The sequence below is a fragment of the Chelonus insularis genome, unplaced genomic scaffold (assembly GCF_013357705.1).
Source record: "Chelonus insularis isolate UGA/USDA-ARS -01 unplaced genomic scaffold, ASM1335770v1 contig_404_pilon, whole genome shotgun sequence".
NCBI lineage: Eukaryota > Metazoa > Arthropoda > Insecta > Hymenoptera > Braconidae > Chelonus > Chelonus insularis.
The window spans coordinates 1-128094 of NW_023276561.1; the positions used below are offsets into that span (position 1 = coordinate 1).

The 128094-nt window shown below is 27.0% G+C and overlaps 22 protein-coding genes and 1 long non-coding RNA gene across 47 annotated transcripts; 12 read left to right on the forward strand and 11 right to left on the reverse strand.

Annotated features, from left to right (window-relative positions):
- Window positions 1-900: 900 nt before the first annotated feature.
- On the reverse strand, window positions 901-2742 carry LOC118069071 (uncharacterized transcriptional regulatory protein TBS1-like). Its single transcript, XM_035086935.1, has 10 exons — window positions 2625-2742; window positions 2283-2330; window positions 2122-2169; window positions 1961-2008; window positions 1800-1847; window positions 1639-1686; window positions 1478-1525; window positions 1344-1406; window positions 1197-1244; window positions 901-1121 (listed from the first exon to the last, which is right to left on the reverse strand). The coding sequence occupies exons 1-10, from the start codon at window positions 2740-2742 to the stop codon at window positions 940-942; spliced, it is 699 nt and encodes a 232-aa protein (XP_034942826.1). The 3' UTR covers window positions 901-939.
- Window positions 2743-10580: 7838 nt separating this feature from the next.
- On the forward strand, window positions 10581-12534 carry LOC118068983 (prostatic spermine-binding protein-like). Its single transcript, XM_035086784.1, has 12 exons — window positions 10581-10591; window positions 10769-10830; window positions 10944-10991; window positions 11105-11152; window positions 11266-11313; window positions 11427-11474; window positions 11588-11635; window positions 11749-11796; window positions 11910-11957; window positions 12029-12091; window positions 12191-12238; window positions 12314-12534. The coding sequence occupies exons 1-12, from the start codon at window positions 10581-10583 to the stop codon at window positions 12493-12495; spliced, it is 702 nt and encodes a 233-aa protein (XP_034942675.1). The 3' UTR covers window positions 12496-12534.
- A 1137-nt stretch (window positions 12535-13671) lies between these two features.
- LOC118068995 (uncharacterized) lies at window positions 13672-15404 on the forward strand. The gene is made up of 2 exons (XM_035086804.1): window positions 13672-14176; window positions 14256-15404. The coding sequence occupies exons 1-2, from the start codon at window positions 13953-13955 to the stop codon at window positions 15337-15339; spliced, it is 1308 nt and encodes a 435-aa protein (XP_034942695.1). The 5' UTR covers window positions 13672-13952; the 3' UTR covers window positions 15340-15404.
- Window positions 15405-15773: 369 nt separating this feature from the next.
- On the reverse strand, window positions 15774-20366 carry Msr-110. The gene is made up of 7 exons (XM_035086838.1): window positions 19998-20366; window positions 18552-18770; window positions 17613-17846; window positions 17364-17539; window positions 16574-17276; window positions 16050-16494; window positions 15774-15967 (listed from the first exon to the last, which is right to left on the reverse strand). The coding sequence occupies exons 1-7, from the start codon at window positions 20115-20117 to the stop codon at window positions 15900-15902; spliced, it is 1965 nt and encodes a 654-aa protein (XP_034942729.1). The 5' UTR covers window positions 20118-20366; the 3' UTR covers window positions 15774-15899.
- A 1164-nt stretch (window positions 20367-21530) lies between these two features.
- Rexo5 (RNA exonuclease 5) lies at window positions 21531-24272 on the forward strand. Its single transcript, XM_035086824.1, has 3 exons — window positions 21531-21787; window positions 21939-22107; window positions 22198-24272. Exons 2-3 carry the CDS (start codon window positions 21985-21987, stop codon window positions 24094-24096), a joined length of 2022 nt encoding a protein of 673 aa, XP_034942715.1. The 5' UTR covers window positions 21531-21787; window positions 21939-21984; the 3' UTR covers window positions 24097-24272.
- LOC118069017 (BTB/POZ domain-containing protein 6-like) lies at window positions 24012-31073 on the forward strand. Of its 3 annotated transcripts, none has more exons than XM_035086826.1 (5): window positions 24012-24145; window positions 29411-29598; window positions 29672-29844; window positions 29913-30151; window positions 30254-31073. In XM_035086826.1, exons 2-5 carry the CDS (start codon window positions 29521-29523, stop codon window positions 30862-30864), a joined length of 1101 nt encoding a protein of 366 aa, XP_034942717.1. In that variant the 5' UTR covers window positions 24012-24145; window positions 29411-29520; the 3' UTR covers window positions 30865-31073. The 3 variants fall into 3 exon arrangements, with proteins under 3 accessions (XP_034942717.1, XP_034942716.1, XP_034942719.1); XM_035086825.1 differs by lacking the exon at window positions 24012-24145 and adding an exon at window positions 25710-26058; XM_035086828.1 differs by lacking the exon at window positions 24012-24145 and adding an exon at window positions 26929-28903.
- Window positions 31074-31748: 675 nt separating this feature from the next.
- On the forward strand, window positions 31749-33969 carry LOC118069060 (protein TSSC4). The gene is made up of 2 exons (XM_035086913.1): window positions 31749-31870; window positions 31941-33969. The coding sequence occupies exon 2, from the start codon at window positions 31963-31965 to the stop codon at window positions 32695-32697; it is 735 nt and encodes a 244-aa protein (XP_034942804.1). The 5' UTR covers window positions 31749-31870; window positions 31941-31962; the 3' UTR covers window positions 32698-33969.
- A 2658-nt stretch (window positions 33970-36627) lies between these two features.
- pip (heparan sulfate 2-O-sulfotransferase pipe) lies at window positions 36628-41447 on the forward strand. 2 transcript variants are annotated; one of them, XM_035086914.1, is made up of 8 exons: window positions 36628-37200; window positions 37502-37647; window positions 39852-39919; window positions 39998-40204; window positions 40281-40360; window positions 40531-40812; window positions 40918-41072; window positions 41152-41447. In XM_035086914.1, the coding sequence occupies exons 1-8, from the start codon at window positions 37133-37135 to the stop codon at window positions 41331-41333; spliced, it is 1188 nt and encodes a 395-aa protein (XP_034942805.1). In that variant the 5' UTR covers window positions 36628-37132; the 3' UTR covers window positions 41334-41447. The 2 variants fall into 2 exon arrangements, with proteins under 2 accessions (XP_034942805.1, XP_034942806.1); XM_035086915.1 differs by lacking the exons at window positions 36628-37200; window positions 37502-37647 and adding an exon at window positions 38187-38472.
- LOC118069062 (uncharacterized) lies at window positions 37041-38347 on the reverse strand. Its single transcript, XR_004690573.1, has 3 exons — window positions 38182-38347; window positions 37686-37800; window positions 37041-37608 (listed from the first exon to the last, which is right to left on the reverse strand). It is a non-coding gene; the product is annotated as an uncharacterized lncRNA (long non-coding RNA).
- A 127-nt stretch (window positions 41448-41574) lies between the features above and the next one.
- On the reverse strand, window positions 41575-48670 carry Gbs-76A (Glycogen binding subunit 76A). 5 transcript variants are annotated; one of them, XM_035086853.1, is made up of 2 exons: window positions 48150-48670; window positions 41575-44651 (listed from the first exon to the last, which is right to left on the reverse strand). In XM_035086853.1, the coding sequence occupies exon 2, from the start codon at window positions 44583-44585 to the stop codon at window positions 42387-42389; it is 2199 nt and encodes a 732-aa protein (XP_034942744.1). In that variant the 5' UTR covers window positions 44586-44651; window positions 48150-48670; the 3' UTR covers window positions 41575-42386. The 5 variants fall into 5 exon arrangements, with proteins under 5 accessions (XP_034942744.1, XP_034942743.1, XP_034942747.1 ...); XM_035086852.1 differs by lacking the exon at window positions 48150-48670 and adding an exon at window positions 47540-47611; XM_035086856.1 differs by lacking the exon at window positions 48150-48670 and adding an exon at window positions 45559-46304.
- aln (allnighter) lies at window positions 48322-50272 on the forward strand. Of its 2 annotated transcripts, XM_035086860.1 has the most exons (5): window positions 48322-48481; window positions 48557-48825; window positions 48945-49105; window positions 49177-49864; window positions 49936-50272. In XM_035086860.1, the coding sequence occupies exons 2-5, from the start codon at window positions 48676-48678 to the stop codon at window positions 50164-50166; spliced, it is 1230 nt and encodes a 409-aa protein (XP_034942751.1). In that variant the 5' UTR covers window positions 48322-48481; window positions 48557-48675; the 3' UTR covers window positions 50167-50272. The 2 variants fall into 2 exon arrangements, with proteins under 2 accessions (XP_034942751.1, XP_034942750.1); XM_035086859.1 differs by having other exon boundaries at window positions 48471-48825.
- Window positions 50273-50800: 528 nt separating this feature from the next.
- Window positions 50801-55018, forward strand: GCS1 (mannosyl-oligosaccharide glucosidase). Its single transcript, XM_035086850.1, has 3 exons — window positions 50801-51002; window positions 51133-51446; window positions 51534-55018. The coding sequence occupies exons 2-3, from the start codon at window positions 51243-51245 to the stop codon at window positions 53769-53771; spliced, it is 2442 nt and encodes an 813-aa protein (XP_034942741.1). The 5' UTR covers window positions 50801-51002; window positions 51133-51242; the 3' UTR covers window positions 53772-55018.
- Window positions 55019-55054: 36 nt separating this feature from the next.
- Window positions 55055-56545, reverse strand: Non3 (Ribosome production factor 2-like protein Non3). The gene is made up of 4 exons (XM_035086861.1): window positions 56366-56545; window positions 56133-56265; window positions 55623-56062; window positions 55055-55546 (listed from the first exon to the last, which is right to left on the reverse strand). The coding sequence occupies exons 1-4, from the start codon at window positions 56386-56388 to the stop codon at window positions 55183-55185; spliced, it is 960 nt and encodes a 319-aa protein (XP_034942752.1). The 5' UTR covers window positions 56389-56545; the 3' UTR covers window positions 55055-55182.
- Window positions 56546-56602: 57 nt separating this feature from the next.
- Window positions 56603-59190, forward strand: Grip75 (gamma-tubulin complex component 4). Of its 2 annotated transcripts, none has more exons than XM_035086858.1 (7): window positions 56603-56871; window positions 56948-57089; window positions 57187-57386; window positions 57451-57844; window positions 57912-58382; window positions 58442-58619; window positions 58694-59190. In XM_035086858.1, the coding sequence occupies exons 1-7, from the start codon at window positions 56803-56805 to the stop codon at window positions 59163-59165; spliced, it is 1926 nt and encodes a 641-aa protein (XP_034942749.1). In that variant the 5' UTR covers window positions 56603-56802; the 3' UTR covers window positions 59166-59190. The 2 variants fall into 2 exon arrangements, with proteins under 2 accessions (XP_034942749.1, XP_034942748.1); XM_035086857.1 differs by having other exon boundaries at window positions 56605-56871; window positions 57175-57386.
- On the reverse strand, window positions 59174-62505 carry Use1 (Vesicle transport protein Use1). Its single transcript, XM_035086786.1, is given in 9 exon segments — window positions 59174-59442; window positions 59513-59727; window positions 59810-59927; window positions 60055-60101; window positions 60734-61063; window positions 61136-61374; window positions 61480-61529; window positions 61589-61748; window positions 62426-62505. Coding segments are annotated over 9 exon segments (1479 nt in total). The 3' UTR covers window positions 59174-59202.
- On the forward strand, window positions 62226-67774 carry emb (exportin-1 emb). 7 transcript variants are annotated; one of them, XR_004690570.1, is made up of 9 exons: window positions 62685-62844; window positions 63503-63736; window positions 63894-64088; window positions 64209-65960; window positions 66044-66190; window positions 66281-66782; window positions 66848-67098; window positions 67180-67380; window positions 67450-67774. XR_004690570.1 is itself a non-coding variant. In XM_035086843.1 (8 exons), the coding sequence occupies exons 2-8, from the start codon at window positions 63539-63541 to the stop codon at window positions 67327-67329; spliced, it is 3195 nt and encodes a 1064-aa protein (XP_034942734.1). In that variant the 5' UTR covers window positions 62226-62388; window positions 63503-63538; the 3' UTR covers window positions 67330-67774. The 7 variants fall into 7 exon arrangements, 6 of the variants coding, with proteins under 6 accessions (XP_034942734.1, XP_034942735.1, XP_034942738.1 ...); XM_035086843.1 differs by lacking the exon at window positions 62685-62844 and adding an exon at window positions 62226-62388 and having other exon boundaries at window positions 67180-67774; XM_035086844.1 differs by lacking the exon at window positions 62685-62844 and adding an exon at window positions 62516-62624 and having other exon boundaries at window positions 67180-67774.
- A 1748-nt stretch (window positions 67775-69522) lies between these two features.
- On the reverse strand, window positions 69523-71021 carry LOC118068992 (GATA zinc finger domain-containing protein 14-like). The gene is made up of 2 exons (XM_035086795.1): window positions 70342-71021; window positions 69523-70243 (listed from the first exon to the last, which is right to left on the reverse strand). The coding sequence occupies exons 1-2, from the start codon at window positions 70684-70686 to the stop codon at window positions 69818-69820; spliced, it is 771 nt and encodes a 256-aa protein (XP_034942686.1). The 5' UTR covers window positions 70687-71021; the 3' UTR covers window positions 69523-69817.
- A 78-nt stretch (window positions 71022-71099) lies between these two features.
- Window positions 71100-73316, reverse strand: LOC118068993 (uncharacterized). Of its 2 annotated transcripts, none has more exons than XM_035086796.1 (5): window positions 72953-73316; window positions 72086-72842; window positions 71783-72014; window positions 71443-71703; window positions 71100-71292 (listed from the first exon to the last, which is right to left on the reverse strand). In XM_035086796.1, the coding sequence occupies exons 3-5, from the start codon at window positions 71987-71989 to the stop codon at window positions 71140-71142; spliced, it is 621 nt and encodes a 206-aa protein (XP_034942687.1). In that variant the 5' UTR covers window positions 71990-72014; window positions 72086-72842; window positions 72953-73316; the 3' UTR covers window positions 71100-71139. The 2 variants fall into 2 exon arrangements, with proteins under 2 accessions (XP_034942687.1, XP_034942688.1); XM_035086797.1 differs by having other exon boundaries at window positions 71152-71292; window positions 71448-71703; window positions 72953-73129.
- LOC118068990 (uncharacterized) lies at window positions 73144-75285 on the forward strand. 2 transcript variants are annotated; one of them, XM_035086792.1, is made up of 3 exons: window positions 73144-73323; window positions 73568-73666; window positions 73769-75285. In XM_035086792.1, the coding sequence occupies exon 3, from the start codon at window positions 73784-73786 to the stop codon at window positions 75059-75061; it is 1278 nt and encodes a 425-aa protein (XP_034942683.1). In that variant the 5' UTR covers window positions 73144-73323; window positions 73568-73666; window positions 73769-73783; the 3' UTR covers window positions 75062-75285. The 2 variants fall into 2 exon arrangements, with proteins under 2 accessions (XP_034942683.1, XP_034942682.1); XM_035086791.1 differs by lacking the exon at window positions 73144-73323 and having other exon boundaries at window positions 73364-73666.
- On the reverse strand, window positions 75264-77157 carry p47 (NSFL1 cofactor p47). Its single transcript, XM_035086794.1, has 4 exons — window positions 76884-77157; window positions 76174-76624; window positions 75808-76096; window positions 75264-75737 (listed from the first exon to the last, which is right to left on the reverse strand). The coding sequence occupies exons 1-4, from the start codon at window positions 76974-76976 to the stop codon at window positions 75401-75403; spliced, it is 1170 nt and encodes a 389-aa protein (XP_034942685.1). The 5' UTR covers window positions 76977-77157; the 3' UTR covers window positions 75264-75400.
- A 250-nt stretch (window positions 77158-77407) lies between these two features.
- bru3 (bruno 3) lies at window positions 77408-115551 on the forward strand. 8 transcript variants are annotated; one of them, XM_035086772.1, is made up of 13 exons: window positions 77408-77567; window positions 102666-102714; window positions 103676-103747; window positions 105714-105839; window positions 106905-106984; window positions 108138-108281; window positions 108398-108527; window positions 108709-108885; window positions 109202-109306; window positions 110555-110632; window positions 113530-113688; window positions 114567-114756; window positions 115090-115551. In XM_035086772.1, the coding sequence occupies exons 4-12, from the start codon at window positions 105734-105736 to the stop codon at window positions 114692-114694; spliced, it is 1107 nt and encodes a 368-aa protein (XP_034942663.1). In that variant the 5' UTR covers window positions 77408-77567; window positions 102666-102714; window positions 103676-103747; window positions 105714-105733; the 3' UTR covers window positions 114695-114756; window positions 115090-115551. The 8 variants fall into 8 exon arrangements, with proteins under 8 accessions (XP_034942663.1, XP_034942660.1, XP_034942662.1 ...); XM_035086771.1 differs by lacking the exon at window positions 77408-77567 and adding an exon at window positions 92253-92335; XM_035086773.1 differs by lacking the exon at window positions 77408-77567 and adding an exon at window positions 96367-98040 and having other exon boundaries at window positions 105718-105839.
- Window positions 77644-89097, reverse strand: LOC118068985 (dynein heavy chain 7, axonemal-like; the record flags this gene model as incomplete). Its single annotated transcript, XM_035086787.1, has 7 exons — window positions 77644-78207; window positions 78799-83093; window positions 83154-83670; window positions 83959-84806; window positions 84966-87010; window positions 87086-88632; window positions 88885-89097. Coding segments are annotated over 7 exons (10029 nt in total), but the record flags the coding sequence as incomplete, so codon positions are not given.
- Window positions 90826-92567, reverse strand: LOC118068974 (major royal jelly protein 1-like). Its single transcript, XM_035086765.1, has 3 exons — window positions 92051-92567; window positions 91458-91864; window positions 90826-91387 (listed from the first exon to the last, which is right to left on the reverse strand). Exons 1-3 carry the CDS (start codon window positions 92393-92395, stop codon window positions 90904-90906), a joined length of 1236 nt encoding a protein of 411 aa, XP_034942656.1. The 5' UTR covers window positions 92396-92567; the 3' UTR covers window positions 90826-90903.
- Window positions 115552-128094: the final 12543 nt, after the last annotated feature.

Consider the following 128094-nt stretch of genomic DNA (forward strand, 5'->3'; position numbering starts at 1 on the left):
TAGCATAACCTCGAAAAATGATTGTCTCGAATACGGTATAAATTCGAAAAGTGAAAGCTCTGAACGAGTATTGTCACTAAATATAGAGTGTATCGAATTCTGCAAAGCCTCGATGTAAATAAAATTTCGAATGGTTTATTAAACCGAATATTATATTGTATCGAATTGTATAATGTTCTGAATATGTATTATACCGAAAAAAATTTTTTTACAGGCAGTGATTCATTCAACCCTCGATAAAGTAGTTTTCATAAGTAAAAATGGTATTATCATATGGATATGGAGTAAAGTACAGGCAATACTAAAATTTATCGTATCGAAAATATGGAACATACAAAAGAAATCAAAATGAGTTGAAAGATATAAATTTTCAAATAATAATTTTAATTTTAACTTAAAATCTAAATGATGTATCGCAAATATGGTACATACAAAAGAAATCAAAATGAGTTGAAAGACAGAAATTTTTAGATATTAATTTTTATTTTAACTTAAAATCTAATTGACATATCGCAAATATGGTACATACCAAAGAAATCAAAATGAGTTAAAAGATAGAAATTTTCAAATAATAATTTTAATTTTAACTTAAAATCTAAATGACGTATCGCAAATATGGTACATACAAAAGAAATCAAAATGAGTTGAAAGATAGAAATTTTTAGATATTAATTTTTATTTTAACTTAAAATCTAATTGACATATCGCAAATATGGTACATACAGAAGAAATCAAAATGAGTTAAAAGATATAAATTTTCAAATAATAATTTTAATTTTAACTTAAAATCTAAATGATGTATCGCAAATATGGTACATACCAAAGAAATCAAAATGAGTTAAAGAAATAAAAAAATATAAGTTATTAATATTAAGTTTAACTAAAAACTCGGACAAAGTTTTCAAATTGTAGTGCATACTGTTATAAGTGTAAATCATCCTACACTACATCGGTTGATTCAAGATGACACTTAGGACATTTCAAGTAATATCCTAACTCAACTCTCATTAATAAAATACAAGCACAGGCTCTGCATAGATAATGATGACATGGTAACAGCCTATACTGTGCCAATTTGTTGCATCTTATGCAGTTGTTATTGGAAAAGTCGTGATCAACCACTAGAATTTAGAAAATATCAATTAATAGTTACCCATTATTATTAAAAAAAATCTGTAGCCAAATATATCACTTACATATTCTTCGATGAATTTTATTTGCTCTAAATTTATCGATGCAATATGCTAAAAACAAGATATGAAATGAATTTACTTTATGTGTTAGACGTTTACAAGATGCGTCGATGATATACTTCATTTGTAATCATATTCGATAATACATACGTTTATATAAATAATAAAAGTTGCCATTTGGATACTCAGCATCGTAGTCGTCGTTAATAATTTCTGCAACAGTAATAATATTTAGGACAAGTACGTATGATTGGATAACAAACGAGAACTATTAGCAAACCTACCAACAGCAGCTCCGTCTGTGTTTAATTGATCTGTGTCTTGGTCATCACCTGAAATCAAAGAACTTTTATGAAGTATACCTGTCAGTCATGGTTATGACAAGATGAATATTTAATAATTGTCTTGAATAAAGAAAAGTAGAGCATGTATTTTTAAATCTTACCACTAGTAGTTTTGTCTGTATTTAATTGATCTGTGTCTTGGTCATCACCTGAAATCAAAGAACTTTCATGAAGTATACCTGTCAGTCATGGTTATGACATGATAAATATTCAACAATTGTCTTGAATAAAGAAAAGTAAAGCATGTATTTCAAAATCTTACCACTAGTAGTTTTGTCTGTATTTAATTGATCTGTGTCTTGGTCATCACCTGAAATCAAAGAACTTTCATGAAGTATACCTGTTGATCATAGTTATGACATGATGAATATTGAACAATTGTCTTGAATAAAGAAAAGTAAAGCATGTATTTCAAAATCTTACCACTAGTAGTTTTGTCTGTATTTAATTGATCTGTGTCTTGGTCATCACCTGAAATCAAAGAACTTTTATGAAGTATACCTGTCAGTCATGGTTATGACAAGATGAATATTTAATAATTGTCTTGAATAAAGAAAAGTAGAGCATGTATTTTTAAATCTTACCACTAGTAGTTTTGTCTGTATTTAATTGATCTGTGTCTTGGTCATCACCTGAAATCAAAGAACTTTCGTGAAGTATACCTGTCAGTCATGGTTATGACATGATAAATATTCAACAATTGTCTTGAATAAAGAAAAGTAGAGCATGTATTTTAAAATCTTACCACTAGTAGTTTTGTCTGTATTTAATTGATCTGTGTCTTGGTCATCACCTGAAATCAAAGAACTTTTATGAAGTATACCTGTTAATTATAGTTACGACATGATGAAAATTTAACAATTGTCTTGAAAAAAGAAAAGTAGTCTTTAAAAACGTAAAGTAAAGCATGTATTTTAAAATCTTACTACTAGTAGTTTTGTCTGTATTTAATTGATCTGTTTCTTTGTCATTATCTAAAATTGATCAACTTTCATGAAGTATACCTGTCAATCATGGTTATGACAAGATGAATATTTAACAATTGTCTTTAAAAACGTAAAGTAAAGCATGTATTTTAAAATCTTACCACTAGTAGCTTCGTCTATATCTTTATATGTTTTATTGTGCATATAGCAATATCCATCGTCCTGAACTTTGAAGGGCACTTTTGATTGCTCTTGAATTTTGCGACCGTGTTGTGGCATTTTATAATGTTACAAAAAACACAATAAAAAAAATACGTGTAATACTGATATCTTCGTATGAAAAATTAGCCTAAAAACGAGTGGTTAGACTGACAATACTTCTACGACTTTCACGAATGTCATATGACTGAATGAAGCTCAGTTGTGTTGTCCCTACTTCGCCAGGTTTATAGTGGGGGGACATAGCTCAACCAATGTTTAAGCGAAGAAAATACATCCTCCTCCTTTACCCCGTAACCCGGTAAAGGTAACACCCCTTCCGTTCAATTGATTGTTTTAATATTTAGTTGATTAAAGCAAATGTTGTAAATAATTTATATTTTTTAAATAATATTTGGTATGCATTAGTCAGATGGTTGCTTACAAACTTTAGTTTTTACAGTAATAAAAAAGATGCCGTAGAAAGTTTTATGATGCACTATTATCTCAAAAACAAACTGTTTAGAGCCCTAAACAATTCCATATGATCATCCAAAATAAAGATAATATTCTACAATACATGCTTAACGAAACAGCTTAGTGTTCATAAGTTTTTAGTCTGAAGAATGTGAAATTAATATAAACAAGCAACTAAGACATTGGTATTACATCTTGAATAAGCGAAAAAAGCATGTTTATTCCAGTTATTTCAACACGAAAGATCCTCCACCGCTTATATAAACATGTTTTGATATTTTAGAAGGGTTCTTGGAACGGAATTTCTAGCATAAAAGCGATTGATACTTTACATTGATACGATAGATAGAAGTGAGAAAATAATTTATATTTGTACACATATTAAATAAAGTAAGATATATCTTATCTTCATTTTTGTCGTCGAAAAATATTCAATTTTAACCCGAAAGAAAAATAATTACCATTGATTTTAGTTAAATTTATAATTTTTCTAAAACGACAAATATTTTGACTGCAGTTTAACATCAGTATAATGGACTTTTCATTGACACTGTCGAGTCCGTATTGTCTGAAATGCTGCATCGTTCATCTGAATTCAGTAAAACCTCTTACTATCCCCTATGTGAATGGAAGTGTAGAGAAATGCAGAAGAGGGGAGACAACACCTTTTTGATTAGTTCAACATTAATATACGATGATAATAAAAAAAAAATAAGAGAAAAGCAAATAAATTAGAGTAATTCGCAATTTCGATTAAATAAATTTTTAACAATTAATGAAACATACAAAATCTTACTTTTTTATATAGTTTATAATCATAATTCATGTTATCAATACATGTATGAGAAATCTTTAAATAATTTTTCTGAAGTATCTAGATCATATTACTCAGTTTTTTCAATCATAACGGAGACGAGTACGAACAGTACCTATTCGTGTGATTCTACTACAGTCATAGCCATCTAAGTGCACAGCTCGGGACCGAGGCATAACATTGCGCAGCATTTAAAACCGAGTTCAAACTCAAACTGTCGCACGTGATTAGTCGCAGATTATTTGAAGTGGGGACTGGAGAACATGCACTTAGAGGGCGAGTTTGTATGCAGTTAGAGAGCGTGCGATTAGAGAGATTTGACTGTATATATTCACACTTATAGCCACACTATCGTAACTAAACTAAACCCGCTGATCGTCTCAAGCGTATTTAAGAAAATATACTTTTTTGTTTTATAAAATCATCCACACTTTTGACTTACTCAATTATCTTGTAATTATTATGATGCCAACACGAAGCTGTGGTTATAAGAAAAAATCATCTCACGGTAATACAGAGTGAGTATTTGAAATATGTCAATTTAAGTCATAAGTAAAAACACTATAATATTCAAAAATATTTATAAATTATTTTAAAAAATTTCGTTACGTATAAAACTTGGTAATAATAATAAATAATAAACTTGCAATTATTAAAATCAGTACGACTTATGTCTCTATTGAATACGAATACCGTAGCACGAGCCAGCCTCATGCCATTAGTACGTTGATTGATGAATTTTTAAAATTATAAAATTCAATCTAATGTTAAAATGTTCATTCCTGTATAGATACGTAGAATGTACTAAAAAAGCATCACATCAATGTAATGCAATCGGGAAAATTGTGGAAGGTCAATTGATTTGGACAAGACCGCACAGAAATCACATGAGTATTGCAAATGCTAGGGAAATTCAATCATTTAAAATGCAATTACGGAATGCAGTGATATCAAGCTTCGAAAGTATACGAAAAATCTACGACAGAATCAGTTTATTGTTTGTATAATTTAGAATATATTTAACCATTATGAGTATCATATATAATCATAACTGAGATAATACTTTACGCAGAAATTCAACTGCAGCCATACACGTACCATTTAAAACCGTGGAATCGTCAATGCATCGTTGGCGTAGACAAAATTGTCCTCCTATACCAAACACTTTGATAGATTTCGTCAATACCTTAAATTCAAATGAATGGAATCACTTGCGGAATTATACTGGAGGTTGTCTGAGTGTGACTGCTGCTATTGCAACTGACAATTCACAATCAGTGATTATTGGCGATGTAGAGTTGTTACGTCTTTGTCAAACAAATGAATTATTCATTGACGCCACTTTCGAAGTATGCCCTCGCCAGCCGAAAATATATCAATTTCTGACAATTATGGCGAAAGTTTACACAGCGGTATGTATATTTTGAATCATATATTTTTAAAAAATCTTATAATTAAGTGATTACATTAATAATGATTAAATTTAAGGTGATTCCTATAAGTTGGGCGCTAATGGAAAGGAAAACAACAGCAGCATATGTTTCGGTACTTCAAAACTTTAAAGAGCATCTAGCTCCCCACATTCAGCCAACTGTATTTTCTATGGACTACGAAGTTGCTATCGCTACTGCAGTTTTAACCATATATCCCACAGTTTCAATTCAACGCTGTTATTTCCATTTTTCACATGTCTGTTTTTTCAACATTAAATATAATTTTTTATTAAACACTACTCAATACTTATATAATTTTATAAAAATTTTTTATAAATTTCAGGCGTTATTTAAACAATTAACGAGCAAGGGTGCATCATTTATGCAAAAATTTTACGCTTGGGATGAAGGGAAAATTTTTTTTAGAAAATTAATGGCCATTCCATTACTACCGGTTGATCACATCCGTGATGCTTTCACATGGTTGAAATCTACCAGTACAGTACAAATTCAACATGCGTTCGGTGACATTATGGGTTATTTTGAGAATTATTGGTTAAATAGAGTCAAACCCGAAAAATTTTGTGTATACCAAGTAACACACCGAACAAATAATTTCATAGAAGCTTACCATAAAGTGCTGTTAACAAGAATAGGAAGTCATCCAGCTATTTGGCAGTTTTTAGGTGAGACATTAATTTTGTCAAAAACTTTAAAATCTTCATTATTAATTTATTTATCATTCTCAGACCGCTTGAAACAGGTCCACGGTATTACTCGAAATGAATTAATGAGTCTTCGACTAGGCAATAGAATAAGAAGACACCGAGAAACCAAATACATAATCAAAGAAAAATTATTGAAACGTGCTTGGGAATTATATGATAATAATTTGCAGAATATTTCACGATTTTTGGCATGTGCGAATCATTTTTCATCGGCCTTTAACAATCAAGCTCAAATTACAGAAGTTGCACAAGTCGATTATTTTTTTATAAATGCTCCACTTCATAATACTGGTAAATATTTATTTTACTGTGCATATTGTTTATTGTTTTTATACATATAACATAATGTATGACAAGTAACAAGACTAAAAATCATTAATTTCATATATATTAATTGGCTATAGCCAATCACATAGTAAAACCACCAGATGTATTCTTATTAGTTGTTGGAGACATAATTGAAGTACAAAAAAGCAAATCACCACCGTTTGATAAAAATAATATGGATATTTTTGTGCGTAAGTTTGATTTATTTATCCTTATTCGAACAAAGTAATTAAATTTATCTGTAGTAATCAATTTACAAATGCTCAGATTATTGACTTCAATTTTTTAAACATGTTTTAAAGAGATTTTATATACAATTTTATGTTTAGTTGACAATCTACAACTATCGAAATGTATTTTGTGTCAAGAAAATGTTTGTAATTTCATCGCAATGCCATGTTGGCATTGGTTACTTTGTGAAACATGTGTAAATAAGTTGATATTTGTTGCAAAAAAGAACAATGCATATTTACGATGTCCAATATGTATGGAGATAATAATTGCAGTCACAAAACAAATCGTAAGTACTTTGAATGTTTCGAAAGAAGGAAAATGATTTGTAGAAATTAATATCGTATTATGATTGTTACAGATTACTTGATTTACATCTTTTTTAATCTGTTCTCGATCTTATATGTATAAATACCATGATTGTCATTACATTCTTGTAATTAAATGATTATATGAATTGACAAGATATTACTTTGGCTTCAATACGTTTGTTAATTTGAATCACACGAATAGGTACTGTTCGTACTCGTCTCCGTTATGATTGAAAAAACTGAGTAATATGATCTAGATACTTCAGAAAAATTATTTAAAGATTTCTCATACATGTATTGATAACATGAATTATGATTATAAACTATATAAAAAAGTAAGATTTTGTATGTTTCATTAATTGTTAAAAATTTATTTAATCGAAATTGCGAATTACTCTAATTTATTTGCTTTTCTCTTATTTTTTTTTTATTATCATCGTATATTAATGTTGAACTAATCAAAAAGGTGTTGTCTCCCCTCTTCTGCATTTCTCTACACTTCCATTCACATAGGGGATAGTAGGAGGTTTTACTGAATTCAGATGAACGATGCAGCATTTCAGACAACACAGACTCGACAGTGTCAATGAAAAGTCCATTATACTGATGTTAAACTGCAGCCAAAATATTTGTCGTTTTAGAAAAATTATAAATTTAACTAAAATCAATTTAACTTTCTACGGCATCTTTTTTATTACTGTAAAAACTAAAGTTTGTAAGCAACCATCTGACTAATGCATACCAAATATTATTTAAAAAATATAAATTATTTACAACATTTGCTTTAATCAACTAAATATTAAAACAATCAATTGAACGGAAGGGGTGTTACCTTTACCGGGTTACGAGGTAAAGGAGGAGGATGTATTTTCTTCGCTTAAACATTGGTTGAGCTATGTCCCCCCACTATAAACCTGGCGAAGTAGGGACAACACAACTGAGCTTCATTCAGTCATATGACATTCGTGAAAGTCGTAGAAGTATTGTCAGTCTAACCACTCGTTTTTAGGCTAATTTTTCATACGAAGATATCAGTATTACACGTATTTTTTTTATTGTGTTTTTTGTAACATTATAAAATGCCACAACACGGTCAAAAAATTCAAGAGCAATCAAAAGTGCCCTTCAAAGTTCAGGACGATGGATATTGCTATATGCACAATAAAACATATAAAGATGTCGTGTAAGTAGTACCGTTTAGCAACGTTATGTTTAAAACATTTCTTTAATAAATAAATATTTTAAACACCTATTACTGTACGTGTATGATAATATTGTCGGATTTTTTTTCTATACTCCTCATCACCCCTCTGATTGTGATGTGATCTCCGACCACCATCCTATCCTTTATGATAGTAAATTGTGTAATTAGAATATTTTTTTCTTCTTTTATAATTATATATTTACATTCATCTTTACCAGTGGTGTGAATAAGACTCATGATTAATTATTTTCAAATTTGTATTTTCATTATCTTATTAATCTCGCCACATGCCCTTTTTATATTCTGCACTTCTCCTTTGATTTTCATGAATATCGTCTTTTTTTGTAGGCATGCTACATTTGTAATAGAATATCGATATCGTTATTAACAAAATAACAATTATAATCGACTATAGTTACAAGATCAAACGTTGAAACTTCCAGCTTTATACTCGCACAACAGTTAATTAATTCTTTTGTTTTTATTAACAGGTATGTTGTGTGCCGTGACCGACTAACACACCAGTGCCTTGGCAAAGGGATAATCAAAAATAATATTTTTACATGCACTACACAACATTCACACATCAAAGGACGATATGAGCATGAAAGAGAAGTATTTTTGAATGAATTATATCTGGCTTGTTCTTCTCAGTTATGTAAAGTGAAATACATATATGACAATTTAGCATTATTGTAAGTATCTATTACGATGATTAAATTCTATTGATTGAGTAATCTGTTCATTTATGTAGACATGAAGAAGCAGCGCAATTGGAGCCCTTCGGTAAAATCGAGTATTCCATGCGCCGATGGCAAAAAGAAATAAAATTGCCACAATATGATTCATATGGCTCTTTTTTTAATATTTTTCAAGATGATAAATGGAAACAACTGAAAAAGCATGAAGCTAATTCATCTCTTGAAATAAATTTTTATGAAGAATCGCAGTCTACAGCTTTGGTATTTACTGATCCAGCAGTGATTACAGCTATTAGTGATACAAATACTTTATACATTTCATCAATTCAAGACGATTACTACTTACAATCTAACGATATCCAGGAAATGATTATAATAACAGCAATTGTTGGAAATTATGTAGGTGTTTTTTTCTTTCATTTATTAATTTTTGGAATTACCCGATGATGACATTATCATCAATTTAATCGATATTTGTTTCAGTCATTCTTCTATCTTATAGCGTGTATCAAGAATGGTGGTAGTGATGCAATTTATAGGCGTATAATTAATAGGATTGTACCTCATGTTTCCCCGGTTCTAACGATATACACCTGTTATAATGCAAGTTTATTCGTTACTCTGAAGCAGTTATTTCCCAAAGCATACATTCATCAGAGTTTTTACGAATATTGTAAGGTACGATTACAAAATGAATATCTTATATTGTTTTATGGAATATTTAGTAACATTAAACTCACAATCTTACATTTTTTTTGTTATAAAAGTATTGTGTTCAAATATTTTCATATATACTTTCAGATGATATATAGAGAATCTGTCATATTTGATATAAGAAACACCGAAGTATCATCAGAAATTATGAAAAAAATCCTTGCTCTACCTCTGTTTCCAAGAGAACAAAGAAACGAAGCATTTAAATCGGTTGCGGAATCAATGTACTCCAATACAGTGGGTTACCGTGAATTTTTTGAAAATTATGAACGCAATTGGCTTCATGATATAAACATTTCGGTCCTTAATACTAATGAAGCAGTAGCAGACTGTCAAAGAGCTGCTTTGCAAGAATTAAAGAATAAAGTCAAAGTAAACCCTAATCTGTGGGATATTTTTAGTATGTGCAATATTTATATTAATTTATTAATTAAGAATGAATCATTATGACAATGATTTCTATGAGTTTTATTTCACAGAATATATGCGTGAACAAAGTGTGAAATGCCTAACCAATTTAGAGAAATTGAGAATTCGACGGGTTATAGCCAGAGATTTACTCGTAAGACCATTACTCGGCAAAGCAGTACTAAATGTGGAACACGAGGTAGACATTGATACATTTTTCACAACTGCTGTGGCAATGTTGTATGAAGTCTGGGGTACATTAGTATATAATAATGAAAGAGAAAAACAGCTTGCCGCAGGACTTCCAGATCAACATAATGACGGTATTGCCTTAATTCTTTTTTATAAGAAAAATTTTGATAAAGTCATATAAAAATCTACTATTTGTCATTGCTATCATTATAATCCATCACAAGTATCAATTTTAGTAATAAAAGTTTATCAATTTCAGATGATGACGAGGAAAAAGATCAATTAAATACAGACGAAGCTACTAGTGGTAAGATTTTAAAATACATGCTCTACTTTTCTTTATTCAAGACAATTATTAAATATTCATCTTGTCATAACCATGACTGACAGGTATACTTCATAAAAGTTCTTTGATTTCAGGTGATGACCAAGACACAGATCAATTGAATACAGACGAAGCTACTAGTGGTAAGATTTTAAAATACATGCTCTACTTTTCTTTATTCAAGACAATTATTAAATATTCATCTTGTCATAACCATGACTGACAGGTATACTTCATGAAAGTTCTTTGATTTCAGGTGATGACCAAGACACAGATCAATTAAATACAGACAAAACTACTAGTGGTGAGATTTTAAAATACATGCTTTACTTTTCTTTATTCAAGACAATTGTTGAATATTTATCATGTCATAACCATGACTGACAGGTATACTTCATGAAAGTTCTTTGATTTCAGGTGATGACCAAGACACAGATCAATTAAATACAGACAAAACTACTAGTGGTGAGATTTTAAAATACATGCTTTACTTTTCTTTATTCAAGACAATTGTTGAATATTTATCATGTCATAACCATGACTGACAGGTATACTTCATGAAAGTTCTTTGATTTCAGGTGATGACCAAGACACAGATCAATTAAATACAGACAAAACTACTAGTGGTGAGATTTTAAAATACATGCTTTACTTTTCTTTATTCAAGACAATTGTTGAATATTTATCATGTCATAACCATGACTGACAGGTATACTTCATGAAAGTTCTTTGATTTCAGGTGATGACCAAGACACAGATCAATTAAATACAGACAAAACTACTAGTGGTAAGATTTAAAAATACATGCTCTACTTTTCTTTATTCAAGACAATTATTAAATATTCATCTTGTCATAACCATGACTGACAGGTATACTTCATAAAAGTTCTTTGATTTCAGGTGATGACCAAGACACAGATCAATTAAATACAGACAAAACTACTAGTGGTAAGATTTTGAAATACATGCTTTACTTTTCTTTATTCAAGACAATTGTTGAATATTTATAATGTCATAACTATGATCAACAGGTATACTTCATGAAAGTTCTTTGATTTCAGGTGATGACCAAGACACAGATCAATTAAATACAGACAAAACTACTAGTGGTAAGATTTTGAAATACATGCTTTACTTTTCTTTATTCAAGACAATTGTTGAATATTTATCATGTCATAACCATGACTGACAGGTATACTTCATGAAAGTTCTTTGATTTCAGGTGATGACCAAGACACAGATCAATTAAATACAGACAAAACTACTAGTGGTAAGATTTAAAAATACATGCTCTACTTTTCTTTATTCAAGACAATTATTAAATATTCATCTTGTCATAACCATGACTGACAGGTATACTTCATAAAAGTTCTTTGATTTCAGGTGATGACCAAGACACAGATCAATTAAACACAGACGGAGCTGCTGTTGGTAGGTTTGCTAATAGTTCTCGTTTGTTATCCAATCATACGTACTTGTCCTAAATATTATTACTGTTGCAGAAATTATTAACGACGACTACGATGCTGAGTATCCAAATGGCAACTTTTATTATTTATATAAACGTATGTATTATCGAATATGATTACAAATGAAGTATATCATCGACGCATCTTGTAAACGTCTAACACATAAAGTAAATTCATTTCATATCTTGTTTTTAGCATATTGCATCGATAAATTTAGAGCAAATAAAATTCATCGAAGAATATGTAAGTGATATATTTGGCTACAGATTTTTTTTAATAATAATGGGTAACTATTAATTGATATTTTCTAAATTCTAGTGGTTGATCACGACTTTTCCAATAACAACTGCATAAGATGCAACAAATTGGCACAGTATAGGCTGTTACCATGTCATCATTATCTATGCAGAGCCTGTGCTTGTATTTTATTAATGAGAGTTGAGTTAGGATATTACTTGAAATGTCCTAAGTGTCATCTTGAATCAACCGATGTAGTGTAGGATGATTTACACTTATAACAGTATGCACTACAATTTGAAAACTTTGTCCGAGTTTTTAGTTAAACTTAATATTAATAACTTATATTTTTTTATTTCTTTAACTCATTTTGATTTCTTTGGTATGTACCATATTTGCGATACATCATTTAGATTTTAAGTTAAAATTAAAATTATTATTTGAAAATTTATATCTTTTAACTCATTTTGATTTCTTCTGTATGTACCATATTTGCGATATGTCAATTAGATTTTAAGTTAAAATAAAAATTAATATCTAAAAATTTCTATCTTTCAACTCATTTTGATTTCTTTTGTATGTACCATATTTGCGATACGTCATTTAGATTTTAAGTTAAAATTAAAATTATTATTTGAAAATTTCTATCTTTTAACTCATTTTGATTTCTTTGGTATGTACCATATTTGCGATATGTCAATTAGATTTTAAGTTAAAATAAAAATTAATATCTAAAAATTTCTGTCTTTCAACTCATTTTGATTTCTTTTGTATGTACCATATTTGCGATACATCATTTAGATTTTAAGTTAAAATTAAAATTATTATTTGAAAATTTATATCTTTCAACTCATTTTGATTTCTTTTGTATGTTCCATATTTTCGATACGATAAATTTTAGTATTGCCTGTACTTTACTCCATATCCATATGATAATACCATTTTTACTTATGAAAACTACTTTATCGAGGGTTGAATGAATCACTGCCTGTAAAAAAATTTTTTTCGGTATAATACATATTCAGAACATTATACAATTCGATACAATATAATATTCGGTTTAATAAACCATTCGAAATTTTATTTACATCGAGGCTTTGCAGAATTCGATACACTCTATATTTAGTGACAATACTCGTTCAGAGCTTTCACTTTTCGAATTTATACCGTATTCGAGACAATCATTTTTCGAGGTTATGCTACATTCGGGACTTTAGCCTTCTGGCCTTCCGCATACAACCCTAGAAATGTTCTATACTTATATGTACATTCTATACATGTGTAAACACACACACACACACACACACACACACACACACACACAATCATAAAGTGCTGTGGCGCTATTACTTGGAACCAAATAATAATAATAATAACATGTGAACAATACATGCAGTTCATATTGGAGTATAGTCGGACTGAGAAGAGAGTTCCTCAGATGTTCTTCATGTGTTCTTGTACGCTTGCGCAGTAGTAAAAAACATGGTAGAAGGGGTAGAAAATCAGTGGTGGGGAGCCCGAAAGCATTGAAGCAACTGAGGAACTCTCTTCTCAGTCCGACTATATATGAAGATATTACAAACGTGATATTAAAATTTAAATGCATCATTTTTGAATTGATAACAAAAAACTACAAACAAAACATTTATACAAATTAAACACGCCAATTTTAGAGATTAATATCTGGTATTAATATCAGAGAATTAAACTGTCATAAGCTATGAACCGACTAAAATCAATTGTGGATTTAACTCGAAGGGGTTATAAAAATATAAGTAGAAATCAATCATTATCATTGAGAAAAAATAATAAAGTTAATACCGAAAAGCAGTTATACAGTAATTTCGAAGAATCTGACTTGGATAATCATGAAGATGAAGTTGATCTCGAACATTTGGATGCTGATTTTATGGGTGCCGGGGAAGTTTATAATGAACACAAGAGGTAATTTTATTATATAGTAAGACTTAAAACATTTTTTTAAAGTTTCATCATAATAGTTATATTAAATTTTGGTTAACAGAGAACTTCGATATAACAAAGAATTATTGAAGATGAGAATTACTGCAAGCAAATATTTTAAAACAAAAGAACCGAATTTTTTAACTTGGTCTGAAAGGAGTCAAATAAAAAATCTACATGATAAAGACAATCAAGAATGGACACCTGAAAGATTAAGTACAGCTTTTCCAGCTCTACCTGAAACAATAAAGAAAGTATTAAAATCGAACTATATGCCAAAAACAGCTGAAGCAGTTATTAGATATGATCAAAATGTTGTAGATAATTGGAATCAATTTAAAGCTGGAAATTTAGCATTAAGTCCACAACTAGAAGCTCATTTGCAAAAATTTAAAGATCGTAATATTCAAATAACAAATTTAAAAACTATTGCAGAAAAATTTGTAAAACCTAAACCAGTTTTTTCATCACCAAATTGTACTATGTTTTCAAGTATTGTTAAAGATTATACAGAATCCAAATGTATTACAGATGAAAAGCCATCATTGCAATTAAATGACGGTACAGTTACAAATGATAGTACAGTTAGAAATGATACAACAAGTAGCGAATTAGTGGTGCAAAATGCCCATAATAATGTTAAAAGAGATTGGAAATATGCTACTAGTGATATATTTTTAGAGAAAAAAGTTAATGAAATTACCGATCATTCGAATTTATCTGTGGAAGATAAATTCTTTTTACAAGAATATAGAGATAAAAAAAATAAGGAAAGTATAATTGATTCTGAAGAATTAATTGTCACGAAACAAGACAAAACATTAGACTTAATTGAAAAGACTGAGATTACAGAGTCTCCAGTTATAAATAATGAACCACTACAGCCTCACACTATGCAAGATAACATCTCAAAACCACAAGTTATGCAAGTATCATTAGACAAAATTGAAACTTATAAAAACAGTTTGGATACAGGAATTATAGAATGGAAAAAAAAGAGTGCTTTAAGTGAAGAAGAGAATTATCCTAATTATATTAAAGTTCCTTATCGGAAAGCAAAAAAAGGAGTTTTATTTAGAGTAAAAGATCGTTATTATGATTGTGATGGCGAATTTTTATATCGTGTACCTGGACTTAAAACGTAAATTTTAAATTTTAATTAAATATTGTATAAATATTAACATTGTTATTAAATATAACTTGAAACAAACGAAAAATCTACTAATTTTTCCTTTATTAAAATTCCATTCACATTTTATTTATTGTAATATCTTTCAAAACTACATATTTATTAGTTAAATATAAAATATATATTTTGTTATAGGATATAATAATGATATGAAAATACTTATGTCTGTTATTATTATTAAAGATAATAGTATTAGCAGTATAAACAATACAACAACGATAATAATAAGAATGAATAATTGAATGATTAAATATGGAATAGAATATTAATTTTTTGAAAAAATGAACGTAAACATTTAGGTGTATATAATAGCTCAAATAATTTTTTTTTGTTTTTTTTTTATAGACTTAATAAAATATGTAATAATTAACAGAAAAATATCATACAGAATAGTATCACTTGTATCCTGTTTTACTTAAACCGGTTTATTTACATACTATTTTTTTATATACGTCAAATTTGGAATATAACTGATAACTTTATGAATAATTATATCATAACGTGTTTTTTTAATATTTAACGAATTTTTTCTTGACGAAGATGAACAGATGGATAGTTGGAATCAACAGAACGAGGTTGAACATCTGTAAATTTCAAACAAATTTCAATCTAAATATATATGTGTTATATTAATTATTTAATTGAATTTATGATTTGTAAACTTACAATGAGGACGATTGGCTTCATCAGATTTATCAGTCTGCATTTCCTGATTTGGACTTTGCTCAGCTTGGATAGGTTCTTTCTCTTCCTGCTCCATGGAGGCATCAATCACGTGTGTGTTAACTCCAATTGGTATTTCAAATGATTCAATGGGTCTTATGAAAGACATGGTAATTTGAGATTTAGGCATCATAGGAGCTTCTTGATTTTCAAAAATTCGTTGAAGTAAATTTTTTTCTGGTAAAGCCATTTTTTTCTCTTCTTCAGATTTTTCTCCTACTTTTTCTATGATCGAAATGGGTCGAACTGGTGGAAGTTGGAAATTATTTTGTTGAAGACCATCAATGTTGCCGTGTTCCAATAAATTTTTTACTTCAACTGGTAAGTTTGCTGGATTCATGGGAATTGGACGAATATCCATGGGAAATGGTTTGAAATCCTGGATTTGCTATAATAAATAAAAAATTTAATATTATTCTATAATTACTATGATTATAAAATTAATCACTTTGAGATAAATAAATTACTTCTTGTCGTAATCCTGAAACAGCTTGTTCTGATCTTAATCCTTCATCAATGCGTTGCATAATGCTTTGAATTTTTAATGGAACCTGTTTAATAATCTTCAAAATATCAATTGGAAGACCTGGGAAAGCAAAGTCAGGTTTTTCTTGAGATTCTTGAATTGGTAGAGGCTTTTGTTTAAATTGTTGATGAATCATAACTTGTGGTCCCATTTTGGCGTTTAGATTTTCTTGCATGTTAGAAGCAACTGATAGCGGTGGTGAGACTATACCTTGAGTTTGCTGGTCTTGAGGATATGCTGATTTAGGTGTATCTTGATATGACATTGGAGAATTTTGTTGTTCCATCTGATTAGATGGTGGTCTCATTCCTTGAATCATTTCAACAGAAACAGGTCTTAATTCAATAGGAATTGGGCGTAATTCCATTTGAGGATGATTAACTGAGGGTAAACCCCGAGATGAGTCCATTTCTATTATTTGATGAATATTTCTAATTTCTGGAAGGAAGTTATTTTGGATATCCAATGGACTCATTCTTTGAGCGTTTATCAATGATGGATGATGTACATCAGGCATTGGGAATTGATTTTGTACTTGGTAACGATGATATTCTTGTTCTTGGGGTCGCATAGGAATTGGAACATTACCCAGGGGGACAATAATTGGTGTGAGCATCTCTTGTTGTTGTGGTTGTTGTTGTTGGCTATAGATTGGATAAAAATATTTTTTAACTATCAAATTATGTTTTTATTTTAAATATTAAAAAATAAATATAATTTTAAATATTTACTCTTGACGTTTAGGTTCGCCAGATTCGCAAAGAATTACTACACGTTCACCGCTGAGTCGTTGATCATGAGGACGATTGTTGTTGTCTAATTGAACATTTCTCTCATCTGAATATTCATCTGTTCTACGACGCTCAACTACACAAGAGACAAGACCACGAGATTGTCTCATCAGTGTCTGTGAATGGTAAGAAATTTTTTAAATAATGAACCAATGTTTTTCTTTTAAGTAATATAATAAAAATTCTTACGTTTGCTAAGTCATCTAAATCAAGTTGAAGTGGGAATTTAATATGAACTCCTGAGAAATCTAAGTCGTTATAATCATCGTCATTATCATTGTCATTACCATTATTGTTAGTTACTTTTAAATTATCTTTATTGTCTTTATCAACTTTTGAATTCTTTGAATCTAAAGGTATTTTTTTTATTGATACTGAATCTGTTTCTGAGTTCTGCAAATTATCTTTATTTTCAACAGCATCCTGCAAATAGAGATTTAAAGAAATATTAATAAAACTACAATATTTAACGATTGTACTATAAAATTATTCAAGAGTAATCTATTTTTATTAAGTTATTGAAAAAAATTCATTTTAAAAGACAATGAATGAATGAAGTTTAAATTTTCTATGTTTTTATTATTTTATATTTTCTCAATAATTAATTATACGTTGCTATACGGTTAGTCGCATTTGATTTCTATTGAGTTTCGAGTTTGCCACAGCTATAATCATCAACAGGCTAACTTTCACCACGACCTGGCGTCAACGCGTGACCGGAAAAGCATGTTGCTGTGGAGGAGTGATGCGCACTTAAAATTTTTATAATCGTTGACTGCGAAAGTTTAAGTTATAAATAGTTTCTATTAATATTAGTCAAAATTATTAAAAAAAATTTTTTTTATTTCAAAATATTAATTTTAGAAAATAAATTAATATCAAATTTATAAATGAAAGTAGATCTTCTTTTAAATTTTATAAAAGATTGTTCTAATGAATATTCATCATAATTGATAGTTATTAATTTATATTATTCTCTTTATAATTATAAAAAGATTCAATGATTAAAGAGAAAATAGTTTAGCATACATTCACGTCTCTATCAGAGTGTTACTGAAACAGCTCACTTTCGTTGTAATTATCCTATACTAGTAAACAATTTCACGTTGCTGTATATTTTCTCAATACCTGTACAAGAGCTTCTGGTTGTAAATGTTTAAAAAGTTCTTCTGGTTGAGTGTTGATTTGTGGTTGTGTTATAGATTCAGGAGTACATGAGGCACGAACTTGAAGCCAAGCAGAAGCAAGCATAAAACTACCAATGATAACAGAGATAGTTATCAGGGTCATGGCAATTATCCTTGCAATCTGAACTGCACTACTTTTCATTGTTGGCCTAGAATAAGCCTAAAAGAATATATATAAAAAAATATTATAAAAATTTCAGTTATTAATTATTAAATAATAATTAAGTAAACTTAGTATTTCTAAAAAGGTAGATAGATCTTCAGAGTACAAATAATATGCAGAACTATGTATACAGAAAAAACCACAGTAAAGGTAATAATAAAATGTATTGGTGTACGTCCGTGCCAGCTTCACGCTTGGTACCCAACCGAGTCGAGGCCTTTGTCGTTGTGCCGCTTCTTTCTTTATCGATTCTATGGATTTAAATCTTTAAACTCGGTAGTATACACACGATAAAAATTATCACTTCATGAAGTTCATAAATGCAAATGAATAAATTTGACAAAACTTTCTTAATAGATTTTTATCATTAAGATCTAAAACAATTTCTATGTAAATAACGATTTTAAAAATTTCGATAGAGAAAGTTGCATTATCTCACGTACATTTATTCAAAGATTTCAGTAACAGTTGGCAGATAAATAAAAAAAATTTACCAATCTACCGTTAATTCTTATAATTAGATGTTCTAGATCTTTAAATTGGGTATTATGATTGAAGTACATTAACATCAAAATTAAATTAAAACATGATCATACTTTACTTACTATGGAAAGAAATATATAGGATTGAATAAAAAAAAATTGCACAAAATAGAAGAGATACAAGATTTGTATTGACCTCGATGTAGATAGACAGTATTCCGGTGAGAGGACTCTTAGTAGAGATAGTAGGCCATCCAATATAGTAAACTCTTATATACAACTGAAGATGAAATATTCTGTTGCTAAATGACTTGTACTTATTATTATTATCATTATTACATGAATCTCCAAAACAGGCGTAAGCCGTGTTTATGTTAAAATGTTAATAATCATAGTAAAAATGTTATTTAAAAAGACATTTTATCAGTTAGCATGTAATAAAATTTATGCCCATACTCAATAATATTTTGTAATCAACAAGTGTACTAAAACTGTTCTGAAAGAATTTAAATAATTTTATCAATTGCTTCGAAGTTTTCTTTTTTTTGAGTAACTTAAATATGATTCTAGTGATTTCAATGCTTTCATTCAAATCTTCTCTACTTACACAATAACTTATATAAATATATCAATATTGTGCTAATTTTGGAGTATATAATTGAATTATTTTTAGTAATTGAAAAAATAAATGACAAATTCATTTAAGTTTCATTAAATAAATAACTTATTGACATTAGCTTACCGGTGGTGATTCAGAACTTGAATACACTTCGCTGGGTGCATAATGACTATGAGGTGGCGGAGGAATTTTTTCAGATCCTACTGTCACAGTAGGCAGAGAATCCAGCTGTTCTTTATCCATTTAGAATAGTTAATATCACTATGATGATAACTCTGACAATATCACTTAATTTTCAAAGTTCAAAAACTACAAGTTGACCGTCCAATGTTGTCCAATGATTATCCAAGTAGTGAATGTTCAAGTACTCTGAACACCGCTAACTTTGGTGCTATCCCCACCAATTTAAAAACCACTGTTGGTTGTTGTTGGGCACGATGTATACTAGTATGGGCCTTTTTTCCTCTTTCCGTTCATCGCTAAGACGTAGAATCAATGTACAAGTATATAGAGAGTTGATCTCATCACACACTTATAAATAGTCTCAGATTTTTAGTACATAAAATCTGATACTAATATCAAGATTTTCCAATCCTTAAAGTTTAATGCAGCAAAAGATGAAGTATCCTACAAAAAAAATATCAAGTTAAAAAATAGTTTATTACAATGCTACATATTGAAATTAACATTACTTGTTTTTCCATGAATTACGAAATATTTTGGATGCTTATCATTTCAAGGTTATCATAACATTTTATTTTACGCCCGGAAATCAAACAGAAATTTATATTCATGTTTTATGTTATCGGCTATTCAAACTGGTAAAACAATTCAAGATTGTAGGTATTTTGCTTGATATGTAATATTATCAGTCATGACTGATATTTTTTACAATAAATTTGATGTATTATTTTTGTTTAAAAATTTATTACAAATACATAAAAAAAAAAAAAGATAATGGCAGTGAAAGTTTTTTAGCAAATTACTTGGAAATACATCAAGCAATGTCACTTTCTCCATGTATAATGAAACTAATCACATATTACCAAGTTACAGAGTACACCTGATATTGAAAAAAACAGGAAACAAGCCATCAGAAAACATTTTTATAATTTATGAAATTAAATAATGTCATACTCTTATGATTACATTTACAACAATGATCATTAATCGGTCAATCCTTTTAATAAAATGTTCAATTATAATGGATGCTGGATATTGTACTTTTCACGTAAACATAAATATGTGTATGTACATTCTACTTTTTGTATTTATCATTTGTTTATTATTATTGAAGGTAATTATTTTTATTGACTCAATTAGTGTATGAATGTTATGAAGAATATTAACTCCAAAATAGAAATTTGAATCTTGAAAGCATGTTTTGATCTGTGGCAAAGATAAATGCGTATGAATTTGGCACAAGAATGTCAGAGTTGAAGCTTAAATATGGTTGACTTGTGTCGGATTGCAAATTTTCTCTTTAAAAACTTTCTACAAATATGAGCAGTCCATAAATAAAAAAAATAATTTACTTTATTTAAGCTTAAAGTCATTGGCATTATGTAATTAATGAAATAAATTTTATGTATGTTGATATTACAAAAGAATCTTTTTTTAATGATAGAACGGTAATTGTTTTTTGTAGAATTTTTTCATGAAATAGATAGTAACGCCACACATAATCGGGTTATGAACTGTTTCTTTTGAAAAAAAATCCGGAGAGATTTGGGTTTATATGTGTGGGTACAGTTGGTGTCATTAACATGAAAGTCAGGTTAGAAAATCTGAATAACAAATTTCATGTGTTTTCTTGTTACATTATTACTCTTTTTTGATGATCGATGTAATTATTTATTCATGAGTGTTTATTCAACAATTGTACCTATAGAATTTACATGTAAAGAAATTATGTAAGTAAATTATATTACTTAATTGTCTTCACTTGTTTATTTTGGTTATAAGTTTAAATAAACAATTTTTGTTTTTAATCAATCATATATTTGAGCTGAATTACTGAAAAAATTCAATTAATAAGTCATTATTTTCTAAATTATCTTACAGGTGTTAACAATAATTAGAAGAAACTTTATTAACGGCAGTCAAGATAATGTTGACCGAAAAACAACGTCAAAGAATGGAGAAAAAAAGGAAAAAAATGGCAGCTTTATTAGAAATTTCTAAACTTAATGATAAAGATAGACAACGTAAAATGTTAGAATATTTAAAAACAGTAAGTTGCATTATTAAACAATAATACTAATAAGTATAATAATTATCATAACTTTCTTTGAAATGTATTACTATAATTTATTCTTATTAGGCTGAGTGTTCAGAAGATGAAGACATAAATAAAATGTCGACAGTACAAAATTCTAATAGAAAACGCTCATGTGATGAGTTTATGATTGATACACCTATCAATACAGAAAACATACAAAATAGTTCCGATGATTCAGAGCTTCAAAATAAAAAACCTAAATTAGTTGGTGAAGAATATCTGAAACTCAAACAACAATTAAGAGAAAGAAAGAAAATCTTAAAAAATATTCCAAGACTTAGTTTAAAACTTGTGGGAGAAAATGCTAGTTTAAATATTAATGTCAATCCAACGGAACGTATTCCTATTTTTCTGACTGATATTCAACATCTACTTTTATATTCTTTATTCGGTCATAATTCACCACATTCACCAGCAAGATGGTGTACTTTAGAAAAATTCAACAGAGTTTCACATACAGTAGTTTTTATAGTGGAAGGGCTTTCTGTGTTTCATTTTCATTCACATGAATCATTATTTTCTGGTATAACGAGTCTCCTAGATCATCGTTTAGAAATTGTAACACCTGCAGCCCATGGTGGGTCAATTATCGAAGATCTCGCAACTATACCACTAACTGGAACACAACGAAAAAATTTAATTGAAAAATTTGGTTCCTTGAAAGCAGCTATACAGAGTACTGGTGATTTGGTGAAATTATTAAAAGTCGTATTTCCAATGCAACCACATATTAGTAAACAGGACAACACAATAGATTCTAGTGTATTAAAGGAATTGCCAACAACTGACAAATTTCCAAGAACTCAACTATTGTTATCTCCATGGCAACTTGTTGAAGAGAATTATCCTTTACCTTTACGAGGTGGTTTAGCTACTAAATATAAAGATTATATTCTTACAAAAGATATTTATTTAGAAGCTACACCTAAATCACCAATGTTTGGTTTAGATTGTGAGATGTGTAGAACTACATCTGGGAGTTTGGAGCTTACTAGGATATCTATTGTCGATGAAACAATGAATGTCATTTACGAAACTTTAGTAAAACCTACGAATAAAATCACGGATTATTTAACTCAATTTAGTGGTATAACAGAAAAAATGCTTCACGATGTTGATACTACATTATCCGATGTTCAGACAGCAATACGAAGCTTACTTCCAGCTGATGCAATACTTGTCGGTCAAAGTTTAAACGCCGATCTTCATTCATTAAAAATGATGCATCCATATGTTATTGATACTTCAGTTATCTTCAATATTACTGGTGATAGATATCGTAAGACTAAATTACAAGTTTTAGCACGTGAATTTTTGAACCAACGAATTCAAGAAAATAATAAAGGTCATTGTTCTACGGAAGATTCTCAAGCATCAATGCAATTGGTGCAATTAAAGCTGGCCAATAGTGTTGACTTTGGAGATGCTGTATTGATAGGCCAACGACGTTTGAACGAAACATTAAGCAAACAAAATTCCAATAACATAAATGGTGTGGAAGCTCATAATTATGGAATTCCTATTTTTAAACACGTTGCCAAAGAGAAAAAAACAGCTGCAATTGTAGGTACTGAAGACGTGTTAAATGAATATTCTCAATACTTGAAATCATCCTCTTTGTCAATTATGGATGATGCTAATTTCAATGATAGAGATCAAGTCCGCCTCGTAATGACGGAAACAAATAAACAAGCTATTGACAGAGCTAGTCAAGTTGCTATAGAACACGCGTTAACATTCTGTCATATTAAAATACCAAATGATTCCCTGCAAACAAATTTGGAAAAAACTTGTCAAAAAATTGATAGATGGACACAAAAAATCTGGCATCACATGGCTGTCAATGGACTTCTTTGCGTTGTTTTCGGTGGAGAAAAAAATGCTGCAAATGGAGCATGTTTTTTAAATTTGAAGAAAGAACACACACCTCTACATCTTTAATAATTCATCTTTATTATTCAGATATCTTATTTAAACTGACATGAATCCGGTAAGTGAAAAGATATCGAGGTCGACTCTAACTGACGCACCTCATTTTTTTTTATATATAACTATGTTTGTCTGAGTCTTGTACAAACGATTCATATGTTGTCAATAAACATTTTATACTTCGTTTATTTTGATATTTTTGCTATTACATTTATTGTTATTGAATTATTAATCTATATTATGAATTTTATCATTCTGTGATTTTATTTTTTGGTTTTCTAAAATAAGAATTTTTAAAAAATTCTAATGATATACATTAATACTTGTAATTAGCCAAACTAGTTTAGTTAATAGTAAACAAAACTTTATCAAAACACATAGAATTAATTTACTTGAGCAAAAAAATAAATAAAATAAAAAAGTATAAGATTTTCAATTTTATAGTTAATAAAAAATATAATTCTTTTGCTAAATTTTTTATAATAAAAAATAAGCACTGAATTTTTGTAGTAAATATAATTAAATATTAGCTATGAAATTATAACAACAAGCCGCTAAATAAATGTAAGATATTCCAATATTATCTTATGATTATTTATAATTTCAACAAATATTTGAAAGTACACGCGACAGATGGGCGATCAAATATGTATTAGAAATGAAAGGTCTTTTGCTCTTTTGCAATATTTATATAATTTTTTCTTGTTTTTTTTCACATCTTGTATTCATTTTTTAGTTTTTATGAAATTAAATGAGGGTTTTTATAGAATTCAATGATATCTGAGAGAAGCCGTTCGTTTTTGACCTCGAAATATGTATCGAGAACTATTATTTTATTTTGGAGTATTGTTGAAGTGTGCTGTTAGCAATTGTTATCGTGAAAAATTATTGATTATTTTCATCAGTGAATGTGAATTAAAATAATTATTCGAGTGAATTTTTATAATAAAAATAACAATTATGATAAAAAGAGAAAAAACAATTGACGTCATTATTCAAGAGGGTTTGGATTTGACCTAATTCTCAGTTATAAGTGTCTCTTCGTGAATCGATATTCCCTCTAAGTAAACCATAGACAACCCCATAAACTGGGTCTGTTTTTTTTTTCATTAGTGATCAGTAGAACCTCATACTTAATAGAGCTAGTCGAAATCTTCCTAAGTTATTAACATAAAATTTTCATAACAAACATCAGCTTGATCACATTTTTTATAAACCATGTTTACTGTGAAAAAATTATGTTTTGAAAACCTATTTTTAACTACCACATTAAATTAACTATTTTCAACATGTAGGTCACTGTTATGACCTTGAGTAAGTTTCCAAATTTTATATATTTAACTAAAACATCAGCTAATTAGTTTTTTTTTGTTGTGTTTACTTTGCTTCAGTTATCTATAAAAAAAATTAATAACAATATTTGCAAAAAAAGTATATCGTGAGATAATATTCTAAAATAGGTTCGTTCGAGTTAAAATTGTGAACATAAGATTAAAAATTACGCTGAGCTCACTCTTGGATATCTTTTTTTACACTGATAATTAACTAAATATTACAATCAGAAATAAAGCTTAGCTAATATTGAATTTAGCTTCTGTTTAATTATAGCTTCATTAATATATATTATGAAATAACATTTTTTTATATCAAAAATCTATTGGAATAAATATTTTTTCTTCGAATAACTTATATTATAAGGTGAAATAATTTGAGGGCTGAAAAAGCTCAGCGGCTGCGCGTTGTAACATTTACCAGCTATGAATATCACCAGTGAAATGGTCTGTAGGAATGTATGGTTCCGCACTGCAAATTACATGCTTACTATAGCTTCAGTCGTCAGTTAATACACACTCTTTTAGTTCAGTTGATACATACCATTTAACTTTTTATTTAATGGAAAACTGGAATTATTTAAACTTATGTGGTGAATGTGATATTCAGTTCTGAAATATTTAGTATCATAAAAGAATTGAGGTAAATTTTTATCATTATTTTTTATAACAAATTTTACTTCAATCAAGCTTCTGATTTGTCAGTGTATTAAAATTGAAATTATTGCTAAATACTAAAAATTAGAGAATCAATAATTTAATTGTGCAAAGGAAAAAAAGAAATTGCCATTGTTCAATACAACCATCACCTTATGTATTTTTTTTTTATTCCAGATGATGTTACTTTTATTATGATAAAAAACTTACAGATTTTTATAATAATTATCTCTCCACTAGGAATCATTTTCTTTTGTCTTTTGCCACTCTTAGCTCACGCATATTGGCTGACCATTACATGTCTTATCTACTTGTTGTATGTTTATTGATGAAAAAACATGAATACAAAACTTTTCTTTAAGACGATCAAAATTAAACCCTACGTAGTTTTTGATTAATATCTTTCGTATCAAACTGTACAGCATTTTATGTCAGTATTGATCAACCCCTCAGAATAAATATACCTACCCAGGCTTAGTGTTCTTTCTTATCATATCTTACTTTTTTATATTTGTTTTGATTCAAAATGATTTTTTTAGCTGAATAATTTATATAAATATCATTGTATAATAAATATAAAATTAATATAAATTAATTTAAGTAGCAATTTTTATGGCTAATTAATGAATATATGTACTGTCATTTGAATTGTCTTATTCTTATCTATCATCATCTTATTTCATTTATGAATTAAAAATGTATTTAACAAAATAACATCTTCAAAAAAATCAATAATAGAATTATAATATAAGATTGCTAAAATAATAATGTAAATAATCATTATTTTTCAAAAGACAAACTATGCTTGAATGAGTTTTCAATTTTAATGAGATAAGAAAAATAGAGTTAGCTTTTCAGGTATATATAATAGTTGTATTATCAATGATGTAACTACATTATATTTTTTCATTTACAGTAGTATCGGTTAAACCTACTATCCTAGTAGATAAGAATTTATAATATACGTGTTAATTATTACATATGTTCTGTATAATATTGTATGTGAGCTTGTGAGTCATAGTAGAATTCCATTTATATTTTAAGAGTTCAATAAGACACTCCAAATAGCCTGGAGCAATTTTGAATTTTCCTCTGTATCATATTAAATGGATGATACATTCGATTAACAATTTCCAATGAATTAGCTATTATTTTTTATTTCATATAGTTTTATTCCATCAACGATGTTTGTTTTTTTAATTAGTAACCTTGTAACGAACATTAAAATCTTCGATTATTTTATTAGCAAAATGTATTTTCACACATCTCAACGATTGCTAATAGCATCATGCTCATGTAAAATATTTTCGCACATTTATCTTATTGTTAGATTGTCCTCACAGTCTCCTTGTAGTATCCCTGCAAATTTCATACTACAATTCATCTATTGTTCAAGGTTTTAATCTATTATTCAATATCATTTATTCAAGGTAATGGTAATTTTTTATCATTCAAGTGCAGTAATTTTTATTTACACATTTCGGTACCTTTTACTCTTAACGTGACCCACTAATATTAAGTCATCAATCTAGATTGCTATTACAGCAATAACTTATATACCTTTCTTACTCTTTTTAATAATATTTTTTGTATGTATTCCATCGATGAAAATCCTTGATTTAAAATACAACATTTAAGTGTCAGAATTTATTGATATACATTTGATATTTCCAATTTAAATTGATATAATTGATGTTTTGTGATAGTTGAACAAGAGAGCAAAAATGCGGGTGCCATTAATTAAGCTTAATAATGTTAATTGAATTAAATATGTGTTTGAATACGATGTTAACTTATTGACTATAATCCGTATTAATTTTCATGAGAAACAGTGTTTAGTTGTGAAGAATTGCAACTATAAAAATATTTATCAATTAAAATAACACTGATAGAATTATTTTTTTATACTGGTAGATTTAATTAACACTAGAGTAACCATAATTATTATTTCAAATGTCAATACACTATATGTTCTATAAATAAGTTAAGTATGAATTTATTTCATTCACTGAATATCATCACTATTTATTTACATATCTTATTGAATCACTCAACTCATCATAACATCTGGTTCGACATGTTTAGTTAACACCCTTTGATCGTCCACAGAATCGTTATTTCATCTTCTAGGTTGAAAATGGAATAAATTAGAAACAAAAGTTATAGCGAGTGTTGTTGCTCGTGTTAAACACCTGCATCTGCTCATATTTAACATTTCAAGGCCAATATTCCTATTTAGCATCATCAAAGATGCTTGATAATGTACATCAATTATCCTAGATTAATTATGTCTATTTATTAATCAATTAATTATAAAATATTTTTATTCCAGTTAAAGTGGTACATAATAATTTGTTATGTATAATTATTAGTGTCCATTGATTCAGGATGATTTTTTTTTTTATTTCCTTCAGAATCACTTATTCGATAAGTCCTTTCAGCTTGTTTTACAAACATTTATATGAACCTCAGTTGATCGTAGAATGCGTCAATGTTGCTTGACAATGATATGAGCTCTTCTGACTCATATAAAAAAGAAAAAAAGAGAAAGAACATAAACGAATATAAAAGTACTGGGTTTAGCAAATGATTCCTCGCAGTGTGAATCAAGTGCTCACCTAGTAAGGGTTTCAGTGATCATTTCTATAGGTTTAATGACAGTTTAAATAATACTTGTTATTTGTAAAAAAAAAAAAAAACACAGATTATTTACATTAAGTGTATTCCTATATAATTTATATTATCAAAAACCATGATTTATCAGATAAAATATTGGCAATTAAACAAGTTAATAGGAAAATGTTTCAAATATTTTTATTGGAAAAACTACAGTGAGTATAAAATAATATTTGTTGTATATTAAATTTAAAATTGTTTCAATGGTAAAAACTTGATGGTATTCAATGGGTATTGCTATCTTGAAATAAAAAAAGAAGTTTTTTAAAATTCAAGTTTTACTATCTGTGGTAAACATCGCCAAACCCTTGTATGATTTAGATACGAATAACGACACGTTCTTTTTACCTGTATCCGACGAAATCAATAAATATATAGATATATATAAAAAAAAGTATCTTTAACAAGTGTTAACGTTATCAAATATTGAGGACAATAAGTTTAATTTCATATGCTACAAGTGATTCATTGAGCAAATTTTATTCTCAATATTCGTAAAATAAGAAAACATTTATTTCATAAAATCAGCAAAAAGTTATGACTAGCATAGACATACTTTACATCACATTTATTTGAATATTTAACTTGTAATCTCATATGAATATAATTCAAAGCTTAATCGTATTATTTATCATCATTATTTCAACTGTTATATTTTACAGAAAACAATGATCATTATCAAGAAATAACTAAACATTTTATTTCAACGGTAATCGATTGATTTTATTTATTAACTTGGCTCCAATCAATCATTGACAATTATCTTAAGATTATGTCACTAGTTTCTCTTATGACAGACGACAAAAAAGTTACTTTGGGAAACGATCCCACCAATAAAATAGTTTTAGAAGTAAGTATTCAATTAGTTAAATTAATTATTAAATAGATTTTATCAGATTTTAATATATATAATTCGTTTTTAGGTCGGCTTTACTGGAGATACATGGAAATATTCTATAAACCGTCACGCTCTTGCTGAAAAATCCGAATGGTTTCGAGCTTTACTTGTGGGCAGTATGGCACCACCTATCAGTGACCCACCACCAATTATTCGTCTTCAACATGTTGACAAACGTGCATTTGATCATCTTTTCAAGTTAATATAATTTATAATTTATAAACGGTTTATTCTCAATCAGTTTATATTTAACTTATAAATTTCAGATACTTCTGTGGTGAACCGATTCATTTTAATTCAGTGCTTACAGCACGTTCAACACTAGATGCTGCTCATTATTATATTTGTCCAGAGCTTGCTAAGTTAGCTATTGACTATATTATTAAAAATCTCACTCCCTCAACAGTTTTAACTGTATATCATGGACTTAATTTATATTTGAATCATAGAAGCCGTATCTCTCAAGAAACTTTAGCTATATCTAATGATGATGTGACTGAGATTGGTAAGATGGATTTAAAAAAAATTCACTGATTACTCAGTGGCATTGATCTATAAAAAGAAAGCAACTTATTTTTATACTTAATAATGTTTTTTTTTATTTTAGCTGTGGCGTGTTCACAACTTTTTAACGCTTGTTTAGCTGTAATTGATGGTGCTATAGACCAAGTTTTATGCCAAGAAAATTTTGAAGAATTAACTTGTGAAGAAGTGAGACTTATAGCATCTAGAGATGATCTTAAATTAACACAGGAAAGTATTCTCTTTAAAGCGTTGGAAAAGTGGGCTGCATCAGAATGTAGACGATGTGGAGTTGAGCCTACACCCTACAACAAAAGAGCAGCACTTTCTGATGAAGTTTGGTATAGTGTACGATATTTATTGATGAATGATAGAGAATTTATTCAAGGCCCAATGGCAAGTGGAATACTTACAAGTGAAGAATCTGCTGCAATAGTTGCTAAGATTCTTGGTCATACTGAATATCAAGGAAATAGTAAAAGATCGAATAATAATTTTATAGATAGAAAATTATTGGCAGTTCCTCGAAAGAATAAAATATCTAGTAAAATTAAAAAAAATAGTATGAAATTGGCGAAAAAAGAACGTGAAGATAATAAAAAAAATCAAAAGATAGAACATGCTAGCCAAAGTCAACAAGCTTGCGCTCGAGTTGGAGATTTTGTCATTCGTGCGTTGGCTTATGTTTTTGATTGATATGAAAATTGTCTATAAGACATAACTTGATATTTTTGTTGATTATTCGTCGTAATAATAATTTAAAGAATTTAAACTAGAGAAAATTTATATATAATATCTACATAATATTAGACTGATATTTTTGACGAAAAATTTTTATACTATTTTGATTTTTACTGATCTCATAAACATAAAGATATATTTAAAGTGCAGGTATGAATATTTTATACAGATATTTACACTGGTATACATTTTATTATTTTAATGATTTTTTTTTATCTTATTTGTTGAAATTAACACAGCGAAAAATATTTCAACAATTTTAGAAAAATTTGTTTATCTTTATTATAATTATGTTGATATAATTTATAATGAATGTTGAAGTTGGATATTGTAATTGAATTGTAAAATTTATACAGTTATTTTTGATGTTATTGAATTTATGACACAAAAATTGTGAAAATGATTAGATAATTATGGCTGGTCCAAAATAGAATTTGTTGAATTTCAAATTTAGTTTATTCTAAACAAATTTACATTATTCAAAAAAACTGATGAAAAATAGATATGATTCATAGAGAATGTATTGTGAATATTGTTGTGATGATGTTGCTGTCTATGTAATATGTTTAAATTAAACTTATAATGTATATTTAAATGTATTTATTTCTAAATAATTTATCTAAAATTTTTTATTTCAAATTAAATGAAGTACATTCTTTTATTAATTAAGATTTATAATTCGCTTTCTATGTGAAATACATTCATATTTTTATTATTCGATTTATTTTAAAATCAAACATTGCCGCCTGCATTTGTGCACAACGACACCTATCGGCTGGCTAACTGAAGCTTTTGTGGTGACTAAACTGTTTAACCAGTCGGTCTAGTCTAGTATTAAATTTTTGTATCCAATGTTTTTATTATTTGCTCCAAAACAAAACCTAAAATACATACTGTAAACGTAATTTCGTATAGTGTGAAAGATAAGCAAGTAACTCTTCAATACAAGTAATAATAAAAAGTATGTAATTATTTATTTTCACATCAATTTAATACATTGATTATGTAATTAACAATTATTAATATTTCAGAAATCAATCCTCAAAGATAATCATGAAAATACCATCAACTAATGAGTTTGTGCTACGAGGAGGTGGTTCAGACTTCTCTCATAAACAAAAAACCCTTTTTGATGAGTTATTACAAGCTGAAAAGAAATATAAGAAAGATCAAACAGCAACAGTAAATTATAATGATTATGATTCAAATGCATCACATTCCTCTAGACACACTGGAAAATCGAAGCATGGTAAAATTAGGCAATTTCAAGGTAGAGAAAGCATTTTTAAACGTCAAGGACCATCAATTTCATTTCGTCGAGATAATACAATACCAGATTATCATAAACATCCTCACAAATGGACTAAATACAGTTTAGAAGACGTCCAAAATAATGATATGACTGACAATACTAATACTAATGTTGCGTTATCATTTTTGCAAGAATTAAGAGCCAGAAATTCTCAGTGTGAAGAAAATGATATAAAAATGAGTATCGATGAGCAAACTGAAAATGATGTTTCAACATCAAGCGATTCGATTAAATCTACACCCATAGTGTTCAAAAAACCATTTCCGAAACGTAATGAGCAAAAACAAGTTACAGTTCCAGCAGACAATAAATCATCTGTGTTTAAAGGTAGTAAAGTTATTCTTCCGGAATATGTTGTAGGTGAAAGGCCTAAAATTAATAAAACAAAAAAACCAAAAAAAATTGCTTCTGATGAAAATTGCCATCAACAGATAAAATTAGATCACTTGAAGGATTTTGAAGATGAATGCAATTAAATACATACATAATCTATTTATTATTTTATATTCAGATAATTAACATTGCAATATATTATTAAACTGTAAATGTTTTGATATAGATTTGATTCTGATTCACTGTTAAATCATCTCTTTAATGTCGTAAATACTATGAATAATTGGCAAATTATAGACATGCAATAAACAGAAATGAATAATTTGATAAAATTATTTCCAAGTTTCACGCTACGATATATATATATATATATATATGCATGTAATATATATATATAATTACTTTTACGAACCAGCGTCCTTCTGTACATATCATTTATAGCAATTTTCGATATATTTTCGACCCGAATACATAAAGTTTTAATATAAACGTATGAATGAACAAATAGAACACAAGGAATTCAATTTATTACGACGACATCTAGTTCAACCAAGTCTGTACATTTATGTACTGTCTAAGAACTGTTTTCAAGTTCTTTTCTTATTTCTAAGGTTCACTGACCTAGAAGATAAAACAAATCTAGAACAGTGATCTGATCGAGATAGTGATCATGATTTTATAGCGAACTTCTGTAATTTATTATTGATTCAATGCCATAATAGTAATATTATATTTTTACAAATTTTTTCTTTCTAACAAAATAAATAAGACAATTTGTAAAATACTTGGAGTATTTATTATTATTCTTATACTTGATTAAATTGTAAAAAATAATTGTAACTATATTTATTTAAGTATTAAGAAAATATTAGAGTTATTTTGTAACTTACAATTAATTAGTTTCAATTTCTTATTGAAAATGCGAAGATTATGTGCAACTCGCGTGTTATAGAATACATATAATTTTATCAACAGTAAGAAGAAAGAATTTTTCTCTCATTATTTCGTTTTTCTTAGTGTTGCAGGTAAAAGTGTAATTATATATTAAAAATACATTTATTTATCATATTAAATTATAACTTTCACATGTGTTTTTTTTACGTGACAAGTAGATCCAATTTATAATTTGTGAATAATAAAACGTACATATACATTAATTCGTTTACTCATCAGTCATTAATCATCAGATTTCGCTGATAGGTATTTCGTGTGAATATTGTGTTACGCATCAATAGGCAGTGTATTTAGATACATATTTTAAATAAAAAAAAAAAAATAAGAGTAGTATGTTTGTGTCAAATTCAGAATGTTTAAATCAGCAAAACAATTGTATTTACTGAAAATTGCTGTTCTATACTTTCGTTTTTTTTCTTTTTAATGCACTGTAAAACCGAGATAAAGAAATAAATGTAACTATAAACTTTAAATCAACAGACTTTATTTATGATTTATTTATTTCATGCCAATTTTTCACTTTTCTTTAAACCTAAAAGTTCAGCGTAAGCGCAACTAATCAGTAATTAGAACTAGTTTTATCACATTCAATGAAGAAAAAAAAAAAAGGATAAGGAAGAAGAAAAGGTATTTGAAGAGTTTCTTCATGGTGTTAAACAGGATGAATGATGCGCGAATACCGGCCAACGAACCCGACCTGAAAAGATTTCCTCTTGAAAGTCAAGACATAGTTGCGGCCTACTTAAAATTAATCTTAAATTTTAATACTTTCATCCAATCGCAAATTAACAAAATTAGTATAATGTTTAAGGTCATTTCATTTATTTATTACTACTTAACATAAAAAATCTATTGTATTGTTAATGTAACGATAAAGATCATCAGTTTGTTCAATACAATAGTAGTTGGTGATTTTTTTCTGCCAATAATTTTTCAAGTTTACAGCTCTTATGTCTATTGTATAATTATGAGAAAGGTAGAAAATACATTAAGAAAGAAACCAGTAAATACAACCAGTGTCAATGCCACAAAATTACGTAGATTGGTATTCTTCTTGGCATACCGGAACGGGAAATGCTATGGTTCGTGGGAATCTTTTGAAACTTGTACATTGCCAAGGATTATTAAGATAAAAAAAAATATAATTACAAACTAAATGTAATATATTATAATTCACAAACATAGAATTATTTGAAATACTATGTTTATTTGACGTTGTTAAATTGTGATTCTTATCAAATTGATGACTTCAATTTCTGAATAAATATATATATATATACATATTACTATGTTTTCTTTTATACATCTAATTAAAAGATACAAAGTAACAAATTTATCATACTATTCATTACTAATAATACTATTTAAAATCTATACATTTCAATATCAATTCAAAAATTCCATGTTATTTTAACAAATAAGCTAAAGCTATTGAAAAGTTAAAAATACTCAAATTCTTTAGAAGATTAAGGTATAAATTTCGAATTGAATTGAAACCATGAAGATATTTGGTAGCTACATGGAAAAAAACTGTAAGTGCAACAAGACACTGCCGTGTTGTCAGGTGGACTGTGTCGTGCGCCTGAAACAGAACGGTCTTGATGTAATAACGTGACTGTCTTATTGCAGACACGAGACACTGTTCTATTACTGCAACATAACGAGGCTATATTGTGAGCAACAGGATTATCCTGGAATAGGGAAAGAATTTTCCTGTATAGATAACTTTTCTTTTATGAACAAGTTTCTGCATAAAAATGCTTACTAATAACCGGTCCAAGGCAGGTCAGGGTGCCTTTTATCAATAGAAATATTTTAAAAATAGTTCACAGTTGGAGGCTCGACTCAAATTTCAATGACATTTTTTGAATGTCTAGATGATTCTAAGAAAAATCCCATCGCTCCATGGGCTCAGGTAATGACCCTTTAAATTGCTTTTTCAACTGTAAAAATATTCATAACCTAAAGTCAGCTACTTCTTAAAATATTTCGGCTTTGATGAAGATATGTTTAACATAAGAGCTCAACCATTAAGATACTGTTTAGATACTCACGTTAATTATGAGATTAGATGAGCGATTTAAAATATAAAAATGTCTAAAAAGCATTTATCATGAATGTACATGGCTTCAGATTGGATAAATTAATATTCCTGATCACAATTTCAAGTTTTATATATTCAAGAGCAGGTACTAACGTCATTAATATCCAGAAAATACATGTGTTTCATGATGCAGCTGAATTGTAGCGCTGAGGGCAGTTCTTAGAAGCGAAATAAATAGCCACATCTTCAACTGTCGTTATCCTACACAGTGATGTCTAAAACAGTCTAAAGAAAAGCCTGACTTGATTCAATGATGCTGTAGTTGACCGTTAGGTCTGTTGTGGCAATGAACTCGCTTAAAAATTATTCACAGTGTGGGTAGGGTCTTACCTATGATGAAAGTTTTATCGTCAATGATCTTCAATTGAATACATAAAAAGTATGCAATCACGAACTTGAATTGAGATGCAAGAAAATTACAGCATCGACAAATTTGAGTAAGATCAATGATCGTTGGATGATGGCTGTTTTACAGTTCTTGAATACTAAGTAATATAAATACTTGATCTTTTAAGATTATTCCACGATACTCATTTGATATCCAGTAATGCAGGTCCACTGGTTCACCCTTGTAGTTCCTTTTGAGGCAGAGTGGAAAACTCTCCGGAGTTATTCGCATTCAATAAATTCTAATTAGTCCACTATTCTTGATAAGAATGATTCTAAAAGTTAAAAAAAATCGTAATTGTTAGGTAAAATAACAGCGAAAGTAATTAGGTTTAGTCAAAAAAGAAATATTTAAATAAAAATAATTATAGAAAGCTATACCTCACATTTGTATATGATATTGATTCAAAATTTATCTTTGTGAATAAATTGAATGGTAATAAGTAGGAAGTTCTACCTGATAAAATTGCTGTCAAGGTGAAAGGAGAAACGATCTAGAATAAAATGATCAAAAAAAAAAGGTAGAAAGAGCCAATATATATGTAAAATGAAATTGTAACAACACTGCAGAAAGCCTGAATTATAGAGAAAAGAGATGATATAGAAGTATGTAGTAGTAATAGTAACGGGGCCGGCAAAAGTCTTGTTTTGAGCGGGAACGAGATTCTTCCGCAAGGAGTAGGAGTTTGCATGAACAAGAGAGTGGAGAACGATGCGAAATTGCAGTCGCACGTTGATCAGTCTACACGTCAGACAATCATTTCAAGTCACTATCAAATATATTTTTATCACTCTTAATACTTGATTTAATATGGTGTCCATACTTGATATAGAAATTCAAATAAATCAATAAATAATCATATAAAAAGAAGTGCAATAAAAGTTATGTAGTGACGAGACTAATCAATTGATTAATTTATAATATTTCGATTGTGCGAATTTATTCAAAATTGCACTAATAATTTTTATTAGTGAATATAAGTGAATTTTATTTTCAATTTCCAAGCACTTTTTTTTGGTTTATTTCATAATTATGGTGAATTTTAACCTTATTAGTTTATCTTATTTTTTTGCAAACATTAATTCTTATTCTTTAATACATTGATATATTTGTTTCTTTGGAATTTAAAAACATGAAAAGTTTTGAAATGATGGTCAAAGATAACATGTGGAGACAAAGACGATTGACCGTACCAAAAAGGTAATCTTAATCTTCCATTTATCTGTCATTTTTATCTTACAAAAAAATCATACCTTTTTTAAAATTTTCATGATTTATGGTTAATTATATCTATAATAAAGATTTAATTTAATAAATTTATGAAAATTTACGGTTCGTGAAAACGGGTCATACGTAAAATTCTTGTCACTTTATTCCAATTATTAATGCACTGTTTAATTTTTTAAGTATGAATACTGTCCAATGTTTTTTTACCTTATGATGTATATGTGTCTGTCTAATTTTTAATATACATACATATATAAATTATTTAATAATATAGGACAAGTGAATTAGTTGCTCTGGTTGCTTTATCCAGCACGCTCTTCCTTTTTCTTCATACTCGAGATCTGCATTCACGTTTGCATGAAATGGAAGTAAAACTACAACCTAGTGTTAATGAAATTTCAAGCAATCAATTATCATCTGGTAAGTTAATCATAAAAATTATTTTTTTTAATACTTACATATGTTGTAAAATTATATCCTAGTATAGATTCATTTTTAGCTGCTATAAATAAATAATTTGTGGTTTATCTTCTTAATAAAATCAATATTCGATAGAATGCGTTACAAAATAACCTGAAAAATAAACCATAGACTAAATTAGTAACGGTAATGCTACGTCTGCGTTGATTTGCGTAAAATGTATGACCTTTGTTAATTAACCACATGAAATGTTTTACGTGAACACATTTAATTAGTTTTATTTTCTACATCACCAACTAAATCTTTAAAAGAAAAATATATTTTAATTAGTTACAAAGTACATTATTTATGGTTAATAATTTTCAGATCTTTAATATTTATCATTATAAAGATGCATTAAACTTTTAATGTAATTAAATGGTCATTCATTTTGAGCAATGAGATCGTTAATTTAAACGATATATATTTCAATACAATTCACTGAGCAAAAACAGATAATATGAAGGTATAATGGAAGTGAAGAATTTATATTACCTTTATAAAATAAGAAGACATTGATACCTTGATATTCAATTATGTCTTTTCTGTTGAAGTAAGGCAGCTTAATTATTGTCAAACATAGTGAGATTATTAAGAACGAATAAATCAGAAAGAAAAACATGCGTAAGACTGTGCGTGTCAACATGAGACTTGTTATACTGTACGCATTGCCAGAAGGTCAAGTTCGTGCTTTAGGGGCAACGGTTCTCGGTGTAGACGTGATATGGTATACTGTATAGTAGTGAAGGAAGTCTTGAAAGTACGTTATGATCAACATTATTCAAGGTACTGATCGAGAGTATGCGGAAATGTAAGAGATTATTTAAGAATGTTCCCTCATCTCTTACTCATTGTTGAACTAATTGTCATCAATAATTACTGCGAATTTATTGTAAATAATATTGATAATTATCTGAACGTCTTTAGATTTTCTTATACTGTTTCTCAGTCAATTATTTATTGATCTATATATGATAATTAACCTCTCAGGTAGTATAAACAATTATTATTCAGATAATTCTGGGAAAATGATGAATTTAGTAAATTAGGTCAAATTAAAACAATGTAATGATCACATAATATGCTCTTACACAGGTATTATAAATGTAGAATTTAGAAGAATGTTAATTTTATGAAATTAAATATTCATGGATATGTTATAAATATTTAATTATCTCCAAGTGCTGATTTAAAACAGTTCTATATTTTATTTAAATTGGAATGCTAAAGCAATATTTATGATACTAAAAATATTAATTATTTATACATTATTGTATATTGAACAATTGGTAGTAACGGAATCATGAAGTTAAATGATGTTATGCAGATTAAGCGGTATAATTGGTTAATGCACCGGAAAGAAATTTCTCTGAGTAAGGGTACTTAGAACTCTTGTGGATAGTCACAAATAAGTGTCAGATTTATAGGGGAAAGATGAAAGTCTAAAACCTAGTCTCTCTGTCAATCTAAGACTTAGTTCCAAACAATTAATTGACAAAATCCAGTCTCAAGACCGGAAAGAAGAAAAAAAAAACAATTTTTTAACTGCAATACCTGTCGCTTTCTCAAGTTCTGGGTCAGCAGTTGCTTCGATCCAGTCATTACTTATTTGGGAGATGTCCATTCACTCTAAGTGAATTATAATTTCTAACATTTCATGAGTTGATTAAAGAATATAGAATAATTACTGTTGTTAAGAAGCTAAGTAAAATTTGAAATTAACTATTCATTTTAATTGAATACCAACAAGTGGTTTTGACTTTCTTCAATAAAACGTTAAGTATTTGTTCTTTGATAATTGAATTACTGCACATTACTACAATGAAAATATTTAGCAACTTTCAACAATTCTTAGATACTAATTACTATCATGTATTCTAGAAATTTATAAAAAAAACTTTAATGTACATACATTTTTTATAATGAAAACCATTAATTAATGATAAAACATTCTAAATTATTCTAATTATTCTAGATATTTTATACATCAAAAAAAAAGAAATCAAATAATAGCATTTTTTATTGCCTTGTTTCAAATGTTTAGATATTATTATTTAAAATTACCCTGCTATTATATTAAAAGTAAATTCTACGTAGAATGATTGTCTGTAAATACCTATATTATGCTATTTTGATGATGAAATAACAATTTTTTATTATTTTAGGAGAAGAAATCCAATCTGTATCAGCAATTTTATCTTCACAGTATTATAGGCAACCTTCTGGTCAATCGGTAATAATCATTTTTTCCAAAAATTAGAGGAAAAAAAAATTACACCAGCAACTAAACAACTTTTAAAAAATTTTTTAGTATGATACTTTGGAACCATTGGACTTGGATTTACTAAATAATACAAAACGAGCCGATAAACATGTTCTATTCTTCAATAGAGTACCTAAAGTAGGCTCCCAAACATTTATGCAATTACTCAGAAGACTTTCTATACGAAATAACTTTTCATTTAATAGAGATCAAGTGCAACGTGTAGAAACTATCAGACTTGCTCCATACGAACAGGTAGAGAAAAAAATCAAGAAACAAAGGCATTGATCATCAGGAAAGTCTTTTAATGTTTTTTTTTTCCTTTTCACAGCGTCAATTAGTTAGACTTGTGAATAGCTATAAAGAACCTTCAGTTTATGTTAAACATGTATGCTTCACTAACTTTACTGAGTGAGTATTAATTTGAAATTTTAAGATAAAAATGTAATTAAAGACTAATTTTATTAGTAAAACATATAAAAATGATACAATTATGCTAAGCTATTTTGTTAAGCTATAAACATAATAGTAATCATTAGCAGTAATCCTAATACAAGTTAACATTTTTTATTGTACTACAGATATAATCTTCCTCAACCAATTTACATGAACGTTGTGCGCGATCCAGTCGAACGAGTAATATCATGGTATTATTATGTTCGTGCACCCTGGTATTATGTTGAAAGGAAGCAAATATTTCCGGATTTACCACTACCAGATCCTGAATGGCTCAAAAAAGACTTTGAAAGTTGTGTTTTGAATGGTGATCGTGAGTGCCGATATATAGAAGGTGAATATCATGAAGGTATTGGTGATCATAGACGACAAACACTCTTTTTTTGTGGTCATGGAGAAAAATGCATGTACGTTCATTTGTCTATCTTATGAATTCTTATTTGTATTTTATTTTATACATTACGATAACTTCTATTATGAATATATTTCATTATGAAAGTGTTTTAATTTAGGCCATTCAATACTGTTGGTGCACTAGAGCGAGCAAAATTATCCGTTGAAAAACACTATGCTGTTGTAGGAGTACTTGAAGATGTTAATGTAACACTTACAGTCTTAGAAAATTATATCCCACAATTTTTTCAAGGTGCAACAGAGCTTTATTGGGGTAAGAATAAATTGTTAACTTATAAAATATTGTTTTCTTTTTTTTGTTTTGAAGAATAAAATTAAAATAATTTTTCTAGATGAAATGAATTCGTTTAAACGGATTAATAAAAATTCATTTAAACCACCAGTACGTGAACAAATAAAAGAAATGGTGCGTAAAAACTTTACGAGAGAAATTGAATTCTATCAATTTTGTAGACAGCGGCTACACAGACAATTTAAAGCACTTAAATTATCTAATAAATTATCCATGACATAAATAAATGCCAATAGTTCATAAGAATAGGGATATTTATTTTTATCAATAAAGACGCTACGTTTTATAAAAAATAGTTTAAAAAAAAATAAAAACACTATCTTTTAATTATTCATGTGATATTAATAAAGACTATTTTTTTTAATAATAATAATAATAATAATAATCATCATCATTTTTGTTGTAATAATGAAATTTATTCTTTTAATATGTATACAATAATTACAAATATTATAATTTCTCCTTTATTAATATTCATTAATTTATTAATTCACTTATTCACTTTATCAGTCTCGTAAAAACATGGTATATATATATATATAAATCGAATAATAAATTTAGTTAATAAAACTTTCTATATACATAACATTCGATCCATAATACGAGGATTAATTTGATTTTTTCTGTATTTAATGCTCTATTGTTGTCATTTACTTTGTATAGTGTAACTTTATCATTGTTATGAACGCATACTTGAGCAAAAAAATATCGTAATTCATGTACTCATGTAAAACAATTGTAATGATTTTGTTAGTACTTAAGATAATAATTCACATAACTAACAATGATTAATTATTTGTATGATAATATTACATTATTCTAAAAATTATAATGCTAGCAGTACATTATTAATGGTGCATATACAGACCTATGATCTTTTATATACTTAATAATTTAATCTTAATAAGTAATGTTTAAAATATCAGCTAAAACAATTTGTTGAAATGATTGAAAAATTAATAATTCTATCTTCAACAGAGTCTTCAACAGAGAATTAATACATTGAAACTTTTCAACGATCAAAGACTAGAAATTTATATTCCTTTTACAAATCTAAATAAAATATTGCATAAAAAAATATCAGTAATAATTTGCGGATTTAAAATTAAAATTATATACAATTTGTTTACTTTTAAATATCATTACATCCATTCATTTATTTGTATAAAACAAATAAAAGAAAACAATTACTGCTCAGAATATTATGAGTGTTAAAAACAATTTTTTTTTGTTCAATATATTGAATTGTTTGATTGAAAAATAATTATCAAATTTTTAGTAAAAAGTTGGAGACCAATCATGAACATTACAATTATGATGAGATGAAGTAATAGGTATATAACTAACTGGTAAACTCGTTGGTAAACACTGAAAACAGTAATTAGAATCTAAATTATTGTCCCAATATTGTGCACCTTTGCATTGAAATCGAACAGCGAGTTCTAATCTTGCTCCAACTTTCAAACTATGACAATAAAGTCGAAAAGTAAATTTATCACTGAAACCATCACACGAATTATTAACATAGCTCGCTTGAAGGTCACTAAAATTTTTCCATGAGTCTAATGTATATCTAATGTGAACAGATTTGTGAAAATCAAGATTTCTGACACGAACAGTTCCTTCAATGCACATCGATATTGGATCTTGAACTATCACATTTTCTAAACAAACTTGACGATCTCTTACAATATCTAAAAAGTTTGGAAGCCCTCCTGGTTGCTGAAATAGTGGAACCAACATTTTATCGGGTTTAATGCTATTGTTATTAGACATTGAGAAAGAGTCTGAAGTTGATCTAAAGAATGATTGTCGTGAAGAAATGTTATCATAAAAATTTGGACTTGAATCTTTTGAGAAAACTTGATCATAAACCAAATCTGAAAATGCCGAATTTGGTACTTTCGGAATTTCATCAAGGAATGTTCTTACATCAGCAAGATCAAGACCAAGAACATCAGCAAATCGCACAATCTTCTTTCTTCCTGGAGTACCCGGAGGAGTTTTGCCTGTCTTAAGAGATGAACATCTTCTAACTCTCTGTGGTTGCTCTTCTTCTTCTTCTTCTTCTTCACCTTCTTCTTCTTCTTGCTCTTCATCTTCTTTTTTTTCTTCTATTCTCTCCTCATCTTTAATTATCTCTGCTTCATTATTCCCTTTATTTATTTTATTATCGTCGTTATCTTGTATTTTTTTTATGTTGTGCTCTTGGTCAGTTTTATTATTTACAATTAGTTGTCCAGCATTATTATCAGACCGATTACAAGATATTGTGGACATTTTTTCACATAATTGTGGTACGTTAATTTCATTATTATTAAAATGTTCATCAATTTTAATGTTTATTTCATTTTTGATCATATTTTGAACTGTATTTACAGGTAATCGTTCTAAAGGACATTCAATTACAAGTGCTCCAGGAATATCAATAGTACTACTATATGTTGAATTATCATCATCAGTCAAATCAGTTCCTGAGTCATCAGATGTACAAGTTAATTCTTCAGTTTTTTCATTTCTTTTCAAACAATTACTTTCGACATCAACTTTATGATTTGATGTAGCTGGAGTAATATCTAAGACAGGTATTGATATATTACTATTAGTAATTAGTGAATCTGAGCATGATTTTGAGATCGTTTGTTTATGCTCTTCGGAAGAAACAGTTGTTAGAGGCAATGAATTATCATCAAGGGAAGTTGTATTTTCATCAAAAGTATTTTGAAGAGATTCGTAACTTAATGAAGTGTTGTCTAAAGAACTATTAATGTCATTTAATGTTTCATCAAAACTACAATTAGCGCTTGATGTTAGTCCTAATTCATTTATTCCTTTAATATGACCATTCATCGATGAGCTTGATTCAGATGTATCATCAATTTTCTTTAAATCACATGAATCAATTTTCCGACGGGATGATGATTTATAATAATCAGACTTCATTTGATTAGATGTATGTAAAATTTTATCACCTTCAAATGTATTAACAGTATCAAAAAACTCTGTACGATCAGCATCAGATGATTGAAGATCGTAATAAGTCTCACTAGTATCGTCGTCAGAAGGCGTAGTACCGTTCACTGACGATGAAAATTTATATTCTGATTCTAAATCATTACTTTTTTCTTCTACATTCTTTTTATTCACCGTACAGTGACAGGCATCGTGATGATTAGCATTCAAGAGCTCTGAATGGTTAACAAATAGAGTTGCCAACTCTGCAGCACTTACAACTTGATCTGGTGAGCTTATACCTTCTTCTTCATCATCATTGACATTTGAAACAGTTATAGTAGAATTATTGGCATTGGTAGAAATAGAATCTGTATCATTTAATGATGTTAATCGATGATGAAGGCGTCTAGCAAATGCCTCTGCACGACCCCGGCAGCTAGCAGGAAAGATAGAGCCCACTAATCCACAAGCAGAAGGTCCAGTTCTGTGACCATCTCCAGGTGAATCTGTACTACCCATTTTACGATTTCGTTCTTCAAACAAGGCAATAGTCTCGCCAAATGGTTTTACAAACGATTCGGTTGTCTAGAAGTAAAAATGAATAATTAAATAAATAAGTTAATAATTAAAATATGTAGTAAATTATAAATATGTATGTATTATTGTAAACTAGAGAGATTAAATAGCTAACTTTTTTGTTTTGCTACATGGCAACAATTATACATAACAAAAAACAAACCTCTTGTTTGCAACTACGTAAACGCATCTCACGCATAAAGATTGGAATGACTGATCACGCAAATGTCTTGTGATTATTATGAAATATTTATCTGAGACAGTTCGTGTCCTCTATAATAAGACCAGCAGACACCGTAGTTAGATAAGGCGATTATTTTTTGCCAATATACAATGTCTTTTCTGATTAATTATAAAATTGTAAAAATCTGCATTTTATCATTATACGTCATCAAAAGAATCAAGAAAATATTTATATCAATATCAATTGGCCTTATTGTCAATAATTATTAATATTCATTTCTCTTATCATCCTCTTCATGATCATGATAATTGATATGCACATTAAAATTGATTAAAATTCACATTCTATTACCTTATTTTACAAAGTCATTGACTTTTTAGCATCAATTGTCTCTTTCACGATATGTTTATGTAAATCAATTGATTTAAAAAATGTAGAATATACTATATAAAAAGCCAATCAACTCAAAATTATGTAACATAATCTGTTATTCAGACTTACAAAAACAAATTTTAATCCTATAATCCATACAATACATTTTTTATCCAGATTGTATACGATAAATTTTTAACAACAATTTGTTTCATTCACAAAAATGGTAACATAATTTTGTCCAATTAAAAACTTTAAAAATTACACATTAATATTAACTGATATTTTAATTTGTAAATTTATATATTAATACTAGACATAACATGAAAATTGAAAATTTCTACATTAATAATTAATTACAATTTTTTTTTCTTCATCGATGGATTGATGATCTTGACCTTGCAATTAATTCATTGTAATTATAATAATGTCAGTTCATATCTTTTCATGAATTGATATATACTTTAATTAAGCATACACTTGTTGATTTATCACTAAACAAACAACTTTTAATTAAAGATTTTATAATAATCAATGGAAATGATACTAAAAATTTTATTTCAACTGGTAAGATGAATTTTAATATTTAATTAAAATTGATATGGTCCATATTGTAAAAAATTATGATGGATGCAAGTATATTCTGGTGTCAAGGTACTCGAGAAAAATGATCTCACTTTAGAAGGTAGCAGTATTTAACTTTACTTCAAACTTATTACTATATTTATTTAAATGTAAATCAAAATATTCTAAAATATTATCCAATTTCAACGTAATGAAAATTTCTTTATAATAATTAACAATAAACTACGAAAATATTTTTATATAATATCAAAGCGTATTCGAATGATAAGTTTTGAGTCTAAGCACCAACTTTAAGCTTACTGCACACACTGACGTATGCTGTTAAACTGATGTTGGTCCGAAGAACTGCTCCTCTGACAAGTTAAGTTAAATGGTGGAGAAAGAAGTTGATACCCCCGACTGTAGGGCCCCGTTACAATATCACTTAGCAACCGATTCTCAATTGAGTACAAAAACTAACATTTATTTATTTATTTTTGTGCGTTAAATTACTTTGTTTTTTTTTTTTATTAAAATTAATTAATTTATATAGTCATAATAAAGTGAATTTTTAATTATTATCTTTAAAAACTTAACAACTTAAAATCAATATAAAATAAACAATTTGTTTTTGTTAGTAGAACATTATTTACAAAATAAAATAGTAAACTTTATGTTAATATTACTACGTAATGTTTCATTTTTATCACGACCTTTTGCTTAATTCAAAAATAGATTCTTTGAACGTTAAAAGATGAAGAAGAAATAGAAGAAAAGGACGCTAGGTCAGAGATCTATACCGCATGCAAACTCTCTTAACGCATGTATGTACCAATGTATGATGGTAAATGCCCACGCGCTTAAAGTGGAGTATGTGACTGTCTGACGTCTAACTACAATTAAAAAAAAATGCTACGTGGACATTTGCCAAAGATCAGTTAAAATGAAGACGATTGCTGGAAATAGAACATCCTGAGCTTTATAAACTTTCACACTTTAATATTTTCTAATTCATTTATAGTTTAATTATAAATCATTTAATTTACTATTTATAACTGGTATGAAAAAATGATCTGTTTTTTTATGATGGATCATAAGTTGAATTGACTACGATTACTTTTTACTTTTACATCAATAAATTGAATGATTAAAATAGATTGTACTGTCAATCATACGAATACTATTGTTTCTGTTTTTTTCTTTCAATGAATACAGATTTAGTGATGTATATATAGATATATAGATATAATATTCAGTTGCATATCTCAGTCTAGACTCCAGACAGTGTAGAAAATCCCCTGACCGGTTTTAAAGCTGCCTATATCAGTTATCTCATTGGAATACACGTTTGTAAAACGTTTTCTTAAGTTGATTATATAGTATGTCAACTATCACGGAATATTCCATAGCAAAGAAAGTCTGCATCGATATCTTAAAAGAGAACGAAGTTGAGGGATATAATTCATTTGAAACATCCGGATGCTGCGTGATCATGATACGTAGAAGAATATATATTTGTTTCACACTTTATAAAACTATTAATTTAAAAGATTTACTGAAAAAAAAAAATTATAAATTTTATAATCTTTGTTTAGCATTACATTTAATCTATAGCACATTACTGTTCAATGATAATATTAATATTATTTGAAATACTTTTAGAACGTAAATAAATTAAAAATTTCAGAAAAATTGGCGTGAGTACTTGTTGAGTATATTTTTGAAATCTTGTTAAAATCACTCATTTTTTTCTTGTAAAATAAAAAATAAAACGTACTCAAGAATTGTAGAATCAAGATGAAAAATAATTGGAGTTTCTTCAGCTTCGAATAGAGGATCCACAAATGATCTGAACCAGAAATTGGTATCAGTAAAAAATATTCTTTCACAAAAACAATATAAATATTACCACACTGATTATAGCTTTTTTTGTACCACTCTTTATCATAATTACTAAACATATTAATCCGGCAATTTTTCAGGTGTACAAGAGCATCTTCGACGATGTTTGTACGACAACATTAGTGACCCTCTTGTGGGTTGTTGAGTACGCCATGCCATTCCAACAAGGGCATTCAAGGTCATAATTGTGCGTAATACGCAGGTGCAGATTTGGGCATATCTATATATATATTATTTTTTTCTATTTATATATTTACACGTTGGAATTATTTAAAAATTATATAATAATTAAAAAATAAACAAAACTGATTCATGTATACGTTGAACTTCAAAGTGGGATTATTTTTCTCCATTATTAAAAATATATCTATACTTTTATATATATATATATATATATATCTCACAATATAATCAATATAATGATGACAATAATATTTTTCTCGTCATCATTCAATCAAAAATCTGTACAAACAATTCAATTTTACCTCAAAAAAATAATTAAAATATATGCACAAGAGATAAATAATCGACTAGAGCCATCTAGTGAATTTTATTGGTAACATCTATCCACAGCAAGTGTTTTTTCACACTACATATATATAGTGTGTATTACAGTACCGGACATAAATGCTGTTTAATTTTTTAAAGGTTATCCATGTGATTTCCCTATACCGTCTTACAGAAAATCACACAGCATTTATGTCCGGTACTGTACAGTGTACAACAATATGTACATACACGTGTGCATGTGTACATGCAAATTTTGCAGTGCAATGCATGAGCACGCAATGTACATGTTTGCCGCAATTATACTGCAGTAATTTTCTATATATGAATAGTAAACATTTCGTTTGAACATATTACAAATCCATCTTTTTTATTTATTTTACAGTAACAATGGCATAGTTTTTTACTTTAACATGCTTTGTTGAAAATTCGATGTTCAATTGTAAATTCTTCGAATTTTTTGGCTAAAGAATGCATTGTCAAGAGAATACTCTTTAATCAAGAATGAACATTCGTCGGTTTCCAGGATTTATTTATCATCATAAATTTGTGGCTTTTGGAATTTTTCTAACATTTTTTATTATTGTTTATTTATTGTATCACTGGGGAATTGTTTGCACTAATCTTGAGGCTCGACATCATGTTTCGACAGTGGTAATATCATAGTTTTTATATATTTTATCTAATCATCTATAATAATCAGTGTTTAAATTAAAAAATGGAAGTTTTTAATCATCTGTTCAAATAAAAATCCTTTATAAATGTTCTTTTAGTGTAAGAACTTTAGAAATAGGAAAGCCATGGGCGTTTTATGTGAACCATTATGTTCAGAACAGAGTATTCATTCACTTGCATGCGAAAATTTACACTCTGGTAAAGAAGCAGTATTTTCTGCTAGTTGGGAGACGACAAAACTTGTTTTTAAAACATCTAGGTAATATAATTCACCTAATAATTTAATTAAATTAAAAAACAAAATGAACTAAGAATAAATTTTGCTTTCAGAAAATTATCAGATAAAGAATTATATGAAGCTTTATATTGGGTAGATACTTATGGTAACAAACATTATCCATCAGAGAATGAATTTGAGAAAATGATAAGTGATTTAGTTTATAATCGATTAAATATTACAATTAGTCAGAGACATTTGGAGAAATTAAGTCATCTACGATTAGGTCATCAAGAAACTGATGAAGAAAGACGAGAATTTGAAATGGAAAATATATGGAGGTTATTACAAGAGAATGAATATCTTATGTCAATTATTTATGAAGATAGAGAACTTTTTCCTCGTTTAATTGGAACTTGTGGATCTTTCTATGCTGTTGAATATGTTCAACCTCTTAAAATACCATCAAATTCTCTAACGGAGTTAGATACAATTCGTGAATGGGCTATAAGACTTAAATTAGCTATAATGATAATGGATTTTGTTGATGAATTACAGAACAATTTTCCAGAATCACTTTATTTATGTGATGTAAAAATTAATCATTTCGGGATTCCATATGGTGACCAACGACTTAAATTCCTTGATCTTGATGCAGTTTTTCCTAAAAGTATTGTTGGTCGTTTCACTGGTGATGGAAAAACATGCATTAAACATGAAGACTGTGATTATTTTGATTGTAGATCGGTATGTTCTACAAATAAACGTTGTGAATCTCCAGTCGTTAATGATAATCTTCAGGTATATTTAAATAAAAATAATTACAATATTAAATCAAATAGGTTTTTATAATTATAAAAAATTCTTCTTAGATTATTTGTGAAAAAATATTTTTGGGATGGACACTCTCAGGTACAATAATGATTCCTGGCCTTTTAATGTCTAGAACAACGACTGGTAGTCTTGCAATTCTTTTAAGACAATGTGCTAATCCTCATGGAGATGTAGGATATCGTCCACGTGCACCAGTCCCATTAGCTGTTAAGACTAAGCTTTATAATATGCTTACAGAAATGGAGAGACAATATGCATCATTAATGTAAATTGCATATTGACTGACAATTTATGAGTATTGGCCTTATTAGATTTAATGAATGATTATTTTACGCCATTAATGTATAAATACATTTTTGTAAATATCCAGTATTATTCTAGTCACGTAAAAGAATTTTAATGCTAAAACATAGTAATTGTTTTTGTTAAAAAATGTAGTATTTAAATTTTATTAATATTAATTAAAAAATTTAAAATATAGTTATCAAAAAAGAAAACGGAACATGTGTTTTTCTTGAAAATAACTCATGAAAAAAAAAATAATCTTCAGCTTTTGATAGATTTTTTAGCATACAAATTAGAACAAGACATTCACCTCTAAGGTGAATTTATCGTATTTTTTTATCATATCTTTCTTTGACATAACTGTATTGTGATAAGTTGATAGCAGAGGAAATGTATATTTTTTATTGCCGGAAGTAGATAAGATAGGATACATTATTATTATCGTCCATTGCGAACAATCTACACATGCTCCAAAAATCTATATTACGTAATGTATTTGCAAAAATGCAGTGGTGGGGAAAGTTTTATTGATATAGTTCATGTTACCTTTTTGACCAACTCTATTCATGCAATGTATACATATGTGTACGTATATATAAAGTATCTTATATACATTACAACATCGTATTCAGGTGGTTAATTTTTTGAACAATCTTTTATAAAACGTGTATACGTATTATATATATATATTGTAGTGAGAGATAAACGACATTCTGTGTAGAGATTTTTCATACGCTCGGTTGCTTCTGTAATCAATTTTTATCTAAAAAGTCAAATAAACTCATCAAGTCGATAGACAAACGGAATGCATTTCGTTTTGGTAAGTATTGCTTTTTTTGTTCTAGTAGAAGTAAAAGTAAAATAATGAATAAAATAATTTTATTATTCTGAAATATTCTTTCTACTTCTAATCTTGATAATATTAAATTTGAATTATATTATTTTTTCAGATAAATAAATAGTGAAAAGTTCTTTCAATGTATAGCTATCATCTGTAAATAATCATTACCTTAAAATATTATTAAAGGAAAATAAGTTAACAGAATATTTTGGATAAAAAATGGTGAAATCAAAGTCACACGAGCGAACGCCCAAAGCAAAAAATAAACACCTCAACCATGCTTGTCATAAAAAAGAAGCTGAATCCACAAAGATGAATTTAATGAATTCAGTATTGACATTAATTTGCATGCTTGTTGCTGCGTGGTTTGGATACAAAGGATATTTAGAAACACGAGTTAATACACCATTTGATTCAGAAAAGGTAAAATATTTTATATTAATATCGATCAATATCATTGCTATGATGAACATATGGATACAATAAAATAAATTTTATTCTCTTTGACAGCTTGTTTCGATTAATGGATTAGATACGGCAGATCGTTACTGGGGGTCTTATAGACCGGGTCTTTATTTTGGAATGAAAACTAGGGATCCTCAGTCACTAGTGAGCGGATTAATGTGGTATAGGCCTCATAATTTACGCCAAGGGGGTGAAAGTTTTAGGCATTGGTGTGAGCAGGGAGATAAATTAGATAAATATGGTTGGTTTGAACACGATGGAAAAACCTTTGGTATTCAACAAGTATACGATGGTGACTTGCTAATTAATATTTCGTATGTAAAGAAGCCTGGTGGTAGGCATGGAGGTGATTGGACTGCAAGAATTGGAGTATCTCCAAGAAATTCCAAGATCAAAGATCTTGGAGAAATATCTTTTATATTTTACTCAGCACTTGAGGATAAATCTACTGGTAATATTAAAGCCTCACTTGGTGCTGATAATAGACTTTCAGGGATGGAAGGTTATACTGATGGTTTGGGAGCATACAGATTCAGTATGAATCCAATAAAGGGGACAGTTGAAGAGCACTCATTTTTAATAACTGTAACTCCTGGCCTAAATCTTGTGAAAGAAACGATACTACAAAATTTAAGATTAGCTTCTCAAAAAGGTTCGAATATTAAACGAATAGTTTTAGGAGGCGATCAATTGCCTTTAGATTCAGAAGGGAAAAAGACTGATCCCAATTTTTGTGCAACTCAAGTGACAGCTAAAATACCATTTGAATTTGAAGTTCTTTTTGAATCTGGCAGTGTTCCACTGCGTAAAGAAAAACTAACAGGAAAAAATTTCGATATTGCTCTGAACGAACAGAGAAAACGATTCAATGATAAGTTCGAAAGAATATTTAAATTAAAAGAAAAAGGTTTTAAAGAAGACGCGATAGAATATGCTAAATTAGCATTTTCCAATTTAATTGGATCTATCGGATACTTTTATGGAAGTGCACAGGTGCAGAGTGTTTATACAAAAAGTCCAGTACCTTATTGGAAAGCTCCGTTATACACAGCAGTTCCGAGCCGCAGTTTTTTCCCGCGAGGTTTCCTGTGGGATGAAGGATTCCATGGCCTTATTATATCAACATGGGACTTGGATATTGAATTAGATATTATTAGCCATTGGTTTGATCTCATGAATTCAGAAGGTTGGATACCCAGAGAAATGATTTTGGGATCAGAGGCTTTAGCTAAAGTACCTGAAGAGTTTGTTACTCAATTAAGCAGCAATGCAAATCCGCCGACATTTTTCTTAACTCTCGAATATATATTGAATACTCGAGAAAGTGAATTATTAGATAGACATTATAAACTACTTGATAAGTTATATCCAAGATTGCAAGCTTGGTTCGAATGGTTTAATACAACACAAGTGGGCGATATGCCAGGAACTTATCGATGGCGAGGTCGAGATAGCTTGACAAATCGAGAATTGAATCCAAAAACTCTGACATCAGGTTTAGATGATTATCCACGTGCTTCTCATCCGAATATTGATGAAAGACACGTAGATCTTCGCTGTTGGATTGCATTTGCCGCAGGAGTGATGGCACGTTTAGCTAATGTATTACATCATTCTAGTGAAAAATACAGTGAGACTAGTCATTATTTAAAAGACAATAATTTATTGAATAATTTACACTGGTCATCAGCTAGTCAATCATACGCTGATTACGGCTTACATACTGATAAGGTTGAACTCAAACGACCAACAGCACCTATAAGATCACCAACTGCTCCAGATTTTATAAGAGTGGTTTCAGAAGATCCTGTTCTACGTTATGTAGATTCATCGTTTGGCTACGTATCATTATTTCCGTTTATTCTTCAAATCATCGATCCAGACTCTCCTCATTTAGATAAAGTTTTACAAGATTTAACAAAGTCTGAATTATTATGGACGAAATTCGGTTTAAGATCACTGGCCAAAACATCTCCCCTATATTTAAAATATAATACAGAGCATGATCCACCCTATTGGCGTGGTCCAATATGGATAAATATTAATTACTTAACTTTAAGGGCTTTGAATTATTATTCTAATACTCCAGGACCATATGCAGTTAAAGCCAAAAAAATATATAAAGAACTGAGAGAAAACATTATAAAAAATATGCTTACACAGTACAATAAAACAGGATTTACTTGGGAAAATTACGGCGATAGTAATGGTGAAGGAAAAGGAAGTCATCCGTTCAATGGATGGTCATCATTAGTTCTAATGATAATGGCTGAACTTTATTAAATATCTTTGAGGTGTATTGATGAAAGACAGACTGTTTTATTGTTTTTTCTTGTGTAAAAAATCAAGTATAATGTGCAAGGAATGCGGACAATCAACCAATTTTTTTATAAGTGGAACGAATTAGATATCATTTCACTTCATCATTTAATATTGTATAATGAAATGCGCTTCAATACATATTAATTCGCTGCTTATTGGCGTATATGACTATAATATAGAAATAGCACAAGTTAATGACGAGGAATGAGCCTCACTCAAAATGAAATGACAAAAACATTTATAATTTCTTTTATAACAAAAAAAGAATAATATTTTAAAAATGGAAAATAATTCATTTTAACCGTGTGAGGCTGGCTCTCACTAAAACAAAATTTAAGTTATTTCAATATTCGCTTTAAAACATTGTAAAAAATTTAGGCATAACAATATTCATCATTCAATAGTGGTAATTGTAAATTCAATTAATGATCAATAATTACTCTAGGGGTCAAATAGTTATGTTACTATTATTAAATAATGAGCTAAAAGTTTTATAATAAACTGCATAAGACTGCATCATAGCAGAAAAATAAAAATAATGATCCATAGAATTACTTCCTAAATTCACAATAATTAGTACTTACTGGTGATAGCAATGATGAAACTCCAAATAAATTACTTTACACTTTTTTTTTATTTTTATCTAGTATATATGCATATATATATATATTAATTATTTATTTACCACAGTTTATTAAAGATCGGTATAGTAGTGCAATAATTATTGGATTTCTTATTTTCAACAAAGAATTCTTCAAACCAGGCTGTGAAAAGGATACATAAAACTGTATGTTTCATGGTAATAATATTAAGATCATCAAATCATAAGGAAATAAAATGTTTTGAATAAGCATAAAAATACAAAAAAATACTTTAGATAAACTTGAATATTTATTATGTAAGGAACTTTGAAAATCAACCACTGATAATCATAATAATGTATGAATAATACTAAATAAGATTAATTATAAGGTAATAATTAAGAAATTATACTTTAAAATTCGGTTTACAATAAACGAAAGCATTTACTAGTATAGTTGCAAAATTTGATTGTTTTCGTCACTAGTGAATTAAGCAAGTTATATTTGCGTTTCGTTAATTGTGATGATATATCACTTATGAAATGATGTATTTGGATATAGATTAAATATATCCAATTAAATTTGCATGTGTACAAATATATTGTATAGTTAATTTATTTAGCACAAACGTACAGTAATATAATAATAAAATATAATTATTTTATAGGTTTAAATAGTTGTAAAATTCTTTCTTGGTTGGTAATCATTTAATTTTTATTCATCATATGAAGACATTTAAATCAATTCTTTAGTATAAGAATTAAATCTAGTAAAATAATTAATTAGATTTATTATTCGTTATCCATTTTATCACTACTAATTTTTGCTTGTTTTGGATTCTCTGATGAATCCTCAGCTTTTCGTTTCTCTACTTTTTTGTTTTCTAAAGAATGTCTTTTTAATCCTTTCATACGTTTAGTTTGAATATTCCTGATATTTTGGGCTCCAACATGAATAGTTGCAAGTACCGATCCTTGACCATCAACTGTGATATTTTTCTTTTTCTTTTCCTTTAATTGTTTAGGCTTCCTACAAGACTGTTTAAATAGATCATCAGATGCAAACTTGGTTCTTCTGATCTGTAAATCCATACTTGGTCCAACCTCTGTTAATTCAACTTTAGGAATTCTCGTGCCTGATTTTTTAAATGAAACTCTACAAATAGAATATTTTTTTAATTATATGTTTTCTAGTTCGATAATTATTAAGTTTAAATAATAAATAAATTTACTTGTAACTACGAAGGTAAATTTTTCCATCATTAGCTGTGAAACTTAAAACATGCTCCAATCCTTGAAGGCGTATGTTTTGAGTTGATTCACGTTGGAACATATCAACTAAAAGATTTTTTATCTTAACGTACTGTTGATTGCATTCAAAGTCATCACCATTGAAAACAAGAATTGGTTTAATTCCCGTTGCAATTTTTTCAACTTTGAATTCTTGCACACTTTTAAAATTTTCTACTCCAAACTCTACCATATCCAATAAAGTATGTTCAAATGTTCTACCCATTACTAAATTATGTGGACGTTTCTTATTGTTTGAAGTGAACATAAATAATGGACAATTATGTTTTTGGCAAAACCTTTCAATAGGTGTTACATCTTCAAAAGGAATAATTTGATTTTTCTTTTTAAGTATTAAACCATCGGGCTTTTTAATAGTATACTAAAAAATAGATATGTATATTAGAAACATTGAAGTCATTTATAATTTTAACATATTAATAAAATCTTACCAAGTCTTTCATAGCATCATTAACATATTGTGAAGCCGTATTGCCTTTAATAAATATTGTCTCTTTTAAATCTTCAACTAATTTTGGTTCTTTATTGAGAATTATTTTTTTTCCTTTATGAGAAGTTGGTTTTCTGAATAAATAAACAATAAAAATAAACGTTAAATAACCATGTTATCAAAATTTCTGTATGCATGATTTTTTGAAAGAACGAAAAATTTAGATATACTTACACAATTCTTTGTAAAACAGGCATTTTTAAAAAGTATTATGTTAAATATTTATTCTTTAATAAATATAAATTATTTATAATTTATAAAATATAATACTTTATTCACGTACTCGTGGCCCATTTATTTATAAAATTTGCAGGTTATGTTGCCCGTGAGACCACACGAAAAATAAATTGAATGGTACTGTAGTAAAAAACCTGTATTCAAGGAAATGTATATTTTATGTCTAATATCAACAAATGTGAAAACAAATCTTATTTTTCACAAACAAAATTTGTTTGTAAATATGTATTGTAACATCAATATTAAATTTAAATAACATGATCTATTACAGTCTAATGAAAATAATAAATTAACTAATAGCTGATAAAAACAATTATCGACAATCATTTAGTAATTATTACTTATTTATAATATTTTACAATTAAAATAACAAAATGTTACACGAACTTTTGTTATCAATTTGGGGGTGTTCAACTAGTTTAGAAAAAATTGTTGAAAGTGACGTAAGTTGAAATTTGAAATATTTAATGGATGATTTGTTTTTGCTGTTATATATTATAATTATTTTTTATTTGATAGTCAACATTATTTGATAAATATTTCCATCCTGGTGAAAAGGGTATAATTAAAAAAGTATTAAGCATCGCTAATGATTATAATACCATTAAAAATTTTATAAAAACCTATTCATCTATTAATATTGATCAAGAAAATGCTAATGGTATCGTATGACATAATTTTTATTAATACAAATATTTTAAAAATGAAAGTTCCAATAGCATTTGAAACATACTAATTAATTTTAGATACTGAAACAGAAGTTAGGATATTAAAACAAGGCCTATATTTGCAAGCCTTGTGTGATGGCATGGATCAATCTTTGGAGCCTTTTGCAGATGAAATAATACAACTTGAAAAATCTATTATTAATAACATTCATTTACCTGCCACTGCTGTTCTCTCAACGGTTGAAAATTATCAACATTTATTCAATGTTCTCATTAGAATTATTTCTAAGGTAAATTTATATAATGTAATTTATGTATTGTATTTTTTTTTAATTCACTGAGTGTCATTTATAGATAAAAACTCAAAATATACATGGTTGTGCATTACTACAATGCATCCATGAGTTACAAAATACAGGTGTTGTTGAAATTAATGTAGCCATGCAAAAAATGTTACGTTGTGGCCATACAATTTTTTACAAACAATTAACCAGCTGGTTATTATATGGACACTTAGAAGATGTTCATGGAGAATTTTTTATTCAAAAAATTAAAACTACGGCTGACAACTCATCTTTCTTTGGGAATGTTAATAATTCCGGAGCAAATGAAAAATTAAATGACATGTGGAATTATGATATTGCCATAGCCATGCTACCATCGTATATTACATTATCTTTAGCAACTAAAATATTAACAATTGGTCAGACTATAATAGTATTTGGTAATGATCCACGTCGAGGAACAGGTAATCATGGTTTGAAAATAATTTACAAATTCTAAGTTTTTCATACGAATAATTTTTTCATGTTTAGATTTCAGTACAATAGAGAGTTCTGAAAATCCTGTCTGGGGTAAAAGAGAGCATGAATATTTCCGAAAGCTTCAAAATTTACAAATGAAACCAGTCTTTAATATTGTAGAGCTTGAAAATACGATTAATGAACTGAAGCATTGTGTGACGAAGCTTTTATGGCATGTTGCAGTTAATGATGCCCATCTATTACAGCAACTGAAATTGATAAAAGATTTTTATCTTATCGGTCGAGGAGACCTGTTTTTAGATTTCATTAAACTTACATCACATATTCTCAATAAAATACCTGTGAATCACACATCAAGAGATGTAAATCTTGCATTCCAGATGACCATAAGAAGAATGTTGTTAAGTGATGAAAATTCTGTTGATAATTTCAACTTCTTAGTTCCAGTTCCAGATAGTGATTCAGAAAATATCAACAATAAGAATGTTGAACCTATTCAAAAAGATCGTCAAGATCCTATCGGTAAGATGATCATTTTTAAACTTAATTCATTAATGATTACACTCTATTTATTTTTATAGATAAACAAGGATGGGGATTAATTATTTTACAATACAGAGTGGTTTGGCCTCTTCAACTTTTATTCAGTCCCAAGACTCTAAATGATTATAATAATATATTTCGATTTCTTCTTCGTGTTAAAAAGACCCAAATTAATTTATGGAATTTATGGAGTGAACATACTCGTTCCAAAGACATGTAAGTAATTTTTTCAAAAAATACTTCATATCATTATTATATAATTTGATAATTATTTTATCTTTTTCATATAGAGATATTAGTGTATTACAACTACGAAATCATCTTATTTTTATTCTCGACAATTTACAATATTATTTACAAGTCGATGTACTAGAAAGTCAGTATACAATAATGGAAAATCGTGTTAAAAACACAGAAAATTTCGAAGACGTACAGATAGCACATTCTACATTTTTAGCAAACATTCTGTCTCAAACGTTCTTGACTAATACTAGTGGAAAAAGTAAGAATCCAGTCAATAATTTAATTCGTTTACTTTTACGACTCTGTGATGATTTTATATTACATGCATCAATATGGGAAGTTACACATTTACTTAGTACTGAAAAAGAAGAGTTAAAAACACTCACTGATACTCTGAGTAGTGTAATGGAATTATTGATTAAAACACTTAATAGAGTTCGAGCACAACCAAGTGGTGCACATTTAGCACAATTACTGTTGCGTTTAGACTTTAATCGATGGTTTAGTAAACAAATGTGAATAAAATATATTAAAAATAACATTATATAAATTCTTATTAATCACTATCATCATGATAATCGCTACTTTTATATTCGTAACTTTTATCGTCATCATTGAATTGCCTATTGTTTAATTGTATTAAATTTTTTATTGATATTTTATGAGCTAAGTCTTCAGCTAAAAGGTTTTCATTATTTTTCAATGAAGTGTCTGCTCCGTTATCTAGTAATATGCTTACTATCTCTAAGTGTCCACGGCTAGCAGCAATGTGTAAAGGAGTATCGCCAATTTTATTCTGAATGAAAAAATTCTAAAATAGTTATTAAAATAGTTAAATTATAATAAACTCCAGTAATGTTATTTACCTTAGCATTAATGACATTAATGGGTACAGTCATTAATAATTCTTTTACACAATCTAAGTGACCACCACGTGCGGCCCAATAAAGAGCAGTATTCCCTGCTGAGTCTAGACCTGTTCCTGATACATTTTGTCTTAAACATTCTCGAAGAAAAGAAAGGTTTCCTCTTCTAGCAGCTTCATGAAGAGGAAACTCCATTTCTTCTGTTTGTTCTTCAACTAAATAAAACAATCTGTTAGATCAAATATCAACTGGTGATTTTAAAATAAAGGAATTCAATTAGCAGTTGATCAATAGTACCATAATTGAAAGGTATTAGACCACTTCTATCACCACATGTTGCTTTCCACCAATTGGAGTCAGTGTGACAATCATGTATATAAAGTAAGTCACCTTCATTAAATGATAACTCGGTACTCTATAAATTAAAAATATTTACAATAAATGTTGATTTATATTGTTATTTAATATAAAATAAAGTTAAAACATGTGTATATAATTAATTAATAATTAATTTATTAAAAATAAAGCAATACTTTGCTTACATGCTGAGCAGTGTAGTTATATAAAGCCCGTACTACCTTGACTTTCCCTTAAAATTTCAATTTGTCATAAATAATTTATACAACACTTATTAAAAATTACACAAAAGTATCAAAAAATATAAGTAAAAAGGTTATTAACAAAGTATTTACACAACACAAACAAACGTGCTGAGAACTAAATATGAGAAACATAATAGAAAATAAGAATTTTAAATAAAATAAGCTGTGAGAAATTATGGTTTATTTCCATCTGTATTAGTTTGAAAATTACCAGGTTTCCAGGTAGGTTTTGGAGGACGAAAAGATTGTTTTGGAGTATGCACTGACTCGGATGACGCCATTTTTATGACTTATTATGTTCAGTAAAGCATAAAACGGACATAGATATTTGTAGGAGGGGTAATAAATGTACAGATGAAGGTATAAGTAAACTTAAATAATTTATATATATTATTACAAAGAAATTCATATATAAAATATACATATTCTTATGTTGAATTAATTTTTAAAAAACATACAATAATAAATAATGTGAATGATTCATTTTATGTGGTAAAAATGTCTTCTTTCAGGTTTTCTTTTTTACTACTTTCATGAATAAAACCATATCTGTAAAATTAAAAATTATGATTTATCGTTAAAAACTGGCATGCAATTAAAAAAGAGATCTTGTTCTTACTAAAAAATACAGTAAAGACAAATGCAATCATGAGCCAAACCCAGCATCTCCAGTTAGATTTCGTATGTTCTTCAAGTTTTAATGATTCAGTTTTCAATTTGGTTGTGTTAGCTTCTGTTAACTTATCAGACTTTTCTAAAGCAGCCATATCTTTTTTGATAATAGCACTAGCAGTGAGTGCATGCTCTTTCATACTATTCGTCATCAGAAGCATATTTTCAGCAATTTTCTCCTGCATGTTTCTATTGTATTTTAATAACGCGTCTACATCTTGATCCTCAATAGGACCATTTTTCAATATCCTTTGTCTAACTGCTGTTTCTCCATTATCTATAGAGGTATGATTGTAAAAGTTATCAGCATGGCTGATTTTATGGCTTATTTAAAATAAAAAATATATACCTGAGTTGTTAGAAAATAATTCTGATCTTATTTCATGATGGTATTTAGCTGTCGTTTTCTGATGGATCTGAGTTGCAATATTATGAGCATTGGAATCAATTAGAAGTGTTGATGTTTTGGGTAGCATCTGAGCAGCTACAACTCTTTCGATAGAATTGGATATTTTTGATGTATCTATCAATCCTTTCAAAAAATCAATTCTTTTTGTGTATTCCATCATTTTCTCTTTGCATGGTTTGCTAAAAAAATGATTTATAAGCAATAGAAAAAAAAGTACTGTAAAAATGTATTGCTTAAAGAAGTTTAAATTATTATTTGAAGGATTGTTTGAATTATGTACATACTCTGATGAAGCTTGTAATTTATTCAAGAAATCTTCCAAGGCATAAATGTACTAAAAATAAAAACATTATCATTTTTGAAGTACACAAAAATAAAGACAATTTATCATACCTGCTCCAATCTCCAATTTTTAAAGTCTTCTTTAGCTAATAATTCGCATCGATTGAGAAGTCTATTTATATTAATTTCCACTCGAGACATTTTCAATAGTGTACTTTGTTAGGTAATTTTGATAATTGTAATTTTTATTGTTATATTAACAATCAATTTACTACAATGATCTTTCGTGTTATTTCACTTAACATTTTACATATGTTACTGATTTTTAAAAGAATAATATTTACTAAAAATTTTAAAAGATATCGTTACTTTAATTTTCTTATTAATTTTTTCGCAATTTAGTAGATGTCGTTACACACGAATTTTTACAAAATTTTTAAGAAATTTAAATAACGTCATCTGTCGTATTTATTATTGAAAGGAGACTATTTTAAATTGAATTAATCTACAATAGTATTAAAAAGATTTATTCTCATTATCGTTTTTTCAACCATCATTAATGTGATGTTTATTTCCTAATTTCTACAAATAAATACGGTCACACGTGTTGTGTGACGTCAATGACGCAGGCTGACGTCAAAATTAGCAATAGTTATGCGTACTAAGTGATTGGTGAAAAATCAATGAAGTGACCAATCAGAGTGCTTGTTTCTCCGCAATGGTCGTGTAAAATTAATCGGCCATTTTGTTATTATTTTCGAAAATCGTAAAAAGTACCATCGTGCAGAGTGAAGGTATACGAGAAACGTAGGGTATTCGAATGTGGAATTTATTAAAAAAACAATAAATATTAATAGTATGATCATACAGAAATAAGGTGTAATAGAAATAATAAAGGATTGATCATTTCGGTGGGTATTGTAGTGTATAGTAATAATAATAATGTACATAGTAACTACTTCACTATACAATTCACGACGACGACAACGACGACAACGATGAGGAACAACGACGACGACATCGTTCATTTCACGCAGTCGCGGTATGGTGTGTGGTGTTGTTGGTTGTTATATTGAAAGAATATAGGAAGAACGATGAGTGAGAGAGAAAGACATACAGAAGCCAATAGAACCGAATATAAGCAGGAGTGAGTGTGTGTGAAATGAGAAGCGAAGTTAGTCGCGCGCGGGAATCGTCAGTTGTATGTTTCATGGTTTCATCCTTTTGTGCTTGTGATTTATCCTAAGATAAATGTGGTTACTGGTGCAAAACGTTTGTATGTGTGTATGTACTTTGTGAATATCTTTTTTCCTTTTACCGCCAATGACAAAAATTTTTTTGTGGAATTGAATTCACGGTAGATTGAGGTAATTAAAGAAATATCGTGTCGGCAGATCTGGTATTCTCTGTATAATAGGGCTTAGAACGGCACACAGGCGCAATCGAATAACATATACCTACATCTATTCATTTAGATACTGTTAATAAAGCTGCGGAACTTTCGAAAATGCGTTATATACCAGTCATCTTTTTCACTGTTTAATCACATTAATAAATTATTTGGAGTCATTTATTCACTTATTCTAACACTAAAAACATCGTCGTTATTTATTTAATTGTATTCCATTTGAAATTTACTAATGCCGGAATCACTCATTTTTACATAACCTTCTTTGTAATTGTCAAATATAGGTTAGGTATAGTGATCATAGTGCGGTAACTTTTATTTATCCACGTTTTCTGTTAAATATTATTTACACAATTATTTTCTTTCATTGTTTTTCTTCTGTTTAAACTTAAAACTTCATTTATTTTTACAAACTTCCACTCTATGTATTTATTTAATTTCATTTCAACTTTTTATTAAATTCATCTAATGTTGATGCATAAATCATTTAAAGTGCTTCTCATTTATTTTTTTATCAAACAAAATCAACAATTATTCTAAACAATAAAACTAATAATAATGGAAATATCGGATTTCAATCATTTATCATTACACCTGATTTACTTTTGCTATTGTAGATTATAACAATTAAAGCTACAATTTATTGAGCAAAAATGGCAACATTAGCAGAGCAAGCATCAAAATTGCTAGACTTTAATCAGAAATTGGACATCACTCTGCTAGATTATATAGTAGGATGCATGTATGATGGAATGGGAGAACAGCAAAGAATAGCACAAGAGGTGCTGACAACCCTCAAGGAACATCCAGATGCATGGACAAGAGTTGATACCATTCTAGAATATTCGCAGGCAAGTTATTTAATCATAATTAATTTCTAATAAAATACAGTTATTCATAAATTTAAATAAACAATAAACTAGAAAATTATGTTACATTCACTAACTGATCAAAACGATGGTATACGAATAGCAAGATGATTCACATTGTCGTTTTCTATTATTACAGAACCAACAAACGAAATATTATGCATTACAAATATTAGAACAAGTAATAAAAACACGATGGAAAGTACTTCCTCGCAATCAATGTGAAGGCATAAAAAAATACATCGTAGGTTTGATCATTAAGACCAGCAGTGATCCTCAGTCTATGGAAGCTTCTAAAGTTTATCTAAACAAACTTAATATGATTCTTGTACAAGTAAGATTCAATGTTTAAATAATGCATGGTGATGATTGTTTTTTTATTATTGATAATAGTATTTTTATTTACATAATTATTGATTTTTTAATGTTAAATGTTTTTATGAATTAACAATAGGTGTTAAAGCGTGAATGGCCAAAGAATTGGGAATCTTTTATTGGTGATATTGTTGGTGCAAGTAAAACAAACGAGAGTTTGTGCCAAAATAATATGGCCATTTTAAAATTATTATCTGAAGAAGTTTTTGACTTCTCAAGTGGTCAAATGACACAAACAAAAGCAAAGCATCTCAAGGATACAATGTGCAGTGAATTTTCTCAAATATATCAACTTTGTCAGTTTGTTTTGGAAAATTCACCTAATGTACCACTTGTAACTGTTACCCTAGAAACGTTACTGAGGTTTTTAAATTGGATTCCTCTTGGATACATCTTTGAAACAAAATTGATTACAACATTAATATTCAAATTTTTAAATGTACCAATATTTCGTAATGTAACGCTCAAGTGTCTTATAGAAATAGCTGCAGTTACTGTAACTAATTATGATAACATGTTTGTAATACTATTTGTGAACACAATGCAACAACTAGAGCAAATGTTACATCCTAATACAAATATTCGTGATGCTTATGCTTTTGGACAAGATGAAGAACAAAATTTTATTCAAAATCTAGCTATGTTTCTATGTACATTTTTAAAAGAACATGGTCCATTAGTTGAAAAGAAAGAATTCAATGATACACTATTAAAAGCACTGCATTATCTTGTATTAATTTCGGAAGTTGAAGAAGTTGAAATTTTTAAAATTTGTCTTGAATACTGGAATGGATTAGCTGCAAATTTATACAAAGACAATCCAATTATGTCAGTATCTCCAATTTTAGGAGCTAAAAAAGATGTGACAATTCCCTCTCGACGAGCGTTTTACTGTCCGGTTCTAACTAAAGTTCGATATATAATGATAAGTAGGATGGCCAAACCAGAAGAAGTACTTGTTGTTGAAAACGAAAATGGGGAAGTTGTTCGTGAATTTATGAAAGACACAGATTCTATTAATTTGTATAAAAATATGCGCGAGACATTGGTTTACTTGACACATCTTGATTGTGCAGATACTGAAAAAGTGATGACAGAAAAACTTCAAAATCAAGTTAACGGCTCTGAATGGTCATGGAAAAATTTAAATACGTTGTGTTGGGCTATTGGTAGTATTTCTGGAGCAATGCATGAAGAAGATGAAAAACGATTCCTGGTAACGGTTATAAAAGAGTTGCTAGGTTTATGTGAGCAAAAAAAGGGTAAAGATAATAAAGCAATTATAGCAAGTAATATTATGTATGTAGTCGGTCAGTATCCTCGTTTTCTTCGTGCTCATTGGAAATTTTTAAAAACAGTAGTAAATAAATTATTTGAGTTTATGCATGAGACACATGATGGTGTCCAAGATATGGCCTGCGATACTTTTATTAAAATAGCTATAAAATGTCGTCGACATTTTGTTACAATTCAAGTTGGCGAAACAATGCCGTTTATTGAAGAAATACTTTCTAGTATAAGCAGTATCATTTGTGATTTACAAACTCAACAAGTTCATACATTTTATGAAGCTGTCGGATATATGATAAGTGCTCAGGTGGATGATATAGCGCAAAAAGAAAGAATTGAACGGTATATGTTACTTCCTAATCGAGTTTGGGATGATATTATTAGTCAAGCTTCAAAAAATGTAGATGTTTTAAAAGATCAAGAAGCTGTTAAGCAGCTCGGCAGTATTCTCAAAACTAATGTCAGAGCGTGCAAAGCTCTAGGACATCCATATGTAATGCAATTAGGAAGAATATACTTAGATATGTTAAATGTGTACAAGGTAATGGGATATTATTATAATGAATAGTTTTATAATTACGTATTTTAGTAATTATGTTACTAAACATTTCTTTATTATTACAGGTAATGAGTGAAAATATAAGTGCTGCGATAGCTTTGAATGGTGAAGTGGTAATGAAGCAACCATTAATTAAGAGTATGAGAGTTGTGAAAAAAGAAACATTAAAATTAATATCTGATTGGGTGAGCAGATCTAATGACCATCAAATGGTGAGTTATAATAATCATCAATTTTATTTATTAAAATTAAAAATTATTACTAATTCTATTATTATTTTGTTTTTTTTTTCTGTTTCCTAGGTTTTAGAGAATTTTATACCACCTTTATTAGATGCCGTACTATTGGATTATCAAAAAACTAATGTTCCGTGTGCAAGAGAGCCAGAAGTTTTGAGTGCTATGGCAACGATTGTGAATAAATTACAGGGCCATATTACTAGTGAGGTTCCTAAAATTTTTGACGCTGTATTTGAATGTACTCTTGAAATGATAAATAAGGACTTTGAAGAATTTCCTGAATATCGAACAAACTTTTTCTTATTACTTCAAGCAGTAAATGTATACTGTTTCCCGGCATTTTTAACAATTCCACCAGCACAGTTTAAGCTGGTTCTTGATTCTATTATTTGGGCATTTAAACATACTATGAGAAACGTTGCTGATACAGGTTTAGCGATCTTGTATCAATTATTACAAAATATTGAACAGCATGATCAAGCTGAGCAAAATTTCTATCAAACTTATTTTACCGAAATTTTACAACATATATTCAGTGTAGTAACTGACACTTCACATACTGCTGGTAATTTTATTTATTACAATTTTTCCTTATCGAAAGATCTTTTGTGTACATAAATTATTTTATAGGTCTCACAATGCACGCGACTATTTTGGCATACATGTTTACATTGGTGGAGTTAGGTAGAATTCGCGTACCACTCGGCCCAATACCTGACAACAGACTTTATGTTCAAGAGTTTGTAGCGAGTTTATTGAAGGCAGCTTTTCCACATTTAACTGATAATCAGATTAAGATCACAGTTCAAGGATTATTCAATTTAAATCAAGATATTTCAGCTTTTAAAGAACATTTGAGGGATTTCCTTGTACAAATTCGGGTAAATAAATATATTATTATCTTAATTAAAAATTTATTTAATTCATCAAGTATTTGTATTTAAATATATCTTAATCATTAGGAATATACGGGAGAAGATGATTCAGACCTTTTCTTGGAAGAACGTGAAGCAGCTTTACGATTTGCCCAAGAAGAAAAGAGAAGGCAGCAGATGGCTGTTCCAGGTATACTTAATCCACATGAGATGCCAGAAGAGATGCAGGACTGCTGAATTTTCACCTAATCTTATACTTATTTCATTTTACGCATGTTTGAATGAAAGGCACGTCGTCATAATTATTTTTCTGAATCCTTCCATTTACAATTGTTTTTATTATGTCCTATATTTCAGTGTATGAATCACTATCTGATTTTTGAACGAAAAGTAAGCCCGAAATAAGCTCATTGTACACGTCAGCATTGTTTATGAAGACAGATTTCTCTCCATGAATTCAATAAGTGTGCCTGATTTCATTGGCATAATTCCACATATTTCATAAACAATAATTCTGATAAGAATATTCTCAGTAAATATATAGGATATAAATAATGAATAAATAAATAAAAACAAATCGATACTATTATACATGGTTAACTGCCAACAGATGTTTTATTTTTTTTGTGTGTATATGTTAAATAAATAATTTTCATATTTTATAAAATTAATTAGTAGATGATGAAAACTCATGTCTATAAAAATTAATTTATATACATTTTGAAGAAAATTAAACTACTTTGTGACGTTGACGGTAAAATAAAAAATTTCATACTACTGTGAGTAATAAATAATTAAATTTCTTAAAATATGTTTACTGAAATCATTTCATAATTACAAATACATACATTAAAAAAACAAAAAAATAATAATTATAATATTTCCATTAACTAATGGTAATATATTTTCTATTATGAAAATACATTACATTATTAACATTATCATACAATCCATATTCTTATATTATTCATAATGAATGATTTTACGATGAAATTGTTTTGTAGTAAATAAAATAAAACAATTGAAGATAAATAATAAGCAAAATAAACTTCATCCCATTTATTGGAATATGAAAAGTTTTATTATGATAATATTAGGAATACATTATTTTTAATCCTATTCGAGCCTATTTGAGCTTACTAATATCTTATTATAGTGTAAAAATAATACATAATGTAAATGGAAGGAATAATTTGTGTTATGCTTACTGAAGCATTTATTAATGAAATATAATAAATCTTTTCACTTCAAAGAAGAAAAGTATTTAACAGGAAAAAATAATTACTAGTATCATCTATTCATAATTATTATTCGGTAAAATATTCTGATCGACATGAAGTTGAATAAAAAAAAAATATCATTAGTTAGTTTTCATGATTGGTACGGCAATTGGTAATTTAAAAGTATTCATTAAAATACAGCAACAAAATAATTTCTCAGTAAATTTCCATATTTACATATGGTTAATATATTTATTTAAATATTTTTACCGTAAATATAATTCTTCATTGCGTATTTTTTATTGTAAACGATTACGCGATAAGTATATGAATTGACAGAACTTTTTTTCTATTCTTTTTTACAATGCTTGTTCATATAGGCATTATGTATGATTTTGATGTTATTATTAATTTAATTACTATAAAGAAAAAAAAAAATTTTTTTCTAATTATTTCGTATTCATAAACACTGTCACTATGTATCCGCTTTATAATTAATTGAAATACATTATCCGGTTGCAAATGATACATGTAAATAGAAAAATTTCATGAAGATATAGAATACATGAATGAACAATACGTGTGACTGACAATGTCTCTTAATTTACTAAAAAGGAAAAAATTTGGTATATTTTTTTTTTTTGCAAGAATTTGTTTTTGAAAATGAATATGTATCGAAAATGGAATATTAAAAATGGCTATATTTAAAAAAATTATAAAGGTATGTTTGAATATCAAGTTGTCATTGTGCGTTCTGTCGTTATGTTTTTGTTAATACTGAATGAATGATGTATTGTTTTTATGCCTCTATTGAAAAAAAGAAAAATTAGAAATATTTATTTATAATTCACGAAACATCAAAATACGATAGAGTATCACTTTGTGTAATATACATATATATGATAATAAAGTATTGGTTTATACATAAGTAAAATAATTTTTATATAATTGCAGTTTAAATTCATTATCGTTAGAACATATTCTTAGACAAACAGTTACACATGACTGAATAAACAAATTTATGATGGATATTCATATATTTTAGCGGGTTCATCGAACAACAAAAAACTAATGAAATTTGAGAAGAAAAAAACTATTATAAAATACAATATGATTGATCTAGACGCGATAATGTATTTATATTTTAAATTTGCAAATATTCTATATTAAATTGTAAGTTTGTAAGCTAATAAAATGTGACAATGAAAGGAAAAAATTATCAAGTAATGCGTATAAATAGTTTATTGAAAATTCTTGTGAAATAAGGTTCATAATAATAGAAATAATAATTTAGTATGTCATGCGTATATGAATTCGAATGCGTGATAATTAATTTGTAAGAATTTTATTAATTATTCACTACATAATTATTAAATATGTAATGAGTTTAATAAATACTTACTAATACAATGATCAAAGAAATTTTTTGTTTTAATAATCATATTATTATTAATTCACGAAAAAAATAGTTATATTCTTTTATAAATTATTTTTTATCTTGTACTTTAATCGAAAGTAGCTTGTCTTGGTGATATAACACCTTCACCATTGACAGCTCGATCCAAACTTGTTGGTGTTGATCCTCCTGCCTTAGTAGTATCTTCTATATATTTTGTCCAATCAATATTATCTAAAGAAGGAAAAGGTTTTTTAGTAGTTGAAATAATTGGAGGCAATGTTTCCGGTTGGGAAATAGTAGTTAATTTTGGAGTAATTGTAGGATTGTAGTTGTTGGTCACGCTATCCCTATCGATACTCCAATTACGTTGGGTGGTTGTTTGTGGTTGTTTTTGATAATTATGGTCATTATTATTATTATTATTGTTCTGATTATTCAACCAGGGATTGCGATCATATTCCTGCTGTTGATTGTAATTTGGTTGTAATTGCTCAGGAAATTTGGAAACCATTATTTCATTATCAATTACCATCTACGAAAATTGATTAATCCATTAATTATTTAATAATAATAATATATATTTAAAATATTGTAAATAAATATTTTATTTTCATAATATATTTTACTTACTGTGTCTCCAGTTTTACTGCTTCTGCATACCCATTCAGTAGTGAGGGTTTTCCCAAATCTAGGATCATCTCTCATGTAATTATTTCCTGTTTGTTGCGGATACCTCATTCCATTATTGTAATTTTCATTATAAATATTGTGACTTCTACCATTGTCATGTCTTCTATATGGTCCATAATTTTGTTGAGGATATTGTGGTTGATTTTGTGTTCCTTTAGGTGGTGAGACTCCAACAATTTTACCTGTATCTATATCAAGCCAAACTGTTTGCGAATAAGTCTTTTGAATCACAGCCATAAAATAAATTGCCATAAAAATAATAAAATATTTGTTACAAAAAGCCATTTTAGAAATTTTTCTTAAACTCTGACGTTAATTTTTATTTACTGTAATCACCAAGTCACTGATATGTGTATTCATACAGTTATTTTCACTATGTGACATTTGAATCAAGGAATTGCTTTATCACCATTGTAAATCATGATCATCATTATTACCAATGTCATTAGTATGTATGAGAATGTATATACACGTATAATAATAGACTTATTACATAGTATTAGCTAGAATGTATAAATCGATGTGCAATTTATTCAGAAAAGAATTTAATTTCTTCAATTTTCGTTTTGACATTTTCAAATAATAAATAACTTGAGGAGTTTAAAAATACTCAATTTATTTCGTGATGATTAAAATAATAAAATTGTACTAAGCAATACATTTTTTCAACTTAAAAATTTTTTTAAAAGTTATTTTGATTGTTTGTAATGATATTTAATTGGAGAATAAACAAATTAACTAATTATATCTATTATAAGTGTATAAATATGGTTGATAATATCTGTCTCTGGGTCTAGACCTGAATTGTTCTCTTCGCTCCTGACGATATCTAAATAATGGTCGAAAAACAATATCTTCAGCAACATCCATGTCTGGAACATTATTGTCAGCCTGTAAATTTAATAATAATTATGTGTAATAATTATAAGTTTCATAGTTTACAATTAAAAATGGATAACTATATTGAGTTAAATATCATTAAAAGTATTTATATGTAATTGATCGTTTTAGAAAAAAAAATTACATCAATCGATCATTTACCTCACCTGATAGCATGTTAGAATCAGTACTGGTGGTAGTTAAATTTAGATCACTAATCAATAAAGGATTAATTGTATCATTTGTATTAATGAGATTGGTATTGGTAGCTGTAGCTACTGCTGGTATTACTAAAGGAACAAGAAGTCCTCCATCTGGTGCATCAATTGCATTAGCAACATTTGGTTGTAAAACAAGTGGAGCAATTTTTGGAGTAGTTACATCATTTTGATCATTATTTTTATCAGTCTCTTCTTGTGAAAGCTTCAAAACATTTTCATCACCAATTAATCATTCAACTTAGTTGAAAAATTTTTTAATTATAAATAAAAAAACAAATTACCGAAGTTTCTGAGATTGAGTCAGACATGCTTTCATCAACAGGATCTAAACCACGAAAGCTTCTTTTTTGTAATGGAAGAGGTTTGTAATCAATAGTCGTTGTTTCAGTCAAAGCATTTTCCGTTTGTGGAATTAAACTATTATCCGTAGCAATTGTTGATGTATAGTGAGAAGACTCAATTAAGATAATTAACCATAACGTAAACATAATCGTTATTTTAATGATCTACTACCTATTTAATTCAAAGAATCGATTAAATAGTTAATTATATAAATATTTATTAAATATATAAATGATACTTACAATTAATTTGAAAATTATAAATTGACAAAACGAATCAGAAAATTATTTCTTCGATGAATCTCAAGCGTTTTTAACGTGCCTCTTATTGAAATCACTGAAGACTAATTTATGAGGTATGATTTATAGTCTATGAGGATATGTATGACTATCAAATCTTTACGTTTATTAAATGACACTACTGTTATAATTAACGATAATTAAAATAAAATTTAACAACATTTTGCTAAAAGAATTTTATCGATTGCATCATTTCAAGGATGTATCACTTATTACACATTACAACTGTTTTCAACAATTGCTATGTTATTTTAATTTAAATAAACTAAATTAACTTAATAAGTTAAAATATTTAGCATTTAAAAATCGTATAAAAACAGTAAAACTATACGTTGTAATTTAATAAAAAAATATTCAAAGATATTAACAAAATATTTTCAAATTATTATCTTATTCTTGTGCGTTGTTGATAGGCTTTTGCAAATTGCCGTTGTTGCTGATGTTGATGACTACGACGATATACAAACAAAGGTCTTAGCAAATTGGTACCTGCTGCAGTTTCAAGATCCATATCATCATCGATCAATTTTGGTTCTTTAATTTCTCGCTTGATCACTTTTATTGGCAATTGATGAAGCATCTCTGGCCTTCGAATAGTCTTGGTAATTGATGATAATTTATTTGGAATTATAGCAGCAGTAGTCATCTTTATTATGTATAAGATAATGAACAGGGCTATGAATATTTTGTTGCTGTGATTCTGAAACAATTTTTTTAAAATGAAAATATAATAACACGTTAATACAAACGTACAATGATTTTGAGGGGATAAGTCAATTAATCAGAATTACAAAAAGTAAAAAAAATTACCATTTTAGCAGATGAAATATTAGAAAATTTTTATTCAAAAAAATAATAACAAAGCTCTTGTGGCCAAAAACGAGATCCACTGTCCGAATTTGTGGAAATAAATTTCTTTTATAATGTTTTGACAAGTCAATATTATTTTAAATTGACGTCAACACTCAATTAGCCACAGAATGTTTTTGACGTAATAAAGTTTGAGTGAAAATCAGTTTTGTAAATAAAAAAAAATTTATTAGTTCCATAACTTAGGTTCTGAGTGAATAACAATTTTTGATTGATCAACAAGTATAAAAATATTGACAACTCTATTTAGCTTCTTTATCATAACATTTTTTTACTCAGCTGATTCTTGTTTACATGAATAAAAAAAATTGGTGCGTATTTCGTATTAAAAATCATCAAAAATAAATTACGTTCATTAAAGTCATAATAGATTTTTTTCGAAATAATCATAAACTTGTCAAATAAAATAAGCGCTAGTGGTGTACATATGTATACATAACCTCACTCATGCGCAGTATCTTGTTTACCACGTGTCAAAAACTTTTTTTTAGTAGTTCTGTTTATCATATCATATTTATAAAATTTGTTAATTAAAATTGGTAATAACATTTTTAGTTTTGTTCAACGATTATCAATTTCCATGATTAAAAACATATTGGGAAGGTGTGACAGAGATACAAACTCATACAAATACAACATTGAACTGTATACAAGGTATTTTTATTTTATAATTGATATTTTTGGAGTATAAAACATAGTATTTTGTGAAAATTATTGTATAGATTTTACTTGTAATTCAATTATTATTAATTTCAGTTAAATACAGTTACGATGAAAAAGTATTATCAAGCTGCCTTAGCTCTAACCGCAACTTTGAGTATCATAGCATTACTCTTCTACAGACATGAATACAATAAATTAAGATTTGTATTGCAATTTTTTAATTCCTTTGGTTCACCACCAAATAATAATAACAATAATACTTGTGCCATACAATTTGAAGATCACCTTTCATCCTGGCAAAGGGTTACTCATGATCTTCATATATATTCTGCTTATAACCATCATGATGGTGAAATAATATCTATAGCTCTAGGTAGAAATACACAAACATTAAGCTTTGCCTGTGATATTTTATTCTCTGATGAAGTAGAGCCAATTGCTGGAAAATTTACATATGAAAATATTAATATAAATAATGACAATCTAGACACTGATTATGATCGACAATTCAGTGGATATTTATTTAAATGTAAGTACGATAAAAATTCAACAAATAAAACTGTTGTTGGCATACAGTTGTCAAGCTTACAAAAAAATAATAATGAGCTCAATAACTTTCCGATAATTCGCGTTAATACATACAGTAGAAATAATTATACTAAAAAAACTAATGTTATCTGTGTATCTCCACCGATGCCACGAATGATGAAATACATTGACATGGTGAGCTTTTTAGCTTTTCACAATAAAATCGGATGGAATAAATTCCTTGTATATGATTATGGTATTTCACCTGTTTTTAATGATGGCATTAAAAAAATGGAGTTATCAAATAATTGGAATTTTACCTACACATTAGCTTCTTGGAATTTTCCATACTTCAAAGTATCATCTCAGCTCATGAAAAATATCATAGAAATTGATTGTCTTCATAAAAATTATAACAGAGCTAATTTAGCTATTACTCTTGCCTGGGATGAGTACATTAATCTAAAATATCATACATCAGTGGAAAATTTAATTTTTGACGTTGGAAAAGTATCTGGTAAGAGTGCTGATAAATTTCAGACTACTATTGAAATCAATTGTATGAATAAAAATCGAAGTTTTTCGAATATTCAAATTCCTATGATATACAGTGAAACTCGTGTTACATCGAATATCAATCAAAATCAACCACAATATATTTATAAATTAAGTAACATTTTAAATGATTATATTATCGAGCAAAATGTTGATGATTTGTTATTTATAAAAAAATACCAAATATGTAATGCAGTGAATAATAGAAAAAAAATGATCAATGGAGAATTAAGGAATAGTGAAAATTTAGGGAATTTAAAAATATTTAAATACTATCTTATGGGTAAACTGTTTAGTCAATAAACAAAAAATAAAAACGATTGACAATATGTAGATGATCTGATGGTAATCAAAAAGGCAATAACATAAAGATAATAATGTTATAAGCGCTTTTACAATTAGTAATATCGTTCGAATGATAAGTTGAATTTTATATGATTGTATACTACTTTATATTTATGTATATTGTATTACAATAATTATTATATGAATTCTTTTTATTAATTAAATTTTATTTTCTATAAACACATGTTTGTATGTAATTTTAACAATACCTTTTGGTGATATTCAGTATTAATTACTATAAAATAACGGCATGCAAAAAATATTAATAATTAGAATAAAATTAAAATTAATATTATTTTACTTCAAACGTTGCATAATAGCTGAATTTTTAAGGCCCACTTCATCAATTGTTTTATCTTCTTCAGTCAGTTCTTTTATAGGATATGACGTTAATAAAATAAATTCTTGATTAGCGTACTGCGGCCGCATTGTTGTTATATATCTTCGAATATCACCAACAGTATGAGTAAGATTAAATTGTTCTCGAATATTTTGCCCGTCAGCTAATCGTATTTGAATCGTTGTAACTGGATTATTAGTATCTACGTTCAATTGACTTCGAGCTTGTGATTCATTGGCTATTTGGTCAGCTGTATCACATGGTATTGTCATACCAACAGTGGCAGGTGAAGGACTAAAGAAAGAAATATAATTAAATTTTTTTTCATTAATGTAACTAATAGAGAAGTATTTTTACTATTTACCTTCCCAATTTGTGTCCTCGACCAGTGAAAGCTTTGACTTTTATTTTTGAAGGTACATATTCTTCATGACGATGATCCTCCATGTCAAGACGCACTTCAGCATCTTGTACCTCTTGTCGTAATTCAGCTGGAATTTCCGCTCGTTTTATAGCTTCCATAAATTCACGATTATTTGGATCATTGTAGGATCGAAGTTCACGATCATTAATAGTAAACCCATCTCGCCAAAGTTTTAAAGTTATTACGCCTGAATTACTTGACGATTGTGAAGAAGGCGCTCCTGCTACAACTGTAATATTTAAGAATAAATTTACATTATGATCATTACCTAATGGTGTGAACAAGAAGATCATTTTGGTAATTTACTTTCAGTATCATTATTGGTTTGCCCTAATTTATATCCAGTTCCACTAAATGTACTTGGTCTTTGTTGATGAGATCCAGATCTTTCATCAATTGGAATCGATTGATCTCGACATGATTTAAACATATCATTAATAATATCATTCTTTTTTTTACTAGGACCTAATACTTGTTGTCCACTACGTTCTGATCCACCAGCATAAAATGCTTGGCCTTCTTCTTCAGAATCACTATCTCTATTTTGTAATGAACCTATAGTACCGATCTTAGAATTTTTATTTTTATTTATAGGCTTTGATTTATTCGGATCCATTGAATTTGCTTCAGAAAGTTCAACAGGTCTTACTGATGGTACACTTTCTTGATTTGATATTTGATCACTTATGATATCAGGCGATGGTCCTTCTTCAGCAGATCCTAATTCTACGCATTCATAAAAATTTGCCAGTGCAACCTATTGAATAATTAATACGTATTGTCAGAATATTAATATTATTAGTTTAAAAATAATTCAATCTTTTCTTGCCACCACAGTTGAATAATAATAACTTAATTAATATCAAAGTTAGAAATGAGACTTGTAATTACAAATGTAATGCCATCAAAGAATATTCAATAAATAATAATAAATAAATAAAACATAAGTTGAAAAAAATTTAAGAATACTATAAAAAATGAATGATGACACTCGATAAACATATATGCTGTCTCACCTCTAACTGGTTAGCTGATGAGGCTAGATAAAATTCTGCTCTTTCACGGTCGACGCCAGTTATATCCATAAATTGGGATATAAACTCGTCCATCGTGTTTTTTAATACAAAGAAATTAGTTAGTATTCCACTCTTGTATAAAATTACTGTTTTTACCTCTTCGACAATCGTCTGATAATTCGTATTCTTTATAAAATTCAATGAAGATGACAAAATGAAAAATGTCAGGCAAAAACATCCGCAAATCCTAACCTTACTTTAGATCCAATACACGCGAAAATAAGGTTGCCCTACCCAAGAAAAATAATCGTCGGATTTATTCGGATTTCTTCCCACTCTCTTCCATCGTTGTGTGTACATCCATTAGAGACGATCTTACGCATGCGCCATTTTGTGTTCGTTAGAATGGGGATAATTCGTCGAAGATCCTTCTTTTGCCAAATGTTTATATCTTGCATACACTATACATGCACAAACTGTAGATGTTCTTTGTTATCATCAGAACACAAGTTTGTGATTCCACGAAGTGGATTTGATGCAAATTATATTTCGTAGAAGCGGGAACAAGTGAAAACGTAAACAAAATGTGGTCAGTTAAATGTGTTTAGTATTGGAATTTGCAAAGTGAATTGTGCTTTTCAAAAACAATGGGAATAATAAACATTTATGACACTCGAAATTGTGGTAAGTAAAAACAATTTATTATTTACCGTCTATACAATATTATAATAGATTTATGTAATATTATTATATAAGCATTTCACTCGACTAGACAAAATAATCTTGTACCATTTTTTAAAAAATGTGCATATGAAATATTTGTCGGTAATTTTATTCCTGTGATAAAATTTGATGTTGTATAATATTCTACTGTTGATTTATAAAGTGGACAAATATAGCAGTTATGATTACTTTGTTTTTTATCTAAAAATGGATCATAAACTGTTGCTGAGTATTGAACGATCGGCATTTTATTAAATTGAATTTTCGAATTATTAGAAATAAGTTTTTGATTAATTAAATCCCATTTTGCTCCTGATAAATATAAGTCATTAAAATACATAGATCTGGCATGTGAGTTATCAACATTACATGCTGATAAATCACTGTCATTATAGGTAGGCATTACTACAAAATTAGATTGTATTTGATCAACAGCTACATCATATTGTTTAGAAAAAAATATTGGTGCTATTATAAATAATCGGTGTGGGAATTCCAGACCACCTAACCAAATGTTCAATACTCTTTGATCATCATCACTATCAAGATATTGAATCCAATCATTTAGAAATTTGTACCTTCTATTAATATTCACAATATACTTAGATAACGATTTAACACATAGTTTTGAATTAAACGTAAAAATAAACCACGACTTAGGGACTACATTAATCATTAAATCATTAATACAATCATCCCTATCATCATTATTAGCATCATTTTGTAATGATGTTTTTATAGATTGCAATATTGAATTATATATTTTAATTTCATCTATAAATATCATATTGAGATAATAGTCTTCTAAAAATTTATTAGAATTTTTTTTCATCATCTTTATCTTCTGTTCATCTGATAAAATTAATTGTTTAGGGAGTTTCTCTTTAATTTCATCGATTTTTTGACGTATTAATTCTTCATCATGCCTTCCTTTATCATTATAATAATTAGTCTCAGGTAGTTTATTTATCATCAATTTAAAGCAATTGCAGAAATTTTCAAAGACTAATGTATTTCTTTGGACCTCAGCATTATCATTCAGACCAAAAATCACAGCAGGTACTAAATCATGATTTTCAATCATATTTATTTGTCGAATATAATCATGATACTCACTACATTTATCAGGAATTTCAAAATAACAATTATAAGTACTACAATTAGATAATAAATTTCTATATTGTTTTACAATTTTTTCATTAAAATAATCCTGTAATATTGATATTGAGCATCTTCTATCAGTTGCATCAATTATTCTTCCGCCATAGTTACAATCACCAATAAAATATGTTAAAGCCTCATAGGAGACTTGATTTGAATTATTACTGTCATTTAATAGCAGCAGTAACGTTTTCAATTGTTTAGCAGAAATAACTAAATCATAGTGGCTAAAATCATGCTTAACATTCCAACTTGAATCATTAAAATAATTACGTTCTCCAATAATAGCATGAAAAAATGACAATGAGAATAATAATCTAGAAAAAATTTTATTCTTTCCTGAACAATTATTAAAAAAATCGTATGAATTTATTGGCTCAGTATTATAAGAATGAATCAAAGATTTTTTGACAGTTTTTGGTTTATTGTATGTTAACTTGATACTATCTTGTAAAATATTTATAGGAAATTGATCAGTAGGACAGCTTGATAACCACAAACGAAATTCAATATTAATATTAGAGTTAGCTGAATGGTTATTGATGCTTTCAAGCTCTTTTGATAACTCTGGAATAGCTAGATGACAGTCTTGAATAAATAACCATTTACCATCTTTCTTTGAATCAGAAATTATTCTTCGTAGCTCATGAGAGTAATTTTGATGATTTAAATTGAAATAAGATGAAGATATTATATTAAATTTAGATGAATAGCCTAGCTTACTAGCAAATTTTTCTAATAATTTAGATAAATCAATGTAACTTGGTAAAATGAACAGTAATGGAGTTGAACAATTGGATTGTGAATACATATAAGATAGATTTAATGGCAAATCTAAATAATCTAGAAGATTGGTATTATCAATCGTAACAGTTGATATGAATTTTAATACTTTCATCAGCATTCTGTCAGGTCTGATGATACTGACTAAAATTAATTTTTGAAAGGATGTTAATTTATGTTCCCAAGGTTCTGGAAGACAATGGTTTTCTGGAGTTTTTGCATTATAATAATCTTTCCATAATAGCTGATCATCATTTTTTATACTTTGTTCCAATCCTTGAAAAGCTTCTATTGATTTAGATAAAGTTGATATTTGCATCCATATTTTTTCTGTAATCCAGTTATCATCTTGAAGCTGCTCTTCTTCATTATGACATTCAATATTTATTTGTGTTGTTGAAGTAATACAATTTTCTATAAAATACTGATACTCTTCATTGGTGATATCATTTTTATTGATTGATAATTTCAAGCATAATAAAAAGGTGTATAATAATTTATGCTTTTCGTAAAGACCATTAACAATATTACAATGTAAAATTTTGGTAAATGATAATTTGAGATAATTCAATCGCTTATCAAGCTTCACACTTGTATTTGAGTTTGAAATAGACTTGATGTAGAGTTGTAGGAACCAACGATATGAAAATTTATACATGCAGTTTAAATGAGTTAGAATTGTTAGAGTATTAAATAAATTAGCACAATATTGTGCTAATTCATTGTAATTATTACGGAATAAATTAATTTTATCTATTTCTATTTTAATTTCTTTATCTTTTCGTTGGAGATCGTAGAATAAAATTTTTGTTGAATCTAATAATTTAATTGAATTTTCATCTTCTAAAATATTAACTGTTGATGTTGAAAGAATGCTTAATATATTATTTTCTTCTTGTTTCAGTACTTGTTTATTATCAATATTTTGAATTAACAAATTATCATATACTTCCTGATACTCTGGACATTCTCTTGATACAATAATATCTAAAAGTTTATTATATATTACTTGGGTAGGTAATAAAAAATTAATTATTGTCATTTTCTCAAAAATGTACGATTCATAAATAGGATTATCAAACCTTGTTGTTATGTATAATCGAAAATTTGGATGATATTCAATCACTTCTTTATTAATATATAGATATTGTTTATTATTCATAGAATAAATATGACTTCGTGTAAAAATAAATTCCAAAGGGAGAGAAAAATAATGTTGTTGAATATTATTTTCTATTAGCACTGGTTGACCATTTCTCATGCATGTCTTGATATCTTCCAGACAATTATTTGAATTGACTTGAACTATTTTTAAATCATTTTTCAATTCAATATCTTTAATCCATAAATTAGCTTGGTTTTCAGGATCTATAAATAAACAGTACTTTTGAGAATAATAATAGATCAGTGCATTCTCAGTATAGAACCTATTATTCTCAAAATGACGATAATTTGATGGATTTACTGTAGTACCTCCAGCTTTAATGACATTAACAAAATTGAAATCAGTTGAATACGATATACCCAAGTTGAGCAAAAAATCTTTCCATTGTTCTATGTTGATATCTCGAAAAGCTAAATGACAAGGTGATAAATAAATAACTATAGCACATGATATAATTAAATCACCAACAAGATTTTTGTGTGATGTTTTCAGACTATCTACAGACTCTGTCCATTTTTGTTTCTCACCACCAAGACTTTTTATCAATTTCTCAGCCTTCACTAGTCTCTCAGTACATTTAGTTATTTCACTTTCTAATTCCATTTTATTAATAACTGTTAATTTAAGATTATTATTAAGTGTTGTTAATTTATCATTTAAAGCTGATAAAATTTTTCGTTTATTATTGAGAAATGCTATTGTTTCATTGTATTCTTTCTCTGCTCCAGCTAGTTTTTCCTTCTTTGGTGCTACTACTTTGACAACCTCATCATATGAAACCATTGCACGTACCCATTTGCAAAGACCTTCAGCAGCACTTGATGCTTTAGCTACAATATGTGGCATAAAGCTTTTATCAACCATGTAGGTTTTTTTGATCACTTGCATTATACCTGATGGAATATTATCTTTATCATAATCCTTGAGATTTTGTAAAAAATTCATATCACTCAAAATACGTTTACTAGGTCCCCAAAAGTCCATTGATTTTCTACCGGTGATTGGATCAATAACTTTTTCTGCTGGTACCCCAAGCATTACACATACAGCTGCCATTACAAGTTTCACTGTGTCAGGAGGGTTTTTCATAGCTTTTACTAATGTTATGTCTGTTGGTTTGAGTGTATTCAGTGCAGCTATAGCATCTTCAAGAATAGGAATAGCCACTGCTAGATCAGCTTCACATTCTGATTTCAATGTTGATGCAATTTTAGCTTTTCTATTCGCTACTTCTTCATCACGTTTCACTTGAATTGTTGTAGTTTCAACAGTAATATTTTCATTTTCTATTTCTCGCATAGTATTTTGCATTTTTTTTACTGATTCTTCTAATTGAGGTCTTAGTGATGTTAATATTGTCTTCATTTTATTCACTTGTTCAGAAGCTAATAATAATTTATTTAAACCACATAAGTATTTATTTTGTAAATCGATTATTTCAGCTTGTTTCTTGTTCAATAATTGACAGAATAATTTAATCATATAAATAAATGCTGATGGATTATAGACATGAATTATTCTATTGAATTTTTTATAATAATCCATTTGTAATTTTTCTGATTTATCATATAAATATTTACATGCAGTAATTACTTTTTCTTTAGTACTACGATCAATGTGTACATGATCATCAAAAACTAATAAATAATTTCCTAATTCAGTAAATGCCTCTGGTGGCCAATTAATATAGCAATCTATAAAACAATATTTTATTAAATTCTTCCATAATTTTAATTTATTTAAAGTCCTTTTATTATTATCATATACATTAAAATACAATATAAAATGTAATTTTAATTTACATTGATTAAAGAAATAATCCATAATCTGGCTAGTCTTAAGCTCTAGATTACGATCACCTTTTTGAGCTAATAACCTAGATATTTCAATTATTTCTCGCTTTTCATCTGCTCTAAATAAGTCTAGTATTTCTCCAGTGGTTAATAAACTATTTATATCATCAAAGTAGGTATCTTGAATGTATCTTCCAGGTATAAAATATGTACAATCTTGATTGTATCCACCACATATTTTTAAAATACTTTTTAAATTGTCTCTCCATTCGTTTAATAGAATATTATTATCACTATCATTTTTATTGCTAATTGTTGATGTTGTTGATAGTTGAAAAAATTTCTGTTTCTGTATAAATGCAGCCAGTCGAGCTAGAGATCTTCTACCTGTACCTCCAGTACAGAACAGTATCAATTGACCACCAGGTAATGTCAACACTCGACAAATTCTTATCAGATGTTCAACAATATTAGTTAATATTACAATATCTATTTTTCTAACATTGAGTCTATTAAATTCATTCAAACAGGCTATCAATTTATTCTTTAAAGCATCTTTTGAATTTATTTCTTCATATTTACAAACTCGAATATTATCTGATGATAATGATTCAGTAATTATTTCTTCACTGTTACTACTTATACTGGTATTAGTATTATCTACTGAAAAGTTAGTAAACATTAAATTTGAAAAACTTTGTCGAGTTAATTTTCCATTATACTTGGGTAAATGATCAAATATTGAATCAAAAGTATCTTTAAAATAAATACCAACAGCTTCTTCAATTTTTTTTAATAAAAAATCATAGTCAGTTGGTATCGTAATTCGATCACCAAATACTCGTAATGATTCATGAATCCAAAGACGAATTAATGTTATTTTTGTTTCAACTGATTCTCTATGAATAAGACTGCATCCATTAATTACACGTGCAATGTCTGCAATATCAAATTGATAAAAAATTTGCGTTGGAGTTGGATGAAAAAAATTCTTCATATTTATATAGACATGAATGATTGAATTAACAATACTGTTTATGCTTCCAATAATATCATTAGAAAATTGGTTTCTCTTTAAATTGAATAATAAAATATTACTAAATATGCGTAATAAATTGTCTTTATTTGGAGTAAACATTGTATAAAAATTAAAGTGTCTCAAAAATCTATTATAACAAGTTTTAATTTTTTCATTAAAACTTGTTAGCCCACATAAAAAAATAATATTATTATTATCTTGGTTTAGAAATAATTTTTTATTATTATTCTCAGTTGGAGAATCATCATACCAGTATCCATGATCAATATATTGTCTAATTAAATCCAATATTGAATGACACTTGAATTTTGAATTATCTATCAGTATATTAAGATCATCAATATAATTAATATATAATTCTTTATTATCTTCAAAAGTAGTAACAATTTTTTTAATAAAACAATTTTTAGCCTGTGAAACACTAGTTGTTTGTGTAAAACGATACATGTAAGCTAAGTTTTTAGTATTTGGTAATTTTTTTTTCAACAAATATCGTATACAAGATGTTTTTCCTATTGATGATTCTCCATTAATAATAAAAGGTACTCGATATTTAATATGCTTTAGAAATAAATCTATATATTTAATAGAATCAGTAGTAGGTACTATTAAATTATTAAAGTCATCACAAATTTCTATATCCATACTGTAATTTGATTTTAAAATATCACTCCAGTGTTTCCATGATCCAGCTGCTTTGAAAATAAATATATTATCATGAATTGTCCCATCAGTTGGTAATGGAATAATATCACATATTTTTAATATCTCTGGTCGTTGATGATCTTCAATTTCATTGTTCCAAAGTGATAAGCAAAATTCATTGAAAATACTTTGATGGTCTACAGTTAGGCATCCACCAATCGCCCAGATGATTGCAAGAATTAAAGCAGCTTGACACCAAAGTCCAAAATATTGTAATTTTTCTTTAATTTCTATTGATCCATCACTGAATGCATCTTTTAAATGAATGTCAAATAATTTTAATGTTGATATTACCAAGTAACTGTCACTTACTGCAGCTACTAGAGTACATTTTTGATTAATAAAATTTAAACATGCATCCAATGACCATTCTAACATACTTGATAAAAATTCATAATATTTTTTTTCAACATCAAACTTTTGATTCTTTATCCAAATTCTCGTATAGAATCTCCAACCTTTAGTATCAAATGAGTCAACATAAATAATACCACAGCGTGATATTGTTGATGGTGATGCATTATTTAAATTATCTGTCTCAAACATGATTGAAATATTATTATATTTAGCTTCAATTATTTCTCCTGTTGGCAAAAAAAATAACTTATCATTATCTAATAGTGTATTCATGTTATCTATCAGAAATGAATTATTATCAATTGAACCATCAAATATTATCCATTTTTTATGTATAAAGCTTGGATAACTATTACTTTGAACATTGCTATAATTATTAGCATCACGCAATATTGATGTAAATACACCATCATACCACTTTTCTAATTTAACGTTAAAATATCCAAGTATATTTTCTATTGTCATACAATTTTGATTGATCCAGTATAAATTATCCTCATTATTATTATCATTGTCATTATTATTTAAAATTGATAAGCACTTAATAAATGTTTCAATTATTGTTGTTTTACCACTCAAAGATTCTCCCAAAATAATTAATCCATTTTTAATGAATATCATTTCAAATAGTTGAATAATCTTTAATTTAAATAATTCATGAAACTCAAGGTTATTTTTTTCCATTATTTGCTCAAGAACTTTGAGTAAAGTTGTATAGTTATTAGTCAATAAGGAAGATGTTGATTGAATTATTTGTGGAAAATAACTTTCTAACAATTCTTGAAAAATTATAACTTTATCATTTGGAAAGCAAGGCAAATAGATATCCATCAATGATCTTACAATAATCATTTCATCATCTAGATAAGAAAATTTAAATTTTAAATTAATTGCTGTTTTAATTATCATATTAATACTCTGATATTCTACATTATATGGAATTTTAAAATTTGAAGAAAATTGATGAGAACTAATAAACTTATAAATATCAACAATTTTATTAGAAAGACTTTTAGAATTAATAAATCCACTGGCAAATAATTTTATTTCACAAATTTGATTAATGTCTGAATTAGTATAGGCTATTACTCGAAAAATGGCATTAAAATTATCAGTTAAATAATTATTGATTGATAATTGTTTCAATGAAGTGGAAACTCCAAGATTTACAGTCACTGCTATAAATCCAGAGCTTTTATTAATTGGCAATTTTGTTAGACCTTCGAACGTAATTATTTTAGTAGCTGTTGAACATAATATTTGTGATATTGTATAAATATTATTTATTAATAGCGACAATATATTTAAGGGAAGATTATTAATATTTTTAAAGCATATCCAAAAGCTATAAGCCATAAAGCCCTTGAATATTTGTGTAATGTATTGGTAACTGATATATTGCGTACAATGAATTGGATATAATTTAACTGCCAGAGCACGTGATAAGCTTTTTATAGTTTCTATTTTTCCAATACCAGTTGATCCAATGAGTGCTCCAAAGAAATTATTATTAGCTCCTTCAAAAAGGATACGATAACATCTATCAGTTAATGGAGTATTTATAAATGACTCACCAGTACTCATGAATTCATATTCATAATTTTTTATACTATTCAACATGTATACTTGAACATTATTATCATCCTGAAAATAATATCGTAATTGAACTATCCAATAAAAATCATTTTCATGTTGAACATTTTTATTAACTAATTGACTAATGATTTCTTGCTGATTTATTGAAAATACTACATGTGACATCAATATAATTCTATGACATCTTGGACTAATTTCTTTTAATTCAACAATTAGGTTATTTATGAATTGATTATGCTCGTTCAAAAGTAATTTGAACTTTGATGTATGAAATTGGATCAAGCATTGTTGGATGCTAGATGTCCAAAATAACTTCAAAGTACATTCTGTAATGAGAGCTAATGAATGAGTATTTTTGATTAATTTTGAAATTTCATCGACTAAATTATCTATATTGATGTTTAAATTAATACAATTACTACCAATTTTATTGCGCACTGACATAATAATTATAGATTCAATAAATGTCAACCAAGTGTTATTATTTTGTAGTGACTTTAGACAAATGGTATTGTTTGTTAGTGTTAGTATCTCATTATAATCACTGATAATTGACATCACTTCATTTTTGCTATTTAATTGTATATTATTGATGCCACAGAAACATTTTTGTAATAATTTTTTTACTCTTGTAACAGTATCAGCTTGATTGAATAATATTTCAATTATTTCAATGTTTGATAAAAAATAAAAACGAGGAAAATTTGACCTAACATATTCCAGATAATTATTAATACCTATTGTTATATGTTCAATTGTTGCTGATATATCTGTTAATTGTTCTAAATAGGATAGAGCATACTTACTTATAATAATAAATTTTTGATTAAATGAAATATTTTTCATAATATTATTTACATTATCAATAATTTTTAAATACAAAATGGATAATTCTTCAAAGTCCTTTGTTGAAGTTGATGATTGATTGTTAATAAATATTTGTTTAAAAAATACACATTCATCTTGAATATAATTCCATTTTTGAACTATATCACGTACTTGATGTAGAGATTCACGAAAATTTTTAACTTCAGTGATGATTGGTTTAACGAAGTATGAACTTATCATTTCTTCTGTTAGCACTAGGTGATGTTCAAGAAGCAATTGAATTTTGGGAAATTGAACAAATAGAAATTTATTATCTTTTGTACAATCATTTTCAATTGTAAAATTGATATCATTCCATTCCATATTCATCATTTCAAGTTGTTGTTGAAGTAATAATTCTTTATTAGCACTTATACTTATTACTTGATATTTATCAATATCTTTCATCAAATCAAGTGCGATTATTTTACGTAATGTTGTACCAGCATTTGGAGTTAAATCATTACCATAAATAATCGACATTTCATTCCAATGACGTCTTGCTAATGCTTTATTACACATACAATTAATAAGAGGTATATATTGATTGAATTGTTTAACTTGTTCTAAAACTTGGTAACACAGTTTAAGTGGTGCTGATTGTTGCATTGGGTCTGGATCATCAATAATACCAGAAAACTTGAAAAGTTTATTAATTGATTGTGAATCAGCTTTAATTTTTTTCTTCAATAATTGATTTAAGTCTGAAAACTTTTCAAAATAATAGTTAGTTGTCTTTTCAACATAATTTGAGTCAATATACTCATAGGGTCCATCCATCCAAATAGAAGAGTATCTAGTCCACTCATTGATCATGATAATTAAATCATAAAATGGTAGAATGATATCTTTTATTTCTTGTATTTTTGGAAATTGAGTCTCTGGAAATTTAAATAATTTCTCGTCTAAATTTATTTCTTCAACTTGTTTATCAATAGCTTGAATTTTTTTGACAAGTATGTCCAAGTATTCAATATATTCATGAGCACGTTGAGCATCATCCATAGCATCTAGAATTATCAGACTTGGTACCACAATATCTACTTGAGTATTTAATAAATTTATTTTTTTTTGTAATTCATCTTCTAGTTCACTTTTCATTCCTTCACATAAACTATTACTTTGATTGAATATATCTTGAATTAATGTTAACCAATTGATTGTATTTTTATTTAATTCAATATGTTCCTCTGTTATTGGAGTGATTTGCATCAATGCACTTAACATTTCAATTGATTCTCGGATTTTATTTTCCAATTTTTCTATGGTTATTGTAGAAGCCAATGCCATTTGTTCACTTAACTCAAACAGGTCTTTTGTATTGTTTGGAATATTGAGAGCTTTTGATTTCAAGTCTTCAAACTCTTGACAAATTTCTTGATTATAATTAAAGTGATACATCTCAAGTTTATTAATAAGAATACCTTTGATCTCATTTATGATATTTTTTAATTTTTCCTTAGCTGTTATTTGATTAAGTACTCCAACATTGTAGTACATATAATTCTCCATTGAATAAACTTTCTCAAGATAACTATTGAATACTTCAATTTGTTCATAATAAATATTAAAATTATAATTCTCTTCAACTAATTTTTGGGTATTTATTTTAGTTTCAGGATTATAAATAAATTCTAATTGATCAGATAATTTATAAAAGTCATCATACATTGGTTTAAATATATTTATTATTATTAATTTCAATTCACTGTGACATTTCATTGTAAACCACTCAGGTATCTTGACATTTAAATTAGTCTGTTTTATTTTTTTATTACCATTTCTTTTTATATAACATTCAAAACAAAGTAAATTTTGAGCAATGTTTTCAATATCAATCATAATTTCATTATAAAAATTAATAATTTGATCAATTGATGGTTCTATAACAAGACAATTATTCTCAAAAACAAGTTGGAAATTTAATTGTGGTCGACATTCAGAGTTCTTCAATGTATCTATAATATTATCAATTGTTTGCATCATTACTGATAGGATTTGTTGAGTAAATAAATTTTCTAAACAATTTATAAATTTAGAATTATTATTTAGAGTAGTAATTTTTGTTGATTTTATTTTTAAAAGTATTACAGTAACCCCCTTATAAAATTTATTCTTTATATCTGTCATTACTATTTTTATTGATTTTTTAATCATGGCTTTCAGTTCTAGCATCTCTAAAACCCCAAAGTCTCGATATTTTTCTAATTGAATAATTGTTTGTGGCAGTATAATGTATGCAGTATTCATAACGTATCTCATTAAGGCGTGGCTTAGTAGATATTTTATTTCTATCGATTTTCGATTACTATAAAATAATATATTTTTATTCCTGTAACTACTTATTGTTGATGAACAACTTGGACTATTTATTTTTAGGGTATTAACATTTTGTTCTTCATTATCATCATCATCATTACTTAATATTTTATTGTTATTGTCATGTATAACTATTGAGTTTATAGCTGTTATCTTCATGTCATCAATGTACATGTGTTTCATTTCTTCCATTAATTTTTTCAACTTACTAGGATATCGACTCTTATATTTGTGCGGGATCAATTTTATTATATTTTTTTCCCATTCCAGTGAAATCCCTATTATTGGTATTTCTTCAGACCAATCACGTAATTTCGATACATAAAATACTTTTGGAAGCTTTGGTTTAAATATCATTGCATTATTATTTTGTATCAATTTTTTTTCTAAACTCTTGGTAAATTGTTGTTTCTCTTTTGCTTTCAAATACACATGAAACAGTTTTTTATACTTGTTGTCATGTTTACGATTCCTGGAGGATTCATATTCACTTTCTACACTCATGTTTAAGAATTTTGCCACACATCAGATTGAAAACAATTCACAATTAATTATTTGTTTGAATAATTTTTTAGCACTCTTCAAGTTGATTGTTATGATTTTCAGTTGTTGAAATACTAAATTTGTTTTATCAATACTTGAATTCAAATCAAATCTCAGTTATATATTTGATGAAACAAGTATACTTTTAGTTCTATTCATGAACTATTATATCAAAGATCGCAATTGTGATTTGCAGATTTTTAGCAAGGAGGCAGCACTTGATAGCATTACTCAATTTACAATTGATGGATACTTATCTTACTGTTACTTCCATAATAGTTGAAGAGTTTGGAAATCGTTACAATCATTTAACACCAGTTAATTCGTCATGATCATAAAAATTTGTCTTATTTATCTGATTGGTCAATTAAGTTTTTATTATATATAAACTAAATATAGACAATAATTATCGCATTGTGAAATTATATTTATATATTTACTTCTAAGAATTTTCTTACAACATATGAGGATTTTTTTATTTTATTTTTGTTAAAGATAATTATTTATTTATCTAACATATAATTTATTAGTATTACTAGAATTAGTGCTAAACTAAATAAATTCGTTTTTTTCTTATTATTTTGTATGTAATCAAGAAAAAAAAAAATTAATGAGCGGATGTGAAAGTGCGTGTAAATGAATTAGTATGAATTATTCTATGATTTGCAACACATGTAATTCACCAAGATATTATATTAACTATTTTTTAATTATAAATTATTTTTATAAATACAAAATATTCAGTAAGTTTTTTTCATTCTTTATTTATTGAAGAATAATATGAATAATTTTTGAGAATCATCTTAAAAGTCAAGGATAACTACAATAAAAACACTTGTTTATATTTAATAACGATCATCAATGTTTTTTAATTAAAAAAAAAAAAAATGATATAAATACAAAATAAGAAAGGCAGGATTTATTTAATACATAAAAACGTACGTATAATATTTTTGTACATAATATTTTTTACGGTACTTGTCGCCAAGTAGTAAAATCTGGATATTTAGAGTAAAAAGTTGTCTCACATTTCGTACCTTTTATCAGATCTTGAACTTTACCCTTAAAAATACGGAAATTTATATCAGTTGGTTTTCGGGTTTTATTAATAGTTTTTTGAAGTCTATTAGTATTAAACCAAAGTTCTTCTTCTCCTTGATAATTTTTAATAACTTTCATACCACTGACATATTGAAAAAGATCTTCATTAATAGCTAATATTTCAATATAATCATATGTAAATGGTTTTTGAATATTCCAACATGCAATAGCTGTCAATTCAACCAGTTGAAAAAACATAACGCCATCTTTTGATATGGCTTGGACACCTGCTTGACTCTGTCGTTTTATGATTGATTCAAATACTATTGGCTCATTGAATTCGTTGTTTTTTACAGAATTTGTTGGTAGAAATTTCTGACGATAACTTGCTAATGAATTGAAATATAAATATCTAGAAAATGAATAAAATTAATAATTTTTAAAATAAAATAAATATAATATAAAAATATAAAATATTATACCTCTCTTCAAATAAATTTAATGGTGTTAAAGCCATTCCAAGAATACCATCAGTCAGATCAAATGATTCACCAGCAATAGTTATATTCATGCCATCCGGGTCAGGTCCAAAAGCATTTCCTTGAGTATTATTTAGCCTCCATGATCGATTTTGTATCAAGTTATATATCACAAGGCCGTTTTCAGAAACATCAGCAACATATAATATTGCATTATTGCATGTACCGTTTACTAGTTCAATAATTGGCGTAACTAATGATGCTTCTCCAAATGTTTGGCTACTTGGGATGATATATTTATGAATCAAACGATCAGTGAATAAATCGAATATCATTATTTTCATAGGGCATATTTTTTTTGACATAACTCTTCCAACATCAACAAGCCACAGTCTATTGCATTCATCAATCTTTAATATACCATTAAACATAGAAAGAAAATAAGAGATATCAAATTTGAGTAAAATATATTTCAATCAATTGATGTGAATGTCATGTTAGTTTGAATTTTATTTAATATTTAAATAATTCATAATAATAATAGAGATAAAATGGAATGAATTGAATATTAAATGAAATTTATATTATATGCTTACCGCAACCCTATAAACAGATATGAGTTTATCACAATCATTGGAAGAATGCCAAGACCAATGTGGATAAGGGGTAAGTAACGGGCCACCTGGCCCTTCTAAATCTGTTACAGTAGATAGAGTAATTGGAGTACCGTCCAACCACTGTGGAGTTGTGACAAATACACGTCCACTTGCATCTACATCTACATCTTGAGTAAAAGGATTCTCAAAAATATACCTTTTGCCTGTGAGAACAACATTTGGCCAAGTCCAATCTATATACTTCCACTGAGAAATTATTTCCAGGTGAGATGAATTTACTAGACTCACTGAACATAATTGTAAAATAAATAACTGCCACTTCATGTTGTTTATGTTCTAGTTTTAAAGATTGTACAAAGTTTAGGTTTAATTAATTATACTTTTTATCTTTTAATTTAATCTTAAAGACTTTAAGTATTGATAAAATTATGATTGCATCGTTGGAACGAAAAATTCTAAATGTCTAAATGTATGATATGTTTTTGCCTTACCACCACTACGTTATATTGCATTACCACTCCTTCAACATACCAATGCCAGTCACTCTTAAATTCAAACTTATACCTTGAGTTTAATGATTCTTAATGGAAAAGTTCTCATGCGATTGAAATAGAATCACATATGATTTATACCTCCTACTTATTACATATTTCAATGTCGTATTCTCAATCTTCAATGATGAAAAATCATAATAAATGTAGAAATATAATAAAACAATTTATTGCTTATAAATTCAATAAAGTTCATTGAATAAAATGAAATAAAAATTGAAATCCAACTGAAAGAAGCAGCACAAATAGGATTTATTTTTATAATAAAATATCAATCAAATTTTATATAATAATAATTATTTTTATTGTAAATAATTATTTATTAGTTAATTACATGTGAAACTAACTCGTTAATTACTTGAAAAAAGATAAGATAAAAAAACAAGAATAAAGTGAAAGTAGACAAGTAGAAATCAATTTGATACAAATGTTGTTTATTTGGTATGCCTTGAATTATTTAAAAATTGTATTAAAATATTTCTTATCGATTAAATGATTTAAATATTAGCATATTGAATATTAATATGATTATTGCTGAAATCTACTAAGCCTAGTAGGTATGTTGTTGATTTGGAAATAAGAGAAATAAATAATCAATCACGTGGAAGAAGTATGAGAAGAAGTACAAAAAGTTGAATTTTTCTTCATTTCTTATTCTTTCCTTTTATTTGAAGTATATTATATAAAAAGATACATCATAAAATAATATAGTAAAAAATTAGAAATTATTTATGATAAAATAGATAAGAACTTTTTAACTGTCTACAACATGCTCAACAATAAATCTAATAATTTGAGTTATTCTCTATCTATTGCTTTTATAACATCGATCTGCTTGAATATCTTAATAATTCAACGAGGGAATGGATGCAAGGCGTCTTTATACTGTAAGCTATTATGTGTTATTCAAATCCACTGATGTTCTTGTATAGTTGTATTATTATGTATTATTTTATTGTACTTTCAACTTTCATTATTATTAGTAATAATTATTTATTTTTTTTTCATTATATAATCAGTTGATTGTTTTCGTCCTCTTTATTTACATTTTAAATGTAGTGTATATGAAAAAAAAAAAAGTTAATTAATTTGTTGAATAGTGAATAAATACTCTTCAATATATGACATAATTCTTTATTAATTTATGATTGAGTGATTTTAAATATTTAATAAATTTTGCATCTTTTAAATAATTATTATTTTTTTTTTTAATATTTAAATTGGTTTTGTTTTTCTATTACAAATGGTATAGTTTTTATTTAAAATATTTTTTTATCTTTAATTTTTCAAATAATGAAAAAATTTTTAAACGTCTTTTCAAGTATACTGATATTTTCCTTGGGATATTAAAAAATAATTATGCATTATTGTATACAGTAAAAACTTTCATTTATTAACATAGAATTTAATTTACTTTATAAAGATGCAAAATTGAATATTTTCAACAAACAAACAAAAAAAAATTATTCTTTCTTTTAATTTATCCTTTGTTTTGATGTCTTCATTTCTTCATAAAGGATGTGTATACATGAAGGAGAAGTACAAAAAATTAATATAATTATGAAAGAAAAGCAAAGAAAGAGAGAAACAAAAGGAGAAAATTAATTATTTTTTTTTTATCAATAATCTTGACTGTATATTTTGCAACTTTATCATCTTCTCTCTCTTTATATATATATATATATAGATATAGTTGTATATGTTATATACATCACTTATGGTCCGACCTGTAGCATGAATTTCTACGTTCAATACCTACTTGTACCTTCCCTCTTGAAACGATCGATAATTCCTGGAGTAGTATATGTATAATCCCAAGAATGCACAATAAACATTTGCAAATCACATTATATTTTTATACAATCTTTATTTTTTATATTAATAATTACATTGATTATGATTAAATAATATAACATAGATTAATTTAGATATAAAAAATAAATGTATCATGAGTACTATAGGTTTAACGTACATGGAATAACTTTCATATGTAAGAGTTTGTGTATATACGTTTGCGCATGCTTACGCTATTATTGGTAAACCCATGTAAGTGTATTTTTACATTGCATACTTGTGTATGGGTTGTCAGATATATACAAATGATTTAAACAAAAAAATTATTGTTCATATGAAACCTTTAATTAAGATATTTATTATATTAAAAAAAAAAAAGCATCAAGCAATCAAGTCTGATACATACAATGTACAAATGATCAACAGTTTATTTGTTTAAAAATTCTCTATTTACATCAAAGTACTGGAAAATAATTATTTTAAATTATAAATTTAAAAAAAAACTGTGATTCAAATGATTTAAATAATTATATTACATATTTTCCAGTATAAAAATATTATTTATATATTTTTTACAAACTACAAAAGCATGGTATATTTATTGCTTTCCAGTACTCAAGTGTTGTACTTTATTGAAGATAAATAAAATTCTGTATTTCAAGTAGGTTTAACGACGGTGTAAATTGAAAGGATAAAAGAAAGTTTTTCCAGCTAAAATTATCTTTCCAGAGGGAAATAAATGTAAAAAAAAAAGAAAATTTTTTTTTTTCAAGTATTATATCATTAAATAACAAAATAATTCCCTATAAGATAAATATTAAACCATAATTTATCAATAATTAATTCCTATATAATTCGGGGCATTCAAGTGATCATTAATGCTTACAATACCCGAAATAAAGTAATATTTCATTTCATTCCCTATATGAAAAATAACTCATGGTGAATCGATTTTTCTTTGTACGGCGATGTGACGTAACAGCGTTGAATCAGTTACGTCACAACCATCAATCCCAAAAGCTTGTAGTGCAATATATAGGATACTTTGTGTCGTTAAAAGCGCTTTGTTGATGTAATGGTATACATGAGAATATTACAAGTACGTATATGAATTAACTGTGTATGTATGTACATATATATATATATATATATATGCATCTATGAGCTGAGTCAAGCTGACAATTTCCGCCACGCGATCACTGTCGCGACATTACTTTTTAGCCCTCACTTGCTGTATTCATTTTTATTTGACTTATACAGAGTTATTGAATACGTTAACTCCCTTGATACAGTATCCACTTTTGATAAAACATTATTTAAGAATATAATTGTAAATAATGGCATTGTATATTTAATAACTTTTTTATATGAATGTAATGCTGTTATAAATGAATATTTTCCCTTTTCTTTAAATATAAAACATGAAATATAATTATTAAAAGATTTTAAAATGTAGAGTCTGCTACTATAAATGTTGTGTTCCTTGTAAACAATAAATATTATTCAAAATGATCTATTCAAAGTAAAGTACAACTTTGCATTAGCGTTTCTGTAAAATGAAAAGAAAAAACAGCTAGAGTATTTTTTTATTTTTATTATAATTGAGATTTGTTATAGAATAATAAAGGTATTTTTATTCTAAAGATTCGTATCGGAAATTTTTCATTTTCACTGTGCGAGTGAATACAAAAAAGTTTGCAATTAAAAAAAAAAAAAAAAATAGCAAACAATAGTTGGTTGTTTATTATTGGAAAAAATAAATGATTATTTATTTTTTTTTTTTTTTTGGTAATTTGATATGAATTAATGGTTGATTGATTAGATAGTAGATGATTGAAAAAATGAGTTAATAGTTGATAGTTATAAGAATAAAATAAGGCGTGATTAAGTAGCAAAACATCTTTTCATACACCTCATGAACGTCACCTACTTTCATCTTACTCATTCTATTTTTTCTCATTTTTAAACTTTTTCTTTCTTACTGTTGCGTCGTCCTTGCTGTTCTATCATCCCTCTTAGTTGTTGTCCCTTTTATTCTCCCCTTACATCTCGGACCAACTGGAGTGGTGGAACAAGAGAGAGAGAGAGATAGAGAGGAGCCGCGAGCAGTTTGCGCACGTTTGATTGGCTGTGAGTGCTTGGGCTTCATCGATACCGGGAGCTGAGGGTAAATGAAAGAGAAAGAGCATCAGTAGGAGTGGGAGAGAGAGAGAGAAAGAAAGAAAATAAGCTAAAGCTTTCAGCGAGAGGGAGAGTGAAAGAATCGAAGAGAGGGTGCGTGGACTTTCGCTTACAGAGTGCGTAGAATCTAGGAGATATAAATGAAGGGGAGAGGTGAATTTTGGGATGAAAAAGGCGACTGAAATGAAAGAAAATAAGGAGGAAGGTGTGGGATACATAACATAAGAGATAAAACGGAGTAAAGAGAAAAGAGGTACAGAGAGAGGTTAAGAGTACATGCGAGGGAAGATTTAGGAGGAAAGTAAGATAATGCAAAGAGAGAAGGAGAGTGAGTAGTAATGGAAGGAAGAGAGAGATGGAATGATGAGGGATAAAATGTGTGTGTGTGTGTATGAGAGAAAGGGTGAGGTTATATTGGTGGCGTAGATGTGAAGATCGGGACGATGTAGAGAAGGGTGTGCGCAAAGGGCGAATGAGGGGTGTTATGGAGGTTGGTGTACGACGTTGACATAAAAGGGTGGGGCGCGACAGAAAAGGAAATAGAATATCATACAGTGAGAGAAGAAGAAAGGGAGAGTAAGAGAGAGAAAGAGATTGCGAGTGAGAGAGGGAGAAAATGAGCGGACGTGATAGCTAGTGGGGGTTGCAAAAGGGAGAGAAAACGAGAGGGTGCGTGTAGGCCTCGAGAATCAGTTGCGGACGAGCTGCATTGAGGGTTCTATCTATAGTTCTCTTATAGTGTTCCGCTGACGTGTTTTATTTTGTACTAACAAACGCGCCTCTTACTTTCTCTCTTACCGCCCTGTGCGCGCGCTTACATATACCAAATAACTATAAACGTTGCTTTTCAAAATACTTGGAGTGCTTTTTATAGACAAACTATAATCAAAAATTACAAACAATTATATATATATATATATATATATATTTGTTAGTTTATGTAGATCGCTCGCTACTAGCTAACTAAACTCATGGAAAAGGGTGTATTTTTGAAATTAACTTGAAAGCCCAACCTTTTTTTAATCTATCAGTTTAATCTTTATATCAATGTATTGTTTGCTTTTTCATCTTTAAAACATAAAATATCCAATTATTTTTTAATCCCACTACCATTTGTGCCAAAATATTATTTTCATAAAAAACTATACACATTTGAGACGTGAACATAATATTAAAAAAAATAAAAAAAGTGCGCGTATACAAATGAGTGAAGAAGTTTGAAGACGTTTTAAGAAAGTCATTCCTGCCGTACTAATTACAACAACGTAATATTTTTTTTTCTTATACACTTGAGACGAGAGGCCGCGCAGAAGCTTCTGCCTTACTCACCCTAACTCGCATCGTTCGTGTTAATCTCTCTCCTCGGCTGGTAAGATCCTGCCGTCCATACCAATGGTTCATATTGTGGAAGTAGTACCGTCGCATCGGAACGACTTTCAAATGGTGAGTCTATTTATTCCCTTGTTTATATACTCCAATTACGCAATGTATATCTCACCTAAACCTAAACCCATTAACTCACTTGCTCGCTAATTTATTTCAAACTCTTTCAAAAAATAAAAATAAAAAAATCATCTCAACACTACCACCGTTAACTATCATCTAGCGGTTTTCTTTTATTTATCTCATCAATGTTTAAAGGATACACTAGCTGACCCACTTTTCTTTCTATTTCTGTATTCTTTACTGTTTACAGTAAAAATATTAAATATCATTTTTTGCAATGTCTATTTGTTGGATGATAAATAAAATTATACGTAAGCGTTATTTAAACGTTCCATGTTGAAAAAAATACTCTTCAATACTCTCAAAACCATTCGATATCGTGAATAATCTTTGGTACATATTTACCCAAAATCAAATACCATGCAGAACTATTTATAACTACTGGTTGAAATCACAAGTGTGTAGATGTACATTACATGTGTTTACGGCCGACAGAAAACACTGCACAATCACTTATTTATAAGAATATTCTTCTGGCTCGTATGTCTAATTTGGTTACACAGTATATCATTTCTTTTCTTCTTTTTTTTTTTTTCCTTATCATGACGGTAGTTTTATTTTTATTATTTCTTCTCCAGTCTTTATTTCCTCTTTCTACTATTCCGACATAATTTTATTACCCATGCTGTAATTGTGTGGGTTTCTCATTGCTCATGGTAATTCGTAATTTATCTTATGCCAATCCCGCTAGTCTTTTTATTTCATTCTTTTCGTTTCTTTTTAACACACACACACATACAGAAAAAAAAGAAAGAAAGAATAAAATAATATCTAGAAAACACCGCTTTTCTCAACTTTATTGTTTGCGGTTGGCTTTTATGTACAGCTGTTGTTGCCAAAGTATATATTTTTTTTTTTTTTTATTTCAATGATTTTGATAAGTTTGATAATTAAGAATGATCCTTGGAGAGAGAAAGAGAGGGGGTGTGGGGGAGAAATTGAACATAGTTTGGCGAATTAAAAGTATTCAATGCGCGTGGTCACTATACTGTCCTGCGCGTTATTCGCGTTAACTTTCAATTTCACCCTACCCCCAGCATGCTACTCTAATGGCCGGAAATTTCAAATAAACGTTCAGTCGATATTCTATTTTTATGCCTGACTTTTTGGGATATGGCAACTAACACAAACACGAATGAGAATTTGTTATATGTTTGCGTAAGTTCTCAAGGTTTTACCAATTTATTTAAATCAATTATAATATCTATCATTTTTAGATACTTTTTAGAGAAAACATAAAACTTCATTTGTTGCTACGAAAAAAAAAACTTGTCTGTATTAACGATTTGACGTAAACGTGATTTATTTCATTACATGTTGAACATCTGCGTCCTAAATTATCAAGCAGAGAGAGAGAGAGAGAGAGAAAAAACCTCAACTTTTATCAATAATTAATGAATAAAATGTTCTACTATTTTTGTTTTATATTTTATTAAATTTCATGATAATAAAAATCTACTCATTGTTTAATGTAGTGCAAAAAAATCTTCAATCAGCTGTAAAATTCAATTCTCACCTGTAAAAGCTCTAGAGTATTTAGAGCTAGAAGAATTTTCACAAAGTGCTATGAAGTAGTATAAAATTTTTAGCATCTTTAAAAATTAAAAATGAAAGAAAAAAAAAAAGAAATGTAAATAAAAAGAAACAAAAGAAAATGAACATAGTAATGATTCTAAAAAGAGTTGAAAAAAAGGAGTAAGATAAGAGCTAATTGCCACTAGTTTTCAAATATTTTTGTGGTAAATCGTTAGTACTGTTGCTTGATTAACTTCTTCACTTAAATTAATCGTACTTTTTTTTTTCTTCTCAAGTATGCAAATAAAAAACATAAATAAAAGTTTGACACTTGACTTGGAAGTTGATCTATACTCTTCAGTGTTGCCAAAAAAAAAGAAAGAGTAGCTACAGATTGGTAGTTTACTTTGATGATGAGTAACAAACATTATTCAGAAAGGTATTCAATGTCTAATTTTAATCTAATAAACGTTTTACATGCAATGATGAAAGCTGATAAATTTCATTCACTGGAAAAAGGGGATTATGGCAACAATCCAAAGTATTATTGAGAAGTGCAAGCTGATAAAACAATGTATTACTATATTAGTATGATTATACTATCACAAGAACTATCTTTAATTATAGTAAAAATGCTGTTAAAGTAGCTATACTGATTGCTGGCATAGACTATTATATATACTTTAAATAGCTACTTATAAAGCTATACTGCTTTTAGTTGAATTCTCAATGGTTAACATCATTATATGGTGTAATTGATACTGCTATCTAACTTTAAAAATACAACAGTAATATTACCACAGCTGTGCTACAAGTGTTTATGATTACAATTTTTCAAATAATGTTACAAAAATTGTTGCTATATTTTTTCTTCCATCACTTTATTATCTTTCAAGTCAACACATAGCAAGTGGTGATGTATCTGACAATATAAGATTAGATCAATTCAAAAATTGGAGTACCTTTTTATAGCATCTAGAAGACTATCTTGATGCAATTTTATGCTTCAACGTTGAAGGTAGTGGATACTTTGTAACAATAACCGACACACAGGTATCAATCAATAAAGATTCATGCAATTAAGAAAGACTAGTATCACTAATGATCAAAGTCTTAATCGTGTCATCAGTGTCCTAGATTTAATGGATAATTATTTAAACTAGAGCCATTGACCATGATTAATGATATTAAATATCACTTTTACAATCAACTTAGAAAGGTTACTTCAGTGATTCTTGAAACTTCTTTTTCCATTATATTAATTTATTTTAATAATAAATAATCATAAAATTAAAATAATTCAGTAACAGTTTAACTTTTTTTTATTTATTATAAAAAAATTTTGATTTAGTTTGGAAAAAAAACTTATCAATATGAGTATGTAGATAAGTATGACGTTTATCAGGTTTCAATTCAGAAGTGTATGATTTGATCAAGTTTCATGCAAAGTTTTACCCTGAAGAGAAAGAAAAATTATTTATTACATTATTTTTTACAACTTTTTGTGATTTTTGATGGATAGTATTAGATAACAAAAAAAGGTTCCTTTTCAACTGGAATAAATATTATTTCTTTTGTTGAATTATTGAGTTGTTTGTTCTACTTCACTTTTTCCTGTATGTAGTAAATTTCAGTATTCTATTAAGTATCAACCAATAACCGCGGAGAATAAAAAAAAAAAAAAATGAAAAGATAAGTAAAAACTATAATCGACGTATCTACTATGTTTTGATATCTGTAGGCACCTCGTTTCCTTGACAACGAGACTAACAACAAACACTTAATGACCGGTACTTGACTAAAACTTTAATTTCCTGGGCAGCCGGACGACACTTGAAGCTATATGAGCTGCCATGTTTAACTATGATGTATATAGATATATATATATATATATATATATATATTTGTTGGTATTATTTTTAAAAGGATTACAATGTCGAGTATGGTTTAATAACAACACCTCGACATCATTTTTCTCTTTTGTTGTCAAACACAATTTTATTAAAATAATTTCAAATTACAAAATAATTGTAAGTTAACTTAATTATTCGTCATTGAATATTAAATAAATATATAAATAAAGTAGTTTTGCAAAAGTCTGATGAACAAAGATTTGATGTAAACTAATTGAAATAAAATTAATAAGTGTGAGTTTTTAACAAATAAAAATTTTAATAATCGTAATTTAATTGTTAATATATTTCTATTATATTAATAGATTATTTTATTTAAATAATTAATGGATTTTCCAACACTTTCTTTTATTTAAAAAATCATTGATTACTTTTGATAAAAAATTAAAATAAACTCCAATTTAATCTTGCAATATTTATCGTCCATCATTTTTTATAAAACATCAGGATACTATAATATTTATTGAAAACGTGGAAAAAAAATGTCTGAGCACACATTTATGTACATCTGTCAGAGAAAGTGTACGAATCATGTTACATTTGATATGAATGTAATTTGTGTACTGAGTTGGCTTGCGTGAGCATTCTTATATTAACTTATTCTTTACCTTAAGGATGATACATAACGTCGAATAATGTTTAACATTTTTCGAGCTGATTTTTATCTAATATTCAGATCAGATATTTTCAAAGATCAACTAGAGCACAAAAAGTATGAAAATATGTGTATTCAACCGTAGATATCAAACGCAATATTTCCCTCTTTGTATTAGAGTACTTTTCTTATCAAGCTATTTTGTATTGTACTCGGTGCTTCTTTAATATCTAATATCTAAGTTAATCGATTAGTCAATTGTATTCTTAGGTGATACTATTGTTAGAATATTTATTATTATTATTATTATTATTATTATTATTATTATTATTATTATTATTATTATTATTATTATTTTATAGAAGTTTTTAGATTTATTTCTTTTTGTTATCTTGATTCTATAGAATATTTATTTAATAGAGAAACTATTTAATTAGTTTGTTTTAATAAAGTAATTAAATAGTAAAAAAAGAAAGAAACAATAATAAACTCATATTTCATCTCGATATTTATTTGTATTATTTTTTTTGTTGTTGCAGATGAATCGTCCTATTCAGGTGAAACCGACGGATAGTGAAAGTCGTGGAGGTAAAAAATAATTAAACATTATTATTATTATTTTATATAAAAGTTATTATTAATTTTTCATTCGTTACCGGTTTCGTGAATTATATACGAAAAGATAATACATTTATTCTTATTTATTTATAATTAAGTAAATATTTCAAATTTAAATAAATTTAATTTTTATTTTATTTTATTATTTTTTTTTTTTCTACATTTTGTGTTTTACATAAAACTTTAAGTAATTTATGTATATCAGGTGATTGATAAAAGTTTTACATATGTTTTTACTCTATTCTTTAAGTTATAGAGTAAAGAATGCTATTTATACTATCATTTTAAAAAGAATATTTTCATTGTATATAAAAAACTTTTAATTCATAAAGTTATTTTGAAAAGCTATTGTAATAACTTCCGGTTGGTTAATTCACGAATATTATTCGTGATTTTCAGGCGAAAATTGACGGAATAAGAACGATCCTAAATCCCCTGTTTTTTTTTCATATGCTGACGAAAAAAAAGTTAACTTGAATGAAATAACATTTTTTTTAAGAGTTCAATGCAATGCAAATATTAATGATATGATACGTTTATGCTGTTTTAAATTACGATGATTTGATCGAAAAATTTAATAAGAGTTTGAAATAAAAATCTAGGAAGCCAATTGCTGATGAATTTTCTGGATGAAAGGTGAAAATGAACCATCATATTTAAAAAAAAAGAAAACTAATGATTATTCTATAAATATCTAAAAATAAATTAAAACGATCTAAAGTTAATAAAAAATCATGCAAACTCTTGTATTATTGATTGCCATTACTGCCGTGATTCATACATACGTTTTCAATCAAATAACTGGAGTAGATTAAAATAGATAGAAGGGATAGAAAAGGTCAATGGAAAAGAGAGAATAGCATAAATTGGATGACAGCAAACATAGTTATTTGGCCTATAAAGCCATTTTTGTATCTGTTCTGTATTCCAGAGTGCATGATGGACGCCGGGAGCGCCTGTGCCATCTTCTGGAAGTAGGAGGCACCGGTGGCGGCTGCTGAAGGTAACTTCGACTTCCAGGAGATAGCTAGCTTCCTTTTATGATATAAAACCCTACAATTGTCTTTTTATTATTACAATTTTTTTTTTATCTTTGAACTATTTTTATTTCCTGTGACTGCTATTTTTTACGGTGAAAATTTTTACATTAGCTACTTTATCTTATATGCTTGTTTCATTCTTTTGCCAAATAACAAGCAATTCTCCAGTATAAAAGTCTAGAATATTTACAGGAAATTCATCCTGTTTTTCTTTTCTCTTTCTTGAGCAACAATCTTTTCTATTTTCTTTTGACCATTTTTTTTTTATTACACACACGCACCATTTTAGATTCTCACTGATGATTTAAATGCATCGTATCTTTTTATGAATATTCATTGAAATTTTTTTCTTCTCACTAGAGAAAGCTAAATTATTTCATCAAGTACTACTTGTTTTTCTTTCTTAATATTAATACACTAAACATTGATAATTATATAGCGTCTGAAGTTTATAAACAATTTATTTAAATAAAGAATTATTAATAGTTGAGTAGAATCACAAAGCTTTTACTAGTTTGGTTTTTTAATTCTTTTTAAAATCCCTTTTGAGTTAAAAAATACAAATACTTGCGAATAATAAAGAAGGGCCAAGTAAAAGTAATAGTAACAGGTGGGATAAACAATTAATTGTTAATTAAAATAGTTAATTATATTAATTATTTCGCTATACCCTCCTTTTGTTTAACAATTATAGAGAAATTTATGATTGGATTAACATTACTTAGACAAGTAATTTATTTATAAAAATTGTATATTTATTGTTTTTTTTTTTCTATCATTCTTTGTTCCCTAACTCCGAAAAAAGATTCTAATCGTAGCTGGCTCGTTCAATGTAATGTTGTCTCGTATTTCGTTTATGTTTTTTTATTCATTTATTAATTAATTTTTTTTTTTTCGTTATTGTATAATATGAATACACATAGATACACAAAAGCACACATATGTATTTGCTGTATATAACTCTTCAACTTTGTTCATTAGACCATCTAATTTGTAATTATTTTATATAATGCTATGATGAGCGAATAAAGGAATGATGAATTATTTGAATTTTATTTGTGAGAAATGAATTTTACAATAAAACTATACTGAAATCAAAGAAAATTAAAAATAACAAAAAAAACGGTGGAACATAAAAGATTTTGCTTTTGTTTATTAATAAAAAAAAAAAGAAAAAGTAAAGTCTTTGTAACAAAACAATGCGATAAAAATTTTTTTTTTTCCTTTTTTTTTAGAATACGTTAGATTGAATGGAATCAATACTTACTATAAGCAATATTTACTACATTCAAACAATTTGATATCATGTAAATAAATTGACTCAAATTTTTTTCTCTCAATGTTCATGTTCGATATCAATTCAAATATTAATAGAAAAGTAATAAAATAAATTAAAAAAAAAGGTAATATTATATTTGAGAAATGAAAATATAAAAAGAGGAAAGGTGACATGAATTTGATTAAAGTATGACTAAGCTTATATTTATCGTCCCTACGGTCGTGATAATTAAGATTTCTAAAAGAAATAAAAGATATTTATTTGATATTTAATATTGACATAATGTAATAGTAATAAAGTAAATATGTAAAGAGATATATCAGATACGCACATCATGCTTGTCCTCTAATATTTTTCCTCCAGGATTGCGCTGATGTTTTAGTGTTATTTGTCGTTTTGGTTGTGTTAGCCACAAGGTTTATTTTTTATTTTTTACATCGTATAATTATTATTTTATCTTTAATGTCCCTAATATTGTCGTTTGTTTCGTCAGTCATGTATATTATGTCATTTCAATATTTTCCCGTCGTGTTTTAACAGACGTTGTTTTTCTATTATCGTTGCATTTTTCAATTATTGTAATAATCATTATTAAAATGTATGATTAATGATTAATTTTTTTCTGTTCCCACAATGCTTGATCACTGCAGATAGAAAGCTGTTTGTAGGAATGCTTAGTAAGCAACAAACAGAAGACGATGTTCGACAATTGTTTACTGCCTTTGGTACAATAGAAGAGTGTACTATACTGCGTGGACCTGACGGAACTAGTAAAGGTAACTAAGTAGTACAGGTTTAAATTAGGGTAAACAGATCAATAGATATACCTTTAAATGCTCTTTAAAATAAAGTTTAAAATATTATTATTTTAACACTACTAAAAAACTATATTTTTATTTATTTCATTCTATTGATCTGTGTAATTAATTAATTATAATTATTTTTAATTATTATAAATTGAATAACAAAAAGAAAAACACAATTAATGATGTTTTTTTTAGAAAATTTTTAATTAATCCTGAAAATAAGCAATCCAATAAATAAATCAAAACTTAAGCCTTTGAAAGATTAGAAATTTTTGCAATTTATCAAGCAGAAGCTCATCTTGCTCCGTTCTCCCCTAATTTATTTGTACTCCAATCCAATTATCAGTCTTCCTCTCTCTCTCTCTCTCTCTCTGTTTTTTTCATAAAATAGCGAAAATATAATTGAAATATAGCGTAAGAATTTTTTTTTGATGCACGTGTATCAACGTTGTACACTTTACATGGCATTGAGCCAAGTATGTTAACATGAGGGTGGTCGTGAAAGTAAAGAAGGAAGAGAGAGATAAAGGGAGAGAGAGAGAGAGAGAGAGATTTATTTACTCCATGCTTGCAATAGCTGCTACTACACACATACACATGCATGCAAGAATCTCTCTCAAAATTTCCCATGTTTGAAGTACATACATATCAAACACAGGCACATATGCTACTGGCACATGGCCAACATTGATGTGTCAAATATACAATGCTAGCAAGCACTTTGCATTTGTAAACATGCGTCAACATCAACGACAGTTTCACACCTGTATGGTTCCTTTCGAAAAAAAAATCATTCACAAATGAGTTTAAATAAATTAATGAAACTTTTTTTTTTTAAATTATTTATAGTTAATCCTTTTGCTCTTTTTTTTTTTAAATTTAATCGCTATTTTTATTAATAATAATAATAATAATAATAATAATAATTGTGTACGTGATTTTATTAATTTTTTATTTAATTTAAAATTTATTTTAAAATAATTAATACTTTGAATTAAATTTATTTCTCATCTGTTTATTCATTTATTGTTTCAGGTTGCGCTTTCGTAAAGTTTCCATCACATCAGGAAGCATTAGCAGCAATTAATTCTCTTCACGGCAGTCAAACTATGCCGGTAAGTTTTGTTTGATGAAAAATATTATTGTCAACTTGATAATTAATATATTTTATTCATCAAAAAAGTTATATATTAATTTGTATATTGATATATATATCTTAGTAAAAAAAAAAAACAAAAAAAAAATTTTTAATTAAAAAATTATACCTTATCTTTTTATCATCATTCAACTTTATGCTCAACTATGCACTTATAAGTACTCTGTTATACGAGCTCTTATGAAGAGTACATGATAATGATTTTGAGACAAATTTGCTGTAAGTTTTCATATTTAACTCTGTCAGGGAGCTTGTTAGATTCTTTTTCGGTATAATAAAAATTTGAAAAATGTATTTCGAAACAAATTGAGGTTATTTTTTTTTATAAAAAGAAAATTTATTCAATTATTTGATTTTAATTATCAAAGTATTTTATATGAATCTAGAAATACCTTCAAGCTTTTAGAAATAATTTTAAAAGCATCCTACGGTCCATTTTACATATCAGTGGGTCAAGGTTTTTTGATAGCCAATATTCTCTATATTGCTTTAGCGTGTAAGATAAAATATGAAACATTTAAATTAATAATTACTTACTATTTTTAACATAAAATTATACCTTTACACGGCAATGTTATTGTAAGTACATTTAAATAGTATTTACACTGATGATATGAATATAATATATATAACTTTGCTTACGACGACAAGAGTTTTCGTACATGCAACTACTAGGAGCCAAGCTTTTCTACATTATTGTTACTGACCACCTGTTGCTAGCCCATTTATATTTTAGACGCCTAACTGATTGTATATTCGGACACTGAATCGTTTTTATTATACGAGTGATTTTCAGTTTATTTCAACTAAAAAATCAAACCCCTAATGATTTTATATGAATAACTTTTGAATAATTAAAACCTTTAGAAATGTTATCCAAGGTCACTTACCAACTCTCAATCGACCCTTCTTAATTTTTTTTTAATGCATTTACATTTATTGACGTTATCACCACCTCAAAGAAAACCATGAAAAAGGGGAATAAAGTGGTTACTTCTTTTTTTTTTTTATGTGCGTGTAATCATATTTTGTGCTGAGTAATTGACACTTAGTCAATAATATCATTCCCTTTGAGTATTAAATCTGAATAATGAAATTGATTTTTGTTCCAGGGTGCCTCTTCTAGTTTAGTAGTAAAGTTTGCTGACACAGAAAAAGAAAGACAACTTCGACGAATGCAGCAAATGGCTGGTAATATGAGTCTACTTAATCCTTTTGTCTTCAACCAATTCGGGCCTTATGGTGCTTATGCTCAAGTAAGTAATTATCAATATATCATCAATGTTGATAATATTCATTTGAATAATTCATATCATACATATAAAAATTGCGTAATAGCCTACCATATGACCAAGTTATTTGAATTATCTAGCAACAAGCAGCATTAATGGCCGCAGCAACAGCCCAGGGAACATACATAAATCCAATGGCAACACTAGCTGCTGGACAGCTACCTCATGCTATTAATGGCATGCCAAATCCTGTTGTGCCACCAAGTTCTGGTATGTATTTATTAGGTATATTATTAAATATTCATATATATATATATATATATATATATATATATATATATATATATATGTATTAGGAGAGATTAATTAATTATTTATTTGTTAGCTAATAAATTTTTAGGCAAATTTGTTGAAAAGATATGAAAATTAAAAAAAAACTTATACCAATCAGGTCTGGTCGTAGGTTCTACGGGTGCTGGTCAAGCAGTAAATGGTGCAATACCATCATTGCCATCACCTACAATGCCAAATTTCAATATGGCAGCACAGACACCTGCTGGAGCTGCAGCACCTGCCTCTGATCCAACTGGAGTTTACACTAATGGCATGTCCCAAACTTATCCGGGACGTGAGTATCAACTCTGGCGCATAGTGCCGCCCCTGCGCATAGACTAGCCAATCCACGTGTTATCATTATTATATTCTATAATAGTTAATCAAAAATTACAAGATTAACATACATTGATCGTAATGCATACATATAATGCAGAATAATAATAATAATATTTTGAGAGTTATTTTATATAAAATGTATGAATAATGTTTGAAAATGATTGATTTTAATCAATCTATATACATGTGAACAAAGCTAGTAATATGCTATGGGGCAATTATATTAGGATATGAAGTTGACCCCGATAAGACCTGAACTTACTGAAGTGTAGATACCCTCCATTTAACTATTCCAGCTGCAGGTGGTCTATCGAATGGCGAGGGCACTGCTCTACAGCACGCAGCTTATGGCGTACAAGCATATGCTGGTGTAGCTGGTGAGTTTTTAGCTTTTAATTACAATTTAATCAAGAAGCTTGGCCAATAACATGATGAGAATATGAGTTCAACATGAATTATAGTCTGGGACAAAAAATTGAAACAACAAACTGTTGGATAAAATATATTTCCAACAATTAAAAAATAAATTATCATACTAACCAGCTTCAATGACGCACGCATTTTTTATTGAAGTATTTTTTCAATCTATACTCAATGTCAAATCAGACAGACTATTTTATTTTTGATAGACAATCAAATATATAACGTCATAATATTATGAATAAAATAATTTTTTCATTCAATTTTAAGGTCATTTGATGATTATTTTTTGTCTGATATTTCAGTGTGAATTTTTTCTAATATTCTACATTAATTTCTTTATAAATATCACACTCTATCGATTTTATTTATATCATGATAAGCATGAATATGTTTATAGTAACTATAAAAAGATAAATATTAAGAATAAAGTTATTAAATACCGTACACTTTTTCAACTTCTTACTTCTCATTATTTAAAAATTATCAAGTTTATGATGCTGGAACAAAGTGAAGTTAATTTGAGTTAAAAGTTTAATTTTATTTGTTGAAGAAGAAAGATGAGTTGTTCTACAAATTTAATTTGATGTTTTCTTCTGAAAAATTGTCTTATGATCAAATAAAATAAAAATGTTCTAAGATAAAAATAAAATCATCTATAAAATTCAAGATAATAAGTATTTTTTTGTAAATTTCATTTATTTCACTACATCTATTGTATCATATTTTTTTATTTTTATTTTTTCTAATATTGTACGGTATTTGTTAACTTTATCCTACATAAATGTTACAACACTAGTCTGCAGAAAAATCAAAATTTCTTACGCTTTTAAAACTTGAAACAGACTTTGTTGCAGATCAGTGTACTCAATAAATGTACGTTTTAAGTTAGATTTTGGATATGTTTAGTCGTGATTTTTATATTAAAGTGTTCAATATATACGTGTAGCACATTATTATTACATACACTTATTGTGCTATTTATATAATTAATATAAAACTTTTCATGATATTAACAATGAAAAATTAACCATTACAAAATTAATTAAATTCAAGTGATTCAATTGAAGCACATGATATTTTGGTTATGATCAAGAAGATCAAAAAAATTTTAACTAAAAATTAATAAATAAAAAAAGCATGTTTGCACGAACTTTGGAGTATATGTCATTGTTTTATCATGTCATTATTATTTGTTATTGTAGCAGCTTATCCTGCAGTCTACGGTCAGTTTCCTCATGCTATTCCTCAGCCAATGCCAGTAGCACCAACGCAACGTGAAGGTAGGTATTTTATATATTAACTTTTTTTTTTAGATGTTTATTGTTTACTTAGTATTAAATTTTTATCCTGGATTTTGTATTGACATTTGAAAGAAAATTCACTCTATCCTTCAATTACTACTACTCTAAATAAACTTCACAACTTTTTCAATTTTTAAAGCTATTAATTTCAATCAAAATTTAATTATTATTTATTTAAACAACAACAATTATAATATTTTATCGGTTTAAATAAGATTTAATTTTTCTTTTCTCATACTGACTCAGCAATAAATTATTCAATTATTTGAAAATATTAAATTCATTCAGGCAAATTTAATTGACATTTGTCATAAAATTGTGAAACAGTCCTAATAGAAAAGAACGGACTGTAATTTTTTTTATATCAATCATATTAACATGAGATGCCCATAAATAATATGATAGTGAGTTTTTTTTTTATATTATTTAAATTATTTGACAGTAATAACTGGAAATAAAAAAAAAAATTGGATCTTTTTCGACTTTATTAACATAGTAAAATTCCACTACGTATTCTTCTAGCTTCTAGATTTGATGGAAAAATTTTACAAGCCGTTTTGAGGTCAAAATCTTGATATCTTAAAAAATAATAAAACCATATATCTTATTATGATAATAATGATAATAATAATATCTAATAAAAAACAAAAATTTACAGTAATTTATAATTTATTCAAATAGTTTTATCATTTAAATAAAAAGTATTCTCGTTCATTTTAATATATATTTTTCTTCAACAATAAATTATTAATATTGCTTATTAAATTTTTTAAAATTACCAAGTCCATAAAAAAGTTCTAAATTTTATTGCAAAATAATAAAAAAATTATTTTTCATGACTTTTTTATTATTTAGTGAGATAATATTTATTGTTGTTATCATTCTTATCTTAATTTTTTATCTTTTTAAAAATTTTAAACAGTTATATAGTGATGATAATATTATTTTAGGATACTAATTAATCAACATTATGAAAATATTCTTATGATGAAAAGAGTATATCAATATAGGTAACAATCAGATAACTTGTTGTCATTAATATCTTTTAAAGTAGGATTTCATATTTATGGCAATCAGTTAATGTGTTTATTGTTGCTTTTGAAAATGACCTTTTTATGTATATGTGTTTGCTGGCTGCTCAGAAACAGATATTGCTATACCTTATTAGTTATACTAGTATTGTGAATTAATATAAATATGTTACCAGTCAGATTGCCTTAATGCGTCGATATTTAAATGTGACACTTGTATATTAATGAATATTGTTATTAAGTATATCAATTAATATGGTATTTATTGCTGAGTTTTGTTGTTTTGATTATCACCCAGATAGGTTGGACAAATTTCGTATCATTTTCCAATAACTCTTGTGTAGTTTATTTCACAATTATTTACCTTTGCAATTATTTTATTTCTTTTATCGTTCAAGATACTCTTTATTCTCTTGAGTAAATATATATAAAAAAAAATATGTATATACATATATATAGTTCAAGGACTTTTTATTAATTTTTTTTTTATTTTTTTCATAAGAAGTCCATCTCTTTATTACAATACACATTTCTATTAAAAGTTAAATTGAAGTTTTTATAGTAATTAACGATAAAAAAAAAAAGAAAAAAAATTGGTAGAAAAATTAATTATCGAGTAAAATGTTTTTAAAATAAAAGTTGAATGATGGAATAATTTTTTGAAATAAATAGAAGCATATTGATTGAAATCGGTTGCTCCAAGAAGGCATTTAGTATGTCTTTAATGATAATAAAAAATGAGCCATCCATCATTTTCGTGCTAAAAATATATATTTTAATACACACTAGTTGCACTCTTGAAGCACCATATTTTATAATTAAAATTGTTACTTTATGAAACATTTATTGATTGAAGTATACATTTGTTCAATTAAAATATTTAATTTATTTTTATGTATTTTAAAAGTAAAGTAAATAATTGCACATTACTTTTTTTTCATTATTGATTGTTACTTCTTATTTATTTTTAATGATTTTTATCTTTATTATTTTTATTAATATAATATTATTATCATATTTTTTCTCTGTATATTATTAAAAGTTTTATATTTAGTTTGTACATATATATCTTCTATGTTTATGTGTTTGTAAGCAAATTAAAAGTATAAATACTCAATGTTGATAAAAATGATAGTCAATGAAATTTTATCAAAAATAATAACAAAAATGAATTAAATCATATTTATATAATAAGACTCCAACGACTGCAGTACAAGTTTACTGCTTAAATTTCCTTTTTATTTTTCCGCCTTCCATATTGTAATCAATTCATCATTGCTATTTATTCATTGTAAATGTTTTTTTTTGTTTTCATTTTCTATTAACAATATAACAACCTGATTGATACTTTTATCCATTATCATATTTTTACTGAACAATTTCAGTTAAACTTTTTTCATTTAATTATTTTTACAATTGCAGTGAAAAATTGAATATTAATTTATTTGAATTATTTTTAATATAAATTCTTGAAAAATTTCAACTTTATAAAATGTTGAAAATTTTTTACTGCAATAAATTCCAAACAAAAACTAACACAATATAATAATATGACATAATTTTTACTAAATTTTTAATACAAATATAATGATAATCAGGTTACAGAATATTTATAAAACTCTTTATTAAAATAAATTAAATTAAAATGATTATATGGAATATGGCTCGGCGGTTTGGTACAGGCAGTCCGCGAGTTATTATGAATATTAAATAAATAACTTTTGGATAATTGACAATTGATAATGAGCAACAGTTTAAAGAAAAAAAAAAAAATCAATAATTTTGGTGACTTGAGTATTATACTTTAAGTTTAGACGTTTAGATGTGCTCTGATTTAAATGCTAGGATGCTCTATGTCAGGACCTGAGGGCTGCAACCTATTCATCTACCACTTACCCCAGGACTTTGGAGATACCGAACTTATGCAAATGTTTATTCCATTTGGAACAGTAATTTCATCGAAGGTTTTCATCGACCGTGCAACTAATCAAAGTAAATGTTTCGGTGAGTAATATATTTTTTTAATAAACAAATTATAATTATAATTGAATCTTAATGTATTGTAGAACATTCAATATTAGTGATGACAGATGATTGTGCTTGCAGAAAATCTATTAGAATATTTTATTATAATTTATTTCAATTTTATCTTTAAACTTATTCTTTACATGTTATTAATTTATGTTTTTAATTCAACACTTTACAAGAATTTTATAAATATCCTCTTGTCATTATTATCAGGGTTAGAAGGTCTGATAGTGAAACTCCTTTGATTCAGGTAGTCTTTGTAGAAAATGTATTCAATCATGGCAATACTATTTATCTAGGCCATTAAATCAGGTTGATCCTTTTGAAGATTCAAATGTTAAAAATAGTTTTGATGTTTTATATTAAAATGCTGACTACAGAGATTGAATAATTATAGGATATTTTACATAAATTGAAAGCTTGGTCCTGCTTTTTTACTGTATAAAATTTTGTCTTTTCTTTGAGCACAATATCGATCTGTCTTCACTTCATTGAAAGGGGTTGTATGCTGCAACCCCTCAGTATCTATCTAGGGCTGAGCAATTTTATCTCCGAGGCAACTCGGCAACTCTGTGTTACTATCTCTGACTATCCATAGCTTCGCATATTATAACTACTTTGAAACAAATAATCGTTCAAGGTTTCTACGATAAAGGATGTCAGGAAAAAATTCAAAAGAAATTTCGAAGGGTAGATGATGAGGAATTTTATCATGTTCAAGAGCTTCTGCTCTGAATTCCACATATTTTATCATTTATTTTATTTTTAAAAAATGAATAATGATCTCAAAAGAATACTTTAAATGATATTTATAATTCATTTTCTAGTATGTTGATTTATATTTTTATTTATAGGATTTGTATCATTTGATAACCAAGCGAGTGCACAAGCAGCAATTCAATCGATGAATGGCTTCCAAATAGGTATGAAGAGGTTAAAAGTACAATTGAAGAGGCCCAAAGATTCTACAAAACCATACTAACTAATGTGCTGCTAGTCTAAATAATATAAACGGGTCGCACTATTGCTACTATAAGGTTCAAAGTAAGTACCACTTGAGTATTCAGTTTATTATTCAATTCAAACAGGTTACTGACAGGTATACCTTGATCCAATAAATATCAAGATATCGACTAAAACTTTAAAGTTATATCGTGTAACTGTCGGGATTTTACAATAAGATGTTGATATTATATTATCCAGATTTTAATGAATATTTCAAATTTGAACTTGATCTAGATATTTAAAATTAATTTTCTTCATTACTTAATCACGAAAAAAGAAAAAAACAAATAGTTTAAATGTATTTTAATTAGATTTATTTTAATTTTATATTGATTTATTATTAATCATGATTATTTATTATATTTTTTACAGACTGAATTGTATGACAACGCGTATCCATGAAAAACTATATAGGTAATCAGGGATAAAGAGCGCAAATTCTCGTCTTTAACGCTCTCTCTTACTCTTACAACTTAATTTAACATACTAGATAGTTAATTCTCTAGAAATTAATTAGAAAGTGTCAAATATAAGAATGTAAGACTTCATCGCTACTGCAGTCGAAAATGGTGCATGAAATTCATACATAGAAAATTTATTTCATGACAAAACTTTTATGCTAGGAATTTGAAAAAAAAAAAAAAACATGATACACATTGTTTGGATAAGACAATGATGGTATCACTCACAGAACTGAGACGAAAGAAATAACGCATAAAATAATAATAATCATTAAAGACTATATACATATAAATATATATATATATATATATATTTCTCCTGTCTAATAAGTATCAGTAAAATGAAAATGAATGACATCAAAAGTCAGATAGAAAATTAAATGGTATACATAAAAAAATGGAGTTATAAAGACAGGACCATTATTTTAAATTTAATACTAGTCAATATTTGAAATTACTCTCTTAATCATATACACATAAAAATAATTATACACAAATTTTGTGTATACATATATATATATATATATATACACATGAATAATGGGAAAGTCGAGATAGTAGGTTTTATATGCCGCGATGAAATCAAGTGGTACTACTTTAATTACAGTACCTTTTTATAGTTTATAGAGTTGGTAATTCCCAAAAAATAAAAGTGATTTTTTCAGAGTCACAAACTCTGGTAAGGATTTCGTTAAAGTTTGTTACGCGAGAAATTGAAAAAAAAAAAAAAAGTAAACAATAGTGAAAAGATCAAGTATGAGGTGATTATATAATTTTGCGCAACGACATTCAAGAAAATGTGATCTAGTCATTAGAGGGAATAAAAAAAAAAAAAAAGTTGATTCCCTTATATGGGAAATATGAAAATGCAAAAATACAAAATTTAACTTTTAACTAAATAGAAAATAAAAATAAAAAAAAACAAAGTGTAATATTGATAAACAATTATTAGTAAGAACGTGGAATGGCGTTAAAGTGACATGAAATTGAAGACGTACGCGCGCGTTCGCTCGATCGATCGAACCTTCAGCAGGGATGTGTCATCAACAACAATAGCAACAACAGCAACAACTACTGGAATAAAGAAAGAAGAAGAAAAGTAATGGAATGCATATAATGAAATTGAAAAAATTTCAACTCCCTCATGCTCGCGCAAATATATATGTATATATATATGTATGTATGTATGGATGTATGGATGTATATGTATATATATATATATACACACATTAACATATATCGAAACGCTGTCGCTGTAGCGTCTTTATGAAAATGCCTACCAGGCTGTGACTGTAAAAGATCATGAATAAATAGATATCTTTTTTGTACACGTAAATTTTGCGGTAAAAAAGTACAACCGTCGAACAAAACACCGGTCAAGAAAGTCTTTCTCAACTTAATTCTAAATATGACTCGCGCCACAACATAATTGATTCATATATATACGAAATGTCATGGAACTGAAGTACTTTCAAATGAAATTTTATCTAGTCAACGTACATTAAAAAATATTATGTTTATTTTTTATACAAATTTTATTTTTTTGAGTATTATTTAACTTTTTTCATTGTACTCAACACAATATACGTCCCGTCCAATTGCGCTTAGGCCGAGTCGACGTAAAAGATATAATCTAAAATAAACAATACACATTACAAATATAAAAGAGATTTTAAGATTTAAAAATTTTCACATATTATTAATGAAGCGTTCGATCGCGAACGAACGGTAGAAATGCGACAACAGTAGATGCCGACTGAAATGGAGTTTAACCAGACAAAATAAATCTGGTTATATGAATTAGATAAAAAATTATAAAAGTAAAAAAAAAAAAAATTTTAAAATAAATTATTCTGACACGAATGAGAATGAGAAAAAACAAAATACAAGTACCAATTATTAATATTAGTATCAATATATAATAAAAATTAAAGACATACATATATAAAATATACATATAATATAATATACATATACGAATATAGAATAGTATATTATGATAGAATAACGATTTAGCAAATTGATCATTATAGTTTTACCAAGTATAGAATATTAACTATTATTATTAGGGATACTTTGATATAGGTATTGAAATGAAAAAAAAAAAATAATAATATTAGATAAATGAAGTATATTAAATTAATAAGTTATCAATTACAATTATGTTGCTGGAAATTCATGATCTAACATTTAAAACAAAAAAAACTATAAAAAAAAACATTTATTCTAACACGTATTCCTGCATATTGTGCAGTTTTATGCAACATAGAATTTTGTTATGAATCACGTACAATTTACGTTGGATTAAACAAAAAAAAAATGCTTGCAGATAAAAAAAATTTAACCGTAATTATTTTTTATGTGTACGAGAGAGTGAAAAAGCCAAAGATAATAAGAACTTAAATTAATTGTTCTTACAACTATAAAATTAAAATTAAATAATAATAATAATAATAATAATATTAGTAATAATACTACTACTAACAATAATAATATAACGATAATAAAGATGTATCGGAAAAAAAAATAAAATAATAACTTTAGACAATTTTTAAAAAAAAATAAAAAATAAAGCGTTGATAAAACGCTAAGAAAATAAATAAATAAAAATCATTGAACACGGTTGGTGCATAGATTTTTTAAGAGTATATAAAAGAAAAATAAAAGAAGACATTTAAACAAATTACATAGGATAAAATTAATTTAAAGAAAATGCAATATTTATTGCAATCTGTGAAAGAGGAGAAGTTCCAACAATTATTGTTAAAATAACGAGATTGTTATGAATATATTGTTCTATATATTCATTATTCTCGTTATTCTCGAATGATTAGGATAATACATATAATATGAAAAATAAATGCATCATGAAAATGCATAAAAATAAATTATAAATAAATGCACGGATTAACGAAAACGATTTTTTTTTCTTTTCTATAATATACACTTGGTTAAATGATAAATTATTTCAGGCTTGGAAAAAAAAAAAAAAACATTAACTAATAATTTTAAAAAAATAGAGTTTGAGATTAAATTTCTTGCAGAAGGACATTGAATGATAATTATAGGAATTGACTAAAATGCATGGAAAACGATTACATCGTTTACCATTCATACACATACACACACGCAACACTGGATAAACTTAAATTTTATGATTTCTGTTCTAAAAAATCTATGAAATTTTAATATATCATTATAATATAAGCTTTTTGAAAATATAATAATAGTCTAATAATAATAATAATAATAATAATAATAAAAAAATAATAATACTAATAATAATGATAATAATACTAATCATACTATAATATCCATTACGATGCTAATGTCAATGAAATCAAGACGTACAACGTAATTTAACGTCAGTTATAAATATATATATATATATATATATACATATATAATAAAGTAAAGAGTAATAACTCCAAGTCTGGAAAGATTAATATTAAAAATAATACTAGTAATAATAATAACAATTGAAGATAATAATAATAATTAATGAAATACAAGCTTTGGATTTATTTTTACATAGTAATTGATGATAATAATGAAATGAACGATGGATTTGTCAATTGTATTTTGAAAAAAATACATGTGGCAAATTTGTCTATGTAATATTCGTAAAAAAAAAAAATTAAACCCGTGATGGATAAAAAAAAACCTCACGCTGTGTTCAAATTTGTGCTATATACAACATATATTAGAACACGAAATGGTGCAATGTAAAAGTAAAACAATTTGAGTTTTTTCTCTAATTTTATAAATTTGCACAGATTACAACCATAAAATCTTTCCATCTTCTGGCTGGAGAAATAGTTTCTATTTTTGAATATTTATTTTGATCCACAATGGAAATTTTTCGCATTTTTGATTGTTTTTTTAAGTACATATACCTCATTATTAAACTAACGCTTAGTACAATGTGATCAAAGAGAACATAATAAAATTAAACAACTGATATTCTCATCACAAATATCTGTGCTTATGGTTATAGAATAAAAAATTTTCGTCCTCCCGAAAAGTAATACGTATTTGAAATTTTTTGAAATAAAATAACACGCAGTATGTAAAATCATATATATATAAAAAATATAAAATTGGAATGCTTGAAAATGTAGCAGAAAAATTATAAAAATTGCGTGTAATAATGACTATAATATATATATGCATATACAGAGATCTTGTATGATTCAAAATGAGAGACAAACATTGCCCAATTTAATCGAGTTATACATAGATATATGAAATTCGACTTGAGTTTTATGTATAAGAATATTGCAATATAGCCATGGCCGAAATTTGCCAATTTAATATATTCTTTAGGCTATTTTAGGAAACAGGGTATATTTTGCAATTATTTCATTTTAAACATGTCTTGTATACATAGTGTAAAATGGTTTTCATTAAAACGGTTTTAATGAAACTCATACCGTCTGTTTACACAATTACAAAATACTATCATTACAATAGTTGATAAATATACCATATTTGAATACATAAACATAATCAAAAAATTATTCATTTGGTCAGTTTAGATTAATCATAAATATTACTTTTCACAGTCAGGCTCAGTATTCGGTGTCCGAGATGCCTCTTGAAACTAAAAAATATATCTCGAAAATAACAATCATTTTATTTGACATTTTTTCTGTCTTCTGCACTTGGTCTTTCAGTATTTTTTATTTTTTATTTTTTTTGTGAAATAATAATGACAAGTGAATATAAAAAAAACTCAGAAGCCAAAATCTGCTTGTATATAAATATATAAAACGAAAATTGTCATAATTATGAATATGGCGAGAGTCTTTTTAAATTTTATAAATTAATTTATAACTTTAACCGGACAACGAAGCTATCTAATACCCTGACTGATTGATTAAACAGTTATGCATAGTTAAATTATTTGTTTTATTCATTTTGATTTTAAAATATCATTTGTAAGAAATGAATAAAGAATCATTTTGTCAATAAGATCTGAGAATAGAAAAACTCTGTTAAAGAAATTGGCACGATAATGACATATCTCGCGTAAAACGCAAACATTGAACAAACAAATATACTCTGAATTATACATAATATTGTTTAATTATTAATGGATTTATACAAAAAACATTCAGTATTAACAAACACTATTCTGATTAGTACTTGATCCGGACAATATATATATTTATTTTAGTTTTTATGTAATTTTATTTACTTCGTCAATATTTTTAATAGTACGAATTAATAAGTATGTGATTGAATGCAATTGTCATTATTTTATTTAAATATTTATTACAATAGATAAAATACTCAACTGTATTGTATTGTATTTTTTATTTAAAAATTTTTTTCTCTAAATGTTATTAACATTTATTAACAAAATATGCAATTTAGTTAGTATAATTATTTAAATGGTAGTTATTTGAAAAGAATATTGAATGAATATTCATGAAAATAATTATAACAATTGAGAAAAAAATTGGTATAATATTGAATTAAACTAAAATTGAGAAAAATCTAAAACACTGATTAATATTTTATAACGGAACTTTTAAATACAGTAGAATTATTTAATTTAATCATATTTTATTCATACAGAACAGGTTAGTACAAAAATTATAATTAATCGTATTTTTTATTGATTTTAATTAAAAGCATTGAAATAATATACTTATTGAAACTTTACATAGATATTTCATATGAAATATCTGACAAATAAAATTCACCATTATTTAATGTATCTTTTCTTTCGAAGCACTTATACAAAAAAATTATCTATTGATAATAATAATGTATTATAAATTCCTACAAACAGCGAGTTGACAAATATACAGATACATACACATATTTTCATTCTACCAATAAAAAAAAAAGTGTACATTTTAAATAATATACAATATAAAAATACCAATATAATACGCAAAAATTGTATATTAAAATTAAATTATCATAAAGTAATCAAATCATGGTGAGAGTTATCTTTATTGATAAGGGCGGGGGGAGAGTGGAGCACAGAGGCAAGGTATCTTGCAAATGCTAGCAAAAAAGAATGTATATATACTTAGTTATATAAAAAAAAAAATTACAATATAGTATGCATAATTATAGTTTCAGTTATTCATTAATATAAGACGAATTACCCGACTAAATACTCTATTTCATACATACAAATTATATATAAATATATATATATAAAAATATATATTATATCCTTTAAATAATTAGAATAATATTGACTTAATAAAAAGTAGGTCAACAAAAACAAAACATATTTTAACTATTTAATCGCCAAAAATGGAAGAATTTTTTATGAATTAATCCATAATAATAAAGAAAGAATAATTTACAATGTATTGATAATTGAAAGTGATTATTAAAAAATATTTAATATAAAAATAAAAATAACCAAATATTAGAATAATAATCAGTGATGCTAGTACCGTATATATATATATATATGTAAAAATATGGAAAAAAAAAAATATATAGAAATTAACGAGTAACATTTTTTTACATAAATTATTGCAGCACAATACACAAATGGTGGTGGCGATAAGGACCCTCGACAATTTTATTTTCATTTATGTTTGGACGACGAAAATTTTAAACAAATTTACTTGTCATAATTTTTTACACACACACATACCTACCTACAAATGAATAAATATATTTAGATAAATGAATTTGAGATATATACAGTAACAAAAGATGTATTAAAATATTACGGAGAATATTGTCTATTGTTCATTATTATAATTATTAACACACTTTCCCTTTTATGGAAATACAATTTAACATCAAGCATGGGAAATTTTTAATTAAAACGTTTAATAAAATATAAATTCTAGATATTTGCAATTTAAAAAATAATTCTAAATATACTGGAGAGTTTGTGTTTTTAAATAAATAAATTTTATCAAGAGAATAATTCTCATAAATTAATAAATATTTGATCTTTTCAGTTTATTTTATTCTTTAAAGATTATATTTATAAAAAAAAAAATAAAATAAATAAGATTTCCACGAATTATTATGATGTGAAAATGAATATCAGTATTTAAATAATTATGTAATATCATATTTTAATTATGTTTAAATGAAAGTTAAAGAGATAAAAAAAAATGACATTTTAATGGATTTTAATTGTCTCATAATCACTAATCAAAGACTATATTTGAATCATTTTTGTCAAATGATGTGGTAAACTAAAATTCTAAAAATCTAAAGAATAATGATGGAATAGAAATATTTAGAATTGATGTGAAAATAACGTAGTATCAAAATGGCTTAATCTTTTTAAATTCAATCATTTTTTCAACGTGTTTTGTATGTATGATGATTTTATATATATAAAAAAAAAAAAAGAAATAACAATTTTATTGCTTAACTAATAAATTATTCAATGTAAAGTCTAACTGTGATATATCGATCATCATATAACTAATGTTTGGGTTATTGAAGTCCACTGAGGGTATTAAGGAGAATAATGAAGAGTTAAAAGAAGGAAAAATTATTTATTCACCCCCTTATTTAATGACAAATTGCATTCTATTCGTACATTATTTAGTATACAATATTAAATGCAGTCAATGAGTGATTAGTCAAGATGAATAGTAAAAAAAAAAAAGTAAACAAATGAACAAGTATAGTAAAAAAAAAAAAAAAAATTTTCAAGTTAAAAACCATGTGGGGTTTAATAGAAATAGCTAAACATTGATCAATCAATAATATGCCTTTCCAAAATTTCATTTAGTCGCAAATTATTAGAAAAGAAAAATATCTTGTTGAAATAAATAAAAATACAAAAGAAGAATATTAATCATTGTAATTATTCGAAGTTTTACTACAAAATTATAAAGACGTGTAGTGTGAAATTAAAATGAGACTGAAGTAGCATCATAAATTTTCTAGTAATACAGTCTACATATGTGTCCATATATAGTAGATTGTGTGCCGTCATTTTAATTCCTCTTTTTTTCAACAACTTATTAACCCGAGGTGACAGAGACTGAGTTTTATGCATAAAGTTTTGATAAATATAACAATTTAACAACAGATGTCTGTTTAGCTAAAAAATTTAATTATGTATCAATTATTACAGAACTAATGCGTACTTAAATTGTCAAAAAAAAAATGTCATTGAATAAAAAATATCTATATATGCTAAAAATAACAGATGTGAAATGTAATAAAGTTAAAGAAATTGATTGATATAGTATTGACAAGAATGAGACAAAATTATTTATTTAGTCCTCTTTTAACTTGTAATTATTGTTTCTATTAATATTAGTCATTTATTTATTATAAAGATTACTCTGTATTGTCAAAAAAATGTCAAAGCTCCTGAATAGCCACCATTGTATTACTTTTGTTTATGGATATTTCTCCACATAATTGAAATTTTATCATATAAAATTAAAGTTAATTAATTGGTAAATTAATGAAATATTGATAAATAAAAAAAGTTTGCTGATTAATTAGCTATAAAAAATGTCATGTATTCAATGGAAATGGTCTTTGCTATGAATACAGTCTCCTGATGAAGTAATTTTGTTAAAAAAAGTAGAGAAATATCCTTATTTCATGTATAATAAGTTAATTAAAAAATAATAATCATTTATAAAATACTAAAAATGGTTTAATAACTTAATAACAATCACGAAAAAAAAAGTGGTTGTTAATTAAAGTTAAATTAAAAATCATGGTATCCAAGTATGGATTATGGATAATTTAATAATAATAAGTTTTACGAATATTTTACGGTATGGCATTGATTTTAATCGAAAACAAAAACATAAACTTATAGATAGTCACTATTGTATAATAATATATTTTAAATATAATAATTATAATACATAATATATATATATATATATGTATATATATATATATATACATGTATAGATGTATGCATGACACAAATTTTGAAACAGAACTGATGACAAGAAAAGGAAAAAAATAGTTGTAACGTTAATAACGTTATTAAAACACAAAAATAATTCATAAAAATAAAGTTTTTAAAAATACAACTATTTAATGTGGTCATACAATAAATTTTGTAATTGATTATAACTACTGCATGTTAATACAACAATCTTAAAATTGAAATAAGAATATTGCACACAGTATATATAATCAAATAATGATCTATTTAATGAATAATATATTGATCTGATCAGCTGTAATGTAACAACATTACTTACAACTATATAAAGAAATTAAATTAATGAGTCAGATTGATGAAAGGAATTGCTAATATTTATTTATTGAAATGATAATATGATTATAGTTAGAAAAGAGTAATGTCTAATTTTTGGAATAATGCATAATTAGATTTTGGTCAATTTATTTCTCATATGTAAATTAATGAAAGAAAAATCTTAAGTAATTTGTTGCTAAATAATTTATTAGTTTAATAATACTTAAGATGAAGTTACCTTGTCATATGAGATAACCTGGTGGAATACTTTGTGGTATTGTCAAATATTCTATTGATTTTAATCTAACTTTTGCACTTGACACATGATGTGATACTTTTGTATCTATATGATGAATGAAATCTAATTTTGTATTGTATACAATTCTGTTGAATATTTTTTAATAGTTTTTATTGGTATGGATTGTGCAGTCATCAGTCATATCGAGCAGAAAAATTGCATAAGAAAGATTCTGTCAACAAATTTAAAAAACTGTCCACAAAACTATTTATTCTGCGTTCATTATTTCAAGTATTATAGTTTAATAAGATTTAAAACAACAAAAAAAAAATAATCAACTAGTTAATTTATTTATAAAATAATTTTTTTATTATTTAAAGATAAAAAACAACTATTGGTTAAATGACATGAAACTATGGTGCATGTATTTATTATGGATAAGACAGTATTATAAAGGTGTATTTCTTAAATTATTATTTTTTAAGTTATTATTGTATTATACGGAATAAAATATATTATAAACTATTGTTGGAATGTAAGACGGAAAGATAAAAGGACGCGGAAAGATCTTTCTATTGTGTGACGTGACAAAGTAAGACATGGTAAAGTTGTCTAGAGTAATGTTTGTATGAAAATACTATAAACAAGTAAAATGAAATACTAAAATATTAGGTCAAAGTTGTAATAAAATAATATAGTAAATAATTGAAAGAGTTTTTAGCATATCAGTGTCTTGAATTAGTACAGGCACGTTTAACAGAATTATAATCATACAAAAATGATAATATTTAGAGATGATATATTCATTAAAAAAATATGAATATTATCTTAATTGAATGCATAATTTGCGTATTTATTCACAAACTTTTAATTATGTTGTATAAATAAAAATTAAGTAGAAATCAATCTCAAAGAAATAAAAATGATGATGATAAATAAAAATAATGATGACGGTGATGATGAAATAATAATAATAATAATAATTAATAATGGTACTTATACTTATATAGTAATAATCATTTTGACCCTTTAATACAGACAATCCAAGTAGAGGAGAAATAAACAAGGGCCGAATCGAATTTTATTGATCTTTAATTTTACTGATTTTCAATTAAATTTGAGTTTGCTTGAAATTTTTATGATTATACTTTGAATAATGTTATAAAGTAAAATAATATTATTCCCTCATACAGAGAGAATTTTTTTCTACATAATTTTTGTTTAAATAACTAATCTTAAAATAATAATTATTTTGTAACAATTTTTGGAGTCATACTTTAGTATCAGTAATACTGATTTCACAGTAGAATTATAAAATTTATTTAAAATATTAAGTGTGTGAAATGAAATATTTTTGAAAATACAAAATAATATTTACAATAATGAGAGAGGTATGTTTGAAAAAATTCTCTCTGTGTAATGTCAGATTAGATAAATAGATGATTCAAAAGCTATCAAATGTAGTTGAAAATTATATGAAAATGTAAGAAACGGAGACTGATTAATTTCTCAAGCAAACCTGAAATGTGCAATTTTTTATTATAACATATTTCACTATCTATATATGTATACATACATATATGTATATTGCATAATTTTCTTTCAAAAAACAAATGATAAAGTAAACAGAAAAGTTTAGCAGTGGTGGTGATAATGGATACCAGTTGATATTTTTTGTTATATTAAATCATTTCTAAATAATGATTTCTCAAAAGTACCTAATTTATTCTAAAAAAAATATTTTAAGAAATATTTATTACAATAATCCATTGAAAAATTTGTCAATTGGTCCAGCTTACCAGCTACTGCTTTAATTAATCTATATAATGAAATCTAAAATATGTAAATGTATATATATATATGTATATATGATATATATATATATGTATACACTATATATTTAGATGATGATGAATAATGATGATAATGATGATTTGAAAAGCAAATTTGTATCATTGAATATATGACAATACAATGTTACTCTCATATTATAATTGTGTGGTTGATTTCGAAAGTTTTAATTATTAACGTTACAAAATGGTTACGAATTACAATGATTAAATATTAATCAGATAATTATAAATATTAGCATCAAAGGGGAAAAACACACTCATGCGTTAATCATAAAAATATATATAACAACAATGAATAACAATACTAGCAAGCTAGTTATATTTAACTAACATTATGCGCAAAAATTTCTAAAACAAATATATATATATATATATAAACAATTACATGCATAGAAATATTTACTAAAAAAAAAAAAAAATGAAAAATTTTTTGCCAGACATTTAAATGATTGTCGTATCGGGGTAGAGAAGAGAGAGGATGAGCAGTAGTATGAAATTAGAATAATAAACCTGAATAATGTTATTTTCAAAATACAATTGTATATGAAAAATAAGAAATTAATTTACAGAAATGAAATTACATTAAGATAAATTTAGGTAATTTACTTGTATTTTTTTTTTATCAATTTTTCTTTGATAAAATATTTTATTAATAATTAGTCATTAGAATAATTTACTAGTTCTTTAAATTTAGTAGATTTTAGTTAGAACAAACCAAAATTCATCTTTATGTAATTTTTTTTCTTATAATACAATGATTTATAAAAAAAAAAAATGAAAAAAGTCAGATTGTACATTAAACATACATTATTATAAGATAACGGTACAAAAATGAATATAATATGTGATGTATAAGAAAATATCATTTAAAATGATTATATTCGATGATGAAAGTTGAATAAAGTGTATGACATTACAATAAATTTAAACAGTTTAGAAGACATCAAAAGAAATATAGGAGAATTTAAATATACCGATAACATGACAATTTAAATAAAAAAAAACCAATAAATAAGTTCTTTTAAATTAAATATAAAAAATTATGAGTAATTTTATGTGTGTTAAAAATTTCAAAATATAAAAGATAATCCCGATTACGACAAACTTTTTTGTGTCAATAAAAAAAAAAAAAAAAATACGAGATATATTCTCCGTAAAATGTACCTTATTCCCCCCGTGGTTGAGAGACAAATTTACACATACAGACTAAATATAATTAGCTATGGCCAGACTAGACATGACGAATGTACTATTCGTATAGTTTATCATAAAAATAAAACCATAATCATCATAAATATATTAAAAACATAATTTCTATTATCGCATATATTATATAAAAAATTAATGATGATAAATAAAAATATTTAGGGTGAAAACAGACAGTAGGTATAAAAAAGAAAACTTACAATTTATAAAATGCACCTGCAGAAGTATACCCTACTTGATGGAAAGATGGTGATCCGTGCCAACGAACGAATGAAATATCATATTGCATTGTATTATTCATTTATTTATCAATTAGTAAATTATTTTTTGAACGAAAAATATTATTTTTATTGTAGAAAACGCGAAGGAAACGGTATTTATTTATAAAGTCCAGTGAAAAAGGATTGAAAATTAAGTAATTGAAAATTAAAGGAA

What these genes read in the sequence shown, in the direction of transcription:
- p47 (XM_035086794.1), bottom strand. Translation starts at nt 76,976, where the DNA reads ATGGACGAGTTTATATCCCAATTTATGGATATAACTGGCGTCGACCGT. An exon ending in CATCAGCTAACCAGTTAGAG is followed by an intron (nt 76,625 to 76,883) that starts GTGAGACAGCAT and finishes ATTATTCAATAG; the next exon opens with GTTGCACTGGCAAATTTTTA. An exon ending in CGAGGACACAAATTGGGAAG is followed by an intron (nt 75,738 to 75,807) that starts GTAAATAGTAAA and finishes TTCTTTCTTTAG; the next exon opens with TCCTTCACCTGCCACTGTTG.
- bru3 (XM_035086766.1), top strand. Translation starts at nt 97,990, where the DNA reads ATGGTTCATATTGTGGAAGTAGTACCGTCGCATCGGAACGACTTTCAA. An exon ending in GTCCCAAACTTATCCGGGAC is followed by an intron (nt 108,886 to 109,201) that starts GTGAGTATCAAC and finishes ACTGAAGTGTAG; the next exon opens with ATACCCTCCATTTAACTATT. An exon ending in TAATCAAAGTAAATGTTTCG is followed by an intron (nt 113,689 to 114,566) that starts GTGAGTAATATA and finishes TTTTATTTATAG; the next exon opens with GATTTGTATCATTTGATAAC.
- LOC118068993 (XM_035086796.1), bottom strand. Translation starts at nt 71,989, where the DNA reads ATGTTTACGTTATGGTTAATTATCTTAATTGAGTCTTCTCACTATACA. An exon ending in ACTCAATCTCAGAAACTTCG is followed by an intron (nt 71,704 to 71,782) that starts GTAATTTGTTTT and finishes AATGTTTTGAAG; the next exon opens with CTTTCACAAGAAGAGACTGA. An exon ending in CTAACATGCTATCAGGTGAG is followed by an intron (nt 71,293 to 71,442) that starts GTAAATGATCGA and finishes TTAAATTTACAG; the next exon opens with GCTGACAATAATGTTCCAGA.
- Grip75 (XM_035086857.1), top strand. Translation starts at nt 56,803, where the DNA reads ATGTTACACGAACTTTTGTTATCAATTTGGGGGTGTTCAACTAGTTTA. An exon ending in TGATCCACGTCGAGGAACAG is followed by an intron (nt 57,845 to 57,911) that starts GTAATCATGGTT and finishes TTTCATGTTTAG; the next exon opens with ATTTCAGTACAATAGAGAGT. An exon ending in CATACTCGTTCCAAAGACAT is followed by an intron (nt 58,620 to 58,693) that starts GTAAGTAATTTT and finishes TTTTTCATATAG; the next exon opens with AGATATTAGTGTATTACAAC.
- emb (XM_035086843.1), top strand. Translation starts at nt 63,539, where the DNA reads ATGGCAACATTAGCAGAGCAAGCATCAAAATTGCTAGACTTTAATCAG. An exon ending in TTAATATGATTCTTGTACAA is followed by an intron (nt 64,089 to 64,208) that starts GTAAGATTCAAT and finishes AATTAACAATAG; the next exon opens with GTGTTAAAGCGTGAATGGCC. An exon ending in ATATGTTAAATGTGTACAAG is followed by an intron (nt 65,961 to 66,043) that starts GTAATGGGATAT and finishes TTATTATTACAG; the next exon opens with GTAATGAGTGAAAATATAAG.
- Non3 (XM_035086861.1), bottom strand. Translation starts at nt 56,388, where the DNA reads ATGCCTGTTTTACAAAGAATTGT. An exon ending in ATGATGCTATGAAAGACTTG is followed by an intron (nt 56,063 to 56,132) that starts GTAAGATTTTAT and finishes TCTATTTTTTAG; the next exon opens with TATACTATTAAAAAGCCCGA. An exon ending in ATTTACCTTCGTAGTTACAA is followed by an intron (nt 55,547 to 55,622) that starts GTAAATTTATTT and finishes TTCTATTTGTAG; the next exon opens with AGTTTCATTTAAAAAATCAG.
- LOC118068974 (XM_035086765.1), bottom strand. Translation starts at nt 92,395, where the DNA reads ATGAAGTGGCAGTTATTTATTTTACAATTATGTTCAGTGAGTCTAGTA. An exon ending in TATCTGTTTATAGGGTTGCG is followed by an intron (nt 91,865 to 92,050) that starts GTAAGCATATAA and finishes GGTATATTAAAG; the next exon opens with ATTGATGAATGCAATAGACT. An exon ending in TTAAATTTATTTGAAGAGAG is followed by an intron (nt 91,388 to 91,457) that starts GTATAATATTTT and finishes TTCATTTTCTAG; the next exon opens with ATATTTATATTTCAATTCAT.
- pip (XM_035086914.1), top strand. Translation starts at nt 37,133, where the DNA reads ATGAAAAGTTTTGAAATGATGGTCAAAGATAACATGTGGAGACAAAGA. An exon ending in CGATTGACCGTACCAAAAAG is followed by an intron (nt 37,201 to 37,501) that starts GTAATCTTAATC and finishes TTAATAATATAG; the next exon opens with GACAAGTGAATTAGTTGCTC. An exon ending in GGCAACCTTCTGGTCAATCG is followed by an intron (nt 39,920 to 39,997) that starts GTAATAATCATT and finishes AAAATTTTTTAG; the next exon opens with TATGATACTTTGGAACCATT.
- Gbs-76A (XM_035086851.1), bottom strand. Translation starts at nt 44,841, where the DNA reads ATGCGTGAGATGCGTTTACGTAGTTGCAAACAAGAG. An exon ending in TACGTAGTTGCAAACAAGAG is followed by an intron (nt 44,652 to 44,805) that starts GTTTGTTTTTTG and finishes TTTTACTTCTAG; the next exon opens with ACAACCGAATCGTTTGTAAA.
- GCS1 (XM_035086850.1), top strand. Translation starts at nt 51,243, where the DNA reads ATGGTGAAATCAAAGTCACACGAGCGAACGCCCAAAGCAAAAAATAAA. An exon ending in CACCATTTGATTCAGAAAAG is followed by an intron (nt 51,447 to 51,533) that starts GTAAAATATTTT and finishes TCTCTTTGACAG; the next exon opens with CTTGTTTCGATTAATGGATT.
- LOC118068995 (XM_035086804.1), top strand. Translation starts at nt 13,953, where the DNA reads ATGAACCGACTAAAATCAATTGTGGATTTAACTCGAAGGGGTTATAAA. An exon ending in GTTTATAATGAACACAAGAG is followed by an intron (nt 14,177 to 14,255) that starts GTAATTTTATTA and finishes TTTGGTTAACAG; the next exon opens with AGAACTTCGATATAACAAAG.
- Msr-110 (XM_035086838.1), bottom strand. Translation starts at nt 20,117, where the DNA reads ATGGATAAAGAACAGCTGGATTCTCTGCCTACTGTGACAGTAGGATCT. An exon ending in CAAGTTCTGAATCACCACCG is followed by an intron (nt 18,771 to 19,997) that starts GTAAGCTAATGT and finishes ATATTCTTTTAG; the next exon opens with GCTTATTCTAGGCCAACAAT. An exon ending in TTTCAGGATTACGACAAGAA is followed by an intron (nt 16,495 to 16,573) that starts GTAATTTATTTA and finishes TATTTATTATAG; the next exon opens with CAAATCCAGGATTTCAAACC.
- LOC118068992 (XM_035086795.1), bottom strand. Translation starts at nt 70,686, where the DNA reads ATGGCTTTTTGTAACAAATATTTTATTATTTTTATGGCAATTTATTTT. An exon ending in GCAGTAAAACTGGAGACACA is followed by an intron (nt 70,244 to 70,341) that starts GTAAGTAAAATA and finishes CAATTTTCGTAG; the next exon opens with ATGGTAATTGATAATGAAAT.
- aln (XM_035086860.1), top strand. Translation starts at nt 48,676, where the DNA reads ATGAACATTCGTCGGTTTCCAGGATTTATTTATCATCATAAATTTGTG. An exon ending in CTTGTTTTTAAAACATCTAG is followed by an intron (nt 49,106 to 49,176) that starts GTAATATAATTC and finishes TTTTGCTTTCAG; the next exon opens with AAAATTATCAGATAAAGAAT. An exon ending in TCGTTAATGATAATCTTCAG is followed by an intron (nt 49,865 to 49,935) that starts GTATATTTAAAT and finishes AATTCTTCTTAG; the next exon opens with ATTATTTGTGAAAAAATATT.
- LOC118069060 (XM_035086913.1), top strand. Translation starts at nt 31,963, where the DNA reads ATGAAAATACCATCAACTAATGAGTTTGTGCTACGAGGAGGTGGTTCA.
- LOC118069017 (XM_035086826.1), top strand. Translation starts at nt 29,521, where the DNA reads ATGTCACTAGTTTCTCTTATGACAGACGACAAAAAAGTTACTTTGGGA. An exon ending in GCATTTGATCATCTTTTCAA is followed by an intron (nt 29,845 to 29,912) that starts GTTAATATAATT and finishes TATAAATTTCAG; the next exon opens with ATACTTCTGTGGTGAACCGA. An exon ending in TGATGATGTGACTGAGATTG is followed by an intron (nt 30,152 to 30,253) that starts GTAAGATGGATT and finishes TTTTTATTTTAG; the next exon opens with CTGTGGCGTGTTCACAACTT.
- LOC118069071 (XM_035086935.1), bottom strand. Translation starts at nt 2,742, where the DNA reads ATGCCACAACACGGTCGCAAAATTCAAGAGCAATCAAAAGTGCCCTTC. An exon ending in TACAGACAAAACTACTAGTG is followed by an intron (nt 2,170 to 2,282) that starts GTAAGATTTTAA and finishes CTTTGATTTCAG; the next exon opens with GTGATGACCAAGACACAGAT. An exon ending in TAAAATTCATCGAAGAATAT is followed by an intron (nt 1,122 to 1,196) that starts GTAAGTGATATA and finishes TCTAAATTCTAG; the next exon opens with TGGTTGATCACGACTTTTCC.
- LOC118068983 (XM_035086784.1), top strand. An exon ending in TACAGACAAAACTACTAGTG is followed by an intron (nt 10,831 to 10,943) that starts GTGAGATTTTAA and finishes CTTTGATTTCAG; the next exon opens with GTGATGACCAAGACACAGAT. An exon ending in TACAGACAAAACTACTAGTG is followed by an intron (nt 11,636 to 11,748) that starts GTAAGATTTTGA and finishes CTTTGATTTCAG; the next exon opens with GTGATGACCAAGACACAGAT.
- LOC118068990 (XM_035086792.1), top strand. Translation starts at nt 73,784, where the DNA reads ATGAAAAAGTATTATCAAGCTGCCTTAGCTCTAACCGCAACTTTGAGT.
- Rexo5 (XM_035086824.1), top strand. Translation starts at nt 21,985, where the DNA reads ATGTTGACCGAAAAACAACGTCAAAGAATGGAGAAAAAAAGGAAAAAA. An exon ending in TGTTAGAATATTTAAAAACA is followed by an intron (nt 22,108 to 22,197) that starts GTAAGTTGCATT and finishes TATTCTTATTAG; the next exon opens with GCTGAGTGTTCAGAAGATGA.